The 115075-nt window shown below is 28.4% G+C and overlaps 8 protein-coding genes across 8 annotated transcripts; 5 read left to right on the top strand and 3 right to left on the bottom strand.

Annotated features, from left to right (window-relative positions):
• Nucleotides 1-156: 156 nt before the first annotated feature.
• Nucleotides 157-12146, top strand: LOC132918142 (uncharacterized). Its single transcript, XM_060979257.1, has 2 exons — nucleotides 157-1453; nucleotides 9715-12146. Exons 1-2 carry the CDS (start codon nucleotides 1054-1056, stop codon nucleotides 10122-10124), a joined length of 810 nt encoding a protein of 269 aa, XP_060835240.1. The 5' UTR covers nucleotides 157-1053; the 3' UTR covers nucleotides 10125-12146.
• Nucleotides 12147-24873: 12727 nt separating this feature from the next.
• LOC132929148 (uncharacterized) lies at nucleotides 24874-39152 on the top strand. The gene is made up of 7 exons (XM_060994280.1): nucleotides 24874-25271; nucleotides 25832-26078; nucleotides 30341-30573; nucleotides 31270-31410; nucleotides 31576-31860; nucleotides 32878-33080; nucleotides 38822-39152. Exons 1-7 carry the CDS (start codon nucleotides 24930-24932, stop codon nucleotides 38964-38966), a joined length of 1596 nt encoding a protein of 531 aa, XP_060850263.1. The 5' UTR covers nucleotides 24874-24929; the 3' UTR covers nucleotides 38967-39152.
• Nucleotides 39153-49152: 10000 nt separating this feature from the next.
• On the top strand, nucleotides 49153-51094 carry LOC132917785 (uncharacterized). Its single transcript, XM_060978685.1, has 4 exons — nucleotides 49153-49307; nucleotides 49434-49622; nucleotides 49778-49970; nucleotides 50631-51094. The coding sequence occupies exons 1-4, from the start codon at nucleotides 49245-49247 to the stop codon at nucleotides 50915-50917; spliced, it is 732 nt and encodes a 243-aa protein (XP_060834668.1). The 5' UTR covers nucleotides 49153-49244; the 3' UTR covers nucleotides 50918-51094.
• Nucleotides 51095-58043: 6949 nt separating this feature from the next.
• Nucleotides 58044-59469, top strand: LOC132917436 (uncharacterized). The gene is made up of 4 exons (XM_060978175.1): nucleotides 58044-58221; nucleotides 58337-58508; nucleotides 58618-58928; nucleotides 59146-59469. Exons 1-3 carry the CDS (start codon nucleotides 58132-58134, stop codon nucleotides 58926-58928), a joined length of 573 nt encoding a protein of 190 aa, XP_060834158.1. The 5' UTR covers nucleotides 58044-58131; the 3' UTR covers nucleotides 59146-59469.
• A 7571-nt stretch (nucleotides 59470-67040) lies between these two features.
• LOC132931721 (uncharacterized) lies at nucleotides 67041-68169 on the top strand. Its single transcript, XM_060997675.1, has 2 exons — nucleotides 67041-67454; nucleotides 67575-68169. Exons 1-2 carry the CDS (start codon nucleotides 67067-67069, stop codon nucleotides 68009-68011), a joined length of 825 nt encoding a protein of 274 aa, XP_060853658.1. The 5' UTR covers nucleotides 67041-67066; the 3' UTR covers nucleotides 68012-68169.
• Nucleotides 68170-68484: 315 nt separating this feature from the next.
• LOC132931720 (uncharacterized) lies at nucleotides 68485-73180 on the bottom strand. Its single transcript, XM_060997674.1, has 4 exons — nucleotides 72367-73180; nucleotides 72056-72248; nucleotides 71632-71724; nucleotides 68485-70571 (listed from the first exon to the last, which is right to left on the bottom strand). Exons 1-4 carry the CDS (start codon nucleotides 72504-72506, stop codon nucleotides 69816-69818), a joined length of 1182 nt encoding a protein of 393 aa, XP_060853657.1. The 5' UTR covers nucleotides 72507-73180; the 3' UTR covers nucleotides 68485-69815.
• Nucleotides 73181-74343: 1163 nt separating this feature from the next.
• LOC132932141 (uncharacterized) lies at nucleotides 74344-86606 on the bottom strand. Its single transcript, XM_060998381.1, has 19 exons — nucleotides 86396-86606; nucleotides 85207-85392; nucleotides 84856-85005; nucleotides 84629-84788; nucleotides 84372-84557; nucleotides 84115-84308; nucleotides 83804-83969; nucleotides 83190-83371; nucleotides 82671-82939; nucleotides 82399-82594; nucleotides 77922-78113; nucleotides 77693-77842; nucleotides 77442-77598; nucleotides 77160-77345; nucleotides 76878-77071; nucleotides 76595-76760; nucleotides 75713-75900; nucleotides 75337-75596; nucleotides 74344-74692 (listed from the first exon to the last, which is right to left on the bottom strand). Exons 2-19 carry the CDS (start codon nucleotides 85384-85386, stop codon nucleotides 74494-74496), a joined length of 3375 nt encoding a protein of 1124 aa, XP_060854364.1. The 5' UTR covers nucleotides 85387-85392; nucleotides 86396-86606; the 3' UTR covers nucleotides 74344-74493.
• Nucleotides 86607-94054: 7448 nt separating this feature from the next.
• LOC132932122 (uncharacterized) lies at nucleotides 94055-109901 on the bottom strand. The gene is made up of 20 exons (XM_060998348.1): nucleotides 109599-109901; nucleotides 109345-109530; nucleotides 108683-108832; nucleotides 108413-108572; nucleotides 107405-107581; nucleotides 106754-106947; nucleotides 106468-106633; nucleotides 105006-105187; nucleotides 104527-104795; nucleotides 104274-104441; nucleotides 103689-103746; nucleotides 96826-97008; nucleotides 96471-96620; nucleotides 96242-96401; nucleotides 95985-96170; nucleotides 95728-95921; nucleotides 95223-95388; nucleotides 94880-95061; nucleotides 94411-94679; nucleotides 94055-94334 (listed from the first exon to the last, which is right to left on the bottom strand). The coding sequence occupies exons 1-20, from the start codon at nucleotides 109617-109619 to the stop codon at nucleotides 94136-94138; spliced, it is 3420 nt and encodes a 1139-aa protein (XP_060854331.1). The 5' UTR covers nucleotides 109620-109901; the 3' UTR covers nucleotides 94055-94135.
• Between the last annotated feature and the right edge of the window lie 5174 nt (nucleotides 109902-115075).

Here is a 115075-nt window from a genome sequence, read left to right as displayed (position 1 = left end):
CACAAACGATACGATGTGCCGCGGACTGACTGGGCACGTTTGTCTGTATCATATAATATAATACAATATAATAATATATACCTGTACAGTATATATATATATATATATACATTGCGGTCGCGGCGGACGGTGCAGCGGGTCGCTATTTTTATTTTTGACTTGTAATTATCGCGGAAATCGTGTGTAGAAAAACCGCTCCGGGGATTCGGTGTGAACTAGTTAAGCAAATGACCATTTAACTTATATATTATGTTCTTACATTGTTTTTCATTCTCCTATATATTTCTCTCCGGTTTTCCACTCCGGTCGCCCGCCAGCCCCGGCATGGCTTCTTCCTCCCACCGCGGGCCACATCCGCTCGCGCGTATATACCTACCTCACTCTGTACATAGTCCCATATAGTTCATTGTCGAATTCGTTATAGTCACCGTGTTTATTTTTTCTTCACTTCGCGTTTTTTTTCCCGCTTCTCCTCTCCGTCTCTCCGCCGAGTCCACGCGGTTAGTCCCCTACTCACCTGCCCGCGTCCCGCCGTTCCCCGACAGCTACCCGCGCCGACTCCTCCCTTCCGCGCCGGTGAGGAAAATGACCGGCGCGTGAAACGGCGAATTTTCCGACGACGCTTCCACCGCGCGTACCCACTACACGACTGTATGTATATACACACTATATAAAACGCATAATAATAATAACAACAATAATAATAATCGCAACGATATAATAATCGCGACGGCGCTTGGCGGGGGATGACGAGGGGCAGCGGCCGTACCGGTGCGAGATCGGCGGCAAAGATCGATTTTCACGTCACTGTCGTCGCCGCCACCGTCGCCGTCGCCGCACAATATATTATCCATCTCGTTCCGTTGACCATCGGCCGCTACCCGCGCGTAAAACACCAGCCGGCCGAAGTCAATATATACTCACCCGGTGAACCGTGTACACGTCGCGTCGTACCCGCAGCCCCGGTATATAGACCCGGTCGCCGCTTTTCCGACCGCTTACCAGGTTCTCACCCGCGTCGCGGTCACGCAGCAGCCGCCGCCGCCGTTACACATGTCGCCCACCATGGCGTTGCCGCTGTTGCTGCTGTCGTCCGCGTCCCTGTTGGCGTTCCGCGGAGCGTCCGTCGCCGCCACGTCGGCCGACGACTGCGTGCTGGACTTGGCCATCGTCTGCCTGGACGACAAGCTGCTGGTGTACGTCAACTGGCTGGAGAAGCGCGACAAGCTGAACGTGGTTGGCGACATCGTGACGATCGTCAAGAAGAAGGAGGCGGGCCTGGCCGAGGACCGGTCCAAGCTGCAGCCGCACAACAACAACAACAAGCCGCACACGCACCGGATCAGCACGTCCCTGGGACCGGCTATCGACGAGTACTTCGACACGCACACCATCCGGATATCGCTGCCTTGGATACTCGACGACGACATCGATCTGGAACTCGACCAGCAAGGTAACTATACCGTTAGATCTGCAGACGCGATTTTCACGTTTTAATACGGTTTTTGCAAATATCCCACGATAGACTTGCGGGATGCGCGCGATCGTAAATGGCTAGGTCGATGGGTCCGGGAAAAACCGTATCGTAAGTCCCATCGCGGCGGTCGACCGACACATTGCGCACTGCGACGTTAAACGAATAATTATTGACGATTAGCTTTTGCAGATATCGTATTAAAAATGTTGTTGTATTACGACGAATTGATTTCGAAACGAATTTCGAGTACAAATGCATATTATACTTATTCGTTGCGGTTAAAAGCCGCTTAAATAATATGATCCGTTCTAGACTTTTAAGGATTGCAGTCCGACGCGCAGGATAGTAACGCCGAAGCGTATTCGTGTTTAGGTTAACATGTTGCGGAATTCGTGTGGCATATATATATTATGAAGTGCGATATCGCATAATGCGGTTTATACCTACGCGGGATGATAGTGCTGCAGCTTACTGTGGCCGATGTCGAGGTCGTCGTCGTCGTCGTTGTTGTTGTCGCCGTGTACTCAACGCCCTCGCTGATAATCTACGAATCAAACGTTTACCGCGGTCGAGTTTTATTCGGCCAACGTTCTTGTTATATTCTAATCTCAAACGACTATTGCTGCAGTAGCACCGTAAATATTTGTCTCGGATGCTGCAATAATTCATTAATAGTCATCCATTGCCATATTGCAATGTGTTTATTGCTCTCTATATTATTTTATTCTAATTCATTAAATCTTTGCGAAAACGTAAAAAAAATAGGTTTCCTACTGTGACAAAACATACTGCAATATCGTTCGCTGTGCGTATGGAAATGTTGATATATGTTGCTTAGGACTCGTCTGGCCATTATAAGGGCAGAATGTTCGTGTACAAGACAACGAAAATGTTATAAAAGCTACATCGGGATTTGAGAAGGGACAACATAATTCCAATTCGCTATTGCAATATAGTGCGTAGCTTCATTTGACGTTTTATTCGAAGTTTGTATGGTATTGATTACGAGATATTATGCGTTTATTATTACGTTTTCCCGTATACATAATACACAATATATTACATATTATGCGATATCATAAAATATGTAAAATATTTTTTATAAAACATATAAACATATACTTCTTATGAACTTAGTTCATAGGTATCTAATTGTATGCAGACCCATAAATTATAAGTTTATATACAATCACAAGGAAAACTGCGTACGAATTAGTCTTATTATATTCTAATAAGGCTGATTTGTACATATTGTGCAGTTATTCTAATAATTATAATATAATATAATATTACATTATTTCATAATCACGGTAATAATTATTTTCTTATTGTGTATAAAATTATAAATGGTGACACAAATAACACTGATGTCACCATCATTAATTTTTCAATGGTCAAATAATGGTCAAATTTATCGTTATTGCTTAAATTACTTTAGAATTGTAACTATTTTAATGTTCCTCTGTGTTCATTTTTATTTACTTCGAAAATGTACTCAATCGTTTTAAACAAAAACTATAAGTTTTTTGACCTGGATGGAATTTACATGCATTTAATTAGGCATTTAAATATTTACATTTAAAATTAATATTATTGCATAATATAGTAATAGGTACTTATTAATGAAGTTATAAATACTAAAATAGTTACATATCACTTAAATGGCTGTTAATGATTAAGTCAATAATATTTATGTAAAATAAAAATTATAAATCAGTTAAGTTGAGATAAGGTATAAAGTATGAGTTATAATTTGTGCAAAATAATAAAAATAAAATATTTAATATACGAGAAATAAGTACAAATAATAGGTATAATATAAACTTTATCATACAATTATCCTATTTAAAATACACAAATTTAAACTTTTAATTGATGAAGTTAAGTTTGTATTCCATAAAACAAATTTTAGTACTCATAATAATCATTAAGTCATAAAAAAAAATAATAATAACTAAATTCTATGTTTTATAGATTTTATTGAATTTAGAAAAAATATTAATAATAATTTTCAAGTGACAATTTGGAAATTAGTTTTTAATTGAACGAAAAGCAAATGATTTTGCATGTAATGTTCGAACTTTATAAAAATTTGAAGTTTAAATGTACATGAGAATTATGCCTATTTATTTTTAATAATTTTTTACAAAGACAAGAATAATTTAGATGAACATACCTACAGTTATTTACTTTTGAATTACAATAAAATAACAAAAATCACTCGAGAAGAAATAATTATTTCACCAAGTGAATATAATATGTATTGTCCTAAACAATTGAACTTCAAACGCTCATAATATAAGAGATATTTACTTTTAAGTAGATTTTTTTTTTTTTTAATAAAGATTGCAGTGTATATAGAACTTTTTTAAGTTTTTAAAATATTAAATATGAATTTTTAATTAAAAAATAAATAACTAATTTTTGTAATTTTGACGTAATTTGTTAAAATTCTAACTGCAACCATTTATAATAGTTTTGAAGATTTAAGCTCAACTTTTTTCAAATGTATGATAATAATAACAACTTATGAGGAACTTTTTATTTAATTATAAAGGTTTTTGATCAAGTAAAATGTTTGTATTGACAATAAAAAAAAAATCGAATATTTTAATTGTCTATAAATTATTTATAGAGAGCTCAAAAAGAGTTGAATATTTTAAAAATTATACCATTTATAAAAAATAATAATATTATAATTATTTTGCAAAATTTCAAATAACTACAGTTATTCGTTTTATAATTTTTTTTTTTTAAATTAAAACACAAAGTTGAAAATTCAAGTAATTTATTACAAAAGATGATAATAAACAAAAAAACACACATCATTGTAAAATCAATACAGTCATGGGCTCGATCAGAATCTAAAATTGTTATTAAGTACCTATTAAAACGGAAATATTCAAGCTAATATAGCACAGCACAGTACGGCCCATTTCGGAAAATTTTTAAATTTTAGTGACCCACCATGAACTACCTAAATAATGATAATTTTTTCTAATGGCTATCTTTACGATAACTTTTAGTTTAGTAGCATTGTGCAGGTGACACAAGTACACGACATTGGTACACTTATAATTGTCGCAGATAATAATCAATAATAAAACTAAATTTGATCATCATTGAACAATAGAGTTGTAGAGAAAATAATATATCACAAACTCGTATTTATACATACGTTTATTATCTTTTCTTTTTTTATAAATTATATAAATATTAAGTAATCTAATATTAAATTTATTATATCATAAAAAAGATACATACGTTTTTCAAAATTTAATATATTCTACCAAAAATTTAATCACAATCCACAATTTGAGAACCTTTGATTAGTACTTCTGTAAACTCTGTTTACATTAGAAATTAAAAAAAAAAAAAAATATATTTTACTTTATGAAGAGTAAACTTTTTTAATTTTCATTAATTATGAGAACAGTACACTATAAATTCAAACAAATATTGGAAATTAATTTACGATTTTTGGTTTATCATAATATTTATATAAGTAATATTCAATTTAAAGATTTTTATTAACATAAATCTAATCTCAGTTTCTTAATTCTGAACGAAGGTCTGTTAATACTATTTATTGTCAAATGAATGAAATACATTTTCTAAATTTTAAATTCAATTCATTCTAATTCGGATATTTTGGGTCGGTGACAAGTTTATATCTAATTTTGGATAAAAGTCAAGTACATTTTTATTTAAATTAAAAATTCTTCATAGTCTATTTAAAATAAATAAATTTTGATGTCGCAATGTTTGTTACACTAGGTAAAGTGTTAAGAAAATAATTCTTCGGTTTTAATACATTTTATTGTTATGTAATCGGTTGGAGATTCATCATTCTATAAATTATATTTAAATAAGGTATTTCGATGAAGGTTATGATTATGAATATTGTATTTTATACGGTCAATATTATTCTAGAAATACAAATAATAATAGTAATAATTTGTTTGAACACCCACATTATTTAAATACTATTAAAATATGTGTTATTACTGAATGGTTATTGTACATTGGTCTTCAACAAATAGTTATAGTATTATGGTGTCTTATAATATCATAAAATATATTCTACCACCTACCTTGCGTGGATAATTTTCCAGCTTAATTCCAATATGGGTCACTGAACAAAAATAAAAACATAATATTGTGAAGTCACCGGAACAAAGGGGTTAATAAAGGTTATTGAATAATAAATCAAACACACGAATGTTCTTTGTTTTGTTTATTCAATATCGCCAGGTGTGGACGGTGTGGTTGTATTAATTAAAATATGTTTTTCTAATAACTACGTGCGGACTCTTTCGTAGGTACGATCCGTTATTTTTACAGTAAATGTTAATCTCATCGTGTGCCAGATGATTAGACGTTTCTTAGCTAGAAATTAATGGAAATACTAAATTAAACACCGAAGCTAGTGTGAATAATGTGTCATTTTAATAAGACCGGTCTTTATAAGACACGGAAAATATTTTATTTAGATTCATTACATTATTATGAGACGTAAGATGTCTTTGTGACTCTGTACACGATTACAAAACGTCGCGGGTTATGTAACGTCATAAATCTCAGATCTGAACTCGTGTGACGCGTTGTGGACGTTCAAACTGCATTTAATCATCATTCCGTATGATTAGTATTTTAGAGTAGTGTAGTATTAAATGTGTCAATATTTTGCGTGGGTATTCACAATGCACACATACGTAATATTCCTCACGAGATGGATCTCGTCAATTTTTTACCGCGAACAATGAACATAATAACACTTATTATATAATTGTTATTTTTATTATAGACATTTTGTAGTATTGTTATATATTTTGCGTTGTATAAATATTTATTCATTTCTGCTCTTACGTGTCTATAAACTTTTGCAGTTATACACGTCATAATGCCTGTTTACTGATATGATGGTTACTCAAGCCATCGAACCATGGTTATTATTATTTCTAACTTCTGAGCTGTATACATTTCTAAATACCTATTAATAACACTAACCATTCGGAATTCGGCGTCTAAAACTATAAGATTAACAACAATTATTACTCTCGACATCGACTTAATGAAAATTGTTTTAAATATTATACTCCAAGGATAGCTTTTAGGATTTTGGAAAGAAATAGAGGGTTTAGTTTTGGAATTTGCTTAGAAATGTACGTCAAGTTTGAAAGTCAAACCTTGGAAAACAACTTATGAATCAATTTGCGTGTTTTGCGTGGGTAGTTATATAGTATGGCAGTGGCCCGTGAGTGGTTGCATAGTTGGTTAAACAGTTGAAACTAATTTCTCTTGCGTCAATGTATTAGGTTGAACAGAAACATCGATCACCTTTAACTACTCCGTAGTTGCCACAGAATCACTAAATAATTATTTAGACTTGTAAGCAAAACCATTTTTTTCGCAAAATATATATTCATCATGTATATTATATAGGGTTCGAACTATTTTAGTAAAAGTGTGTACTGTCGTATTGAATGAGGAAATTAACAGTATAATATTAAATATTATAGTTAGGTATTTTTTTAAGAATACAGTTAATTGATATTAAAAGAAGGCACTGAATTTATTATGTAATGACTAACAAGTCTTCAAAAGTATTCAATATTAATTCATGTTAGATAATAAAAAACGAATTTAAAAATAAAACATTTTTATCATAATGTTATAATATTGTATTCGTTTAACGATTGGTTTAATAATATTCAAATGTATTCACTCGAATTAAAAAATAATAAACTGATTCAATAAAGATGAGATATATACATGAAAGTTATTATTCCAAAGTTATTATTATAAAGGACAACTTCTTATAACATTAGGGCCATATTATTTTGTCAGTATTAAAGATGAAATTGCGAATTTACATTTTTATTTTTTTATTTCAAATTGATTGCTTTGTAATGTTATATTTACTTTGATCAATGATAATTAATGTCTACATTTTTTTTAAGAGAACGTCATACCCGCATTGCCACATGTGTTGTTTTTGTCTTACAGACGTAGTAAGTAGTAACGTACCTACTACCTACCACCATACCAAATTTGCGTTCAGCAGAATTTAATTTATGTTGTTAGCTTCAATATTACAAGAGTCAATTCATCTATAATTATCAAACTAAAAATACTATCAAGGGCATCGCGTAGGCTTTTATTGTAATATTCATTTTAAAGTATAACTACGACTTACTTTAAAATGAAAAAATGAATACCCTGGATAATATTTTTATTTTTAAGTCCAATAATAAGTGAATCAACTCTATTATTAAAGCTATAAAATAGATTTTGCTAAACGAACAATTGCTATGTTGTACGTTTAGTGTGATAAAAACAACGCACGTGAGTGGACATCCTTTTAATATATAAATAAATGAAAATATGAAATAAACGACTTCCCAATAAGTATTGTTGAAAAAAAGAAAAACAATTAAAAATATATTTGGTTTTAAGCACTGGGAAACTAATCGTTCAATCCGACTCTTCTATTGAATGGTACGTCGCAATAATACGTATTTATTCAATATAATCGTTTGTTTTATACATTGCTATATTTACGCATGTTCGTGTGAATATATTATAATCGTTTATCCCACGCCCGTGTTATCACAATGGAACATATTCGCATCCGATCTTCCGTCGAGTATTTTTTCGTCGCCATCTCGGTTTTGAATGTTTTATCCGATTCTACGAGCGATTTATTCGTATTTAAATAGCTCGATTTATTAGGTATGACGCGCGATCAAAAACGGTTTCTTTTTTTTTCTCCTATCAAATGAAAATGTTTACACCTACTATTATAATCGCGCCAAAGCACAGATAACGATATAGTGTGGGTAGTATACTATAGTGAGATTGCGGTTGAAAAGAAAACAACGACAATACAAAATGTTTGATTCGTATCCGCCGACGACGGCGTCATCGTCAACGCGCGCCCGTATCTACGAATCGCGTATACACGATAACAATATAATAATAATTATAATACGACGTAGTATGAGTAGGTACCGTGCATAATTCATTAGGGGGCGGATGAAGCCGATCTGTTAGAATTTGTCCCGAAAATCATAATAATAATAATAACGCAAATCCGAGCGGCGGCGTTGATCGTTTCTACAATAATAATTATAATTATTATCGTTGTTATTGTCGTTTTCGTTTCACGTCAGCTGCGCCCGATTTGCAGCGCAATTTCACTCTATGTCCGGAAAATCGACCTCCTATACTACTACAGCACCGGTGTGTGTGTGTTCGCGTATAACACCCACATTATTATATCGTGTGATAGACGATTGACTATTATTGTAACACGAACGTACCTACGACACCGTTGTCGTTGATTTTTGTTTTTCGCATTGACGCGCGAAAGCGCCGGTTCGATTTTTCCAGCGGCAAACCGAGCGGAAGTCGACCTTCGATGCACAGGCGATACACACAATAGGGACGGACTCGCATTTAATAATACGCGATATATTATAATAATGATATATATTGTAATAGTGCACGCAGGCGAGAATAGCTGCGAGAGGAAGATTATTTTCCTCTGCGCGCGAGTCTCTCTCTCTCTGTCTCTCTGCCGCGCCGTCCTGGAATATTGGAAAAATCTTTGAGGTCAACGGGTTAATCAAACGACGGCGGTCGTCACGAGTCATTGGGCGTCATTATTATAACGTCGTCGGTGTACGATGTATATTATTACAAGCATACCACAGCCCATAGCTATCGCCGCCGCGTTATACTTACCATACTGTACCCGCGACTTCCGACTTCTCGAAACGGCGGCGCATACCCAATAATAATATAATATATATATATACACATTTATTATGTGCGCGCGTAATTATTCTCCCAGTCCAATTGGCCGCGACCGACCGCACGCGCAATTACTGCCGCTGAAACATAATAATATAATATAATATGTATACAACGCGCATTATTATTATAATAGTAAAATAATATTATTTTACGACCACGACCGCAGCAACAATGCGGGAATGCGAGCGTCCCCCGCGTATAATCGTCGTCGTCGTCCTCCGCGTATTTATGTATTTGCGCGCGATTTTTTTTCCCTTCCGCCTTTCCGCGTCCGTTTGTTTACATTATTTACTTTTACGTGTTTTTATTCTCTCACAGCGCTCACCACGTTTTCCGTACCGCGCTATACATCTATCTATCTACTAGCTATTTATCTATATCATTTGTTTTTTTTTTTTTGTTCCGTCAATAACTAGGCCGCGGCAAGAAGTCCAAATTAAAACACCTCAAGAAAATGATGTCGATGTTGGGCGTGATCATGTGCGCCAAACTGTCGCTGATGGGACCGCTGGCCATGGTCATGATCGGCGCCAAGGCGCTAAAGGCCCTGCTGCTGGCCGTCGTCTCGCTCACCATATCCAAACTCATGTTGCTCAAGAAGTTTAAGGGCGGTGGTGGTGGTGGCGGTGGTGGATACGGCGGAAGTGGTTCCGTGGTCCAGGCCGACTGGTCGTCAGACAAGGACGACCGGAACGCGCATCTGCTAGCCTACGCCGGACAGTCGGCCGCCGCTTCGGGGACAGCTGTTATGTCGCCGTCTTCGCAACAGCCTCTTCAACAGATGTACCCTTCGTACGAGCCTCACGGCTATCATGGGGCGGCCTAAACGCCGTCTCAGACCAACACAACCACCGTCACCCCCCTACCACTATTACAACCAGCACTATCCACACACATCACTGACACCTCCGTCATGATTTCCGGTCATTGGATATGAAATATATACATATATATTTAACACTTCCGTGGATTCCTTCCGGAAGTGGACGGGCGGACGTCATCCTAACGCGCGTGTCCGTCAAACTAGTCACCGCTTTACCCCTTAGGCCTTCACAAACTAACCACCGTCACCATTACCGATGACGTATATCACCGTCCACCCGTCATCGTTTAGCTGTAGCTGCAGGTATATCGTTTGCCATCCTCGAAATCTGTAAGTCGCCAAACGCACTCCCCTCCACCCGTCAAATTATTATAATGTCGTGGAACGTATCTGGTACTCGTATCGTTTTTTCCCTCACTCTAACGTTATTTATTATTATTTTTAATGTTATATTATAAATGAGCATATACCTAGTAATATTATTGCCCTTACCGCACCTACAGATGACTTTTTTAATATAATATCTCGTATCTACTAATTTTCCCAGTCAATTTCAGTGTTAAGTGCATTGTTTTTTGTATCGTTTTAATAGTAAGTATCTAGAAACTTATAAATTACAATGCATTATATAATTTTATATTTGTACACTTTTTTTCAAGGACAGTAAAAAACAATGTTTCAATATTTTTTATGAATGTCTTTTTTAGGTTTATTTAAAAAATGTTTTCTTATGGCAACCCTTATTTTTAGTTCATATTCCTAACAGTTTTAATTAGAATATTGTTTTAAGAAAGACTTGTTTTATATTTATAATTATTAAAAGTATGGTTTAGATGAATGTCGTGTTAGTTGCCTCACCTGGATACTCTACACATTTTCGGTTATCGCTAATCAGATCATCAATAATACTTATAATATTTATAAATAATAGGCTTTTAGTTCAATATTCTATAAATTTTACTTAATCGACACTTTAAAAAAGCAATACTGTATGTAAAATTAAAAATATGAATTGCCATTAAAAAAAATAATAACCTAAAAAGTAAAAAGGCATTATGAAAAAAATAAGATTTTTATTACAAAAATGCAAATTTCTTGTAAAAACGCATATACTCACCTCTTACAATATATTGTTATTATATTGTATGATAATAGCTTTTGAGTTTTCTGCATACTTATCAATAATTCTGAATTCTTTAAAATACACTACGGTTTGTCAATATTTTTTTGGTTAACAAAACACAATTCAATACATTTTATCATTTGGCAATGACGTCGTATAATACGCTTAAAATATTTTAGCACACAAGGATTGAAAAACAATTCAAAACGACGAAGTTAAATTAATCAGAAAAATTACATACATTTTTAAGATATAATTCTGTGTGCGTTTGACACATTTTATTTCATTATTTTTTTCTCAGAATTAAAATTACGAGAGTCTCAATAGTATATTATGTAATATTTTATTATATTATATTATAATAAAATATATACGGCAGACCTGTGTCTCAACACGCTAAACCTCGTGCAATCCTCCTACCAATGCTTTAGTGGAAATCCAATTCGATTGATGACGAATCTTGTGTACATTTTTTAAGAATATTATCGTCGATAAGATAAAACTGTCCATCGTTTAATATATTTAACATCACTTTTAGGTAACTACTTGATACAAATTAAATGCAATTTTAATAATTACCATAACCCGATTCGGTTTTTACATAACAAAATTCTACATATTATAATATGTGAGTTTATTGTTATTTTTTTTGATCTTTCAGCCTTCACATTTTTATAATATTCATAACCGTAATTTATTTTTTATTATTTATGTACACCGTTTTAACAAATAATCATAATAATATTGTATATTGTATGTATTTATACGGTTTTTATTAACACGTATTATTGTCCTTTCTTTCGTATGTATACATAAACCTATGTTTTTATATAATATTTAATTTAACACATTTGTTATTTATTATAAACTATTTGTAAGTAATAAAATATAATTATTTTTAATATGGGTGCACTTTCATTCTGCTGAAACCGATTGAAGGCGTTGGCATCGAAAAGCGATCGTTTACGCCAAAGCAATAATGATTGCCTATCAGACCGCCTCGGTTAAGTAACATTGTGTTTGCTATTATTCACTTTACATTGCCCTCATTAAAAAAATAACATTCCACGAAGATGAAATTTATAAAGAAAAAAATAAAGAGAAACAGACTCCCGCTTGAATAGTCTAATAAACAGAAATTATATATATAGTCACGTAGGTATTGACATAACCCGTATAAAATCAAAATTAGAAGACAAAAAAATGTTGGCCATCTCAATAGACTATTTCTTGGTAAATAACAAGAAAAAATTAATAATAATCAACATATATATATTGTCTATATCGGCAAGGAAATTGAATTTAGATTAATCAATTAGACACACAATAGATCACGGATAGCATAAAATATAATATACGTAGACGTTTTCTGTATAGTTAATATATAAGTATATGCTTCAAAAATATTGATCTGTAATTCAGGTGTTACGAATATTCCAGTAAATAGTTTAAAAAATTACTCATATTAAACAACTGAAGATCAAAGATCTTGATTAATATGCGTATGTATTTATGTATCCTATTAATAAAAATAATAATAATGTTATTTCGGCATATCAATACGTAATTTATTTATGATTTGTGGTTCAGCACGAATACAGCGATGAATAATATATAATTAATAATATTTTATGAATAATTAGTTTTTACAACAGCACACCGTAAACAGATTTGTTACAAATTAATGATAAAGTCAATTTTATCATATCGAAATCGGAAATAAACTAAAATCACAAATAGCAAATAATGGCCTAATTTAATTATATTTATTTTAAAATGATATATTATGATGTCATATAGTTTTAGACAATACTACATTCAAATTAAATAGGTTTTTAAGTTTCCCAAACCAATATGGTAATTTTACGTAAATCCATATCGGCATTATATTTTACTCAGATTGTATCATTTTCCTGAAAAGAAGTTTTCATTTTTAAACTGTTCCAACAGATTTAATCAACGGCAGAAATCATAATTTGTATTTATCAAATGAATATAAATACCTATATATTAATAAGCGTGATGAATGATGATATTATTGTGACGACGAACGTCAATACCAAATGACAATTTCAATACTATGTATAAGCATTTATGTACCATTTTTTATAGTGCCCGTAATTATTATTTACCTATAACCAATTACCCCACATATATATCTGTTATACATGCACAGGCTATATATTATAAGTATTACATTAAAATGCGTCAATTACCTGTGAATCATATAAATGTATATAATTATTTACATATATATGTTTATGGAAAAATATTATATTCAAACAGGTCATTCACATACATATATGTATAAAATTATATATTATAATATTGTACGCGTATTTCGTGTACGAGTAAATAGGTAAACTTTTAGCAAAAATCACGATCGTTCGCGATCTGTTTCCCAGGTTTCGATTTCGATTGTTCTATGGTACGAATAGTTTACCATTAGTTTTTATTTTATATAGATGTAGACAGTTTTTTTTTTTTATCATATATTTGTATATTTCAATGTGGTATTTACCTACACCTATTATATTAAATGCACTACCTGTCTACCTAAGAATTATGATATGTGTTTAAGTATAAGACTAGCAAGTGTTATTCAGTTATAACTTATAAGTTAATTGAAAAATTAACGTTGAACTCATTAATTATATCAATATTGTACATTTGCATATTTTCATGGAATCATAAATGATAATTTGTTAATTATTTTTGATAATATGCATGATTAAAAAAAAAAATAAAACGTAACATCAATCAATTATAATATAAATTTATGACTCACATATAAACCATTATCTTACTATATTAGTATAGTCATGATTATTTTCGTAATTTGCGTACCAATCAATGTCAGGGTGATTATTATACCTAAAACATTTGTGTTTAAGAAATATTGTATTTATGAACATATATTTTATATAATTGATGTACTTAACTATAAAATCATTTAACTAAGTTTGAATTTTAAATTTATATACGAAAATATCATTTCTGTTTTAAATATTTTGAATAAATTAGAATTTACATGTAAATAAGTGCAGTAATCTAAAACTACGCATTCCTAACACACATTATAAAATATAAATTGTATACGAATATGTATGATATAACCTACAATTTATATGTATACTTAGGAACTTGGTTAGTCCATATAAGACAAGTATAATAAATGTATCACCGCGACTCTATTTACCCTGTTAATAAACCATTCAATGTGAACATGTATACGATAACTAACCTAAAAACAATAAATGATTTTATCGAAAATTCTTTAATTCCTTAGGTTTATTTTATTCGAAATAATATATAATAATTAATGAATAACTTTAGAGAAAACAAATAAGAGTACTATGCCTGTCTTTGTATTTCTAGCACTAGAAAAATAAACAAATAAATAGTTTATATTTTTAATACATTGTCAAGACAGCCAAACAAACGCACAACGAACATAACAATAGATGCATATCATAGTTTTTATTAATGATATATTTATTATATATATTTATGTTTTTTTTAAATAACCGGCAACTATTACTTTTTAGTCAACGGAATCGAATAATTAGCTTGCTGTGTCGAATAGTTATTAACCTATTTATTTAGGTTTAAATGCAAATTAAATGTAAACTTTCGAGTGTGAACCTTAATTAAAATTGTATTAAAATTAAGAATTGTTATTATTACAGTTAACATAATGAAATAAAAGCTTCAGTGATTTTAATAAGTCGTGAATGGTCACCATTATATATTTTAAAACAAATTATAAAAATTAATAAATTAATTGGTACCTACAACAGTACTACAATAATTATAATACACACCTACCTGCATTATGAATGACAGTCATTACTTTTTTTTTATATAACATAGATAAATGCTCGTGTAAAATAAAAACTACCTTAATTGAATATGAAATGAAATATTAAAACAAATTAAATATTTTGTACCATAATCTATTTTTAATTATAATAAAACAATTACCTCCAATGATTATTGTTAATTATAAATGATAATGGTCTTTAACCAAACATTTAAATCATTAAAAATATTAAAATATAATGCAATAATGGACTAAAATTCTAAAAAATATTCTACCTAGTAATAATAAATATATTTTTATTGTATTTACATAATAATTAGTATATAATAGATTTGAATTATATTTTATTGACAATTAATGTTTCAAAATTAGGAAATCATTTTCAAAAGCTAATCATAAATATTTAAGATAAAAGTGTAAAAAATAATAATAATTGTGTTGGTTAATGATATTCTCTGCAAAGACAATGTTATAAAATTTGGTAAAATTAGAACCATATTTCTTTATTGGTATTCATAGTGCAGTGTATAATAAAACTACGACAGATTTTATGAATTCTAAATAAATAAATAATTATATAACCATTAATATTATAAATATATAGTTATTATAAATAAATATCTAGATTTATATGGTCTTGCATAGGGTTTTAAAATTTCATGAAATTTATTTTCTTGAAATATTTCATTGTAATGAAAAATAAAATATAAAAATATTATATCTTAAAGTTTATAATCACGTCAACTTGCAAGTGATAATTTTCAAAATTTGATTTATTGTGTGAAACAAAGAAAATATGTATAATAAATAATAATAATAATAACCAATAAGGATCCAATTAATAATACAAGTGATAAATATCAAAAATGTATAGTGCATATTTTTTCATATTTACTATCAATATTTTCTGTATATAATCAGTATATTATTTCTAATCCACTATAACCGAATACATTTAAAAAAAGAAAAAATATTTTTCAATACTTCATTAAAATATTTCAAAAAGAGTGAAATTTTCAATTTTGAAATATTTCAGTTGAAACATTTCAAGTGAAATATTTCAAATTTAGAACCCTAGTCTTGCATATTATAATAACTTATAAGCTACTATTTGTTGCAAGTATACTTTTCATGATAAATCATAACTATAAGTATATGTGTAGTACACGTCCAGATACAAATATAGTATATTGGTATATTAAAAGATAATAATGTAATTTAAAAAACTTGAAAAGTATTAACTTATTAACTTTTCGAGCTATAGGCGCAGTTCAGATTTTATATCACGTTTATTTGTATTTGATAATGACAATAATACACACCACAACATTTTATTAAAACATACGTTATACGTTTAAATTAATAATTAACTTAACATGGTTTTCAGCATTTTAAAAATAACTAATGTAACAAGAATACATTATATTATTTATTATAAAATAAAATATAATGTTTGACTTACAATATATATTAAACAGTTATTATCACAAAAGTGACCTCACGGGCGCATCTCCAAATGTTCTTTTTTTATTCCAAGTGCATCTAGACATAAAACCAATAATTTGTATTGCAATATTGGAATATTGCAAATATATTCCATACATTTATACATTATACCACAGGATATAAACTAAATAATACTCCAACCATTTATAATTTCAGAATATTTCAATTTTTATTCAAATTTTCTAATTAATGTATTGTACTCAAAAATGTCCGATCTTAATATTTGTCTATGTATAAGATGTAAAATTAACCACGTAAGATGTAAAATTATCTGAAATTTCTGATTGAGCCTAATAATTTTATTGCATCTTAATTCCTAATACAATAATATTTTGTATACATAATTTAAAATTACGAACGCAATTAAACAGTAATACAAATATCAGTGATACGAGTACCTTGTGATAAACTAGGACTATTAAAAATGTACAATTTTGATAATTAGGCGTACACAATCAACACAAATTGCATAAAATCTTTTTAAATTGTTAAAAACGAACAAACATATAATTTAAAATTAAACCATCGTACAAATATTTTAAACATAATTTAAAACAGGCTCACAAATATAATTTACTTATCGCACATGTATATCCAATTTATATCAAACAAATGTAAGTTGCAAGTTACTATAACTTAAATAATACTACAACTTTAATAGTACTTGCATTATTTGTAAGTAATATAAACCGAATCTAACCGTGAAGCATTTCACGGTACTTTACTATATGGTACCTTACTCATAATTATTTTTAACACAATGAATTATCATTGCTTTTTAAATATAAAGACACTCATTATTTGTGCCACCCAACTTATCCATCAATAGTTGGTTTTCTTTAGATCTATTCTACTTTGCATTAACCAGTAATTCCGAATTTCCAAACACAGTGACGGTAAGATATTTTGAGGTATACAGGTAGTAGTAAGTACTAGCATTGATTTTAGGATATAATCATTATATATTATATATTATTATATTCTAAAGTCAATGGTACTAGGTGGGTGCATTGAATTAAAATATAAAATAACTTTTATAATAAATAAATACTAAATTATACACTTTAAAGGTATAAATAATATAAAGTATAAATATGTTTTTATTTGAAGATGATTAATGATTACACCATGATTTAACATGTATTAATATGGTTTGACCTGTAACTGATTAGATCTCCCATATTATAATGTACACAAATATAATAAAACACTTCGGGAATATCGTATTCTATAATAAATAATACAAAAAGAAACTAATAAAGCAATGACGTCGTATTTTCTTAAGTTACTTATGTTCTATGTACCATAATAGGGTATAATATAATAAGTTATGTCTTATACGTAAGTGACAGTCAGTATCAGTGGCGTATTATGCGTTTTGACTTATTGTAGTGATTTACGTTTATCTAGAGGTCATAAACTCGAGAAGAACTGCGCACCCGTCACACCAAAGTTGCTTAAAGTAGTATATAAAAAAAAAATATGATACTTGTTACATTTGAGTATAAATTGATGTAAAGTAGTAAGTATAGTTATAATTTATACTTATTGCTAAAACAAATATATGTGGCGTTCAAATATGATTAGTTATCATTCAACAATATATGTATTATACATAGTCATTATTCATAGTGATTAAGACCTATAACATAAAATTCAACTTTCTATTTTTCAAATGAATTCACCGATGATTCCATTTGGCATAATTTTTATACTCCGATGACACACCAATAAGGCCAACCCATTTAGTCCATTCTAACTCATACGAGATTATTTGGATACTTAGAAGAGATAACTCACAGCTTTCATTTTGGAGGAGAGGCATTATCGCAACACTAAAATTTATTTATTAAAAAAAAAAAAATTTGTAATCTCTGTATATATAATATCTATAATATTTCAGTGACAATTTCAGTATCAGGGTGTCATCAATTCATCATGGATAACTACAAATCGTGGTCCACATCGAAAGGGTTCGTGGGCCGTATGTTTGATACCACTTCACTATTTAGTGTACATATTATCAGTGTATATTGAAATAAGGGATATAAGTAAACATCCTTAAATACTGAAAGTCCTAAACATCTTTAAAAATCAACATATACAGAACAATATTATTGAATTTGATACATCGTTAAGTTTGAGACTTTCGAGAATTCCCGAAAATAGTGGAAACGGGATATATTCGTTTATAGAACTTCCAGGAGTACATAAATCAAAATATTACAATCTTTTCAGTTATTATTTTTATTTATACAGACAGTCATCTCTCGGTCAATTAGTTTTTACATAAATATAAATGTATAATTATAATAAAACAGTAATAATTGATTATTAAGTACAGTTCTTATTTTTAGCAGAAAAAAATAGTTATTTTGTTCAAAGTTTATATGATTAAATTAGTCAACAGAATACTGATAAAACTTTTTAAAGTAGTTTTTAGATTTTGAAAGTAGTGAGGAACTGTTGATACCGCCAAAAAATATTCATATAGATGCCAGCCCGCTCCTATTTTTTTTTTATGTATTTGTTAATTAATATGGATATAGCGTAGTTATAAAAATATATAAACCTCAAGTTACATATATATATATAAGATGTAGTAATATAGACTAGAGCAGGAATGGAAAATTCATGGCAATCAAAAAAATGTTAAAGTAACTAAAAAATTAAAATATTTATTATATTTTATTTTATTTTATTTTAATATATCTTGGAATCATGCAGAAAATTAAATTGTAGTTCTGTTAAAAACATAGATAAAAATATAAAATACTACGGCGTAAAATGACGTGATAGTTAAAGTAAATCATATAATATTTTTTCTTCTACTTATTCATGCAAGTCATTTTTTTTAAAATGAATTTTATCAAATCTGATCTTAGAAGCCTATTAACAAGTAACGGATAAATGCAGTACCAGGTTTGTTAAAAGTTATAAATTATTACCACAATTAAAAAAAAATTCACATCAAGCATATTAATAAATAGGTAAAATATGTAATAAATAATAATAAATATTAATAAAATATAATATTATAAATAAATGTTATTATTTTTTTCTTTTTTATTAAACCCCTTATTTGTTTCCTAAATAAATATAGTAAATACATTTAAATTAATATTTTTTCCTTAATATGTATAAGTATCATAATTTAATAATGGCGCGTGTAAAAGAACAAGGTTATTTACGTAACGATAAAAAAATTTTCTACCCCTGGACTAATATGTTTAATCTATTTTTTATTTTTAAATTTGTCACGATGACCCAAAAATCTTTATAGGAATTTAAATATTTCTAAGAAATATAATTCATTATTTTAAAATATAAATGTATACCTATATATCATTAGATAATTCATATTATCTTTCTGCGGTATCGCCAGTTTTCATCATACCTATATTTATCTAAGAGTGAAATTTTGAGCGTTTTAAGTCGTTTTTCTATCATTTAAACGATACTTATTATGACTGTTAAATACTTAAATATCGAAAAAAAATATCCTATATACAATAGTATATCGCCTCTAATATTTACACGGACATCGATTGCAGGAAGTATCTATAAGTGTATTTATTAGGTAGTTTAAATTCGTCATTTGACTTTCTCACACGTCTCTACATTATACTTACAATCTGTCTCTTCCGTCCGGCGTTCCACACGTTGTTAAAATATACGAGTCCTTTCTCCTGTCCGCTATGGCACTATATGCAATATATATATAGTCTCGTGTAGCGCACGCGTACCCACACACACACACACACACATGGAACGTACAGACCGGTTTCAATTTCATCCGGATAACATTTACAAATTTGAGCTGGTTCACTTATTTTTTCCTACCAATTCAATCAATGATGTACTTACCTATATTGGTTTGAAAACAAAACACTAAATACATGTGCGTGACGAAAGAAAAAAAAACGCAGCTTCAAAAGACAAATAGAGCGTTGAGTAAACTAATCAAACGCGAGATTTATTTTATAAATCTGAATTAAACCTGTGTTATACTCGTATACCTACCTATGTTAATATATAAAAAAATATTAAAAACGAATATTTTACAATATTAATATTTTAAGCGGGTCAGTTCGGAAAATAATGATAATCAAATACTTATAATATTATAGTATTCATTGTTTGATGAATGATGATATAGTGTATTTTGTTTTATTTTTTATATGTTATAATATTATGATAATTATTAATGATAATTATTATCACAAACACATAGGTAAATGCTTTTATAGAAAACTTAATAAAATAATAGTATTATTAATTTACAGTACCTACATACCAGAATACACGGTTACATCGGTCTACAACTCTATTTATCAAACAGCGTAATTTTATAATATAATTTTTTAATAAGTCGCAAATATAATCTTTAATACGTTATACAAATTTAAGTCAAAGTGTCTATCTATATGATTGTTTTCTATATTATATTACACGTTCGTAAATGAACCCAACGCACTACTTCAACATGACTCATTACAATTTAAGTTTCACAACATCGAGGTTCTAAATATCGAATCCATCCTCGGTTGAGTAGAATACATTAGTTGTAGGTAAGTTGTACTTTAATAGTTTTATAGTTTGCCTTAACTGTATTTGTTACATTTATACAATGGTACGTCTTATTATCGTTATAATATACTAAGTTGTTAAGTATTTATATGAAATAACTTTTAGTTTTAAAATGTTATCAGTTAAATTGTTGTATCTTTTTGTCTGCAAACATATTGAATTCACATAATTTCTCAATTTCTAAGATTTTTTCATATCATATTTGTCTTTCTTGTATAGTTGTATACGTTTCAAAATATACAATAATATTGATTTTGATCAAACTCCGAGTGGTTTTTTTTATTACGGACAAAACTACAAGCTAATAAATTATCTAATTATTAATAATTTATATTAATATTTAAATATTTTTTAATGGTTAAAGTAGAACAATTTAACTATACTGATCTATATTGACACTATATTCGTTTCCTATCAAAATACTTTACTAATGTCATCTGACAACAATTAATTAATACATTAATAAAATTTAGTTAGTATATTTGTAACATACAATTTTTTTATTAATATATAAACTTACAAGTGTAAGATGAATTATTCATTAGATCAAGAATATCATACATTATTATTTATTGGTATATGTTCCTGTATAATAATAATTATAGTGGTGGCGTGATAAAGATCAAACAAGTGATTTATTGATTCACATTCACTATGTAATTGAGTTATTATTACTTATGAATGCCCAGAGTACCTGAGTATCCAAATAGATACTGGCTTCTACAGTTCTACCTATTATGTGAAATATTGTGATTGTTTTAGAAATAGTAATACAATTGTACAATTTAAATGTATTTAAACAAATGTGTACTAGTTATAGTTAAAATATTTACATGAGATTCTGAATGGATCAACTCATCTTACTAGTACAAAAAATATCCTAAGTAAAATAAAACGAAATGTTTGACAAATATAAAAAACGACTTGTGACTGAACTTTTGAGAAGTAAGTGATGTCATAAGCCTACATTTAGTTGATTTTTAAAAGGGCTATAATAATCCAATGTAAAGTACCCCCAAATTTCCTTTCTATACACAAGTATAACATATTATATAAGATTTTTTTTGGGGGGGTCTAATGGAATACTTTGGGGTCCAAGCCCTCCTAAGTCCCCCCCCCCCCCCCGATGACTCCTTATGGTGGAAGTATTTTGATTAAATGTTATTTATATATAAGCATATGTTTATATATATATATATATATGGTATTATATTATTATATATGTTTCACTAATAAGAAGAGTAATAGAGGAAAACCCAGAAGGGAGGAGACCTCTTGGAAGACCGCGTATAAAATGGGAGGATTGCGTTAAGAGATGCTGAAGCAGTGGAGCCAGAGAGTCATTGGCAGGAAGTAGCAGAGGATAGAGATAGAAGACAGTATGTTTATCTAGAGGTATATGGTCTTGAATGGCCGAAACCAAAGAAGAAGAAGATGATGATTATATGTGTATAATATACCAGGCTGCAGGTACCTCATTCGATTCAGTGGTTAAAATGTAAAATATGTTTGCGCTTGCATTACATAATATAAACGATATTTTATTTTTATTGGAAATACACATATATTAAATAAAATGAATACGATATATTTAAATACATATATAAAAATAAATATACTTTACTATTTCCCTGTAGAATAATGGAAAAAATATATTTTAATAGTACCTACTAAAAAGTTTTTAATTACCAAAACTATTTGGTACAGAAAAATATTGATGTTATATATTTTTTTTAACTATAAAAAGTTGTTAAAAATACGGATGCTCTACGTGAATTTTTGTTTCGTAAAAACATCGATAGCTAGTCTATCAGGTTTAAAAATAATATTAAACTTACTAATTTAAATATTGAAATAAATAATATTTTAAATATAATTTTAAAATATTACATATAGATTAAGTATGCGTACCTACGTAATAATACCTAAAATAGTCTAATATTTATGCATCAAAATTGACTAAACAAAAATGTTTCCTTTATTTTTAATTTTATGGACTAATCGTTTGATTAAACAATATTTGAACAAATATTAGTAGTTAGCATTTTAGTAAATATCTTTGTTGTAATAAACGCTGTGTATTGAATGACATTATGGTATTATACGTATACATATACATTAATATATATTATAATTTTACTTAAATATACACTTTATGTGTGGTATATTATTTGATATACCTTATAATTTTCTTGAATTATGATTTATTTTATATAACCATCGACCACCATAATAATAATATCGCTTACCAGGCACGTTTTACAACAGTTCAATAAACAATATTGTAATGATAGTATTATTATAATCGTGGATATTCTTAACCAAAAGGTAATATACACTGGCGATTAATATCATTATTATATATTATTAGTTTTAACGACATTTCAACTCATTGGAAATTATCGCTTACAAATTTCAAATAATGAACGTGATAAGACCGTTAAAATAATAATTATTCAATAAATGTAGATTGTATTTTTTAGTTTTGTTTCCATTCTAAAACCCAATATCCTTTAAGTTTTACAAAAACGGTTTTAGATAAATGAAATAAAAATAGTAAGTAGTAACACAATATAGGTTGCTAAAATACTAGATAACGTGTTTTAATGTTTACATTATAGATACAAGTTATCTGTGTAGAATATAATTTATCGAACTCATCAAATGTATCGGCCGATACATAACAGTCAACAAAATGATAGATTTTAATCGACGAAAGACTTGTTTTACCGAGATTACCCAGCTAATGATGAGATTAATGACCGTAATTTTGGCGATTACAAAAATGAGGGCAAATGTGGATATTATCTAGCAGAATAACATGTTTACATCATGACCATTGCGAGAAATAGGAAGAGAAAACGTGAATTATTTCTATATTCCGCATCTTCAAAAGTAGGCGATTATTAAAGTAAAGAAAGGAAAACTGCAATCATAAAAAATGTGTTTGTGTGTGGTATGCTTTTACGGATAGAATACGCCGAGTGTCGTCTCAAAGTAAACCACGGTGCGTGTGAACTTTATAAGTGACATTCCAGAGTGAAAGATTTAGGTATAGGTCCATGTCGCCGTCCATATCGTGCTATAAGATCAGACGAGTAGAATTCGATGTTTCGATATCTCGCCACATATAAATTAAATAATTGATGACATTATTTATTAGCCCGTCGTCGATACACTCGAGCCTATAGAACACGCCTATATGTTATAATCCGTGACTTTCAAAAATGTGGATAAAAACCGTAGGCTCAAACTTGAAAATCCGGATGTCCTTTCCAAAAACAAAACAAAAATTAGGTGGGCTGTTTTATGTGAGATAACACGCGGCGATATTTCCGCGGTTGTAAGATCTCGCTTAAACGACGACGAGGAAGAAATCGAAATGCGTCTGTTGCAAATCGGGGTCACTTCTAAATATATATATATATATATATGTGTGTGTGCGTGTGTGTGTAATACAATTATAATATGCACGTGTATATGCACATATCTATACGTCGTGTACATCCGATGCGTTTACATATATTGCCGGGCGGCGATTGACGGCGGTGGGATCTGTTCTCTCTTTCTCGCTCACTCTCTTCCTTTCTCCTCTATAATCCGTCTCACGCCGTTTCGTCCTGTCCGCGTCCGTCTCTCTCTCTCTCTCTCTCTCGTTCTTTGGCGCGAGCGCGCGCTCGCCGGGCGAAGAAACCGGTAAACGCGGACCTCTCGGACGCCGGTTCGGTCAGTGCGATGCCAACTGTGTTAGCGTTCGCGTTACACGATGACGACCGTCGTCAATCATCATCTACCTCCGTGGTCCGCCGTCGTTGTTGTGTCGATCGCCGCGATCGTCGTCTCGTTGGCGCCGGCGTCCGTGTGTTCGGTGCAGCCGTCCAGCAGCGGCAACGCGCTATGGGACGATCTGGTGGGCAAGTGCGACGGTCCCCGGAACACGATGGACTGTGTGCGCAGCCGGCTGTACAATTACGTCGATCACACGTTCGAATCCGACTTTAACATCACCGACGGGCTGACGTTCACGAAGAACTCCAACGACTACGAGGCCATGTGCCCCGGCCAGAACGAGACCACGTCCTACCGGGAAGCCCGAGCGCCCGAAATGGTAACCATATATAATATTGTTTCGATTTCTGTTCTCGTAAGACGCTTGGCTATACTATAATGATGTGTTCTACGAGGCTTTCGTTATTTATTGTTATTATTATTATTATTGATTTTACTTAATCGATCGGCTCTCGAGAAGTCACGCCGTGACCGCAAACCGCGGAAACCGCAAATCGGACTAGCTCATCCTATTTTGCCTATTTATGGCTGTATAGGTACTATGTATAGGAATCGAGCGTTTGAATTTGTCGTGGAATTTTAACCTAACCCGCTGCACTCCGCTCCCTATAGTTAGGTTGAGTAGGATCTAATGTAATATGCGTACGTATGCTAACGCGTAAATTGTGCGAGAACATTTTACCGTAATAATAATATTCGACTGATTAAAACCGGTCAGCGGCCGTGTGTTCTTACCCACGGCGGTCAACTGGTTTGTTATGAAATAACTGTTTTAATCTGGTTTAATAGGAAATGCCTATTAATTAACTATTTGACATTGCCCGATTGGCGGTGTTAGAGTCTCACCTTGTAGTTGCTGATCTTCATTTTTGTTTTCAGGAAGACGAAGAAGTGGCCGATGACGGTTGGTCCGACGTCACAGAACAGCTGTACAACAAAGGCGCCAAATACTTGGCGACCCATGACTTTGAAGCCACAGTGCCTAGTTTTTTGGGTGGTGGACCGGGTGCTAAACTTCGCCTATCGCCCAAAAAAATTTTGCCCGATGGTGGTATAATTCTGCGGATGGACGTGTTGCCAGCTGCAAGAGACGCCAGATCACCTAGGTTCATGCACAAGATGATAAGTAAGCAACGCGTTTAATTATAACATATGAGTATATAGGACCCTATCTCAGAACCCAGATTAATTCAAACTCTATATAGGTGTTATTATAGTAAGTCATGCTTAAGATAATTATAGTAATCGAATAGCCTGTAAGTGTATCGCTACAATATAAGTATGCGTTCAATACTATAGAACCCAGCGGGTAGATACCTAGTTTTCAATTGAAATTTCAACCTACATCGCAAAAAGTAGTTTAATTCATATGCATTGCACATAATAAGTACCTAATAAGTCAACTTATGACCAATATTACCATGCGAAAACTAAATATACACAAAATGTTTTATCTACTTTAGCTGTGTTAATCAATTTTAATTGAATTGCAAACAATTCGAATAATACGGCCACAACGAATATATTTTTAGATCTATATGTTGAATTTACTCTAAAATTTTTAATTAAAGCAATTAGTCTCGAACATATTTAAATACATTATTAAAAAGAGAAAGCATTAAAACCGTCTATAAGGGGCCTTGAACTTGATTTGTCTGGAATCCAAGTACAGCGACTCCGATTTAACACTGAGCTGTAATGTGTGTCAAAACGATGTCTTATCGTAAATACGCCGTGATTTGCAATAAATTATCTTCATTATAGCTAAACATAACATTTTAACACTGTAGTGATACTAATCGTTTGTTTGTTATTTTTATGCACACATTATTTACTCTTCTTAGTGTTGTTTCAATTAACTATATTATATTGTCAAATTATTTGTATTTTATCTGTACTATTCGTTGTATTTTATAAATACAAATGACATACTAAAAAAATATTTCAAATTCAATAAATAACATAATTTAAGCTAATAGAGTTTATAAATAATAATGATCTTTAAAATGTAATCATAATAAAGTTTAATAACACGTTGCTCTTAAATATTATTAAGTACAAATAGACACATAAGTGTTGGTATTTAAGTTTATTACGTACATGAAATATGGTCTATAATTTTAGCGTTTAAGCACAGTAGCTTATTTGTTATTTTCTTCATAATTTATACATTAACTAATAGAATATTATTTGTATTTGATTTGCTTACAAATATAACGGAGCAGAATAGTATACCTAATATAAAAATAAAAAATATACAATTAGTTTCCTAAATCTCTATGCCATGCTCCGGTTCACAAATCATTTAATTATTATTATTAGAGGTAGATAATAAACAATGTTGGTTTAATATAATATGGTACTAAAAATACATATTAATATACATCAAAAATATAATAAAACCAATATTATACTTAATAAGACATATGAAGGTGATTCCCGCCAAAGTTTTTTCGGTGAAATATACACGTGTATTTGCTTTAATTTTAGTAATAATAATTTTTAAAAAATATTTATGTTTATGAAGTATATTTTGTATTCTGATAGCGAACTGGATAAGTGATACGCACTTGCAAGCATGTGTTACAAAAAGCCTAAAATTGAAATTCTTGGCGAAATATTATAATTCATATACCTAAACGAATTCCAACAAACCGATTTACACTGATAATAATTTTGAAATAAATTTTTTTTTCTTACTCAACTTTGGATCCTTCAAGCCACATTTCTAATTTAATATTCATGAACAGAAACTTTAAGAATTCAGAAAAAAATTCATATTTTTGAAATTAAACGAAATTTATTTTTATAATTCTGACTTGAAGGATTCAAATATGTTTTCAAGATTAATATCGAAAGTAAAACATAAATCAGTATGTTAGAATTTTGTTAAAAAACAGGTATAGAATCCCCTTAAATGGGTCTGCCGGTTAAAATATATATTCTATCTTTTGAAGTTTAATGGGAATATGTTAAATAACAGATATATGACTCCTGAACAATTAAAATACTTAAGTAGATTTCAAAATCAAGAATTCTATACTATCAAAATTTTTCTATTGCTTTTTTTGACTTCAAAGAGTTTAAAATAAAGTTTTTATAGCTGTTTTATTACATACCTACCATATTGTACATCTAGGTATACATACCTTAACAGTTTAAATAACATGTTTTCACCAAGTATGACATGGACATATATACTGTACATAATTTTAAATAAACCTTAATCATAAAATATATTAACCACAAAGTGACAACATAGTTGTACTGTATTTAAATATAAAATTCAACTTAATGTATAGAAAATTAATAAAACAAATACGAATAAAATATGAATTTCATTTTTAAACATAAAATCCTGTACTATATATTTTGTACACCAAATGTAATACAATCTAAGCTAAATTAAGAATTTTAAGTATTGAAGTTTATTCCTCCATTTTAGGTACATAATAATTTATTTTATGGCAGACACATGAGCTATTATTGCTGGTACCATATTACATATTACATTCAAAATCAATATTACTGACTCTAAGCACCTTATAAAAAAACTAAAAAAAAAAACCTGTATTGAGTAAGAAGCTAATATTTGAAATCTTGATACTATGAATTATGTTTGGAATTTAATAGTGATTTCTTGTAGTCTGTGTATAGTTATTATAATTCATGCAGGGAAAGTTAAATTACAATAATAATTATATTGGTATTCAAAAAATATTTTTTATACTTTATTTCGATAAAACTAAACAGTTAACTAAAATTATTAAAAAATATTTATATTTTAGTTCTATTAATAACATTTGGAATATAGTTATAGTTAATTTAATGTATTTGAAGGTTCTTTTCTATGGAAAAAATAAGACTGACTTTTATTCAAAATACTATTTCTAATCTCTGATTTTTGAAATTTGCTATGCAACAATGTTTTGATCATTTATCAAATTGTTTTAATAACAATATTTTTAAAAAAATAATGAACCATACAATATTCGGGTTTAACTTGAAAATCCAAGTTAAATAATACATTGCTCGTAGTGTATTATAGAAATATTTACGAACACGATAGATTCTCGAGACATTTTAAAACATATCCTTAGCGTAAACATTAATTTTAGGTGTAAAAAAAATTGAATTTAATGATTAAACTATAATATATTGATTAGAAAAGTATTTATCTATGTCAAACATTTTACTCGGTAACTAATTCAATACATTTTCAAATTAGTTTCGGTTCGTCGCGTGTCGCGTGTGCGACGATTTCAAATGATTTTCACGCTAACTACAAACACGCCGGACGTCATCCAAATTGTATGGAATCGCGTATTCGTCCGCACCTGCCCACTTTTGCCGTGTGTTTAGTGCTGTTTACCGAACCGATATTAATAATAATTAGTTAATCGTCGTGCGACGGTGATAATATTACTATATCGTATTCACAATGTATTCGCAGACGACGTCGCGCGGACGTGGGAAAAATCGGCCGTTTCTTTGCGCGTGTTCACGAATTAACATAATAGTATTATTATTAATTTGAAACCCGACAGTGCGTATAGCGTGTGGTACACTCGACAACGGGCACATGAAATCTGCTTTCTGCCGCACACTCTTACTATAGCAGGCCGTTTTGGAATAATAATGTATTTCATTAGCCTAGATTTCCGTGATAGTAATCGGTATCGCGTACTAGAGTTTTGCAAAGTCGGGTGAAAAATTAAACGAAAAACAACAGCTTGACAACACACCGTTTTTCGTTGTGCTAATGAATGGCACGATTCGAATAATAATAATACAATATAAGATGATCCTATTGACGTCCGTGATGAAAGACCCATCGTCGGTATAGTCGTAGTGCAGCGGTGTTATACCTATACCGTAACACGACTAATTGATATGTTATGTCTTTATGATAATAGTAACTATGGCTCGGCATGTGACACATTTCCATATTTATTTGAAGAGTAAACATAGGATCATTTATGTTTCGTGATGTCTGTAATTAAAATTTAACTACCTATTGTGTAGTTTTTATTTTTTTTCACATGTTGGTTTTTATTTATATGAATAATTTATAAGAATACCCATATTATGAATAAAATAAATAAACATTTTTCATTAAAAATTTTAAAGATTTAAAAAAAAATTATACTTAATAAAAAAAATCCTTTTATATTTTTACATTATTTTATCAATTAAATTAAAAATTATTTTTTTATAATTAAACTTTTTTTTTTTTTAATATGATAATTTGTTATGGAAAACACGGCATAGTATTAATTAATTACATTACTTTTGTGTTTAAGCTTTTTTCAACTGAATATTTTGATGTGTATCAACACATTAAGTATTTAAGCGCCCTGATAATAACGGAGTGTATGTTTTCCACAGAGCAACTGTTCAAAAAGAAACTTATGTCAAGCGGTATGGCTTTGATGTTGATAATCAAACTGATCAAAATCAAGGTGCTGTTCTTGTTGCCGTTGTTGATCGGAGCGGGCGCCGCCAAGAAGATATTACTGAAAGTTCTGCTGTTCGTGTTCCCGCCGTTGGCTCATTTGTTCAAGCTCTGTTCGTACTACCACCATCACGCATCCAAGTTTTATCATTTCCACCATCACAAGGTATGCGAATGTTCTTACGGACTAGTGGAAAATTATTTTTTTTTTAGGAATTATTTTATAAATTCTTGCCGTTTATATAAATTCATATTGACCGATGTAAAGGCTACATAATATGCTTAACTCCTAATCGACACTGTGTACTATATTTAAATAGGTACGTCCAGTGGACGTAAATGTGCAGTAGGTGTGCACTTAATTGATACTATACGTATACAGCGAGTTTGAAATCAAATTATCGTATAAGCCCACGTTGTTATACAGCGATTCTGCCGAATGACGTTAAGATAATAATTAACGAAACTCAAACCATTATACGCGTGTAGCGACCACGGAGATTTAGGAGGTCAAGAAACATATATAATAAAATAACCTATGTGTTCATTTGTCATAATTACCATCGCGCAAAGACTTCATTAAGTGCTCTCAACTCGTTTATAATAATAACACTAATAATGTACACATTACACATCGCGCTTTCGTAGTGCAATTGACAGTCCTCATTAATTATTGCAACCGTCGTTGTCTAGTACCAATGTGGCATTATGTTATTTTGGCGAAAGCGATGCGCTACAGGTATGCGATAAATTCGGAATATAAACCATCAGTGGCATATAAATACTGTTTTATAATTTATCACGATAAACATTGTATTGCAATCGCGTTATTTATTTACGACAACGATTGTTTCGTCTACAGGTTAAACACCACCACCACCACCTCAAGGTACCCGTACCGGTACCCGTGCCCATCAAACCACCACCAGGTTACCACAGCGATTACTATCCAGGCCCCACGTTGGACCATCCACCGCCACCTGGACCTTACGATTCGCCAGAGGTATAGCCACACCGTGTTCAACAGATATTATATAATATTGTTTATTTGGTCGTCCTCCAGTTTTTACGATGTTCACTTCGCATAACGATCCTATCCAAACTGTGACCGGATCAAACCCGATTAAAACTGTTTAATAATCTTTGTTGATTTTTACGATCGTTATAGCTTTTGAGCGGCAGTGACTATTACAACCGTAACGGTATGGACATGAACAACGTGGTGTCAGATCACGCGGACGAGCTCGCCAGTTGGGGTTTGGGCGAGTACGGGGAAGGCACGTCACAGTACGACGCACCCAAATACTCGTATTCATCGTCGCCCGCGCAGTACGAACCGCTCAAATATGGCGGTAATGGTGACGGCGGTAGCAGTGGAGGCGTTGGAGGCGGCGGAGGTCCTCCACCATCGCCGTACGCCGAGAAATACGTCAAGAGACTGGACAATAATCCCGTAAGTGTAAATCTGAATTTTTCCAAGCCGATTTCGTTTCCCACGAGTCGTGGGCGACTCGGTGATAGGTCTACCGAGTTTATTCCCCGCCATAGTCCTGCAAATCGGCGTGTTCGAAACACAGATTGTGTATTTATGCCTGAATACTAGACAACAGGGTCAGGTATAGCTGATATGAAGTGAATTCTCGTCAAATATGGACGAAGATAGACATTTTCATTGGATCGGATCGACATATAAATCTTATTATAAAATACGAATATCAATAAGATCAATACGTAGATATAGACTCGGCAGTAAAATACTTGTTTCACGTTTTCGTGAAAATACATTTTTAAATCGAAAAACGCAAGTGAATTTATTTATTTTGAGATAACACCATCAATGATTTCGAGTTTTCGATATTTTAATTTCCAAAAGTATACTGCAGTGCTTTATAGTATATTATATGTAGTCTGTCAAATTAATGTAAATATCTGAATGAGTCATATATATATGCGATACGCGATGAAATTTAGCGCTAAAGGTATTTGAACTCTCACAGCAATAAATAGCGAGCAAAACTTGTTCCGGGTGTACGATAACACATTACATATTATGTCGTTTTACGGGCGACTAGAACGAGTCTCGTCAACATCAATAGTTCAGTAGCCGTAAAGTACCTACTTTATTTTTTTCGTTTAGAATCGACGACGATTGGGAGAGTGTATTTGTATATAGTGTTTCCTTAATTGAAAATCTACTATCTTTTATTAGATACGATTGTATATAAGTATATAATATTTACTTAAACTCTGCTACCTCGCGGTGTCCGTACCTATATATATATATATACGATACAGACGTATATTCTCAGACACATCCCTTTCAGGTGGCGCGTGACAAAGGGGTGATTGTCCCCGCTTAAGGCCATCAATAGTATAATAAACTTATTTGTTTACATAACTATTGTCATTTGACGTGTTCACTGTCATTATGTTACGAACTAAACGCGATCGTCGACGCAAATAATTTCAGGCCATGGGCAGACCGCCGCCCGCGCTGCAACAGGTGGCGACGCACGACCCGGTGTACACTCCGGTCGTACAGAAGTTGGACGAGATATTCCATGAATTGGCCGTGCGCGAAGAACCATGCAAAGAGAAATTGGTGTGCAAGATGTATGGCGATCCCGGCAGGTTCAGTCCGCACAGCAATCTGGTGTCCGCGCAGTTGAGCAGGTAACGAATTGACGATTTCTGGTTTTTTAAACATTTTTTATATAATACCTACGCGTGTTCAAACACTGTACTATTATAATTTATCATAATATATTATTTTGTCTATCGCGTACGACGTTGTCGGTTTCGAATTTACATGTTAACGCGCGACTTAGAACGGAAGGGGTGGGAGGGAGGTGGGCGGTAGGGGCCATATGAAACCCGTTCACCTACTTCCGGGACTTTTTTTCTTTCCCAGTGATGAAAAAATACAAATAAATAACGACGTAAATAAAAAAAAAAAAAAAACGACCCGCGCTGCGCGACCCACTTGTACATTATAACCTGTTCACTACCCGACTACGGCCGGGATGACCTACTTGGCTGATCGCCGCCGGCCTATGGGACTACTATATTATGATAATTCGTTATAGGTCACGGCCTTGAACTTGTAGCCGGGCTCTCTCGCACACGAGTCGGATATAATAATATGTATAGAAATCGCATCGGCGGCGAAACGGAAAACGACACAATAAATTAATGGAAATCGTTTTGCCGTCGTATACGCACGACAATAACAGACGACTGCAGTATTATAATTATTTAATATATATATATATTATATATAAATATCATATTATATTTATATCATATACGTATACGCTCCGCCACCAGAAGATTGACGAATTTTACACGCGCGTTACGTTACGTTACGTTACGCACCAGGGGTTAATTCTATAAGAGTCACTAAATGCGCCGAGACAACATTTAATTAGAAAATGTTTAATGTTTTAAAGGCTTTTGCGTATTGTAAGATGTCTATCTGGAGTGCGATGATGTGAATCGTTTTTTTAAATGGCCCGCGAAAGAGGAAATTATTGTCCCGTCTTAAATTTGGCACACTTTTAAATTGAATTGGAATTACGTCCCCACGTATATTGTTTGTGTATATATATATATAATGAATTCTGTGACAAATATTTACACATGTTGTGTCATAGTCATATTGAGTTTAATATTATGAGCCTTTTACATGCCACTTCAGTATAATATACATATAGATACCTATATACACCCGAAACCATAACGCCGCGGCGATTTATCAGACCGAAACCACATTTGACCGAAGCGTACCGCGAAAGTATACAAGAAGCACGTATGTTTTAATTTTGTGAAATTTGATTAATTCAATTGCAAGAAAAAAAAAATTTTAAAAGAAAAAAGATACTGATCGCTGACGTTTGTTGTATGTATAATATATTTTTATGGTGCGCGTGTGTTCCACATAATATAATATAAATACTACCTGTCTTGTCGATTAGACAACGCGTTTATTATTTTATTTATAGCAGGATGAGTCTGAATAATTTCAATTGGCTTATAAAAATCAATTCCATGGTAATATTGTTTAATATATAATATTACTAAAGATATATTAATATTATTTTATATGATGCAATGATAATAATGAAATTCAATTAAATTATTAAAAGTATAAATATTTTAAAGAGTTTATTTAAAAAATAATTTCGAGACGTCACATCTATAATGTAAATGAATAAAATATTTGGATCCACATTACAACTATATACATTATTTATCATCATACTATTCTCGTTTAATTATACCATCAAGTTATTTTTTATTAGACATTTTTTAATATATTCTTTAAAAACTAATAACTCAATGATTAAATATTATTTTGAACATCAATATAATCACAGATATAAAGTAATAAATTGTATCTTTCACAATTTGTTCCGTTAGGACTTTGAATGTGGAAAACCATTTTGTCATAACCTAATCATAATATGTATCATAACGAATATATGTTCCACACAACCGTTCACGATTGAAAGCTAGTAAATTCTATTGACTATTTAGCATCGCTAAATCAAAATTCCTTCACAATATGTAGTTCTACGATTACCTTTAGGTGAAATAAAATTAAAATTACAAAATTTGTATTAACATGTAATTAATAATTGTACACGAAGATACATGATTTAATCAGCTATGCATATTAATCATATTACCGTTTTAATTTATATTTTAAAAGAATGTGCTATTTATTTGAAGAAAAAAAAACCAACTGAACCACTTATTTATTTAGTTGTATGTTATTAAGTTTTTGTAACAACGTCATTGATCAGGTCAATAGCCGAAATCATCAGGTGTACGATATTAAGATGTATCGTTTTACAGTATTAATTTTCACTGAATCCATTTCGTTCGAAATCCTCTCCTCTTATTAAGCAGACGCAAATCATACCAAAATTATATTTGCTCGTGATTTATACGTGTTAGATGTCAATCTATTGTTTCTCCAGACGTTCATAACTCAAATAGCTTAAAAATAAATAGTCGTATTAACTTTAAATTAAAACCTACGGAAATGTCACTATCTCACGAGACAATAATACAATAATATGTAAGTTATTATGAATTGTAGTTAAACGTGTATTACACGTGGGAATAATATAATTAACTCGACTCGTATATTGTTATTTTCTTGAGACAATTGCGCGACGATTTGTTTACCGCAGACGGCAAACAATATTTACGCTGTCATAAATTATACAAATAATCACGAACATATTTTAATATAGTATAACAATATTATAATACTTTGGTATTGTTGAGAGAGATAAACAAAATACGGATGTCATTAATTATTGTCTTGTAAATAAATCGTATTTGATTTGTCCACGGCACAAATAACGAACAATGAAAAATGCATGCCCAATGTATACAACAACAATAATAATAATAATAATAATATTGAAATCTCCTTGGCATAGGTCACTTTCTTTGACATAATAATACGCAGAAGATACTTCTACTATATACCACTGCGATGCATCACGTAGTGATTATTTTGATCAGGCAGACAAAGTATAAAAAAAAATTTAAAAAAACAATGTCCTTGGGTACTTTCATTTCATCTTTTCAGTAATATTCCGCCCACAGACTGGTTTCTTCCGAACATCATCACAACGTCATACGCGCAACTAATACAATTTCATTATTTCACGATTCATAATGGATCGCTTCCACTCGAGTCATTGTAACAAATGTGTTATTATTTTCATCATTATCATTATCGTTATTATTATTATATTGTACGTACGTGATTCCATTGTTAGCACACTGACACAAATAATTCGTTGCCGATTCGTTGACACATGCGTACTAGGAAAATGTCCGAACAACCGACTTGTCATCCCGCAAAACTAGATGCATTATTATTGCCCACATGGCACACGCTCAGGAATGGACATCGCGGGCAACCATCTTCAAACCTAATTTCTCCGACTGTTTTAGACGTATATAATATATATATACTTGCTATTCGACGCACGCTATTAATATACTTGCGTAATTACAAACACGTTTTTGCCATAAAAGCTCTCCGCACTTCATACGCGTTAAAAGCATATTATTATAGATAGGTATATAATATCACGTGTGTAACACGGAATCACGTATATATGCCACGACTACTCTAGATTATCCGTGTCGATCGATATGTGCGTAAACAGCGGATATTCTCCAAATAAGTGACCGAGCAGTATCTATAATATATAGTACGTATTATAGCCATCATATATTATGACTTGTTCGATAAAATACACCACTAAATTACTAAACGTTAATAGCGAAAAATATAATAAGATTATATGTTACGATATCATACGATTAGCTTCATTGTGGCGTGTGACTGAGGGTGCAGATTGTAAATGCAACCCCAAACGTTCCTGTATTGAAAATTTGATATTTAAGCTACCCCTAGATTTTTTTTTATTTAATATAATATTTAGATTTCTAATAATCATTTAATATTAAAAAAAAAACACAATCAAATCGTAAATGTAAATAAACGGATTATAAAATATATATTATTTATTCATCCGCAAAGTGTCACAATGGGTGCAATGATAAGCTGCTGTATTCACTCAAAAATATTTGAAGCTTATTTCTATAGTTTTATTATATTGAAAAAAATATGTATTATACCTATTCCTGTGTCTCATTAAAATATTAATATTAGAACTAGTATTTTATATTACTTAGATATATATTTTATATAATTCCTGTTCAAATGTGGCCATCATTAAAATATTAATATTAGAACTAGTATTTTATATTACTTAGATATATATTTTATATAATTCCTGTTCAAATGTGGCCATCATGGTTCATCTTTGAATGCCCTAGAAGGCTAGAGTGTATTATTATACTCGATGAGGTAATTTGAAAATTTAATTAAAGTGTGTATGAAAAAACTCGGCCAAATTCTTAGGACCGAGATGAGATAAAAATAGACCTTTTCGTTGCCGAGAAGAGTTTATAATTTACAAGTGATGGAAATTTTTTCGGAATTAATTACAAATAATTTAAATTTTAATTGGGACATATTTTTTTCATCACTCATTTATAATACTATATTTAATATTTATGTGTGGCAATTTTTTTTCACTCGTCTAGTTTGTATCGGACGTAGCCACGTAGGCACTTGACAGATATATGAGAGATGATACGTTTTGTTGATGAATATAATATAGAAAAATAAGTGGCGCAAATAATAATACATAATATTATATAGTACCTATACTCGTTCATCGCTGTAAAATAAGACCAAATATTAAAAACACGCTGTAATGAAAGATTTCAGCACTCTTCGTAAGTCACGCCCACCCGTTAATCTATAAGCATGATACATAATAAATATTAAATATCATTTCATCAATATATACACGATTACTGTAAATGATTTTTTTCAACCGCGGTACAAATGAAACGATCCTATAGGTCTGTCCGTGTACGGTCAAAGAAGTTCGCAAAATGTCGAGTTAATATTATTGTTATCAAACAAAAATTGAACAATGAAAATTACTTGTAATCTAACGTGTTCGGCGCGTGTTCGAAACCGGCGGCGCTGTGATGCGGTTCACAATGTTTTCGCGTACAATACAGGTTCATTTAGACTAATATTATTTGTATATAAAAAAAAAAAACATACATTCGCACACTAATGGCATCGCGCTATTTCGGCGGCACAATTTTGTTTTTTTTCCATCGCAAGGGGTTATTTATTTTCCAAACACAAAACAATTTACGCGACCGCGCTTAATACGCTCCTTGATTACCCGTGTATAACCTGCAATTCCGCGATGCAATAATATAAGTGTGTGTATACAACACACTACGTTAAATATAACGTCTCTTCGGTCGCGGTCGCCGTTTCGCCGAATTCGTTTTTTGATTTCTAATACAATAATTATGTTCTGCTCTTTTATGTGGTGTCGTGCCAAGCTGCGGAGTGCACCTCTCGATGCACCGCCGTAATACTCCGTGTGTAAGTGCGGCGGTCTACCTACACGTCAGATAATAATATAATATAACACGATACGATAAATTACTACTATAGTGTCGAACAACAATGCGTTTAAGACTTAACTGTTCCGTGACGTGTATAACGTATACCGGTGTGGTCGGTGTATCCTTGTAGTATATAACGTAACGACTTCAATACAACATCTTTTAATATCTCTATTCTTCGGGCGAGGGTGCGTCGGGTAATTAAACTGATCTGTGCAGCGATCACGCTGTTATGGGTTAACATGTTTTATAATGGACCACATGGTCGTGATGCGCGCCTTTAGCTTCGAGCCACTTTGACCCGGCCATCCGTAACCCGTTATGGATTTCAATGGTTTATTGATCTGTTTTACGATTTCTGATTTTCTTTTTGTGTACAGCGAGACGGCCGCGAGTTCTGGCGGAAGAACGAGCGTCAGCGCAGATGCCGCCAGACTATGGCGTTACGTGCAAGCGGCCAAGGAAGGCCAAAACGGCGAAGACTGTCGCATCCTCTATCAGGCGTGCACCATGATCGGACTGTGATGACGACTGACGAGTGACTCACCGCTATTGATTAATCAAAAAAAAAATAATAAAAAAAAATAAGAACAATTAGAAAAAATATCCATTTTCTACTTGGTCCATCGCCGGTACATGGGGTTTCTCACAGTTTTAGCAGCTATAAGGCGTTACAATCCATTTTTGACAATATATTGAATTACTTAATAGTTTTTTTATTTTTTTTTAATACGTTCGTCGCTAACTAGATACGCGCATCATACGTATATAGGTGTAGAATAAAATAATAATAATGTTATACACACACACACACACACACATCTAGTCACCTCAATTATTCGTAGATATAGGGCAGCGGTCATAGACATACCTAACCAGACAATTAAGTTAATCGAACGTCGATCGTTATGTGCATCGTATTGTACGTATATACTGTTGAAATTCGATTTAAAAATAAATACGTCATATTGTGTAGTATATAAATACCTACGCGAAAATTTAATTTGACATAAATATTACAGAGTTTATCGAAACGCGACGTGCGAATTCGATCTTACAATCTTTTTACATAATATATTACGATGTATCGGATGTATATTTTTCAGGGTAAAACGCACTCAGTTTGTCCACTGTTAAAATACATCGCACATATTATTTTAACAATTTTTCAAATGAAATCGTATTGCTGTATCCTAGGTAAATCTCTGCACGCTGCTCTTTATGCGCGACAATGTCTCCGCTCGCAGGAGTCATTTATTATAGTATACGGTATCTGATTTAAAACATAATAATACATGTACGCCTTACAATTCCGTGTTCTCACTAATTATCTTTATAATAGTATAATATTATTTAGTTATTTATTTATTTAATTTTTTTTTTTTTTTATCGTAGTGAAAACTGTAAGACCGTGTACAGTGTATCACGCTACAGGTTTAGTAAAACACATTGTTTATTATATTATTTATTTATCTACCTATAATATATATATATATTATTATATACAATTTTTATTTGACGTGCCCATAAATTTTTAATATTGTATAATTAATTTATTGACTAAAATAATGTGATAGTTTAGATTACATGTCTTAGTATACCTATTAAAATGTACATAATATTATGATAGTGAAGTACGTGTACTTTATAGTTATAGTAATTTATTGTAGTAACTTATATCAGCTGATATCAATATTCAAGAATTGTATGTATTTTTTTTTTTTACTGTTTAAAACCAAATATTATAATTTTATGAATTAGAAACATATGATGTAAAAAAATATAATTTATAATATATAATTTATTACGAATATTGATTATTACGTACAAACTGTTTTTACGATCACTTTGGACGTTAAAAATAAGTAGCATGAGTGCAACTTATTGTAGTAGTTTAAAAATAATATGATGCATTTTTCAAATATTTGCAAGTTTATTATTTTACATACTCGTATATTTAGTACTATATTAGTATACGTTTTCAAATAATCATCCTACTTTTACCACAAAAACAAAGATTTAGATAAAAAAAAAAATTCTTGATAAATAATATTATACATTTGATACAATCAAGTTATTGATTATTTGTGTATTATATATCCATTAATTTTAATAAATTCTGTTGCGTATATGAATTATTTGACATAAACACACTATATAGATATTAAAATAGTTTGAAATATGTTACATAAACTAGTTAGTTAACAATAACTCGACCAAAACAGAATAGTCTATCAACAGATAACAGGAAATTATGCAGTGATGTTTATTGAAATTATATTTTATTAAATAACCTCAACAATAAATATGTGATTTCGTGAATGTATATTATTTTTTATTAAGTAAACGATGAATCTATAGTTGTATTAAAATATTTAAAGAAACATAATACCTATAATATTTAACCTGATTGACGAAATCATAAAATAAGGTGTTGTCTTTGTTAAAATCACGATGAAATATATAATATACATGACCTATAAATAAATAATTTTTTTATTTTACAATATCTATTAATGTATTCGATCGAAAAACATAATATTTTTTACGCATCTTCAATGTCCATTATTGTAAATTAGAAAAATATTTATTTAAGAAAAATATACTAAAACTGTAACAAATATAACATATTATTATTCACTATTACCAGTATTACCCCTTCGATTCGTAGTACCTAATATTATATTATCAAAATCATTTAATTATTATTTTTGTTTTACTATAACATATTTTTTTGAAACATTTTAAACAACCATCAATCAATATTATTGTTTAATGTCATTTGAAACAATTTTGTAACAAATTTTAAACTACGTGGTGTAGGTAATATTGATGACTTGAAACGTACCAAAAATACAATAAACATTTAATTATATATCCTCTAGGACCAATCGTACAGTAGATTTAATATTTAGTGCTCTAAAATGGCTCTTGTGTTGTTATGAAGAAAACCCTATTAGATAATTTTTGTAATTATTTAGCTATAAGCGTGTACACAGATTTGAATAATAAAAATGTTTATGTACATAACAATAACTCAGCATGAGAATAAAATAAAAATTTAATGACAATAACTCATCTCTGGTTTAAAATATATTATTGAGGTGGCAAAAGAAATTATCTATTGTATTTGTTCATAACGTATTTAAATTTAGTTTAATTTTAATTTTAATAAATATATATATATATATATATTATATATCTTTTTTTTAAATTATTTAATGCATCGATGGATTTAAAGAAACAATATCTTTATGCAAATTGATTTAAAATGTACAACTTGTCAGGCTTAATTTTGAATGGTTAATTTATAATAATTATAAAATATTATTTTAATTTTAGTTCGTCTGTATTGATAATATTTAATCACGAAAAAAGTAGCTAATCAAAAGCAGTAAATTAATTTTTTCTTTATTTAATATTTTTTACTATTATAATGTATAAGTCAAAACCACGTACTAGAAGGGTGTGAATATAGGTTTACTATATAAATATCTTAAAATTAACCATAATATACTTAAAATCGTTAAACAACAATAGACATCATGTTAATATATTTTTTTTTATCTTAGAAAAATATATATGTATATATATTTCTTTTTTAACCGACGAAAAATATGAAAACAGATCTTAAAATGCTGTTTAAAAATAATAAACGTAAAATTTTTCCATAAATAATGTTATGAAATATAACAAAATAATGAATATCGTCTATTCATAAACAGTTTAAATATGTAATTCCAACCAAATGTAATTGTAATTGTTAACTCAAAATGTCTAAAAATAAAAATATGCTTACATATTTTCAGATTTTCGGTTTCAATATTAACTACTTAAGTTACTTTGTATTACATTTTCAAACCCCATCTATTAAAATTTAAAACTACAAAATAATTTATTAATATTTATGATTTTTAGGTTGAGGAGCTTATCTTTAGCTGCAACGTGGTTAAAATAAAAAAACATCTAATATTGAATCTAGTATATGCTAAATATTATACTTAAAGAATTGTTAGAAACTATAAATATTGATAGATTATTATTATTGTTTACTAAAATTTTACATTACAATTATTAAGTATACTAAAAAATACACTAATTTTAAATGAATAATCTCCAAAACAATTTAATAGTACTTACGGAAATTCAATACAAAAGAAAATTGTTCTTAAACAATACATTTTCGTTGTTATATTCTGATATTCATTACCATCATTACCGATTAATAGTTTACACTGACAACATACTGTTCTTCTCTGTAAAAATAATTCATCTCAATTAAATATGTTATTACGTTCAAGTTTTTTTTTCTTTCGCGGTCTTATACCGCTAGGCATTTGCGGCCTATCGTGGCATATCGCACCTGAGTTTTTGTGACGTGTTGTCGCTACTTGTTAATTTCCAATATTGTCAAATTGTCTTCGCAAACTATTTACGATACGTTTTTACCAACTGTTTCCGTTGCGCTTTTGTGGCCGTACACCGCTAGATCGTTGCGCTATGTCACAGCTACTTTTTCGAGTCCAGTCGTTCAGTCGCTTTTGCTGACTGTAATTTTCCGTTACATCTTTGCACGATGGCGCTATTTCTTTGAGGACAGTCGTCGAGTCGTATTTGTCAACTGTCACCTATAGCCAAATGTCACCTTCTGTTGCTAGTTATCAAGTCACCTTCGTGGCAAATGGCCAATTCGCAGTCATGACTAGTAAATAGACAATTAAATTAATTGTATTAAAATTTCGATAAATGTATCATGTTAAACCAGATGTCAGATGTTCTCTATAGAATATTAGTATACATATTTTGAAGCTACATAATGCTATTATTGATGTGTATAAAAATAAAATATTGTAATTTATTAGATAAGTTTTCGATTGCTGCAGAATATTTTTAGTCTTTATTAACAGATGTTAGTTATTTTTTATTCTATAGATTCTCTATTTCAAATGTTCAATTCTTAACACATGAAAACAATTTTATATTATACAATTGCATCAAATGTTACCAGCTGCACAGACTGATTTAATTTATTCAAATCGTTTACAATATTAAGAATTATATTATTTTCATTAGGCATTATTTCATATTATTTGGTAAATATAGAATTTACATCTATTTTTATTTATAATTTTATAAATAATTATGAATATACATCTAGGACGGCGTGTTGGATAGGCAATTTAGAACCATTATCCAACATGAGGTTAAAAATATTATTAGATAATTGTATAATTTAATATAATATAATATTATTATGAATCAACAATTAGGTATAAGTTTCCTATAATATACTAGCTATTAATTGTATGCGATAATGTTAATTTATATTTGGTTTCTCGTTGACATAAATTTAAAATAAAAACAAAGTATTGGATTACATTAAAAAATAAATAAAATCATAATTTGCGAGGGTGTAGTGGTGTTCAACATTTAAAATACAACGATATTCATAGACGGTTAAAATGAATTAACGGACCTTTAGAAAACTTAATTATGTAAGGTATCACACAGGACTCAAAAGTCACAAACACTCTTTAATATGCATAAACAATAAGATAGCTGCAGCCTGATTTGCTGATTTGCAGCAGTCAAAATAATTATCAAGGGAAAAAAATAAAAATACCTAGGTTATGTAATAATAACAATATATTATAAACATGTATAATTTTGTTAATTTATAAGTCCAAAAAATCTATTTTTCATATGAGCTGGTCAAACGATGTGCTTAAAAAGTTCAAAAATTATACCCATAACCTAATATATATCTACTGTAATAAAACATTTTTTTTAAATATTGTTATTTGAGGCTAGAAGGCTAAAAAACCGAAGCTTGCCTTTTTTGATAATTTGTAAAATTATATGGTACTAAGAAGAATAAAACATTTACATGAAAATAAACTTATATCATCATAAAACAAAAATTAATTTGTTTTCTCATTAATGCTATGAACCAAAATAATAACATTTTAAATTTTAAATCCATATAATATATTTATAGGCAAATATGATCGTTATCCAATATGATCGTTTTGACTTTTATTGACCATGACTACTTAACCTTCTGACATGTCAGTGTTTGGTAAAAATCCAATTATTTTAAATTTCCTAAATTAAATTGATGTGTACAAGGGCTATGTTATAAAAATAAAAATATTAATTGTAGGATTAAACTCTATTTTATTTTTAATTTCAGTAAAAAAATATAAAAAATTTTATGTTAAATTTTCATGCTTTTTTATTAGGCAAAATTTTTTTATCGAAATATATAGAAATAAAAAAAAAACTTAAAATTTAAAATTTCATATTATTGTCTAAAAAGCTCTAAAAGAGTTAAAATATTTTGAAAACTATACCTTATAATTTATACGGAAAATTATAATATAAGCATGAACATTTTAAGTTTTTGCAGTTATTTGTTTTTGTATTAAAATAAAATAAAAATTGATTTTGTCAAAAATTATGTTACGTAAATATTTGCGTTTTTTTTTTATATTCTTCCAAATTATTAATAAAACTTAAAAGTACTACACATTTACTTTTGATTGACTAGATTCCATTTGTTTTACTACTAGAAACCATCTTTAAAAATAAAAATTTACTCTTTCGAAGGTGATAAACTGATAACATACACAAATATAATAATTATTATAAAAAAAAACACGAACATTATTCCAAAATCAGTACATTATCGTATAACTCTACTCAGTATTTAAAATAGATTTTTAGAAATGATTAAGTACACATCGATAGTGATTGGTTATTTATACAAATTAGGATTATTATTTTTGCTATTGCCAAAGAAACATTTTTCTTCAAAACTTATCACCTAATCACCAAACGAATAGTAATTCTTGGTATTTTAAACTATAAAAATTTTCAAAATGATTGGATGAAGATCAAAAATGTATACACAGCAAATTCATATTAGTCGGTGGTTTTGTTTTTTTTTTTAAACATGTCAAGAGATCTCTTAACAACGTTTTGTGGCGGCTTTAATTGTGAGGTCACGGCCCACATTACTAATGTATCTAATACATTAATTGTCAAGCCATCAAGCAATTTAAACACACACTTAATATCTACAACATTGGTGTCAAAGGCATTGCATACTCTGAGCCGTAAATCATGATATTTTGAACATTCCAATTCGTTATAATATTATTATTACGTTCTCAAATAAAAGTATACAACTATAAAACCTAAATATTATAGGTAAACATTATAAACTAGTCTATATATATTACATTATAGAGACTAAAACTAATTATATTGCCCATTTAATTATAATAAAATAAAATGGATACTAATTTTTAAAATATTATTTTAGAATATTAAAACAAAACTAATTATAATTTTATATTATAAGCAAGGCTCAGAACTGTATGAGCTTTATAAAGTCCTAATAATTTGCGCACACAATGTCAAATATTCATTAAATAATATAGGTTAATTTTTCACATTTGAATAATACATATACATTTTATTATAACAACATTTTACACGAAGAGTGCATTTACAGTACATGATACAACGAGGATAACTGATCGTAACTGATGTATTTATTACAGTTTTGATAAATAAAAATTGAGGATATAACCATGTAACAATAGTTCACACTAATTTGGATGTAGGTAAACTAAGCATTTGTCTTTAAAAATAAAAGTATAAAGTCATGAGTAATGCTCGAGCATTAGTCATTAAGGAGTTATGTACAATGTACACAATTTTTTTGTTTTGTTTTTATTAGGTTAGTGAACAAGATTAGACTTCCGTAAAAAAAAAAATAAAACAATTGTAAAATGTGCAATAAAAATCAGTGAACCTTAAAAATATCCATTTATAAAAAAAAAACATAAAAAATACTGGTAAGTACCTATGTGATAAAAGCTTTTCAATTTTTTTTTTGTAGACAACACATTTATATCGAATTATATTATATTTTTATTATATCACCTTTCAAATAAATATACAAATTATAATCAATGATCAGTACCTAATAATTTCTGGCTATACGCGCAATATTATATCTGTAAAAATAAAAAAAATAAATCTATTTTACGTTATTTTGATTCTTGAATTATTCTATTAAGTTGACAAAAAATTAATTATTAAGCGAGATTAAAATTAATACTGAAAACTTGGACTTAAAATAGTAACATTTTTAATAATTTATAATATAATTTAAGCAGGTCTATTTTATAGTGTAATATATAATATACCTACATAAATTATTAAATTATTATACTATATATATTATAGAAGCTAAAAAATATATGTTTTTAAGAGAATAAGAGATACCTATGTAAGTTGGTTTCAACGAAATAAAACATTATATTATTATTGTTATTATTAGTTTATTTACGCCAATATTATAAATTTATAAATTAGGTACGTTTATAATAGTAATTATTAATATTATTTCTATATAATATTATTATTTAATTTACCGTTGTATGGTTATCAACCGATAGGAATAATATTACACTCGATATTACATAAGATATACCTAGGTCCAGTTTAATTTTATTAAAATGTAAAAAACATTTAATTTAATTGATCAACGAAGAATACTGTATTTAAATCAAAAAAACCTTTTTATCTATTTATCTTCAATGATTTTATTAATTCAAAATATTGTAGATTGCGATAGTTAGTTGAATGGTAGAAATTTATCAAACTCATAGTAAATCAGAATATAAAATAATAAATAACATTCATACTATATGCATATATATATATATGTATAAATATATTAGAGCCATAATTATGTTATTTAAAATTGTAATTGGTTAAATAAATGATAACGGTTTTTTTTAGTCTATCGATGAATACTTTTTATTGTAATTAATGTAAGTATGATAAAATACAACACGATATATATATATACACATTTCTTTGGCACGCTATCAAAATGGCTGAAGTAAAATTTTAAGATTATTATACATTTTAAGTGTACAAAATAACTATAAAAAACAATTGAAATTTAAAAAATGCACATATTGTCTTGATTTTTTGAGCTTTATATATTATTAAACTTTGTATTTGTGTTAAATAAAAATAGAAGTGTTTAATGTTTTAAATTAAAAAAATATAAATCATTTATGTTTTAAAGTTTTAAATAAATTATTATAATGATGGTTTTCAATTATGCTTAAATGGAAATATTGTATTATCTATTTTATGTTATTCAATAATTTTAAATGTGAACTAAATTAATTATAAATTAATTTTAATAGATATAGCAATTATGATACTTTTCAATGTACATTTTCTAAAACTATTTTCTGCCTTATAATATTTCATTTATTTACTAATGATTTTCATTTGATACCACTAACATCTTTAAATCGTTAACAGTTTCATTGTCACGATTTTTTATCTGTATCGAATAATCAAACTACGTGTACCTACAATAAATATGCCATTTTCACTCTATTATTCCTCGTTTAAATATGTATTATATCGGATTTCGAATACTAAACAATCTTCATTATTTATCGACAGACCATATACATTCATCGTGTTGTATTGTAATTATCTACTACTTAACGTGACGTAACTGTAGAACAACCGTTAATTCGTAAGATATAATAATACCTATTCTAAAAGTCTAGAATAATAATAATATATTATACCAATTCCTTTGTATAATATGCGACTATATTACCAATAAAAATATTATATATGTACGTTATACGTAGATGCAAAGCCACGATAGTTGCTATACATATATATAATATAATACTCAGAAAGCATGGCAATAGTACAATTGTTAATTAATATTTACATTAAAATATTCGTGCATACAATAACATCAACATTTTCAAAAATATAAAATCATAATTATACCACAGATTATACCACAGAAAACTCCTCCGTCATTAAATTATATAAAATCGAACTATCTGAAATATATGGTCTTTCAATATACTTAAAAATTCAAAAAATTAAAATATTAATAAATGCATCATTAAAGGATAGAAGTAGAGTGAGCAACATATTTGAAAAATAGTCCTATATAGGCATATCACATAATTATTTAGTACACTAAATTTCAGATTTATATATTATATAAATATTTATAAATATAATATATACCTGATATCATATTTCTATCATATCTATCCGTTACTAAAAGCAAGAAAAAAATATTATACCTATATCTAGATAGTATAATAAAATGCAACATCGCCGACCACCGTATTGTATGGTATTAGCGATTCCTAGTCAAATCAACTTCGGGAATGTATTTAATGTACGGTGTACAATATTTCTTCAACATGAGAATATTATATTATATTCGATAAATAATAATATTGTATGTTTTTCTATAGTATTAGATATAAATACATATATCACGATCACATAATTTATTTTCATAAATTTCCGTCTATATTTTGACTATATAAGAGATTTACTATAACAATATGGTTGACAATAATATTATATATACATCAATTTATATTTTTATATAATTTGCATAATAATAAAATTTATGAACAAAATACTCGTGAGATATTTTCCGGGAATACGTTGACCGGTACCGGTATTCGCGGGTGTTCCAATAGTCGAAACCAAAAAAGGATCATCGATGTATAATATTGTAAGTAATCGGTACCGCACGTGATTTGTGAAAATTTCGGCCGAAGAAAGTAGAAAAGGTGTCGTCCGCATTCTGCAGCGGTGGCGACCGCGGTGCGATTAGGCATTCAGGATGCGATCGATAATTCTGCCGACACACCACATTATAAGCACGGGCCCGCGTGTCCAGAGCGTTCATTCATTCGATCAACCGACTCCACGATGCATCGTCTGTCCGTGTTCTGTTGCGCCGCTGCTGCACTGTCGCTGTTCGCCGCCGCCCAGGTAAATATATAATATTATAGTGACCACCGAAACGATTACCGCGACAAAAGCGACCATCGTAACTATCATTATCGATACTATTATTTTGTTTGTTTTGCGTTAAATGCATGTGTATTATGTCTATAGGCGACGGAGACCGCACTGGAATTCGGCGGAAAACTGTTGGACGACTGCGGTACCGATTGGACGTGCGCCAAGCCCAAACTTCTCAAGTTCATTGGCCAGACCGCGGAAAAGGACGAGCTCAGATTGACCAGAGACCTTTCGCTGAAACGCACCCACGACGGCAATGACGAAGATCAAGTCGCCAACTCGGTATAATAAATATAACATAAATACACGCATTCGAGCCGTCCGCGTACGCGTACTACGCGTATTTTACGGTGTAGTCGTGCTTACCGCGGACGCGTTCGTATCGCAGTCAATCGTTGTATTCATTTAATAATATGTACTTCACTATATTATCTCAGATTCCCAACGGCGAGGAATACAAGAAGGCTGTGGACAGTAACTCGGCACTCCGCATGTTGGACAGAATCGACGACTTCCTGAGCACCCACGAGCTTCGAGTCAGCCTGCCCGAAGAACTTGGATCGTCCGTCGGACAAGTGAAAATGCCACTGGTCGACCAAGGCCACTCCTCCGTCGCCCAACAAGGCCGAAGTAAGACAATTGTACCTATACTATTATTGTGAACCACCGTGGGATTATGCGTGTATATCGATCGAATTTAATAGTACAAAAAGTAGATATTCAAATACTTTATCATCAAATTATTAATATTTTAGAAATATCATTTTATGTTCATCAACATCGATATTAATGTTTTATTCACTCTGCATAGTTTTATGACTCCGTGTGATTGCTAATTTGTTCGATGTTTTATTCGAATGTATCGATGTATTCGTTAGGTTTTATAAAAAAAAAATATTTATTCAGTATTATTTATATTTAAAAGTCAATTTGTAGACATTTTAACAGTAGCGTTTTAAATGTCACGGTTTTTTTTTTCATGAAGGTATAAAATATTAAAAATAACTCTTTGGCAGATGATTTATTTTCATAGATTTAAACTTTTTTTTTATCAAATATTCATTATTGTCTGCATTCAAAATTTCATATATAAAGTATTTTCCACCTCGATAAAAAAAATACAAATTATATATTTTAAATATGTATTTGAATATACTACAAGAATGTTATAGCAATATAGTGTACGACGCCGTGTGGTGTTTCTTTGTACGACAATATCGTTTTGTTTTACGTTTTTTCGAAAAGGACTAGGAAAAACCTAATTAAAAGAAATTTTAACCCATTTTTTAGGCCGCGGTTTCGTCCGCAAAATAGTCATTCCGTTCCTCTTGGGCCTGAAGTTCAAGACCACCGTTCTGATCCCGATCGCCATCGCTCTGATTGCGTTGAAGACGTGGAAGGCACTGACCCTGGGTCTGCTGTCACTGGTTCTGTCCGCCGCAATGGTCATCTACAGGTTCACCAAGCCCAAAGTTGTCGGCGTGGAAATATTGCACTACCCGTCACCAGTGCACGCACACCACCACGACGGGTACGCTCACGCCAGAGCGTACAGCGCACAACAGCCCGAACAGTGATGCATCAATGGCAGCTGTAACACCATACGTTTACAATCGAGCTTACACAGACATAAGATTATATATTGTTTATTTAATTTTTTTTTTTTGTATTTATTTTACGTTTGTAATTTAATTATTTATTTATTTATTTTTATTGAAAAAAAAAACAACGATTAAAATCTAATATTTTTTGTACGACTGTGTTTTATTAAAATCGCCAAAATTTGAGTTGGCTCTACCAATGGTATACCTATACAACGTTATTAATATTAATAATAATAAGTTTATGAAGCGCATAACAAATTATTGTTCCATTTCTATCTTATAATGATAAACTTTAAATTAATGTTACCTGATTACCTATAAAACGAATCGCAGGTTTTTATTTCCAGATTTATTTTAATTTTAAATTCTAAATGAAATAATAGTGGTTATAATGTGTATGTACTATGTATAGCACATAATATTTTTTTTTCAGAAAAAAAATGCACAGAAAATTTTTTATAACATCGTTTATGACATATATATGTTTAAGAAATTAAGTATAGATGATACTATAAATTTAAACATTTGAAATCCAAAATAAGTAAACTTTTTATCTAAGTTTGTATATCCTCTTAACTTTATCTATACTTACAAGTCATTTAGTATAAATAGGTACAGTATAAGACAATAAATAATTGTATATTTTGTACTTCTATAAAATTAAAACACCTATATATATATATATATATTATATACATAAATACAATTATCTCAAACAGGTATTAAAAATAGCAAGATTGAATACCTAGGCATAATTTAGATAAAATAATAAGCCACTGAAACGATTCGCTAAAAATACACCATATATGCCTACATAACTAATCAAGGATATTATGTAAATACAATATTATTGTATATAATTTATAAAATAATTAAAAATACAAATTAATGATGAAAATGTATTGTTATAAAAATATAAAGGTATATCAAAGGTTGTATAAATTAACGTATTATTTAATTTGAATTATTCTTTGTAATTAACTTGTAAAAAAACTACGTAGTCTGTCTTTATTTTTACAAATCATTACCAACTTGTCAAGTTTTCATGGTTAAATGTGATTTACATTATCTGGTACCCTTCCAACTATATTTAAATTATATTTATTAAAGTATACGTACTTTTAAATAGTTTGTTTTGATTAAATTGAAGTAGAAACAAAAATCTCTCATTAAATTTCTCAGTCTTGTTTAAAATCTATTTATTTGGCACGAATTGCATGATTAAAAAAAACCAACAATAAAACTATTATGCCAGGCCCAGTTTTCTTCATGTGGGGAGGAAGGGCTGATAAAAATAATGAGCACAAATACCACGACGCACACATTCTTATTTAACTGTGCAGTTGGACACGCTCTGTACTATAATATTCAGTGTACTACTTGTCGGAAGACCTAAACGCGTATTTTAAAGTCAAGTTTTGCGTAGAATTTTACGAAAATGTTACGTAGAAAATGTCGTAGTACTTATATTGTATTCAGTCTTTTAATTGATACAATTCAAAACTCTAATACTACGAATGAACTATTGAAGCCATTATTGTACCAATAATAAAACCTACAAAAATAATTGATGGATCATATTTTATAGTAAATTAATAGTTATGCATAAATAAGACTATGTATTCTATCAAATATTCCAGTTATACAAATACAAAATTAAAATAAGAAAGTAATTAAATGGTAACTGCAGTAAACAATATGGATTTAGATCACTGAGACGAGGTGTCTTAACTAATGTGTGTCTCTTATAAAAAATATAAATAATGAAATATTGTTTTTTCATTAGACATTGTACACAATAAATATTAATTTTGATGATTGTTTTGTGAGAATTATCGATAAAAGTTACATTTTCCTTAATGTACATTCTATATACTGTGATATTAAAAATAATACTTATATGAAACATTTTACGGTGAGTAAATCATTAAAATGTACACGTGTAGCAACACGTATCTACGCAGTCTTCGTATCCTGTTCGTTTTCTTTTTATTTGTTAATTTTCATGAATAATCCATACAATAGTTTTTAAAATTATTCTTATTATAATTCACTTGAGATCAATTTTTAATTTAATAATTAAAATAACCATATCCAATACACTATGACTTATAAATACATTATTTTCATTGAATTACAATTTTAAAAATTAGAGAATAAATTCTAATGAGATATTGGTATAAGTGGGTCACTTCATAACATTCTTAAAATTATATTTTAAAAACTATATATAATTCACTAATAATATATTTTGAATTTTTATGAAATAAATCGTAAACAGTTTTAAATGTTTGGACAATAAATGTATATAGTACGTATTATTATTAAGCATTATATATAGATTAAATTTGTAACCATTCATAAAGTACAATTCAGTAAATGGTAAAAATCAGTAGAAATTCGACAGTAAAAATAAACTTACATGTTTAACCTAATGTCAATTATAAAACAGACAAATATTTCAAATATTTGGCAAAGTTTCAACTAAATCTGATAATGAAAGTGTAATAACTGTTGAATGGTATAATAGTAACAAATAAATGTCTGAAGATGTAGAGTCCATCCCAAGTCATATAAAGCTTAGACAACTCAAGTTAAGAAATTAGCTTTAAATAAAGAAATGAATTAAAAATAATAATTGATTAGACATTATAGAAAAGGGAAATCAATTTTATAGAAGTATCATTTTGTGTTACAGGATGAAGCTACTCGTAGGTATGTATGGCAATCGTGATGATATTACGTTGTCGCATTTTCGCTGATCAATATTCACAACTGCACAATCAAAATTGGCCCTAACTCTATGTTCGTCAATTAATAATTCTATTTAGAACTTCCGTCGAACCCTTTCTATATTTTCTCTTGAAACAATCGGTAATTATTATGTGTCCATGTAGAATATAGCACAAAATTATATAGAAATGTATAAGTAATACATTTCATTTTTTGTACTCCACCATTTTTTAATAGTATTTCGAGACTAATATATTTAACATATCAATTACAATTTAGCATTCAAATGTATTTATCGATAAGTATATTTTATAGGTTTCTTCGTTTTTAAACCTAATCCGTGGTATAAAAATGGTATACACATGATTAACATATTATTTTCCTGTATAAGAGTATAAAATGACGTATATACAAAATAATTAGCCCATGTATAGTTTGAATGTACAACATATACCTAAACCATAAAAGCGATATAATTGAATGGAAAATATTATTTTGAACAAACAAATCAACAGATTGCCGATATAATCATGCCATGTTGCTAGTGTTAGATCTCAGAGATATAATCACTTATACTTAGCTAAAATATAAAAAAATTTTATTATTTATAACGTTTAAGCGATGTGTACTCATAAAACAAATTTTAAATAAGGTAATCCGTCTGATACATACATAATATTTTTATAATAATGGCATATCTTGTTATTATCCAAAACTATTAACTTAAAAATTAGTTATTAATTCAAGACATTATCATAAAATTATTATTTATAACGTTAATGATCTATTTTTTCCTAAAAAATATCACTTATATTTTATATTAAATATTATAATTATAACTTTATCATAGGACAATGTAAATATAGAACTAAATAATTAAGACAAATTAAAATTTTTATAAATAGTTAAGAACAAGCCAAAATACTTTGAAAAATATATCAAATCTATTAAATGATAAAATAAATAGTTTAAAAAATGTCTCCGTGGTTATTAAATCATAAAAAAAATCTATGTGGTCAAATCTGGTTTTGTGCACACATTTTTCAGTGATTTTTGTTTTTGTTTTTTTTATTTTTTTATTGTTTGTTTTTAAAATTATAAGAATTTTATTTTTACTATATTTAAAAATATTAGAAACTACCATAAAAATTAGAGATTTAAAACTTTTTGTTGCTCCAAAAGAAAATGTCTAATGACGACACAAAAAAAGAATGATAAAAGCACATAATTGTGAAATCAATAATTGCTCAACTTAGAACTAAAAATAATAACAGACCTGCAATAAGACGGATTTACAACAAAAATCTTTCATAATCATTACAATATGTATAATAAAATCTTTATATTACTGCAGGGCATAACTAAATACAAATGATATATTTGGTATTTCAAAGACAATCAAAGTAAATAAAATTTGTTACTCGTACGATTATAAGATAAAACGCATATAATCTATCATATTTTCTATCAGCTAAGTCGTTTTCGTTGGAAAGTTCGACACATTTTTGTATTCATAGATATTTAGGTACTACTGATAAATAATCGTACTAGATAATATCATAATATTCGCCATGTCCGTCTTGATGTCCCCAAATCTACACGACATAATATACATTAAGGAATACAAATATATCACTTAGTGGAATTTATCACAAAAAAATTTATCATTTCATAATATATTCAATTAAAAAAATTATTAATAGTAGACACTTCCTAACTCTAAAAATTGACATAGTTAAATATTTTTTACGTCTTAGTCCTTCACTTCATATATCATAATATTTTATTGTTTTTTATTGTACCATTGACATTTTACCATACAAAAGCAAATGTAATAGGTTAATTTTCAAATACACACTAAAAAAAAACATTATTATTTTATTGCGTTACAGTTATTATTTCTAAAAAACTACCTAAGTAGTAAGTAGCAATTTAGATGTTTTTAATCTCAACTTATCAATTAATCAATTTGAAGTTATGAAAACAGTGAAAACAGATATGAATTTATTATGTATATTTTAATACTCAAGGTTTTATCTAAAAATTTAAATATTATAATATCGTAATTTTAATCTCTAATTTTTCCTATAACTTTTTTAGGAATTTAAATGATAAAAAAAAAAATTGGGAAAGACGATCTCAATTAAACTTGATAACAAATTAAAATTTGTTTTCAAAATTCTTATCACTTCATTAAATCTTTCAATTTTAAAATTTTAGGGTTGTTTTGTATAGAAAATTTGATCTAGTTAGTACTCAGAAAAGTCAAAATTAAAAATTATCAGTATTTTTTTTATAACCGAGAATAATAAACAAAAAATTAAGGAGAAAAGAACATTTTTATGCTAAACAAGTTTTTGACTAAATGTATTAATTTATTTTGATTCAAAATATTATGTCCCTTTTAAGTTATTTATAGAAATTGGAAGTTTAGATTTTTTTTTAAAGTTTTATTTTTATAAATTTCGATACAAAATGTGTGTGTTGGTAAAAATACTTGAAATTTAACACAACATTTCTAATAAATGATTCATTTATTATTTAAAGATATCAAAAATTTATAGTCACTTTAATATTATTTTTGTAAGTATTTAAATTTAGAATTTTTTCCAAAATTCATCTTAAATATAAATCTTGAGATTCACTTATTATAGTTATAGGTACGTGTAATTAGAATTTCATAAACAATTCTGTTTCTACCTAAGCTTTGAAAATTAAATACAAGGTTCTATATACGTTTTTCAAAATATATTTTAAAAAAATTCTACTTAAAGTAATTTTTCATGACAATTAAAATTAAAATTTTTACAACAACGGATATTCACCCTTATAATAACTATTTTTATTTTTTGATGTAATTTTTAAAATATTTTTATTTTTTTTTTTTTTATTTATAGGTATGAGAAATTTACTATTTTTATTTTCTCTTTTAAATTCAATAAAACGTTCAAACTTGTAAAAACATAAAAAATTCAATCTACATGTATTTTGTAGTGAAAAATGTATAAAAGTCTTTAATTTCTATAGCTAAGATTTGAAAATATAACCCAATATTTCACATAAGTAGTTCATAGTGGAGCTAAAAATATACATGCACAATTTTTTTATAGACAATTTTTAGTAAGGCGATCAAATTTGAAAAAATTATGTATTTTAACGATGTATAACAATGTTAATTATTTCATCATAAAATTAAAAACATTATTCGTGTTTTCCGTGGGAATTTAAACTATTATGTATGTTATTTTATTGTAAATTTTACTATACATAATAACATTTTTGATTTATTTTAAGATATTATCTATTTATACCATGAACTTATTTTTACTGTCTTATGGTATTTACAGAAAGATAATATTAAATTTTAAATTGTTTAAGTTGATATAATATGGTATAAATATATAATATTAATATAATAACAACCGTAATACTAAAAGTTAAAAAAAATGACTTTAATAGCTTTATTCAAAACATATGAAGCAAACTTAGTGATATAGATTGACACTAAAACAATTAATCGTCTCCGTTCAGAATCGTTTTCGCATACAATGATATATCATTCAATTCAAATTTAACACACCTTATGTAAAGCAGAGCGGTATCCATTTTTCTACCCTTTTAAGTATATACATCAAGGTTTTATAAACTCATTATTAAAATAATAATCTATAGTTTAAAATTAAAATGATTATATTATTCACTTTTATAACACTTTACTGCTGATACATATTCTGCATGTGATTATACATATTTTATTTTAAATGTATTAAATCAATAAGTATAATTAAAAACAGTGTTATGAGACAAAACGTCAATATTATAAAAATAATATATTTAATAAACTGTATCATACTAATTTTATTTCTAATTCGTAAAACAAAATACTCCATGTCAAATTCGATCGTTCACTTCGTGAAGGAATGTGTGTAGGCACTCGAAGACTTTTTCCTCGTTTTACGTAACGTATTAAATGGAAACAATTTTGTGGAATAGTCAAATTTCAGTAAAATCAACTATGTTCACTAAGTGACTACGGTAAATACACGTAGTTATTAAAAATAGAGGTATCCGCGAAAATCTATAACATACAATAATATATCATAGTACTACACGCCACACATGATAATAATACCTAATGGCAGTCTGATACTATTATACGTTCTCGTGACCTATCGCCGATAATTTCACCGGTCCGAGACACACATATACATCGGGGCCCCGATTAATATTCAGCCGCGCTCCGGACAGCTATAGCTGTCGAAAACGTGATTAAACGGGGGACATCCTATACGCGTCCTGTAGATATCCCCTCTGCCGCGAGGACATTTTTCGCACACACGGGGCTCCTATATAACCCAAGGACGCGATCGACCAGACATCACACTCGCACCACCGTCCACCACAGTCGGTAGTCGCACACATTTTCAAACACAAATCAAGCACACCCACACGCCATGGCTCGTTTCTTGTGTTTGCTCCTGTCCACCGCCGCATTGGTCGTCGCCGCGTACGGATCACCGCTGACCAACGACAGACAACTTCAGGTATCTAATAACGACGTCCGCTAGATCGCACGTTTGCAATGGATCGAAATCGTTTTTTATTATTATTATTATTATTATTATTATTCGTTTTAATAATCGCGACGATTTATAACAGGATGGCAACGGCGCAGACGAGCCGGGACTCACGGATCAACTGCAGGAGCTCATCGAGAAGCGCGACGTGTCAGTGGAACTCGGAGGCGCAACCGTCACCCTGTCGCCCAGGAACTTGGACGAAAACGAACTGGGCCTGACCCTGAGACTTCCCAGCTCCGCCGAACCCAGAAGTGAGTAGTATACAACAGTCGCGGTATTTATGCGATCGACGCATTTACGATTGTTTACGCGTTTACGCCGTACTCACGACGTGCCCATCATCGTCTCTCGTTCCCGCAGGCAAACGACACAAGCTCAAGAAGATCCTGATGCCCATCATGGTGTTCGTCATGCTCAAGGCACTCACACTCATCCCGCTCGCCATCGGAGTGTTGGGCTTGAAGGCGTGGAACGCTCTGCAACTGTCCTTCTTCTCGTTCGTCATATCCATCGGACTGGCCATCTTCCAGTTGGTGAAGAAGGCTTCCGAATCACCACCATCCCTGACCACCCACGACGCCGGCATCTACGGAGCCCCGCCAGCGCACTACGCCAGGAGCATCCAGGAACACGCCCACCAATTGGCTTACGGTTCCAACCAAGTCAGATAGGTACGCTACGTCTCAAATAATTAACGCCCCTACCCTACCACCCCCCCCCCCCGCGTGTACTTACCTGCGTGCACGTGTATTGCACACTTGTGGTGTGGCGATGCGATGTCGTTCACGTCGTATACCGCACGTAATATGTTGTGCACAGCAATAATCATCGCAAATACATATTATTTTTGATATTTACGATCGTATTTTTTTTTCTACATCGTTTCAGACGTTTTCCATCTGAGCTGACACGGCTTGCGACGCGACTCGTGTGTGTATGTGTGTTGTGAACGTGCGTGCGGTTCGTGTCGTCCCGTCGCTGCTGCGTCTTCCGCACGTCAATTACCTACACTGCTACAGAATAACATTTATTTATTTCGACTATTTATTATTATTATTATTATAATTATTTTTATTTCTATTTTATTATTACGAAAAGCCAACGACTGTAAATACATTATACTCGATGTTCTTATTGTTTGTAAATCCGGTTACTGCAGACCCTATTGTTGCTTGCGATTGAAAAATATTATAGTATATTTTATTAATCTAACCATGTGTCATTGTAATATTGTTGTTATACCGATCATTTTTCCAATCCAAATCTTTTCATAATATACAAGACATACCTTTGGAATATCTTGATCAAAACTATCGTTTACAAATTAAAAATAATAATTGATAAATTGCTACTACTATATAGAATATAGATACCTACAAAAATTCACGTGTAATTAACCCAAAACAGTGATTAGTATTGTATACAATATATTATAATTTTAAAAATATCTAAGAATACTATAATTAAATTGTTACAACATATTTTGATAAATTATTGATCATAAAAGAAATTTCATTTTACACATTAAATATTATTATTATCATTTATCATCGTTAAATAATTTATTCTTATTAACAGTAAATAGCTTTCAACTTGTATTAAATTTTAAAACATTATTTGTGAAATTAAATTGCAAAATATAATATTATATTTATGTTTTTTTTTTTTTTAATGCTTTTAGTAGGGTTTAGATTATTATTAGTAGAACACATAAATGGGCAATTTCTTTGTAATCATTGTGTATATACTAAATAATAAGAAGCTTGGTACTATCAGACGATTTTTTTAAAAATCACTATTATACATTCAAAAATGTGTTAAATGTTGGTGATTTTAAGATGCTGAAGAATATTTTAATAATTTGTATGCACATTTAAAACATTTTTTCAGAAAAAGTGTTTGCATAAGTTATTATTATTTTTAAACATCTATGTCCTCCTTATTCCACTCCATTCAAAAGATCAAACATGTTGTAAGCTTTATTATCACTAAAATAAAATAATTTAATCAATTTAATAAGCTGATGAAAACGCCATGTTTTAATATATTCGAAAACATTAGGTACTAACGATAACTAGTGTCTAGTTAAATAGTACAAACTTATTTAGTAGGAACATAATATTTCTTTATTCATAAGTACAATTTAAATAATACTTATTTGTTATTAACAATCATCATAACTATAGATTTATATATTATATATATATAATATATCTGATAAAATAGTTTTAATATCTTAAAAGTTAGATGGGATTTAAAATGAACGCATATTATAACCAATTCAAACGTTTCAATGCCTTAAAAAAATGTAAAAAATATGATTAATCATTGCGACAATTGCTTGATTCACTCTGATTGATTTTGTTTATTTAATTTATTGAAACAAAGTTGTCTATTACTTGGTTTATTGTGATTATAACATCAATCGTTAAATTTGTAAATGATAATAAAAAAAATATTTCATTTCTGCAGTAATTTCAAAATTATTTTGAATATTATATGGGTTACCTACCTAGCTATTTTATATATTGAACCTTAAAATTGTAATTGTACATTTTTCTAAACCGAAACTAAAAAATATCATTAATAGTTATATTAATTAATCTTAAAATCTATCTATAAACTTGGTAAAAAAAAAAAAAAAAAATTCTATTCTGTATTTAAGATCTTTTGTGGATCTCGTCATGCAATATGTAAAATAGATTACGTATTAAATTTGAAAGTCTGGACACAAAAATTTCGTACGAAAAACGATTCTGAGAAGATGCAGTGTATCTATCTCTGTTTCTTAACATATTTTATAATTTATTTATACAAATAATAAATTATTATAATAATTTTTAGTCTATTTGTATATTACTAAAAGATACTTTATAGTACATAATATAGTATTCTATCTTAAAACGAATTTAAATATTTTCAAAATGTCTTTGCATAATATAGTAAAATATAACAATATATATATATATATATAATCAACATAACATATATTTGATAAAATTATGATAAAAAAATGTTTAAGTCTACAATTCATACTTTTTTTTAATTAAAACATATTAACTAAGATTATAATAGAAAAAATCATTTTTGGAACAGAAAGAAACACTTATGAAAAACTAATTATAGGTATAGTAGTTACGTCTATAAATAAATAATTTTTAATTTTAAATATTTAATAAAATATAAATAAATAATTAATATTTTATTACACAATCAAAATTACTAAAACAATAAGTGAATATGATGAAAGAAAGAAAATTAAAAAAACATATTTCACTAAATGAAGAAGCTTTTCAGTGATCGTTTATATTTTAATTCGTTACCAAGAGAACAAACAAAATAATATTTAAATACCTATAAAATTAGCTCAATCACTTGTGGCCTGTACTGGCGTGGTCGATATGTGTTGACTAATATAAGCTCTCCAAAAGCTAAACCCTCTGAAGCCAACTGCAGTAAGAAGGGGCAAGTGCCGCTGGAGAGGTAAATTAGAAATACATATCTCTTTTTCACATACATATTTCTTCAGTACGTTTATAAGAAATGTAATGATTATTTAATCTATATTTTGTCAAATTAATCTGTTTTGATCAACAAGTAATTAAACGGTCGTGGTTCGATCTTCGAATAATAACGATTTTTTTTTCAATTTTTTACAGTCTTTGCTAATATAATATTATTTTTCAATAATAATTAAACCATATTATTAATGTATCAAAAAGTCCTCCGCTGAGAAGCTTTTTCATTTAGTGAAATATGTTTTTTTATTTTCTTTCTTTCATCTCATTAACTTATTGTTTTAGTTGAACAGATTGTGTAATAAAAAATATGATATATTTATTTAATTTATACTAAATATTTAAAATTAAAAATAATTTATTTATGGACGTAACTACTATAATACCTATAATTACTACGATGAGGACTTCGATTTTAAAAGTATCCAATAATTATCCAGCAGAATAAATAAAATAAAATTCCAAGCAACTGTTAACCAATGTATTTACTTGTCAATAGGCATATATATATATATACGTATATAAACGAAAAAATGTCGAACATTTGAAGTATAAATAAATATCATAGAAAAAACCACAAACTTTTGAAAATTTTAATTTTATTTAATAGATATTAATTTAAATATTTGGTAAAAAAATTACAGTCGTTTACAGTTATTCATTTTCAAACTAAAACAAAAACGACTTTTTTGAATAATGATTTTACATAATAATGCCTATTTTTCTCTATTTTGTTATTTTTCTCGATTATTTTAAAAAGTACTGTCAATTTCTCACTTTTAACCTCCAAAGTAATAAATAAATCCAATATTCAATATAAAATTACTTTCAAAGTTGAAAAGTAAGCTATTTTTACTGTTCCCAAAAGTTAATGACAGACACACAAAAAATAAATTGCACGTCAATAACGTATAACCAATAGGTACATTTATCGTTTTACTCAAAATCTAACAGCCTAATTTAAATTCAATAATAATGTGATATCATGGTATTATTACTTCATAAATTTATTTAATGATTATAATCAAATACAGCAATATTTATATATATATATATTTTTTTTGTAAATAGCTCATATATCACTATAATTTTACTAATATTGTTGACTTAGTGATCTAAAAATTATTAAATTTTTAGTAATATGTACCTGCTTTTATGCTTGATTATTATATAAAACAATTGTTATAGTAGTTTTATTAATTTGACGTGACAGTATACAATTTATAGCAAATTTAGTTTTATGAATCTTACATTTATTCATGAAATTAATTACGAATTTACGTTCAAGTACCATAATTATAATTATGCGTAATGTGTACAATAACGAAATCTTTTGGAAAGAAGTGCAAAATCAATTTAACGACTATTTGTCATTTTAATAATTTTTAAATACTTATTCTTCTTTCTTTTCTAATTCCATTTTACTTAAATAAATAAGTAATACAAATATATAATAAATAAAATATGTGTATGACCCATCAAAAAAAATTAAATTCCAAACCCTGTGTAAAAAAATGCTAATAAAACCGGAGACCTCGTGGTTCTAAAATATAATAAGTACATATATGTATTGAGTGTATCTTGTCATGGAAAATGTTACTATAATGATTAATAGTTATTTTTAATTTCATTTATGAATAAATCATTGTTTACAAAAAAAAAAAATGAATCTAAGTAAAAACAGTATTTATTTATATAAGTATACTTACATAAATTTTATAATTTAAAAAAAATTTATTAGTAATAGTTAATAGGATAAATTATTTTTTTGCTAAAATCATTGGAAATATTATAATGTTATAATGTAATATAATTGATTATTATCAATCATATTATTGATAATTTTGTAATCTATTCAAGTATACTGTGATAACTATAGATATAACTATTAAAGGTGTTCTATCACCTAGCACAACTACATTGGCAATATAAACCAGAAATAATTTTTAAATTATTAAGTATTATTACTAAGCATTATTTTTTCATTAACAATTTATGATCACGATTAAATACTGTTTGATTTTTTCAAACTTCTACATCTATGGACTTGGTGACCACGGAACATTTGACGTTATTAATATTAAGTATTAAATCACATTTATTATAAAATTATGGTTTGTAATTGTAGAACACTGGATCTCATACTTCTCGTCCAGCCAATGTGTCTTGCCATAAAATAAAAATATTGTTATCAACACTAATAAAAAAAATAGCATTTTTAAAAACACTGCACATTATTTTAAAACCAATACTTACATTCAACGCTTTGCTCAGAATCTAAAACTGGTCAGGATTCAAATATCTTTTCGCTGAATAAAATTATAGTGATCAAATTATAATAAAGCTTATTAAATGACAATTTTTAAAATTATTTTAATATATTTTAAAAATATTTTTCAATTGTTATCAATACAGTTTTTAAACATATATTATAAAAAGTACTTCTAATGAAAGCTAATATTTGTGATTCAATATTTCTATACTTATCATTATGCGTACCAAACTAATTGGTTTGTTCACCTCGTACTGTATTATTGTTCGGTGTTGGGCATATTAATTCAAAGCCATATTATGCTTGCCTACTTATGATGTACGTGCAAATGTTTTGATTTAATAAATACCTATCATACCGCTATAGTCTATAACTAGATAACATAAATAAATATAATTATAATGTTTGTGACTCATCAATAAAATATTATCGGGTTACCTAAAATACTATTAAAGTCCGATTAAATTATATATATGTGTGTGTGTTTAAAAACATATTCTTTATGTTTAAATTTTTGAAAAATATTTATTTAAAACATATAAACTAGTATCTACTATAAAATAAAAACAATATGTGAAGAATAAAATATAGGCATTCAGTTTAACTGTTACAGAGTTCTATACAAGCAATATGTTTTCTTGCATTTTTTTTTTTTTATAATTAAAATTAATAAAATACAATAATTTAATGTACCTATTATAATGCTTTACTAACTTAAAACAAATTGAAAGCATAATGTAATACAAAAATTTCTTGCGACTCTAAAAACTTAACGTTTAAATAATTGAATGTTTAATCATCTCGATAATTTTTTTTTAATTTAACAATTTTAATATGTTTGCATAGTATACATTTAGTTTTAAATTAAAAAGATAATATATTTAAATACACGATCACGTAAACGGTATACCTTATATTCACCACCGCCTAAAAAAATTTGAATAATTTATTAATTTTATAAGTTAAGTCATAAAACCACAATAAAAAATTAATTTTTATTTGAATTATATATTATATTAATATATCACTGTAGGGTACTTTAATTGGAACAAAACGAATGAATACCAAATAATCCATCTCTAATCCTAAAATAAAATATAGAATGTACATAGAATATGTAGTAATAAAAAAAATCGTTAATCGTTAAAATAGATTACCAAAAAATAACGATAAACGATTTTTTTGGTAATCTAGCATATAATTGAATATTTTTATAACATTTTTTTGCAAAAATCGTCGTTGACACTAAAACAGCTTAAATGTGATTAGGTTTGATTCGACAACAAAATTTAAATATATTTATATACCTAAAAAAAAAAAAAAATGAAAATAAGTTCTATAAATGCACATTTAAATATTATAAAACTATATAACTCTTAACTTTAAAAAAGTAAAAAACACAATAGTTAAACAAATATATTTTTTAAATATTTTTATCACTTATTTGTCATGATATACTAATTGTATTAGTTTAGCTTATTTTATATTTTAATATAACCAGTTTAACCGATTTACTTTTATTTGAGATAATTATATAATATTTTAAGTGTGCAAATGTATTTAATAGGTATACAAATAGCATGTTGTCCAATTGAATGATAACATCGCAATTCGTAGAATTATTATTAATTTATCCAAAGATCTTGTATACTTATTATTGATGAATTTTATTTAGTTTGAGTATTGAAAAATTTCTACAATTTGAGCGGTTTTTTTTTTTATTATTCACAACACAGTATATTAAATAAAGAATAAATAGCATTTCAAGAGAAAATAATTTGAATACATACCTTAACCAACGTATTCGGAGTTGTGTATAATAACTTATAAGTAAAACCGATGTATCAAAATTAATCTAACATCACGTAGTATTGCATATTTTACGTTTAAATCAATTTCCAAAAATCGGTAGGCATCAAAATTCGGTAATCGATATGAACAATAATGGTCAACCAAACATCCAACCGTTTTCAAGTCACCGAAAATTACATATTTTATGACATGATCAATAGATCATTCATTGTTTTATAGTTTTATGCATATAATGTGCATTGACGTTTTATTATACTATAAATAGTTATTCAATCTTTTTTTTTTTGTAAATAATTCATGTGATTGTTTACGAGGTGTCTAAACCTCAAAAGTAAGTGGATATAGAGTTTATTATAAATATAAAATATTATTGTAAATTTATTATAAAATGTCTACTTCCAAATACGATCATTGGTGGATAATAGCGGTTTCATCACTTCCAGCGGGAGTAAAAATATTTAAAGTAATTTTCGCTAATGTTCTTTTTATGGCAACGCTGAATTCTATGTTTACCGCTGATGGGATAAAACATTGAGCGAGTGAACTCAAAAAAAAAATATTCGACTGAAACACGTTCGACAGTTCAACAGTACCTTATCGACGATTGCAGTTTATCTAAGAAATATCATAGTTTTTAATACGGCGCAATGAGAACCGAGAAAAAAATGTCGAAGACGATCGTATCTATAGTTCTGCGGACAGACCGTTGAAAACAATAAGCTCCACTCGTTCTTGCGCGGATACGTATCGTGAAAGAGAAAATCGCTCGGAAGAAAAAGTGGTCGTCGATAGACCCGAGTTTTTCGTCCGAAGTTTGCGGACGTGTCGTCGTTACGGAACTTGGGCATGGAACGATAAAAAAAAAAAAAACGAAACGATTTTCGTCAATCGCATTTGTAGTCACGGTTTGCCGCCCGCCGTCGTTTGCATCGCCGCGATCGCCGCCATTTCACTTCGGACATCCTGTACACGGGCGAACCCCGAAAAAGGACGAAGGACCCACGCGCGCGCGCGCACACACACGGAACGGCGGCCGCTTAGTATTCCGACGGCGACGCCCGTCGACCGTAATGCGGAGAGATTAGCGTATTTGTCACGCGCCACCCGCAACCGGTCGTCCGGCCGGCCGTCGTTATGTTGGGCAGTGGGCCAGTGCCGGTGGTATATAACGCTGGCGCGGAGAGGCGTGGCCAAACAGTCGTTTACGATGCACACCAACAGAACTACAGTGTCCTCCGTGTCGTCGCTCTCGGTGGTGGTGCTAGCCGCGGTCGCAGTGACCATGGCCGGGGTCGCGGTTGCCGACCGCCCGGTCGACGGTCTGCTGGACAGGGTGCTGGACAGGTGTTCGCTGGGACCGGGCGCCGTCGGCTGTTTGAAGGGCAACGTGTTGGAGTTCTTGCGGGACGGACGCGCCGCCGACGTGGACGCCGACGTGGACTCGGAGCTGGTGCGAGCGGCCGGCGCGTACATCGAACGCCGCGTCAACGAGCCGACCGCGCCCGCGGTGCGTCCCGGCCGGGCGATGGACAACAACGACGCCGCTCCCGCTGCTGCCGCTGCTCCTGCCGCGACGACTACTACCACAGCTAGAGGTTTGGATATTTTAAGTATAGTCGAATTTCTCAAGGTCATCCGATCTGTGTTTAAATTCGTTCAGTCGTTGTTGAAGCTCAAACAATCCGAACTCAATATTGCGTTTATACCGTTTGTAGCTGACATGGAAATGGGCATGATGCAAGACAAAATGCTGATGCCGCTCATGATGATGATGAAGATGAAGCTCAAGATGCTCATGCCCATAATGATGGCCATCGTCAGCATGAAGGCCACCAAGGCGCTGGTGCTCAGCAAGGTGGCCATCATGCTGGTGCTCGGGTTCCTCGTCAAGGAGTTCCTGAAGAAGTCCGGCATACCCGGCCTGCCCATACACCTTCCCGGATTCCCGGGCCCATCGGAACCGTCGTCCACGTCCGCCCCGCCCCCAATGTACGGGCCACCGCAGTCTTCCAGCTACGAGTCGTCCAGCTCGTGGGAGCCCACCGGATACTCGAGCCATTCCTCCGATTCCGCACATTCGATGGCCTACAACAGTTACCAGCCGTCGTCTTCGTCCGGTTCGTCGGCCAGCCTGTCGTCCACCAAATATTGAAAACTGGTCTTAGATTTTTACGCTAGGTACCTTAACTAAATTATTGTTTGGATTTATATTATTTTTATTATTTATTACTCAGGTATAGCTCAATTAATTTATTTATTTCATGAAAATTGTTTAAAAAAAAAACAAATATATCATATTTTCGTCGTGAACATCCCGAGTGTTCTTATTCTCATCGTACTATATATTCAGACGTATTGCCCGTCTCGTCAGTCTAAAAAGTAGCGATTTAATTTAGACGTATTCGTTCGACGTAATAAAAACATTGCTATACGTTTTCGAAGACGTCATTGAAAAGTATACAACATTTGAACAGAGATAAAACCGTATACGTCACGAAAAAATTATTAATTCATCAAAAAAAATGCATTCGTCATATACATGTATGCGTAGATTGTAGTTAGGTTTAAAAATAAAAAAAATTGCATTCGCATGCTATTATCGCATAAGCTATTAATAAACAAATGTAGCTCAATAAATATTTTATTTACGTACGCAATAAATTATATTGTCTTGTAACATTTTTATACATTTTACAATTAATTAATTTTACAAAATACATCTTAATCACCGTTAAATAATGTTTTAATTGCAATAAATTAAGAGCATTTTAAATACAGAGAAAATAAATTATAATTTTAAATCGTTTTTGATGAATGATATATACATACATATATATATTTATATAACAGTATATTTTAAAGAAATAATAATAATTGTTATTATAAATTGAATATTTTTTTTTTCTTTTTACTTGGTCTTAACTAGCACTTTAGACTTTCTACATTTTCAACAAATTAAATGTACTTAATAAATAACACATATTTTATCGGGGAACAACAAATATTTTTTGAAGTTTGAACACATTTTAAACATTTTTTCACTTACAAGATAATTTACATAATATATCAAAGGCATGAACATAAACAATTTTATATATGAATGTACATAATTTTTTTTTAACTTTTATTATAAAAAGTACATATTTAATTATATATTTAAAAATTATATTTAATTAAGGTAACTCAATTGGAAATACAATAATTATTATACTTGAGTAATCTTAAATTTACCTCATTTTTTTAAATCTTTTTTTACTATAATATATTCTGTTATAATTATATCTAAAAATAAAACAATAATAAAATAAATTAATCGTAATACATATCAAATTTAAATTATAGTTAATTAAGAAAGAAAAATGAATTTTCAATAATAACAATAATGTTTCTAAATTTATCACATCAAATATGCGGTCCTTGTAGCTCAATTTACCTGTTAAGACCCAATTACAGATGTAATTTAAAATATAACGAACTATTCCTTTTTATATATATTTACATATAGGATTATGCAGTTACAATAAAATTAAGCATCATATTTCAAAATGTTACCAGTTGCATCTCTAGGTGATTTTAAAACGTTTACCCATAGTGTACACAAAATAAATATTATTTACAAAGATAATGTACAATATTATTAACCTACTGCAGCGTATTCATAAATTTAGGTAAGTATTTCTATTTATGATTATTAAATTTATCCTACAGCGTTTATAGGTAATTATATTATCATAAATCGTGAAAATCAAACACTGCACTATATGTACTAAAAGATTGGTTTGTCGGCAGCGTTTTTATATATATAATATTTCAATAGGTAATAATTGTATTGTTTTCGATACCTACATCACCTACACCAATTTATTTTTCAACTTACATTTTAAACTTATCTATGGAATATTTTTTAAGAAACGTACTAAGTAGACATTTCTCATTCGGATCCGAATGCTGATGGTTTACAAACATATGTGTTCTGTTTCGTTATTGATGTTATTTTCGCTACCGCTGACGACGACGTTGTTAATACTTTCTTCTGTCACGTCTCCTTGACTGTCGTTCGTATGAGTTTTATTAATCTCAACACACGTTTCGCTTTGAATATTTTCGACTTCCGCCCGCACTTCGCCGCTATTGTCGTCCGATGCCAAATCACAGACTTCGCTCTTATTTTCAATAACTACATCAAAACCATCGATTTCTTTCGTTTTAATTTCGTCATCAATAACTAAACCGTTCACTACTTCCGACATATTATCGTCTACTTGAATACATTGGTTCTCCGTATTTTCTGAAATTTCAATAACATTATTAACTAATTCTCCTCCGTCGAAATTATTGTCGACTTGTTCATTACAATTTGTACTATGACCATCGTTGCTTTCGACGTTTTCAACGTTTATTGGTTCATCGCAATTTGTTTTATGGTCGTCGTCGACTCCGACTTCTACGACCAGTGTATCGCCATTTGTAACTTCTGATATGGCATTTGGTTGGTCACTGATCGTCACATGATTAGATGACATTTCATTTTGTTCTTTATTACACTCGGGTTTAACTCGTTTCGTTTTACTGGATGATGATGATTTTTTTTTTTCGACTGGTTTCGACTCGACAGGTGCCGACGAGTTTGCCTGACTTATATCCTCTTTTAATATTTTGCTGATTTCGGAAATTGGTTTTAACAGAGCGATCAGTACGTCGTCATCTCTTCTCTAAAACAGAAACAGTATATATTTAGAAAAATAATTACACGGGTAAGTCACCAGTTATAATTATTATTGTAACCACTACAAACAATAAATAACATGACACTGTTGTTATACATATATCATATTATGTAGTAAGAGTAGGCAATATTATATAAGAGGTACTATCAACTGTGCAAGTATGTTATCGATATTGTTGTTTCGATTGTAATATAATGTAATAACAACAACGTAAATTACTTGTTGTTGGCTTCATAATCAACGCAAATTTCAATTTAGCAATATTACGAAACAACAAACGGTTTTAATAAACAATGGCGCATGAGTCAGTAAAATGGAATTGGCATTTGCTTGAATCATTTGTTCAGCAATTTCTTGGTTTAGCGGAAATAAAACGTATCACAATATAATTAGCTGTAAAATTTAATTCGGGACCCAAGCCAAAGAAAAATTCTGCTGGCACACACGCGATTGATGAACTTTGTCAAAAAGGGTTTTTTCACCTACGCCGAACAACAGGAAGGGACAAATGACAAAAAAAAAAATTAAATAAAAAACAGCATGTGCGTAGATTCGGAACTTTAATTTCATAAAACGTTGCCAAAACATGTCTCGGTTTTCACATTACCGAGCAACAATAAAATGTCTAAAAAAACGACACACCACGCGATGTTCGGAAACGAGATGTACACTTTATATACCATAAGTGAATTATATATTATACATCATAATAATATGGAGAATCACGTGTGACCGTGCCGGACTTATGTAGGTCGGAATCGTGTGGAAATTTATTGCGTTTGTATTATAATTTGTAAACGATTACTGACATTGGGACTGTGCGGAATCCGCATTTATTTTGTTTTGTCGAGGAATGCCGGTGGCCATGTGCCAGGGGACGCTCCGGCTTAATCATCACCGGCCATCGATCTATTTCTGTATTCAAGGTGGACACGGCCGTTTTAGTGAATTTACGATCAAATCCTATTTACTTTTTTTTTTTTTTTGTTTTAGGCCCATTCACAAACGCGCACGCATTCGCGATCGTATCTACGCAGACACTTACTTGAAAAAGTATTTCCCGATCGAAATACACGAAACCACGGCGTTTGGCCGCTATCAACAGACCCACCACTTTGTCCGATATTTTCGTGTAAATCTGAAACAAAAAAATTTAAAACATTCCATCACTGCATGTTCTGCGGAATCTGTACTGAAATTATTATTATTATTACTATTATTTAACATACACTCGAAAAGCGCATACAATTATTCCGGGCGCTTGCATTTTCGCGCAAAATCGGTCGATATTCATTAATTTGATATTTGAAAAGGACAATCGAATATTATTTTACTCGACTGTCGAGTGATAATATTATGGATTTCGTAGGGGAAAAAATCGTCGAATAAAACGTTTTGCGTTTCGAGGAAAAAAAATGTATGTCACCCGACCTAGTGTATTTTATTATAGCTATAGCATCGGTACTCACCTGAAAAAGTTCGCCAAAACTAACGATAATCGTACCGTCGTCGATACAATGTTCGTCGTCGTCGTCGGGGTCTCTCTTTTTCGTATTGTACGTGCCGACGTCGTGTATGACCGTGCAAAGTTCTAATATCTCTCGGCAGATGTGAGACTTTGCTTTTCGTCCCCTCAAATCCGTTTTAGAGCCCGCTATAGGCCTACGCAACATTAATACGATTGAAACACGCATAACTCGTATATTATATTATTATAATAAAGTAAATAAAATGTTTGTATAATTAATATTATATTACGCGTATATGTGCGTATACTCACTTTCCGTATTCCTCCCGGGAAAATCGGGGCGACGGCGATCGCGACTGTTCGAATTGTTCTGAAAACGGGTTCAAAGACTGCGATTTCGAATGGCTGTCGGCTTGTTGGTTGAATTTCGAGACGATGTCGAGGAAAGACATGGCGACGTGAAATTTTAATATATAATATTAACAATAATAAATTAGTCGTGTAGGCACACACCTAGTGTATCATCCCAACACTATAGCTCTATAATATAATGAACGCTCAACTGACGGAATTGAAGTATTTAAATAGAAACAGGCTGCCAAGAAATTCCGCGCAAAATCGTCACCGGCGATGCAAGAGAACCCACGTGGTTTATGATGTTTCTATTTTTTCGCAAACGTCACGAAACCTTACGAAACTCCACTCGGCGTCCGGCGCCTACGTAACACGCGCGATTATAAGACCTCGCGAAACGGATTCCTTTTTTTTACATTATACTCCTCGGCACGAACTATACAATGTACAATGTTTAAAATAATATTTTCCACGTTCCAGACATCGTACAGCAGTAACCGATGCTGGCGCTGATCGTAAACCAAATACTTGCGGTGTATCGTACAGAGCCAAAATAAAAAAACAAAACAAAACACGAATTCCGAAGTTCGAGTGGCTTTTATTCATAAAATCGCCTTGGACCGATTCGAACCATTCGACCGTATAACTCATCATCAACGCACTGCTTGTAACTCGCATTTAGCGCGTATAATGACGCGAGTCTGATATTGAACATTTTATCCGAAAGTCTATAATTTGACTACGACGACCTGCAGCCAGGGTATTCAAACGGCGAGCATTCTTCAGTTATTTGTAGCTAAACGAAAGGGGATTTTGGCAAAAACATAACAGACATACTGCATTTTAGCTCACCGGGTAATTGAACATTTTGGCACAAACACGTTTATAGTTTTGATTTTCGGGTTGAAGAAATCCGGTTTATCGTAAAAATGTCTATAGTGACGCGATCGCTTATAAATTTATACAGTTATTTTTTTAATATTTTAAACTTTAAAGCATGTAAATAGTATGTTATGCTGTATGTTTACTGTAATATTAGATTTTAAATATAATTCACTCAAAACACATAGGTGGACACAATAATAAATTAACTTTATTTTTAGTACGGATTAATAGCATCAACATATTTTCCAACAATTTTTTACCTTCTTTACTGAGGTAATAGCCAACGAAAAATATGTTCAAAAATATTCTAACATCCCTTAATAATAAATTAATCAATACCGAATTTCTTATAAATAAATATTTAAAATTATTATATTGTTTACACACTTTTCAATTTTTTGATAGATAAACAACATTCTAAACATAGATTTGCATATTATTTTTAGATCAAAGTATAATAAATTTGATAGTATTATTATTTTTATTACTACCACCGTAAGTTGTAACATCCTTTATTTTTATTTTATTTTCGAATCAAACCGTATGCCAATAATATATTTAAGGTAAAATAAATTAATAGCAGTACATAAAATGAAAATAATTTAACACTAATATTATAAATATTACTAATTATCTACTGTAAATTATAATTTATTATGAATTAAAAAAATTATTACTATAATGGCACTCTCAGTTTCAGAATGAAAAGAACCTGTAATGTGTAGTCAATCGCCAATGAGATACATTATTCAACTTTCCATATTAAACAATCTTTTTACTTATATATTACACGCCTATAAAATTGAATGTTACATAAGGATGTTTTGTAATAAAAGTTATTTTGTTTTCAAATATACATCAGCTCAAAAAATATAAATTATTACTTTGCTCATATAGTCGTAAATATTATAATATCATAATACCTGACAATAGTTGTATATTAACAATTATTGTTGGCATCGTTTTATATTTTCATACGACAAGACAAATAATATCAACTTAGAAATTGGTTTTGGCAATATTAATAAATACTTTCGGTATACAAAAACGTACAAAAATAATTATATATTTTTCTCCTAAAATATTAACTTAAAAATAAAAATTACCAAATAATAACTTAAATAATTATTTACTCTAACGTGCATTTAGAATAATAACGGGTAAAATTAAAGACGCTTACAATCTTAAAATTATACACATTTAAAGTTCAATCTTGGAATATTCTCGACTATTATTGACATTAGGCGTCAGTGGCAGCCCGCTCCAAAAGTTGTACTCGTCCATAAATGGTCTTTCAGACAAAATAGGTGTGGATGATTTTATTAATAAATATTTCATGTCCTTTTTGTTATATCTCGGCCAAGAGTTTCCGGTACTTTTGCCATCTATAGTCAACTTACTAAAAAAATGTAAACAAGTATATATATATAATATTGCACACTTGTAATTGTTATAACTATGTTATCATTTTAAAAAAAAATCTTATAAAAATAAAACAAATCTTATAAAGATTAATAATACTATCTAGGCTTAATGATTATCAATTATTGTGGTTTTTAATAGTTAGGGGTTTACATAATTATTTTTTTTTATATCATTGTAGAAAAAAAATTGTAGAAAATCAACTATAAGCACATAGTTAAATAATAGATATGAATTAAGATAAATCATTCGTTGTAAATACCTGATTTAAGAAATATATTATTTTGTATTTTAGATATATTATTTATGAAAGTATATGTATTATATACCTACTTAATATACTATATAGTAGGTACATATTAAATACATTATAGAGTCGTTTATAACAGTATAAAATAACATTTAAGTCTGAAAATTAAATACTTAGATTAAATATTTAAATTTTGCAGGTTCTGCTGTGTTTGTGTACTACGATTATTCCGTATTTTAAGTATTAATAAATTTCCATTTATAAAATAAATTCGTCACTATAAACGTAAATAATTTGCATGTAAAATAAATAAATTGTTAATCATTTTAATCATCACTGAAAACTATTACGACAGATCAAATCAACCATACTCAGAGCTAGCGAAGTTCGTCCAAATGTCTACCATAAGTTTAGACACATTTTCGTCTTGTGTGTTTAACCGCTTGCCTATGAAGTCGAAAAGGCTAATCATTTCATCGCCGTGAGTGACACCTAAATGTTTTGGACATGGTCCGAAGAATGTATTTAATGAATGCTTGTTTACATAGTCGTATACATAAAAGTGTACAGGTGACATTACATGATTGGCCATGTCAATAACCCCTTTTAAGAATATACCACCAGTGACCATCTGAAAAAAATAACAAAATTCACTTTGATTACGAAATAAACAATTTAAAACTGTCAACATAATATAATTAATTAATCATAAAAATGTATGGTTATGTTAATACGCATATTACTAACATCGACTGTTTTTTTAGGATTTTCTTCGATCGAAGTCCCTTCTGGAAAGTAATGCTGTTTTAATTTGTCACTAATAAAACCAACGTCTTTGTAGGAAGCAGTGAAATGATATAGCAGCATTAAAGGTACTACTCGTCTGAAATTGTCTTCAAATTCAGAGTAGATAAGACCATTTTCGTTATACAATCCTATTCATAAAAAAAAAAATAATTTCACTACTACAAAATAAATTTAAAAAAAAAAAACAGGGAAATAAAATTGTATACAAACTATATTTTTACATTATTGAATTAGGCTTTACATTGTACTAAAAACTCTTCACATTTAGCCATGAGAGAAACATAAATTATTTAATTTTTAGAATATTGACTAATATTGATTCTTTGTCACATTATTTTTAATTTATATTTTGATGTGTATTATACTAGCATTATTTTTATGAAATAAATAACTGAACCCATACCTACTGTTAATAAAGTTGTAAGTTACGTTGTTATAGTTCAAAAAAAAAATGTAATTTACAATATTGAGGTTGATTTATGATATTAATTTTATAATAATAATAGATATTATAGAACAGTGATGCCCAACATTTTTTGTTCGGCGTGGCACTTTGGTAAACAATCATTTCCGAGTGGGCCACCAAATATAAAAGTACAAATAAATAATAATCCCAATCAAAAAATGAAAAATAAATTACTTATAAATTTTTTACGGGTCACATAGAATTCCTTCGCGAGTCACGTGTGGCCCGCGGGCATAGATAAGAAGTTATGTTATACTCACAGCCCACTCAAATATTTATCTTATTTTTGTATGACAAGTTTATTATACACATTTGTACTTCCGAAAAAAAAATTATTATTTTAAGATTTTACTTACGAGATGCAAAAAAACCACCTTCTCCAGAATTCATTCCAATTATAACTGGTACTAGTGATTCTTGTTTATAATATTTTAAAGGATAATTGCATAAAAACGAATCTTTTTTGTCCTTGCATTTTTCGACAACGGCTGAAAAGGTGACTGATGGATGTACTTCCCATTCCTGAATTAAACAATTTTAAATTAAACGTATAAATAAAACTACAATTTATTGTATTTAATTTCATATTGCAATTAAAATTGAAACAATTATATGTTATTACAATTAAATTCAACTTACGAAAAAATTCCTATGCAATTGCACAAATGTATCGGCGGGTAAGAGCCTTAAACAGTCAATCATATCTTCCGAATTGGGAGGACAGCCAGTAATTGTAGCAACAGCTTTGGCACGTCGCTCAGCTAAGCCCGGTGGCAAAACAGCCCATGAACAAAAAGGACTTCCACTTTGTAAGATTGCTTTGTGAAACAATCCTACAAATAGATCGAAATTACATTATTGTTTACATTTCATCTTGAATATAAGGTTAGCGGTTTTTTAAAAAAAAATGTGCAAGTATACCTTTACTTAATGGTGACAATAAATGCAAACCCACACTTGCCCCTCCTGCACTCTCGCCGAACAATGTAACTTTTTTATTATCGCCGCCAAACTTGGCGATATTATCTTGTACCCAACGAAGTGCTAATACTTGATCTTTCAAACCATAATTTCCAGGCAATATGTCATCTTCAGTGCTCAAAAAACCTATATATATATGTATACATGAATTCATCAATACTTTAAAATGTTGCCCACAGTTAAACGCTTAGTGAACACATTTATAGTCTTATTTATTCTTACCGAGAATTCCGATCCTGTAATTGATTGTAACCAAAACAACGTCCTTATCCATTAGATACTTAGGGCCATAAAGTCGCATACCGCCATGTCCCGAGCTAAATCCTCCTCCGGGAATCCATACCATGACAGGTAAATTTTTCACACCTATTTTGGGCAGCTATTTGATATATATTGTACAACGAAAATTCTGATATTAATAATAATACTATTGATTATTAATTTTTCTATATGAAGTCAATAAAAATATATACCTTAGGCGTGTAGACGTTTAGATATAGACAATCTTCACTGCCCAAGAGGACATTAGACGTCTGGTACAAGAAGAGATTCTTTTGAATACACATCGACGGTTCCGATGTAGCATTCAATACGCCTTTCCAGGGACCAATTGGTTCCGGAGCCTATAAAGTTTATAATATAAACGTTTACAACGTAAATGAAACACACATTGATCGATTATTATAGATGTTTTATAAATACCTTAAATCGAAGCTGTCCCACCGGTGGTTTTGCATATGGTATTCCCTGAAATGCAAAAAAATTCCGTCCATTTCTTGACAAGAATTGTTTTCCTTTCAACTGGCCTTCGTGTACGTTTATCAGTGGACCGGTGCAAAAGACATACTCGAAAAGTAACGTGAAAACCACCAACACAGTATGACGCATATTGAGCTATAATATAAATCGTGTATTTAAAAAAAAAATATGTTGTAATTCGATCAAAAAAAAAAATTCCAAATCTAAAACTTCCTACCTATAAATCTAATATTTTGGCAGGTGCGCGCAGAATAAACACTCTGACTACTGTAGTACACACTATACAATAGTAGGCATCTATTTAAAATTATAATTTAACAGCGACGTGAAAGAACATACATAAATCATTATATTATTATTGTAACGGTGTAGGTAACTAACTATTAAACACAATTACACGTTGTTTATGATCGGCCTTCGAGCGTCGGTGTGCTATAAAAATAAAAACGTAAGAATCGATTTACACTGCTGAGAGTATTATCTTTTCGCCATTTCGCAGTTTAAATGCGGATATATTATATTATTATGCGTTATCGACAACTAATTAAACGAATGATAATATAAGTTTTACTGTGTGAATCCCGTTCCGTTGTTTAAATTATTATTAAAAATACTTATATTATGTTTATAAATTTATAATACAACAATAATATTATGTTATTCATACGTACCTATACGTATTATGTATTTATACTACAAAACAGTTACTAACCTATATCCTATTATACATCGATACTCTGTCACCGTGATGTAGTTCAATTATTAACGAAGCTTTGGCACTGTCTCGTGGTGAACACGATTTGACGTTGAAAAAAATTGTCTTTTGAAGACCTTTGATTTAACGACCTTTAACAATTAGCCAACAATCAATTATCTACATATTAATGAATTTCATTGGCAATAGTTTTTATTAGTATTTTTTTTTTTTACTTTCATCTTTCAAGTATACATTTTTCACCATTCTTTCATGTACACATGTATCTTATGTAGCTACACACGTAGACTGTGTGAAATAATTATTTGTCTTAAGAAAATTGCACTATTCTATATCTGAAATATAAATTATGATTAAATATATTTTAACGATCATTTTAAACAATTAAACCAAAATTTAATTTCACATATTTCTTTATTCGAAGAAAATAAAATTGTAATCTTAAAATATAAAATTAATAACATTTATTATTTATAGATTGGGAGCAAATAGCGATAAGTTTATTAATTTTACAGTGCATGTTGTGTATGTCTATTATAGTGTATGTACACGTTTTTAAGTGGAAAAATGCCTTGATTTACAACTTTAAACATTTTTTCTGATGGAAAATTGTATCTAATTGATACTTTTTGAAGGTAAGAACTGAAAATGTTGAGTTATTTTCAATGTAATCGAACGAATAAAAAATAAATAAGGATAATCACAATTTTAGTTAATTTATTATACATTTAAAATATTAAGTGTATGCTATTGCCTATTTATTCCATGAACTTCATAACGTTTCACCGTACTGATTCAGTTTTGAAACTCAAAAGTTAATAATAACAAAATACAATATATATAATTATAATATACATAATAAATATATACTATTAAAAGGACTTATATTGATGCTATAAAAAATGCAATTTTTCAGAAAAAAATAATTCAACCTACCGTAATACTAAAATAGTAAAAAAAAAATACTATGATAGCAATATAATAAATGCATCATAAAATATACAATTATAGACTTAGTTATATAGGCTAACAGATCGTCTAAATTCAGAATCGTTTTCGTATATAACGATTTATCATTAATTTAAATTTAGTACATACATTAAAGTGACTTACTCGTAGACGAAGTACTACAACACTGGTGGTCGAGTACACCTACTACTGAGCGATTACCTACTTCCCCCCTTTTGTATTGTTATTATTATATGTCTATATAACATTGTTTACATTTTTAAAAAACAATCACACACAATATGTATAATATTATACGTATAACCAACAATAATTATTATATTCCCATTGAATTTAAATTAATCATTAAATACTATAAAAACGTATAATTTAAAATGATTTATAGATAAATTAATTATATCACAAATTATAATGTGCACATTAGTTTAGTTACATAATTAGCGATTGAGATATAAAATGGTTTATTATCAATTAATTAAACTTATTTTACTATACTGTATGGACTGTATTCTTGTATTTTGTATTTAAGTTATTTATTACATATTTCAAAATATGCAAACTCGACGTAATCGACTACACATAGTATTAGATTACAATTTATCGGTAAAATAATGAACAATTAAGGCTTTACTTTCTTTAAATACTCTTATTTATTATTTATATTTTGAATATTAAAAAATTATAATGAAGCACTCGTATGTTTTATTTATTATTCTGCGTAAAAATTTCTCTCAGCTTTCCTTTACGAAGTTTATATATTCGTAAATTGCTTTCAATTACAAAAGCCATAAACGACAAAAAAATTTAATTACTGAAAACATTGCATGTTCACACGTAAAATGAACTATTAAACTATTCTTCGCCAATTATTTTTATTTTTGTAATTCGAAAAGTATTATCTATAGACATTTTTTACATCAATTTTCTATTATGATATGCCATTTTTAAAATAATTAGATTAATTTTAAACTATTTATAGTATATACTATATAACTAATTGGTAAATATTTAAAATATATTAAGACAGAATAATTAATTTATCAATAATAAAATTCAATAAACGAATAAGCTAAACAAATAATCAAATAATCAAAAATACCTATAATCACATACTTATTAAATATTATCTCTATTGGCAGTTCGTTTCACACGATAATATCAGGAATAGTCCATGACCAACAATTCTCTTTAAAAAAAAAAGGCTCCAAAAGCTTAAAAAACCCGTCAGTCTTCCTCTATTTCTTTTCTATCCATAACGTTTTTCGTGCGTATTAGACTAATTCACACAACTATATGTATATATTCACTTTCAAAAACTTTTTTTTTCTCATAAGTTACTCTTTGTCAATATAAATTCAATCATAATAATAAAAATAAAAATATAATAAGCATATTCTGCTTCCACGTTTGTCATCAACGCCCGGAACACTTATTTTAACACTTCTAAGTATAACATAAAATAATTATCTCTTTAGAAGAAACACACCTCTCACCCTTCTTATTAGTGATTTTTTCAATTTTGTGTTATACTGATTATACCATTTTTTATATTTATTAAAGCACTTCTTTATGCATTTTCATAATAAATTTAAAACAACATCATAAAATACAATTACAGTGGAACCTCTATAACTTGAATCGGTTGGGGGTAAAATAAAATTCGAGTTATCGAAAATTTGACTTATAGAGGTTCGAGTTATCGAGGTTCCACTGTATATTGAAGTAACGCGTGTAGAGAGGTAACACTATCGTTTATCGAATTCGCTTAAATCTTCTTAAACAGACAATAATATAGGAAATATATTCACATCACAACATAAAATATTAGTATAAACAGTAAAAAGAAATAAGAAATAGAAATACTACTAGTGCGCGTGTCTAAATTTTAACCTCTTGCTCTTTTTTTAATTTTAGTTTTAATATTTTTATTTCTTATTTCTATTAAAAATCAGAATTTTAAATTGCTATTATTTTTTTTAAATATTTTCATAGTATTGATAATTTTTAGGCTCAGAAAAAAACTTATATGATAAAAACTTTAATAAGAATATTAGGTAAACAGGGATTTTTTAATAAACATTTATAGTTTCGAATTTGTGCACATAAAATGTGTACAAAGATATATCAATAAATTCAAATTTAACACATCCATTACACTGACCTACTTAATGATAACTTATCATTGAAAAGGCACATTCGATTGTACACTTTACACCAGAATGGTAGCTAATTGAACACTCCTCTTATAAAAGAAGTTAAAAATATATATTATTGATAAAAAGTATAGGTAAATTAAAAAAATGTTCAATTAGTTCTTACCACTTAAATAGATGGAAAATTATTATTAAATCTTTTATATTTATTAAAGATCTCTGCATCAAAATAATATGAGTACACAAAATTTTATTGGTATTACATTTATACTAATTTAATCATTTTTATAATATTAAATGATTTATTTATATAATATTTAATTGAACAACGCAAAAATAATTTCACAAAACAGACAATTACCATCAGATATGTCAGCATAAAGAGAAATTATATTATATTTAACTAACCATCCACATAAATTACTACATTTAACACACAATAACCAGCATAGCAATATTTAGCACAAATTCAGAATTCTATAAATTAATAACATAAGTGTAATTTTTATTAGTAGGTATTTGAGGTCAATCTACTTAAATATGAGTTGATCTTGCCAATTCAAATATTAATATCTAAGTATCAAAGTTCCATTTTTTCTGACCGTTGAGGTTCATTCAACCCAGATAAAAGTGGCAAGCTATTCCAAAATTCATATTCATCAACATATGGCCCTTCTTTTATCAAAGGGATACTTGTATTAATCAAAACAAATTCATATTTTTTTTTTTTGAATTTTGGCCATCTTTTTCCTTTTTTTGAACCATCAATTGTCATGGTGCTAAATGAAAATTTAAAAGTTTAATTAAACGTATTAAATTATAGAGACTGGTGACTATGCAATCACAATAACATACTCGGTGCTGGCGAAATTTGTCCAAATGTTCACCATAAGATTTGATACATTGAGGTCTTCACCTTGTAAATCTCCACGTTCGGTTGTATAAAACAGACTGGTTATTTCATCAGCGTGCGTTACTCCTAATTTTTTTGGAAATGGGTAAGGTCCATACAACGAATTAAATGAAACATAATTCTGATGATCATATATATAATAATAAACTGGTGATGCCAGCTGAACTGCCATTTTGAAAACACCATGTAAAAATATTCCACCTGAAATCATCTAAAAATATTATAAATTAATTATTAAAATAAATGATTTTGTAATATTTTTAATTAAATAATGGTTAATTTTTAATTTAGAAGTAGAAAATATAACATGATAACAAATACATACATACTTTTAAACAAAAAAATCTATTAAAATTAACTACTTTTATTATTTAAATCTTATTATTATCTATTATAAAAATATTGTATTTGTAAATAAAAAAAATATTTGAATTATTATTTGATACAAGACTAAAACATACTTTAACAGCATCCAAAGGATTATTCAAAGTCCCATCAGGAAAGTATCGGTCAAATATTTTGTCACCAATTACTGGAATATCTGAATACTTTGTCGTATATCTATACAGTAAAAATGAAGATACATAATGATCGAAATCTTCTTTTAACTCAGTATACACAAGATCAGTTGCATTATACATTCCTATTGAAAAAACAAACAAAAAATATAATCTTAGTATAATTGTAAGCAACTGGTATTAATTGAAGTTCCTCCATTGATTCTAAAATTCTTAGATCTAATCAACTATGAAACATAATATATTATAAAAGCATAATAAATAAATCTTAAAAAATTGATAAACTACTCGTATGATTCAAAACATGCATTAATATTTACAAGCCACACATATTTCAAAAACTATACCCAAGGTTCAAAAACACACGTTGAGACAACTAAAAATTGATAAACTACTGTCAGTCTATTTTAGTTTGAGTTTACTAGAATTCTTACTATACTTTTACAACCTAGTCACCTACAACCAACCTAAATGAAAGGTCTCGAAAAAAATACTTTTAATGGACAAATTGTATGCGTACTAACAATTTCAAGCAGTATAAAAACATAGTAACTTACGAGATGCAAAAAGACCACCCTCTCCCGAGTTCATTCCAATTAAAACTGGAACTCTTGATTTTTGTTTAAAGTAAACCAAAGGATAATTGCATAAAAATGATTCTTTTTTTCTATTACAGCTTTCAGCAACAGGCATGAAATTAATAATTGGGTAATTTCTCCACTCCTGTAAGAATAAAAAAAAAGTATTGAATTAAGCATTATACTCAATGAACAACTACGCACCTTAATTTTTATAGAATGACTTTACAAATATAAGTAAACATTTCAAATATATTTGTATTTATATATGCAAACTATTTTATACTTACAAAAAAACTGTTATAAAGGTTCACCAAAACTTTTGCAGGTACTTCTTTCAAACATTTAAGCATTTGTTTTGGCTCTTCGGGGCATCCAGCAATAGTTGAAACAGCTAAAGCTCTTCGTTTAGCATATCCCGGCGGAGTTACACCCCAAATATTTAATGCTGATGCACTTTCCATGATTGCTTTATGAAACAGCCCTACAACATGAATAATTTTTAATTTAGTTTAATTTGATTTTATAATATGCTTATATGATAAACCTTTGCTCATTGGAGATAACAAGTGTAAACCAACAGAAGCACTTCCAGCACTTTCTCCAAATATTGTAACTTTTCTTGAATCACCGCCAAATTTACCAATATTTTTTTGTACCCATTTTAGAGATAAGACTTGATCTTTCATACCATAATTACCCGGCAAATCGTCATCCTCAGTACTTAAAAACCCTAAAAATATTAATCGAATATGTATTAAATGTACAACAATATGATAGTTTTTACTTAAATAAATAATTTACCAAGAATTCCAAGTCTGTAATTCATAGTAACCAAAACTATATCCTTGTCTAATAAATATTGAGGACCGTATAAACTTATACCTCCTGAACCCGCAAAATAACCACCACCAGCTATCCAAACCATAACTGGAAGCAATTTTCTATCACCCTTTTTTGGTATCTACATACATTATAATATTTATTATTAATAATATAGATATTAATAATATTTTAAATTATTTGATTACTTTTGGAGTATACACATTCAAATATAGACAGTCCTCTGAACCGACTAGAACGTCCGCTTGTTGATAATAAAACAAATTCCTCTGGATACATACTTGTGGCTCAGTAGTAGCATTTAATACGCCTATCCACGATTCTGCCGGGACTGGGTCCTAATAACAATAATTTTAATTAAATTTAAGAATATTTTAGTACTACTATTTTAGAAAGTTCAGTAAAGTAAATAGTGAGTATAAGCGGCGTCAAGTCTCAATCACTAGGAAATATTGATTGATTATATTGTGAATAAACATTTTCATATATTTTATTCTTTTTATTTACAACGAATCACAATTATATTTTGTTTGATTTACCTTAAACCTAAGATCTCCAGTTGGTGATTTACCATAAGGTATTCCCTGAAACGCTTTGAATTGTCGTCCATTTCTTGTTATTAATGTACTGCCAATCAACTTCCCTTGGTCTAATTGTATCACTTCATCCGCACCAAATACGAATCCGAAAAGTAACGTAAAAATAAGAAATATTTCCATATTAATCTGAAATAAAAATATTTATAATAAAAAATTAAAAGATGGCTGTTTAGTTATTAATTTATTTTTAACAGACAATTTTTATTTGAATAATAGTAACTTGTAGTATTAGTTCTTTATACCTGATGTTAACTTTATAGTTATTAAATATGGTAATAACTGATAAGTATTCACTAGCAATTATAAACAATGGTATAATACAGGTATACAAAACCGTTTTAAAATTTTAAAATTTTATCATACTTACCTTAAATCTAATTTATAAATTAATTAAATCATATTAATTTCTCTTATATTTATTATAATATAATTTAAAATAAATCTATATAATCTATATCGTCGATTAAATAATGATTAAAACGAGTATTTATTAGATTTTTAATAAAAAGTGTTTTTTATTTTATTTTTTTTAAACATTTATTCAATCTTTAAGATTAAAGGTAAAAAAAACCCTTATTAGTTTTTGATAAAAAAATCCTATGTACTTTTTACATTTAAAATGTAGTTTTTTTCACATCATTCGACGGTACATTGGTATATGCACTTATAAATAATTATCCTTATAATAAAAGAATATCATCTAATATTAAAGCTATTATTATTTATAATACCTACATGATACATTTTTTATGTTTTTACCAAAAATGAGTTCAACCTACCTTTAATTACTAATAAAAATAATTTAATTGCTAAAATAAATTTGCGTATCCAATTTTATTTGACAAGTATAACTTTGAACAAATTAACAAACAGTGAAAATTTATATGAGATATTAAAAATGAATAAGTACTTATTATATATATAAATTGTATTATATTATTTCTCTGCAGGTTTTGTACAAATCAAAGCGTTAAATATAAATTAAAATAAGGAAAATTCTGTATAGAACTAATACTTAATCTGGTTATTTATAAGTAATTCGATTAACGATTTATAAATACTATGTAAGATCTCTTATACATTTTAAAAATCGAAATGAAGTATTCTTATTATGATACATATGACTTACTAGGGATATCACCTGCGATTAATATCGTCCAAGACAAAACAATATTTTATGACACAAAAATCAAATAAATCAAATAATAGCACAAAAAATATAAATATACATAACAAAAAATAAAATAAAATACTACCTAAGTATTCAAAAGAAGTGATGAAAAAATTAAGAAAAAATATTTATAAAATTAATTTAATAGACTCAACATGAAGTTGATATGTACTATATATAAGTAGCTTTTGGCAAAGTATTTATATAAAAATTAAATCAATATTGAATAAAATACTAATAAATAATTTTGATTAATAGTCCCACTTCTTAATAAAATCAGCAATCGACGATGGATATCATGTTGATAGTAATTACCTATTGATTCGGGTCAATTTTTATTTTTATTTTTTTTCAATGCTGTAAAACTAATACCTTTATCATAACAATTCATCAAAAAATTTGGGTTGAGAGGTGAAATTATATAATAAATATAAGTAATAATAATAATAATAATAATAATAAGTATTGATTTTTTGCTGCGTGGTATTAAGTCTATATAGTTATTAAATTTAGTGATGACTGATAATTATTTTCTAGGTACTACTTATAAACAATCAGTGCCGGATTTAACCATTGTGCCGCCTTTTAATATAAATATTTGTCTAGTGTAAAAAATGTTATTAAATCATACAATTATTGTTTTTTCTTTATTACTTAAAATTTTAATGATGAAAAATAAAAATATACAGCTGTTATAAAAATGCATACATATACATATTCATATAAAAAATTTAATTATAAAAAACATGGTAGTAATAAATATTTAAATAGTTAATTATTATATTCAAAATTAAATAGTTAATGTCTAGTGCTCATCGGCTTTCTGCGCGACTTTTGAGTCGCAAAATCATCGATTATGACATCGAAGTCCATTTTGTTCACTAGTTCAGTTTCAATTGCCAATAAACTTAATGAATTTAGTTTATCTCCTTCCATACTTGCTCTCAAATAATTTTTTACACGTTTTAACGTAGAAAAAGACCTCTCGGCTGAACAATTGCCATTATTGCCATACATAAAAGCATACGTAGAGCAATATCTACGTTAGGAAAAACTGTATCTAAATTATTACCACGTAAGTGTATTGATAATTCGATAACTCCATCAATATTTGTATTAATACTTTGAAGATATGCTCGAAAATTAACACATTCACAAGCGAATGATTTTTCTAAATCACCGCTATAAAATTCTTGAAGCTTATTAGCTTTTTGAGTTATTTCTTCTGGTGAAAGTAGTATTAAATTAGTCAAAAAGTCATATTTGTCAAATGTATTAGTATAAGCAGCGCATCTTTTTTCAAGTTCACTCTTCACTCGGTCCAGTATGGTAAAATATGTTTCTATTCTTAACTTATCACTTCCAGTCATATGAACTTCATTTTCTCTTGTCTCGTCTGCTTGAAGCTTGCGTTTTTTAGTCCTTACTTTATCAAACTCGTACTCTTCACTCTTTATTTTTTTTTGCCAAAATTACATATTCATTAAAACATTTATCATTTCGAATAGATGTTATGAAGTTAATTAATGATTTATAGAGTTTGACAACTATCCCCAAATCTATGTTTACTTTTTGAAGCTCTTTACTTGTGCTATTAAAACGCTCCAAAATTGCATTCCAAAATACAGTCTTAAAAACTGTTTCAAAACGGTCAAGTTGACGTCTTAAGCCAGCTGCCTCACAACGCGTCGTCGCCTTTTCAAAATCATCTTCTTCTAATAAACTTAAATTTTTCATAATACCGTCATAGTTTTGATATAAGCTGTCACAAGCTTCATGCCGAGCAGACCACCTAGTTCCATCTGCTCTTTTGAACACGTTCGTTACTATAATACTATAGAACATGCCACACTATGAGCTCGTTCGCGATTGCATTGACTAATGATTGGGTTTTTTTTTATTGTGATTTGGTACAGATAAACACACAATCGAATTCGTCGTATCCACTTGTTTACAACACGATAACGAAAAATTTACAAATAATGTATCAATAGCAATGATATATAATAGAGCGATAAACTCTACGATTATGAAATTGAAAAACATAAAATATAAATATTACCACAATCCCGTTGGTCTAAAAACATTTTATAATTAGTTGCATTTATTTTAGTTAAAATGTAATATTAAAAATTATTTGCCGCCCTTGAGAAATTGCCACCCTAAGCACTAGCTTATTGTGTTTATTGGTAAATACGGCACTGTAAACAATGTTGAACAAATAATATTTATTTATGTTTAATTTTATTATAATGTAATGTAATAATAAATATATCTACAAGTCTACAATATAATCGTTATTTTCGATTAAATAATAACACATTTATGGAATCGATAATAATACAAAATAATACCTACAAAACAAAATTATTTTGAGTGCCCACATGACCATTATGCATGTATATTCATATGTGTCTATATCATATTTTATATGCTCAACATTTTCAACAAAGTGAGAAATTATTTTATTTACAATAATATGTTTGATTTGTATTTCAAGTATTTGTCAAATTTGATTCAATCTTCAGTATTAAAATTTGTTTCCGGTAGACAATTCTATGCACTTTGTATTTTTTATGGTTGATTGTCATCAAGTATAGTGTATACTCAGTAATATTATTACAATTATTGAGGAAACTGCAACAAAAAAACAACAGGAAAACGGTAATATTTATTATTTATGCAACACTAAATTTCGAATTGTATCTTTTTTCGCTATTTATAGACATTTAATATTTAAAAAAAAAAAATTATCGATAAAAAACACAGTAAGATCTTTTCTATGGTAATAAATCCTTATGGCGATAAACTTGATTATAATATTTTATATACATTTGCAATAATGTAAATAGTTCAGTACGTATTTAATGTGTTTGTAAAAAAATTTGGTAATATATGATACAGATACCCAATTTTAATTAACATTTCGCTCAGTATAGGGAGTCTAATAGAGAATAAATCTTATACCACCACAGTTCTTTGTCGGAATGTAACAGGTCATTTTTAATAATAATTATAATACTACCTGTTTAAATGTATACAATATACCAGTGGTCTTCAAACTTTTTGACTCGCGACCCATTTTTCTTACCATACATTTTTTGCGACCCGTGTCAGCTTTATTAGTCAAAATAATTCAAATTTCCTAATGTCTATTACTTAATAGGTAATATTTAATTTTTATTATACGTAATGACACAAAAATAAAGTATACGTAATAATACAAACAAAAATTAATGAGATATATGAGCATGACTGTTTTGTCAGTCACACAAAATGCTCAATCTCTGCTTTTATAAAAATAATTTAGAAAATTTATAAACCTGATCTTTTATCGATTAAGGCCCGATGAGCACTTGCGTTATTTTAACGCTCGACAACGCTGTGGCTTTAAGTACCATTCTTATATATTCTAAAAACATAAAATATTACAGTTTACTAGAAAAATATTTTATTCAATGTCATATGAAATAATTTTTTTGTGTCAAACCTAGCTAGCATACATAACATATTATAATATATTATTATAGTATTATATAATATATATATAAATATGGATTTTTTAAATTTTAAACAATAGACATATCGCGACCCATAGTTTGAAGACCACTGCAATATACATTACTATTTTGAAATTAAATTTATCTTTCGTTAACTTTATTTATCACAGTGTACTTTACACTTTGCATAATACAGCGTACAAAATCATTCCTAGAAAATTATGGACTGTGTTTTTATAAGACATGACTTTTGTTTTTATAAATAAATTCAAGTTATAATATTGGTACCTATCATGATTTGTCATATTTTATAAGTTATGTTGTACAGCTAGAGTTATAGTAAAGCATAACTCTAAGTCTCTAACAAGAAGTAGAAATCAAATTAAAGACAAAAAATCCTATAGAAATCATAATAGGTACATAACCAACTCATTAATAAATAATAACATTAATAATAATTCATAAATAGTATACATATACAATTTGTATAATATAAATGCCTATACATACAGTAATTTACGATGCCACTAACGCAGCATCAAAAATCAGACGTATGAATTAGGCCTAATATTCGTAATAACATACATAATACATACAACTTACTTCAAACAATATCACTTAAGATTAATATTTTCCAAGACAAACCAATATTTTACGGCATGAGAATCAAATAAATTGAAACAAAATCGCACAACAAATTTTAATATATATTACAAACAAAAAATAAGATAATAGCAATATACTTACTAAACATTAAAAAGACGCGATCATTTCGATGAATGAAAAATATTTATAAAATAAAACCATTATACTCAAAATAAAGTCCATATTTACTATATAGAAATGCATTTTTATACAGAAATTATATTCAAATTAAACCAATTATGAATAAAATAATAACAAAACAACATCGTGAATCTCATTTCGTAATAAGATCAGCGTTATACGTTGGATATCATATTGATTGCAAATAGGTACAAATTGATTTTTTTAATTACTAAAAACAAAAGCCTAACTAGTATACAGCAGTTCGTCTAACATTTGTTTTAAGGAGGAGAGATCATATGATAATGTTAACAAATTTAACATATTTGTAACAACAATAGTTAGTTAATAAGCTTATATTTGACTTCTATGAGTTCTGTGCCAGGTGAAGAAGTGGGTGCCGCTTTGCTGTTACTGTAGGTGTCGAGTAGGTAACTATTAATGGATGTAAATTTGAATTCAATGATTTTATTCTTATCAAATTATATTATAAATGTTATTATCTTTTGATTTAATACTGAAATATAGTTAAGAGGACGTCAAAGCCACATGACGTGTTGTCTCCGTCTTACGAACGGACGTAGAACATAGCAAACTTGCGTTCAGCAGAATCAATTATATGCTGTTAGCTTTAATATAAGAGTCGATTTACCTATTATTAATCTTAAAGATAATAATTATATTGTCTAAAGCGTCCCATAAGCTTTTATTGATATTTTTATTATTAAGTGAGTTATACTTATAATCGTGCAAAATATTAAAACTTTAAATTGTTTGTAACTCACTTTAAAATTAAAATATCATTAAAAGCCTATGAGATGTCTTGGATAATATTATTACTTTTAAGTTTTAAGTTTAATAATAAGAAAATTGACTTTAATATTAGAGCTTACAGCATAACATTTAATCCGCTGAACGCTAATTTGTTATGTTTTACGTTCGTAAGACAGAGACAACACCAACGGTTACGTTCTCTTCTTAAGTGTTGGAAAGTGAAACGGATAAATAGGTAGAGTTAAGCATAACTTCCGATCATCCTGCTGCAACGCGACGTAATATTACAACGCGAAATGTAAAGGGGATTCAGCAGACAGGATGATGACCAGACTCAAAGATATTCCTCTTTCTTAAAAATTGGTGAAAGTGTTCTAGTGAGTAGTGGCTATCCCGCCGGTAGACTGACGGCGTGAGGATTCAGCTAAACTTCTTTCTATAATTATCGAGAAAATTAAAATGGACGATTTCGTATCACAACTGTCTTAACTAGAAAAGGGGTTCTGAGCACATGGCTGGAGAGGAATAGCTTAACTATTACAAAGTTTAGTTCCCAGACGATTGCAGATGTCAAAACAAACGAAAATTCGTTACGGGAACTCGTTTCATTAAGGACAGTGATATCGGCGATGCATTAATAATTTATTAATAGATCATACGATCGCACATCGAAGAAGTGTACATGTAAAAAAATGTCATGACGTGTAATTTAGCATGTCAACCCAACCGTAATTTTCAAAATTTGTAAATTTATTATCATAATTTTTTTTACATTTTATAATACACTCAATTAATCCATAAAAATTTGAATTTATTGTCTCTTCTTTTATTTTATTTATTTAAATTTAAAACGTATTACTTTTTTAACAGTTTATAATACAATATTATTTTACCATATCGTTAGAATAATTTATAAAAGATCGTTGTGAGTATAACACAGAATTAATATTAATTTTTTTTTTTTTAATAACAATTGCCTTGCCGATTTCTCTTATATACACATGACTGTGACAATCAATACATTCATTCATAGTTCCGCTCAGAATCTAAAACACCGATCTTTAAGTTTAAATAAACGTCACACCCGCATATTATGTTTTTATATCTTCTTACAAAATATGTAAATGGCTGAATAATAGCTAGTATACTAGTTGCGACTTGAGCTATTTTGCGCTATACCACTTGTACCCGAGTTGCAGCCCGATTAATATTTACCATTTTAGGATGCATATATCTATTAAACATTCTGATTACATTCATATCTTTATTACTTTATTAATTATTATCGTTATCCATTTAAAAATAACAATTGTTACAGTCGTCTTTTGTCTTGTCAGTTGTCATCATATATATATATATATAAAGATCGATGATTTTGAAGTCATTCCCAGTCTAAGGCCTGGGTGACATTGAGAAAGACTGTCTAGTGTAAAATATAATTTCTCCAAACGTTGATAAAATTTTATCAACTGTTCGATCAAATTAATAAATAATTGAAAGATTCGCATAAAAACCAAACAAGGTGTGAGAATGAATAAATAATGTTGGCCGAGGAATTACGAGAGAAGTGTTTTTAAAAGAATTGTTTAATCAATTGCTTTTTTAAAAAAAATTGGATTTATCATAAAGTGTTAAGTAAACAAAATCGTATGTCATATTGTTATTATACTTTTGTACTATAATATAATATATTATATACTTTATTATATTAAAATTAATTTTTAATATTACTATAATAATGATATAAACATTTTTTTATTTTATTTAGTTTTTACAAGGCTAACTACAGACACTTTTTAAATATATATGACCTCAGTCCAAAGAACGAAATGAAATTTATTATTTCATTAAGAATTTTAAAGTTGTATTTAACAAAATCGATGATAAAATATGTTCTATTTATGCACTTTTATAAAAAAAAAAACTTTACTAAATATAGACGTGTGGACAAGTCGTGCAATGTGTGCTTAGGCATGGCCAGTGATTATGGGTTGAAGTGTACAATTTCTCGATCAAATTATCCTTAATATGATTTGATACGATAGCAAATTCGGAATAATATCGACTGTTGAAATCGATTGAGTGAAAACATCTTTCAGTCCGCTTTTATTAAATTAAAAAGATAAGATATACTAATGAAGAAAGATTATACTTCATGTGGTTGTAGGGAAAACAGTTTGAAGTCCAACTCCAAAATATTATCGACTACTACCGTTTTTCACTGTACCATTTATATATAAATTGCAATAAGTATACCTATACCTTAATTACCAAAATTAATTTTTAGATTATAATTTTAAAATGAATTTGAAAAATTAGAATACTTTTCTGTGTAAACTATTGTTGAAAGTCTGTATACAGGAAAACGTGTAATGACTAGTATTATATATTAAAAATTGTTATAAGTCAATTGTAATTTTGTACTAAAAAACCAATTTTTCAATGTTTTGCATATAGTTATCTAATATTGATAACATTAGTCATTATGTTTTCCTTTTTGATTGTATTTTAACTTTAATGTCAACCCACAACGACAAATTCTAGGTTTTCTCATAAAATAACAATGAAAACAAAAACATTATAAATTAATTTTTTATACTAAAAAGTCTAATACCCAAACTATCTAAATACAAATATGTTTAATTTATGAACTTAAAAATTAAAATACAGTTTTAGCTGATCCTTGAGACCCATTCAATCCAGATAAAAGTGGCAAGCTATTCCAAAATTCATATTCATCAACATATGGCCTTTCTTTAATTACAGGAATACTTGTATTTATCAAAACAAATTCGTATTTTTTGGTATCAAATGTGGGCCATTTTTCTCCTTTTTGTGTACCATCAATTGTAACAACGCTAAAAAAAAGTAAAAGTTTAATTAAACGTATTCAAATGTATTAACTGATATAACAATACAATTATAATGACATACTCGGTGCTGGCGAAATTTGTCCAAATGTTCACCATAAGATTTGATACATTGAGGTCTTCACCTTGCAAATCTCCACGTTCGGTTGTATAAAACAGACTGGTTATTTCATCAGCGTGCGTTACTCCTAATTTTTTTGGAAATGGGTAAGGTCCATACACTGAATTAAATGAAACATAATTCAGATGATCATATATATAATAATAAACTGGTGATGTCAGCTGAACTGCCATTTTGAAAACACCTTGTAAAATTAGTCCACCTGAAATCATCTAAAAACATTATAAATTAATTATTAAAATAAATGATTTTGTAATATTTTTAAATATATTGTTAATTAAATAATGGTGGCTTTTTAAAGGATTTTTAAGTATTTAAAAAATCTTATTATCTATTATGAAAATATTATATTATTATATTTGTGAGTAAAAAAAATATTTGAATTATTATTTGATACAAAACTAAAACATACCTTAACAGCATCCAAAGGATTATTCAAAGTTCCATCAGGAAAATATCGGTCAAATATTTTGTCACCAATTACTGGAATATCTGAATACTTAGTAGTATATCTATACTGTAAAAATGAAGATACATAATGATCGAAATCTTCTTTCAACTCAGTATACACAAGATCAGTTGCATTATACATTCCTATTGAAAAAACAAACAAAAAATATAATCTTGATGTATTTGTAAAAAAATTTAATCCATTACGACAAATCTAAATAAAAGGTGTGTGTAAAAATGATTTTAATGAGCCAAATGTTATGCCCACTTAGAAATGGATGCAGTATAGAAACATAGTAACTTACGAGAAGCAAAAATACCACCCTCGCCAGTGTTCATTCCAATTATAACTGGAACTTTTGATATTTGATTAAAGTCAATCAAAGGATATTTGCATAAAAACGATTTTTTTAGTATATTACAATTTTCAGCAACAGGCATGAAATTAATAATTGGATAATTTCTCCATTCCTGTAATAATAAATAAAAAAAAACAAAAACTGTTTACGACTATGGTAAAAGACGATAGAAGAGGCCATGAACCTCAAAGTTAATATGAGCTATAAAGTGGTAATCGCAAAGTGGAAAATCCGGGAGCCTTCATCTCATTTGTATAAAAAAAATAAATAGTAAAACGACTAAAACGTATTGAAATTAATATTATACTTAATAAACAACTTAATTAAGATAAATATAAATAACAGCTTAGTTAGTAATAACACGCGCCTTTACAAATATAAACGTGCATTTTAAATATTTTTTATTTATATATATATATATATATATATATACAATTATATATATGCTTACAAAAAAGTTGTTATAAATGTTCACCAACACTTTTGCAGGTACTTCTTTCAAACATTTAATCATTTGTTTTGGCTCTTTAGGGCATCCAGTAATAGTGGAAACAGCTGAAGCTCTTCGTTTAGCATATCCCGGCGGAGTTACACCCCAAAGATTTAATGGTGATGCACTTTCCATGATTGCTTTGTGAAACAGCCCTACAACATAAATGATTTAAAATTTAGTTTAATTTGATCTTATAATATGCTTATATAATTAACCTTTGCTCATTGGAGATAACAAATGTAAACCAACAGAAGCACTTCCAGCACTTTGTCCAAATATTGTAACTTTTGTTGGGTCTCCGCCAAATTTCTCGATATTTTTTTGTACCCATTTTAGAGATAAGACTTGGTCTTTCATACCATAATTACCAGGCAAATCATCGTCCTCAGTACTTAAAAACCCTAAAAATATTAATCACAAATATATTTAATATATAATATCATAACAGTTACTTAATAATAAACAATTTTACCTAGAATTCCAAGTCTGTAATTCATAGTAACTAGAAGTATATCCTTGTCTAACAAATATTGAGGACCGTATAAACTTATACCTCCTGAACCCGCAAAATAACCACCACCAGCAATCCAAACCATAACTGGAAGCAATTCTCTATCACCCTTTTTTGGAATCTATAAACATTATAATATTTATTATTAATAATATTTTTGCAATTTCAATATTTTAAACTATTTGATTACTTTTGGAGTATACACATTCAAATATAGACAGTCCTCTGAACCGACTAGAACGTCCACTTGTTGATAATAAAACAAATTCCTCTGGATACATACTTGTGGCTCAGTAGTAGCATTTAATACGCCTATCCACGGTTCTGCTGGTACTGGGTCCTAATAACAAAAATTTTAATTAAATATAAGAATATTTGATTATTTCGATACTACAACTGTAGGAAGTTTAGTAAAGTAATAGTGAGTATAAGCGTCAAGTCTCAATCACTAGGAAATGTTAATTGATTATATCGTGAATAAACATTTTCATATATTTTATTCTTTTTATTTACAACGAATCACAATTATATTTTGTTTGATTTACCTTAAACCTAAGATCACCAGTTGGTGATTTACCATAAGGTATTCCCTGAAACGCTTTGAATTGTCGTCCATTTCTTGTTATTAAAGTACCACCAATCAACTTCCCTTGGTCTAATTGTATCACTTCATCTGCGCCAAATACAAATCCGAAAAGTAACGTAAAAATAAGAAATATTTCCATATTAATCTGAAATAAAAATATTTATAATAAAAAATAACAAAATAATAAAAGTTTCTGTTTAGTTATTAATTTATTTTTAACAGATAATTTCTATTTGAATTATAGAGATTTGTAGTATTAATTCTTTGGTATCTTATGTTAACTCTATAGTTATTAAATGTGGTGATAACTGATAAGTATTCGCTAGAAAGTAGAAAGTATAAACAATGTTATAAAAATAAGCAAAACTCTTTTATAACTTTAAAATTTTATCACTCCTAAATTTAAATTATAAATAATTTAAACTATATTAATTTCTGTTGTATTTAGTATAATAAATAACAAATATATCAACATAATCTATATTTTCGATTAAATAGTAGCACAGAATAACACTGATCAGTATCAAACAATATTACTTGTGTTAGGTGTTGAGATGGCTATTTTCGAAAAACATACTTTATACCTTTAATATTCTACTACTAAAAATGAGTTCAACCTACCTTTGATTACTAATAAAAATAATTGAATTACTAAATTAAATTTGCGTATCCAATTTTATTTGACAAGTATAACAACAAAATAACAGATACTAAAAATAGTAAAATTAATATAAATTATTAAAAATTAATAAGTACTTTTTATGTACACAAAATTAATTTTTTTATTTCTCTAATTTTGTACGAATCAATGGTTTAAATATAAACTAAAGTTAAAATGTTAGTAACATAATTTGCTATGTTTCTTAAATTGAAATGTCGAATTATATAACAATATTTATAGTGCAACATAAGTTTCATAATTATAATTCCCTAACAAATAAAAATAAATTTAAAGACAAAAAATTCTGTGTAGAACTAATATTTAACCTGGTTATTTTTATAAATAATCCAATTTGCAATTTATAAACACTATGTAAACTGTCTTCTATACTATAACAACCTTGATATTGTATTCTTATGATACATTATAGATACATATGACTTACTTCAAGGGCTATCACTTGGGAGTAATATTTTCAAGACAAAGCAATATTCTATGACACGAAAATCAAATAAATTGAAATATAATAGCACAAAAAATATGAATATACATAACAAAAAATAAAATAAAATACTATACCTAAGTATTCAAAAGAAGTGATCAAAAAATTAAGAAAAAATATTTATAAAATTAAATTAATAGACTCGACATGAAGTTGATATGTACTATATAAATAGCTTTCGGTAAAGTATTTATATAAAAATTAAACCAATATTGAATAAAATACTAATAAATAATTTTGATTAATAGTCCCTCTTCATAATAAAATCAGCAATCGACGATGGGTATCATGTTGATAGTAATTACTTATTGATTCGGGTCAATTTTTATTTTTATTTTTTTCAATGCTGTAAAACTAATACCTTTATCACAACAATTCATCAAAATATTTGAGTTAAAAGGTGAAGTTATATAATAAATATAATAAATTTTAATTAGTTAAGATCAAAAATAAATATTTAAAACTTTGATTGTCCATTTTTGATCTTGAATTACCACCAATCCACTCTCCTTGGTATAATTGTATCACATAATCTGCACCAAATACAAATTCGAAACGTAACTAAAAATAAAAAATATTTTTATATTGATTATTTGAAATAAAAATATATATCATAATGGTATTTCTTTAATTACCTATTCATTTATTACAAAAAATGTTTAATTTAATAATAGTGACTTTAATTTTTTGGTACCTGGTATTAACTCTAGTTATTAAATGTAATTATGTAATGATAACTTATAAGTATTAACTAGATAGTATAAACAATATTAAAAAATAATATTATAAATTTTTGTTTTAATAAGTATTATATTATAATAACATTAATAACAAATATATATCCATAATCTTTATTTTCGATTAAATAATAACACATGTTAATATAGTATCAAATAATACTATAATTTATAATTCCAAATATTATTATTTTTAACGTGTTTGTTTGGATGTCAAGTATTTGTCAAATTTGAAAGTATTGATTTTTTATGATGTGTTTCTTTTTTTTATGTATATGCACGGTAATTTGTCTATAAAATGCTTCGATTTTCAAAAATGGGTTTTGGATAACAAATTAGATCTAGTTTGTACTTTAAAGAAGGCAATTTTAAGAATTCCTAGTACTTATGTTTATAATTGGAAATAACAAACAAAAAATTAAGGAAAATGTGAATTTAAACGTAAATCCAATTGTATTAGTAAACACTTAACATTTTTATTTAATGTTGATATTACAATTTTCATTATAAGATACAAATTTTAACATTCTTTAATTATTCTTCTTGAGTTATTTATAGGTATTGGAAATTTTATTTACTCAGTAGATTATCAATAATCAATTTAATTTAATTAGGTAATATAAAAACATGCCTATAATTTTCCGGTAACGACATTGTATTATGTAACGTGTAAAGTAGGTACATTATGTTAAATAAAGTTCACGAAAGATAAATTTACTTTCAAAATAGTAATGCATATTGTATACATTTTATAGGTAGTGATATAATTAATATTAAACATGACCTGTGACATTCCGATAAAGAACTGTGCGAGATACTGAGCGAAATGTTAATCAAAATTTGGTAATTTATCATACATATATACTCAATTTTCTACTAAATCAAAATATGTATGATAAATTACCAAATTTTGATTAACATTTCGCTCAGTATCTCGCACAGTTCTTTATCGGAATGTCACAGGTCATGTTTAATATTAATTATATCACTACCTATAAAATGTATACAATATGCATTACTATTTTGAAAGTAAATTTATCTTTCGTGAACTTTATTTAACATAATGTACCTACTTTACACGTTACATAATACAATGTCGTTACCGGAAAATTATAGGCATGTTTTTATATTACCTAATTAAATTAAATTGATTATTGATAATCTACTGAGTAAATAAAATTTCCAATACCTATAAATAACTCAAGAAGAATAATTAAAGAATGTTAAAATTTGTATCTTATAATGAAAATTGTAATATCAACATTAAATAAAAATGTTAAGTGTTTACTAATACAATTGGATTTACGTTTAAATTCACATTTTCCTTAATTTTTTGTTTGTTATTTCCAATTATAAACATAAGTACTGGGAATTCTTAAAATTGCCTTCTTTAAAGTACAAACTAGATCTAATTTGTTATCCAAAACCCATTTTTGAAAATCGAAGCATTTTATAGACAAATTACCGTGCATATACATAAAAAAAAAGAAACACATCATAAAAAATCAATACTTTCATTACTCCACTCAGAATCTATGAATGAAAAATTTTACATATTTATTAATAACTTAAAAAAGTCTAAATTTTAGCACGGATAGAAAATCATTATATAAATATTTAGTGAAAATGTCTAATATTTATTGATAAATAGTTTTTACGGGTGAATACCTATGCAATGTCATAAAATGTATAACTTCAAAGTTCATAAACAATTAAATTATTTTGTTTCGATATAGGTTACTTATAAGGAATCACATAGTACATTTTCAAATCTTGGATATAATAAGAAAAATTTTTATAAATTTCTTACTATAAGATTTTTTAAAATTCAAAATTTAAACGCTTATATAGTTTGCAATAAAAATAAAGAAATGTCCTGATAATAATTGAACATACAGTTTATAAAAATAAATTATAATATACAATGTATAATGTATATATTTATTTATAATTTTTATTTTTTTTTATTATTTAACTTAGTCATTTACCAATATTTTCTAAGATCGAATCATATAAATTTATGAGACAGAAATCAAATAAACTGATACACGATAACACAATTTGAATATATTTTAATATAATACAACACTAATATTTTAACACAACATAGTCAATTCAACAAATTCTTAGTTGAATAATTAAGATATTTACAATAAGTACAGTGCTTAAATATTTTATTTTTATGAAAATAACATAATAGGTCATGGGTGCCCGGAGGGGGGCAAAACGGGGCATTGCCCCTCCCCCTCTGAAATTCAAATAGAATGTTGAACATTTTAACTTTTATTTTGATCTATAAACATTTCATCCATATTTTTACTTTAGTGTGTGGGGTTAGTATTTTATTTCATATAATTCTAATATATTTTGTAGTTTACAAAGAATAAACATTTTTTAATGTGTTTTTTGGTGTTTGATTTCATTATGCCCGACGCCCGTCCCTGATAAATTTCCTGCGGGCGCCGATGTATTAGGTTAATCACTTTGATCACTTTGAAATGGAACCAATATGAGAAAAACACTAATAATAAATTGAGTTATAGTCCAAATATATTACAATGTCAGCAATGAACGATATAATAGTTGATATGTAGATATATAGAGTAGTTTTTTTATTGCCGACTCAGGTCAAATATTTTTATCAGCTTATCACTAAAAAAACCAACTAATTTGGGCAAACTTAAGGTTAAAAGGTAAACATATATGAAATACGGGTAATAAATTTAAATTATATGTAATATAAAAATAGTTATTGAGCTTAAACAGTTAAACATGATTGACTAAACGATAGAACTTACTAACTAACTTACTGTAGAAAATCAAATTATATTTTATATTTTATTTTTTACACTGAAATATTATAAGAACAGGGAACAATCTTAAACAACTTAAAGACACAAACTATAATAAATATTAAAATTATTTTTTTTCAATCAAAATACCAAAAAAAAATATGTAAAACAAATTCGTTTAAAACAGAAATACAAAAATGGTACATGTGTACTTGTAGAGGTCTCCTAAAACTCTTCCGTGTACACCTTCAACAATGTATTTCAATTTTCATTAGAATTGCAGTAATATATTTGTAATGATCCTGTCATCAGTAATCACCATTGATGCTGCCTACTATCACCTCTGTCAAAACGCTTTATGATTTTTTGCTTGAAATTATGCAAAATGAATTAAATGTATTGTTTACGTACAACATACCTACATTTATATAAAAGATGCGTACATTTTTTCGGAAAATGTCATAGGCACGACAATTTCAGTATATTACTTTATTTATTATTTTACACATTGAAAATTTAACATTTGAAGACCTTTAGACATTTGAGTGCCAAATCATTTGAAACCCACATTTCAAAGTTGTTTTCAAAAATGAACATAGTAAACATTCTTCTATTATTTCTCATTTTTTTGTGCACTTAAACAACATGGATACTTTTAAAAATACGACATGATCTATGTGCAAAAGAGACTGATTATATAAGGTTATTTTGGTTTTTTTTTACTTAAATAATATCTAACAAATACAATACTGTAATTATTATACATAATATAAAGATCTATACACTAATTATAATTTTATTTGTTTTTATCATAGACTTTCATCAATCCTATCGCCGACGCCATCATATTATTATTTAACAAAGATGACACCAAAGTCCAAATTGAGACTTTAGATAATGATTTATGAAGTTACGGCCAAACATTTCCTAATTTAGAAGAATCTATGTTCAGTAATTTTAATCGTTTCCAGTGGTATGTGACCCAATCCCAGAAGGCCAGAAATCAACTAAGGATTTGACTTAACGAAAGGTACTAAAATATATGAAGTATTAGAGTCTTTAACCTTCTCATTTACAAAATTCCATTGATCGATGAATTTCTGTGAAACAAAGTAAGCATAACAAATTTAACAAACAATTTTAGTAAAAAAATATTTAACTTGGAAAACAACAAATGGAGAAGTATAAAAAAAATCATTGTTGATGTATTAAATGGTCAAAAATTTAATTTTGCCATAGAATTTTAAATGTTTCTGTGAACTCCAAGCTATTTCTATAAATTTTGGATTTTGAATATAAAAATTAATACATTTTAAAATTTTTTTATAAGCAACATATTTATTCCGCGTCAGACGTCTGATCAAATACTGGGTGGTTCTAATGAGGTGACTTTTTTTTAAAAATTAAAGCAGTTTTCCTTCCCTAAGATGATTGTAAAATGTGGGAGGTTAGGTCTTCAAACGATATTGTTTTTGCAGAGTACTAGGCTACTTTGCCACTTTGCATACGTAACTAGTGCCTAGACTACAACCTAGTAATTGTTGTCAATGTAGTAACGTTATAAAAATAATTCCGTTCGTATTGCAATCAATTTTTTTACTATTATTTTTTAGAGGGGTCAGGAGCTCCACTAAAGACTTTTAGTGTGCATATTTTAATTATTATTATTTAACATATATCTTAATTATTTACAGAACAGCCGGATCGCACAATTTTACCCAAACAACAAATTACTTATTGACGGACAAAAATTTCGAAACATTATTACTATTATGTAAATAAGAGTCCTAATTCTGGAGGTGGGGAGTGCTGTGTTTTTTTCAATGAAGAAACATCATAAAAATATTGTAGAGTCTGATTTGTTAAATAATATTAAATACTTCAAGTAAATAGTAATTATAGTATGCGAATTCACTAATTTATAACGACTAACGAGTAAAATTCGACCTGAACAGACTTACACGATAGTGTGTTACGTGATACACTGCAGAGTATAAAAAGTATTACATGTATAAAATTAAATCTAATACACTAATAATATATTATATTAATTATTATTTAGGTGGGTCTATATAGTAGTAAATATTGTATTTCAGCAACACAATACACGTCGGGTTATTTTGTGCCGACCTGCTGTGCAGATGTACAATAGCACAGCGGCCCAGTCAGTCCCTGTTTACATTTGCAACTGTAGTATAATATGTTCAATACTTTCATATTATTTACACATGGGTATGGTTACCAAGCTATAAAGTTATCTCACACCCACTCATTACATAATACATTTAATATTTTAATAAATCAATTTGAATATAAAATACATTTTTAAAACTGGTACATTTTTTTGCGCCTAAATTTTAATTTCCTTCGTATGACAATGATGTAATAATATATAAATTTATGACCACTTAAGTAAATATTACTAACTACCTATATTTCAATGTGTAAATCTTAAACGTCCAAATTAAAACATTTTAAAATATGACAAATTGTATGTAAAATAAAATATTCGAAAATTGTTAAAATAGCATTTAAAGTTTTGGAAATAGTTTTATTATATTTTGTGTTATCTCTTAAATTAGTTAGTGTAGTGAAACTTAAATCAATCAATATATATGTATAAATTATAAGCTGTTACAAAAAATTTATTTTACTAAAATGTATACATTATTTTATATTTTTACAAATACATAATTATTATGTTTTTACTAAAACTAATTCAATCCAGACAATAGTGGCAAATCATTCCAAAATTCGTACTCTTCTACGTACGGTCTCTCACATATTATAGGACGACTAGAATTGATTAAAACAAATTCATATTTATTGGTATTAAATGTTGGCCATTTTTCTCCTTTATTGGTGCCATCAATAGTGAGAACGCTAAATAAAAAAAAGATAATCTGCATTAAATCAATTGAATGATGTATTTATTTATCGATACAAAAATAATAACGATAACGCGTACTCTTTGGTAGCAAAATTTGTCCATATATCAACCATCAGTATTGAAACACTGAGGTCCTCTCCTTGTAATTCTTCCAGTCCTGCTCTTAAAAATAGACTAGTGGTATCATCAGCATGCGTTACACCTAGTTTTTTCGGAAATGGATATGGTCCATAAAACGAATTAAATGATACATAATTCAAATGATCATATATGTAATAATAAACTGGTGATGACAGCTCAACTGCCATTTTGAAAACACCATGTAAAATTAATCCACCTGAAAACATCTAAAAAAATATGATTTTAAATCAATTAATTTTATAACTTTTTGTGTTTACAAACTACAACACGACTGTTGTTTAATATTATGTTAACAGAATAGATACTAAATAGCGTTAAAATAATACATTCAATGCTGTAACTGATCATTATATATAAAATATTAATTTTAATGATTTAAAATATTTTTATTATTTGACACAACATTCAGTACTTACTTTAACAGCATTCAATGGGTCTTCAAAAGTACCGTCAGGAAAGTATCGTTCAAATATCTTATCCCCAATTACTGAAATATCTGTATACATTGTCGTATATCTATAATGAAACAATGACGATATGTAATGATCAAAATCGCCTAAGAACTCTGTATACACAAGATCAGTTTCATTATACATTCCTAAAAAAAAAAAAAAGATTTTATTTTATTTTGTTTGTTTTTATGAGCAAATACTGATCGTTCTAAAATAATAAACAATACCAGATTATAACTATATGTCTATGTATAAAAAATAACTTTAACTTATCTTTAAAGAAGAAATTTATTTTTACGTTTGGTGGCATTTCAAATAATCTCAATCACTTAATGTTTGTCGATACATGAGGCGTCCAAAAATACCTAGTTTAGTTGTATGTAACACAAATCTCATTTATATTTCCTACTTATATCAACTTTACATAATATATTAACTTAAATACTAATTTATAAAGTTAGGATGTTGATGACCTAAAAAAACACACAAAAATGCCCTAAAAACTTAAAAATGATCTAAAAAATCTAATTAGATAAGTGAAAAAAATATTTTATGCATAATAATTTTTATTAGAGATATAGGTGTGATAATGAGATTAGGTTATTTAAAACATGAATTATAATATTAATAAACAATAATATACATTTTTATTTCATACAATTTATAAATATAATACTCGATAAGCGTGTATGATCGGTGTATGTCTGAAAGAGCACTTGTTTTATCAAATTATAACACTCGAACAGTAAATCTTATCGGTACGCGATAAATTTAATCACAACAAAAACCCCACAATAATAATATTAAAATTATTTTTTTAAATATTATACACGTTTTCTTAAAAATCTAAAATATGCCCCCACATTATACAAAAATTACAAAATTACCCAAAATATAAAAAAATTACTTAAAAATGTTAAAAAAACAAAAAATTGCCTAAAAATGCAAAATAAATGCAAAATAAAATTAGAATAATCTGAATAAAGAAAGCATAAAACAAATGTTTAGCTAAGTTAGCATTGTATAGAATCAAAAAAAAAAAAATGCAAAAGTCATCAATATCCTAACTACTAATTTATAAGTGTTATTTTTCATTAATGTTATCAAAGTTAGGTTCATTATTAACAAAAAATGTATTATTTAATAAAAAAAAATAAATTTATAGATAAAGGAAAAAAACTTAAACTATTAAACTTTAATAACTTTATAATAAATGAAGATATCATAATAATTTATTTTTTAGATTAAGACCAAGTATCTAAGAAATAAAATTTTAAACAAATTATCAAAATCTATCCTATAGTTTTTGCATAATACACGCATAACCGCAGACTTCTATCACTTTATTTATATAGAATATGTTATTTATTATTATTTTATTACCATATACCATCATTATTGTCGATATAAAATATATATTACTCACGAGAAGCAAAAATACCACCCTCTCCAGAAGTCATTCCCATTAATACTGGAACTTTAGATTCTTCTTTAAAGTCAAGCAAAGGATATTTACACAAAAACGATTCTTTTTTTTTATTACAATTTTCAACTACAGGCATGAAATTAATAATTGGATAATTTCTCCATTCCTGTAAGAATAAATCATAAAATAAATAAGAACAATTAAGCTCAAAAGTGGAAATGATATTTTACAACATTACTTTGACCATTTTCTTTAATATTTAAATATAATAAAATATGATATTTACAAAAATATTATTGTATAAATTCACTAATACGTCGACAGGCACTTGTTTTAAACATTGAACCATTTTTTTTTGCTCCATAGGACATCCAGCAAAAGTGGATATAGCTGAAGCTCTCCGTTTAGCCCAGCCTGGTGGAGATACTCCCCATAAATTTAATGGCGTTCCACTAGATATAATTGCTTTATGAAACAGTCCTAAAAATAATATTACATTGAAATGCTTTATAATTGTATCACCAATGCCGGACTTAGCAATTGTGCTGAGAATGCAGTGCACCGGAGCCTCTGGGTTAAATTTGCTTTAGCCTTAGGTTGATGTCTTAAATTTCTTAACTTTATAAAATAATAAACTATTAAGAATATTGAACAATGTAATTGAATAAATTATAAATACACTTAACCGTTTATTTTAAACAGTTATGAACTCAATTTCATCCTCACTTGTAACCTTATTGTTAAAATATATTTTTTTAATCCATCTTCACTTTTATTAAATACAAAAAAATATATAAGCAATGCATCAAATTATTTATAAATAGATTTTTTTAAGGGGACTCCAATATTAGCAGTTGCACCCCAGACTTCTGAGACTTAAATCCGGCATTGTTTATCCTATACTGTACGTTATCCCAATGCAATAATTTATTATAACCTTTACTCATAGGTGATAACATATGCAATCCGACACCAGCACTTCGACCAAATAATGTTACTATTTTTGGGTCCCCACCAAATTTTTCAATATTATTTTTGACCCATTTCAATGCTAAGACTTGATCTTTCATGCCATAATTACCCGGCAAAACCTCATCTTCAGTACTTAGAAAGCCTAAAAAATATGAAGTTAAACTAATTAAATATATGCTTAAAAAATACAATTTTTACACAAAATAGTTAATCTTGATCAGTTTTGTGGTTTTGTCTATTTCAGAAAAAGAACATTCATGTTTTTTTTTTATTTTACGATAAAACATTCTTTTTGGGCAATACAAATAACATTTTATTAACGATGTAGATATCCATGATGTGTAAAACTTTTTATCACTATTGCAGGAAAATCAGAATACCTAAACGACATGATATTCTTTAATTTTTAATTATATTAAATCGTTCAGATTTGTAACAATATTATACAATTTATCTAGATACACTGTCACGTATTCACTTTTGATATAGTATAAAATCCAAATATTATTAATCAACGAAAAGGAAAACAGGTTTCCAAAATAAAATTTATTTTAATAATTTATTATCACTTATGTAGTACAATAGTAGGTACACATATAATTAATCAATCAAATACCTATATTATACAATTGAAGTAGATATTAATCTATTAGTTATATATTTAAGCTTTTATTGTTTTTTCAATTTTTTAAGTAAGTTATGGTTATGTAAAATATTAAAACTTTAAAATGATCATAACTCACTTAAAGATTAAAATATCAATAAAAGCGTATGAGAACTTATAATATTATTACCTTTAAGTTTCATAATAGGTAAATTTACTCTAATATTAAAACTAACACCATAAATTTGATTTCGCGTAACGCAAATTTGCTATGTTTACGTTCGTAAGATGAAGACAACGCAAACGGTTACGAAGTCCTCTTAAGTGAATATGACATATAATATAAATAAATAAAAAAATTATAAATACCGAGTATACCAAGTCTGTAATTCATGGTAACTAGAACTATATCCTTATCTAATAAATACTGAGGACCGTACAAACTTAAACCTCCACCATCCGCAAAATAACCACCTACGGCTATCGCAACCATAACTGGAAGAAGCTCTTTATCACCATTTTTTGGTATCTATATACATTATAATATTACATTATTTTTAATCCAGACATTTATTTATTTATATTTTTTTTTTTTTTTTTGAGATTGAAATTTAAATGTATATCATATTATTTGATTACCTTTGGAGTGTACACGTTGAGATATAGACAATCCTCCGCACCGACAAGATTATCGACTTCTTGATAATAGAATAAATTCCTCTGAATACACACTTGTGGTTCAATAGTAGCATTGAAAATACCTACCCATGGATCTGCGGGTACTGGATCCTATACAATATCACAATAATATGGTTTTAATTTGTTTGTATACAGAATGTTTTAAATTTTGTAATAGCTCAGTAAAATTTTATTTTTAGCGTGCATGTGTGTGTATTTTTTCACTTTTAATTGTTTTGAACTGATTAAAATATCACATACGTAATTATCCTTTAATTTTTATAACTTTTAATTCGTTATTTTTTGTTATTATATCTACTAACAGGCAATTGATACATTTACACTAGAAGAGAAGTGTTAGGGACTTAACCCCTCGTCCAAAAATTCATGAAAATAATTAAGCATGTTTTTATAGAGTATAAATGGTTTCTGTCAATGAATTTCTAACTTTATAAGTATGAAAATATACAACCATAACCCACCCTCTCAAAATATTTTTATGTACTCGCCTCTCCATTAATATTACAATAAATATTTACGTTCTAATTTTTTTTTCTTTAATTATAACCAAAATACTGTTCATGGCAAGTTATATGAGTTAATAATCAATAATTCTGTTTTACCTCAAATCTAAGATCGCTAATAGGTGGTTTGGCATACGGTATTCCCTGAAATGCGTTGAATTTTCTTCCACTTCTCGAAATCAAAATACTCCCTTGTATCTTTCCTTGGCTTAATTGCAAAATATCATTTATACCATGTACAAGACCAAAAAGTAACGTAAAAATACCAAATATTTTCATACTTGACTGAAATAAAATACTTTTTTATTAACAACATAATTGAGAATAATTTGATACTTCAATACTTTACATACATTTTTACAAAACGACTTCATATTATAAAAAAATAAAACATGAATAGATTAAAAGTATACATATAATTTAGTACTTAAATACTATAATATAAAAATGGCGAGACCAATATTTATCAATTGACAATGTTATGCAATTAAATCAAGATATTCAAAATTCTTGCAATTTTTGGAAAAAAAATAATGACAACTATTGTGAGACAAATAAAAATATATAAATTATGAACAAAATGGTAACTAGTTAACGTTTCATACTAGCACACAATGTTGTACAACCAGCAATCGGCGGAGGATGTTATACGATGACGACCGACTAGATTAGGTTGGATTCAATCGTCGAAAACTGAGTTCAACTTAAGGTCAATAGGTCAATAGTTTTTTAATAAACTATTAAAATTATTTCAGGTCAGTTATCTTTTGCGCCTGCTTTTTTTATATAATATATAACAAATTATGATATATTATTCAATTTTTGATAAATTATAGCCATAAGCAATATAAATAATTATTATAATATATAACACATATTTTATATTACATAATCCAAAGTGTTTTGTAAGTATTTTATGTGAGCTTCAACGTTCTACAGTAGCTATAATAGATCAAAAATACAAAAAATATAATTGAAAAAGTAGTAGATGTAACTACATATTATACAAACTGTTGTTTTCCTATAAACTATAACTTCAAAATCGTTTGCTAAATGTAGGTATACAATTTATATACAAAGTATGAGTCAATTATTGGAAAATATTCTAATCATAATCAGTTTATTTTTTAAAAATGAAAGTAAAATACAGAATTGTTATTGTAATAGTCAACGATCACTATCGTGAATAATTGCGTTATTCAGAATAGGTATATAAGAGAAAAAAATAATTTCCAAAATCATAAAAATAATAGCCGACTACTCAAGTGTTAGCATGTCAAAATTTAAAACAATAATATTTTTTTATATTATATGCTGAATAAATTAATCATTCATTAAATAAATCTATCAGATACAATGATTAATAGATTATATCAATGTGAATTAAATAGGTAATATAGATTATCAAACATTAAAATTACAACCACATTCTTTAAAATTGAATTATAAAGCTTCTTATAATATTTAAATATTTGATTAAAAAAATAATAGTATTGAAAAATTGTTATGATCTTCAATATTATATATTAAGTAGGCTTATCTTTATACATATAAATCAAAAAATATATAAAATAAAATGGATTAAAAAAACACTGTTTTTCAAGATCTTTTGTTTAAATGAATGTCGTAGAATAAAGTCAAAAATAATACTATAAAAATATTTATTTATAATATGTAAGTATGTAACAATCCTGTTACTTCAAAGAGTTCTATAAAGTAACATATGATTTATCATGCTTTAATATCTATCATCTAAGCAAACATTGTTTGTCAGAGGCGGACGACGGTTAACAATTTTAGCATTTCAATGAACAATGTGAACATACACAAAAAAATAATACGTTCCATTCGTTTTCATTTTTCGTAAATCAAAATATTTTCAGACTTTCAGCTGAGAACTGTAGCGTTCTTATGCTGGTGGTGGTGTGTTTTATAATGTATATGACACGGGTTTTATTGAAAGAGTCGATTTTTATGCCCCGGTTGTAGAATAATTATTTATACCTGTTTAAAAAATAATTATTTATAACGACGATTCAGTGGCGCCAAAATATATATATTTACCTATGAAAATTTAATTGGTAGGGGATCGCCTTAGTCATGAGTGTGCAAATTTACATTGACCTAACCAAGGTGGGTGTCAAAATTGAAAATTGTATGTAGAGGTGTATAATGTTATAAGTAAAATTTTGGATTTCGCTCCACTATCAGTATTACTTGCAGGCCTGCATTAAAATGTTAGCAGGGCTATATGCCTATATAATATAAATTTAGTGTTAATATTAAAATATGGGTTTGTTTTTGGAGTTAACCTAACCTAACTTTGAAGTTATCATATGTATTTAGTATTTTAATGTCTAAAAACATTTTTTATATTACAATAAAAGCTCCGGTCTTTTACTTTAAGTGTGATTTCTGATAGCGAATTGTTCTCGGAGTGGTAAAAATTATAATTTCTCTGTACTTTTCAAAATAATTGTAATAACATTAAAAAAAAAATGGAAATATTTGTGCTATTAAAATAATTATTGAGTAACTTTAATTATTTAAAAATTAGACTATCTTCGCGCAAACTCGATTTTTCAAATAAAACAAATCAATTACAATGGACCTACTATATTGAGTAATAAAAGGATACGTCCCAGCGCCTACTGTAAATCAGAGTGGTAATGTACTTGACGATTTATTTTTAGTTAACTTAACATTTGGATACACTAATATTTTTCAAAAATAAATCATATTGGTACATTGTATAATAATATTATTTCATGCATTACTTATGGTTATTAACTTATACTGTATATCGATTTAAATAGGTTCGTAGCATATACATATTTTGAAAATCTCACTGTATACAACAAATAGTAATACACAAAACGCGGTGTCATGAAAAAATGTCTTTTGAATAATCTATAACAAAATAGGTAGGTAACTATAATCGTTATTTTTCGTTAAAATATCCAATTTCATTAAAATCTGAATTTGTAGGTTAATGAGTAGGTATCAAATACAGTTGTGCATATGTGTTCTTGGTACTTTTAAGTTACTGCATGAAAAACGTATAGGGAAATAATAAATGTGAAATATCAATAGTTAAAAGCTATTTACTAAAGCTATTACTTGAATTTATTTAATAAGGATATTTTCATAATGGTAATAATTATATTCGTCTCGCCAATTTTAAATATTTACAATATATATGCTCAAGTTAATTTATTTTTAAACTTTTAATAGCTATTTCTAAAATATACCAATGATACAGTAATAATGAAGTATTTAATTTAATATTATTTACACAATTTTAAAAATTAAATTTTGATGGAACACTCTCATATAGGTATATAAGAAGTAACAAGAGTACAAGACTATTTAACAAACTTCCATTACAATTTACAAACGTTACTATATTTGTTAAATAATCCTGTTACACTCTGTATACACTATACATACATGTATGAATACACTATACACGTAAATATAAGTACTTAATTAAATTCGTTATAGAATTTATATGATTCATGTCTAAATATATCGTATATAAATTCCAAAAAATAAAAAAAAACATGAATTTCGCCCGGCGTATAATATAGGCAAAATAGGTACATTACTGAAGTGTTCTATCTTGTCGATGATTAATGATTATACACATTTTAACTTAGCACAATTCATTCGCCAAGAAAATGTGGTTGGGACAAACCAAAAGACATCGTACTCTTCCGCAAAACATTCAAAGACCTAACAGAAAAAATCACGTTTGTTATTAATAAAAAATACAAATATTTAAATGTTATAAATACATAAGTAAAATACTATGTGAAAATATTTATAAATACAGAGTACTTGAATATCCAATACTTCCTTGGTAATCACTCACCAGTTATCACCACATATTAGCTTTAGCACAATGTTGTCACAGTAGCCCTCTTGTCACTGTTTCTGTACAATGACCTACCTATATATATTAATTTAAAGGAAAAATGTGAAAAGGTAATTGAAATAAATGCGTACCTTTTAATTTAAATAACAATTTTTTTAGTATACTAAATTATGTTTTTGTGTATTTTATTATACAATAAAAATAATCAATTTTGTTGATACTTTTTCCAAAAATTATCATAATATATTATATTTTTATTTTATGTAATATATTATACATCAAAATGAGCAATGGTGAAACTAAAATCATCATCTAATCTAATCAAATAAGATCAAATTTTTCAATTAGAAAGGACTAAAAATTGTATCAGTAACTAAACTATTATACATCACCTGCATTACATGTAGATAGTATTAACAACACGGCATTTAACAGGCACGTAATTTAGGAGAAGCTATAGGAGCAATAGGAGCGATCGACCCACTCCCACCAAAAAAACGTATTGTAGTAGTAACTAATAATTAATAAAAAAATATTTTTAAGCCTCAAGTATTCTGAAAAAGGTAAATCCCCCCCCCCAAAAAAAAATAAGCACCTATATTTACGTGCTTGGCATTTAACCTTATTATACATATATATCTATATCTATATCTAATATCTATATATCTATATGTATATAATTAATAATTATTAAATAATAATATATGTTCCGATATTTCAAATTCAAATTTTGTAAAAGAAACATAAAATATTTTATAGTTAAAAATGTTATACATTTTTAATTTTAATATCTAAGTTTGAACATTTGATACAAGGGGTACTCATTAGTTTATCTTACAGCAGGGGCGTAAATTTAGGGTAGCATTCATTGCCCCTGTCTGACGGTCTGACGTAGCCAGATGGGCGGCCAGTGTGCGGTTGTTGCTGTTGAACTATTATTTTAGAAAAAAAACATGTTCATTCCTCCTTTATGTGTACTAGGAATGAAAAATTATTGTCACAAATGATAAATTGGTTATTATTTATTAATAATGAATACTAATCTGACCACTGCACAGATAAGCCTTTTTTATATTTGTGCGTTGTAATTGTTATCAATTTTTATATATAACCATCGTAATGTTCACCTAAATGTACATAAATGTTCAACTACATCCAATCTGTACCAAAAAATTACACTTCTACTATGTGATTTTTTCCCGAATCTAACTTTAAAAAATTAACAAATTGACAAATGACCAGAACAATAAATTTCATGAACTTTCGATTTGAAGAATTTAAAATAAAAGTCAACTCTGCCTTCATGGAGTTAAAAATATTAAAAGCAGAAAATGATTCAATATTGCATACTTAAAACACAAAATAAATTATTTATGCTTATTTTTAATATAATTAAGTATCTATAATATAGATTCTATATTACAACACGGTGTTTTGCCAATTGACATAATAAATTAAATACGTTAATTTTTCTTCCTTTTCAAACGGTCTTGGGGCACTTTACCGCGTTTGCTCCCATTTCGCGCCACTATACGTATGTCTATTTAGAATTGTTAACTGTCTCTTGCTAATGGTAACGATAAGAGTTATCTATTGATGATTCATATACATATTATTATTACCTATAATATGATAAACCATATTATGTTATTTTATAGAACTTTAGGTGATCCTATATGATCTGGTTTTATATTTCAGCTTTTTGTCGCATACCAAATATAACTATAAAATATATTTCATCCTGATGTAAATTAGAACAAATTATTTTAAGTATGAGTATGATACCCCAATTATTAATTGTTATTTTTAAAACAATTATAAAATATTTACTAATAAAAATTATGACTGAACACGTCACAACGAGATGTTTATATATACATTATTATTTGCTAGTCAATAATTTCATGTTCCATAGCTTCCATATTTAATATCACAATTATACTGAGTCAAAAT

The sequence above is a fragment of the Rhopalosiphum padi genome, chromosome 1, assembly GCF_020882245.1.
Source record: "Rhopalosiphum padi isolate XX-2018 chromosome 1, ASM2088224v1, whole genome shotgun sequence".
NCBI classification, from domain to species: Eukaryota; Metazoa; Arthropoda; class Insecta; order Hemiptera; family Aphididae; genus Rhopalosiphum; species Rhopalosiphum padi.
Note: the sequence above shows the minus strand (reverse complement) of the source record. Positions and strands in the feature narration are given on the sequence as shown.

What these genes read in the sequence shown, in the direction of transcription:
- LOC132918142 (XM_060979257.1), top strand. Translation starts at nt 1,054, where the DNA reads ATGTCGCCCACCATGGCGTTGCCGCTGTTGCTGCTGTCGTCCGCGTCC. An exon ending in TCTGGAACTCGACCAGCAAG is followed by an intron (nt 1,454 to 9,714) that starts GTAACTATACCG and finishes GTCAATAACTAG; the next exon opens with GCCGCGGCAAGAAGTCCAAA.
- LOC132929148 (XM_060994280.1), top strand. Translation starts at nt 24,930, where the DNA reads ATGACGACCGTCGTCAATCATCATCTACCTCCGTGGTCCGCCGTCGTT. An exon ending in ATCATTTCCACCATCACAAG is followed by an intron (nt 30,574 to 31,269) that starts GTATGCGAATGT and finishes TTTCGTCTACAG; the next exon opens with GTTAAACACCACCACCACCA. An exon ending in AGAGACTGGACAATAATCCC is followed by an intron (nt 31,861 to 32,877) that starts GTAAGTGTAAAT and finishes AAATAATTTCAG; the next exon opens with GCCATGGGCAGACCGCCGCC.
- LOC132917785 (XM_060978685.1), top strand. Translation starts at nt 49,245, where the DNA reads ATGCATCGTCTGTCCGTGTTCTGTTGCGCCGCTGCTGCACTGTCGCTG. An exon ending in AAGATCAAGTCGCCAACTCG is followed by an intron (nt 49,623 to 49,777) that starts GTATAATAAATA and finishes ATATTATCTCAG; the next exon opens with ATTCCCAACGGCGAGGAATA. An exon ending in CGTCGCCCAACAAGGCCGAA is followed by an intron (nt 49,971 to 50,630) that starts GTAAGACAATTG and finishes CCCATTTTTTAG; the next exon opens with GCCGCGGTTTCGTCCGCAAA.
- LOC132917436 (XM_060978175.1), top strand. Translation starts at nt 58,132, where the DNA reads ATGGCTCGTTTCTTGTGTTTGCTCCTGTCCACCGCCGCATTGGTCGTC. An exon ending in CCAACGACAGACAACTTCAG is followed by an intron (nt 58,222 to 58,336) that starts GTATCTAATAAC and finishes GATTTATAACAG; the next exon opens with GATGGCAACGGCGCAGACGA. An exon ending in CAGCTCCGCCGAACCCAGAA is followed by an intron (nt 58,509 to 58,617) that starts GTGAGTAGTATA and finishes TCGTTCCCGCAG; the next exon opens with GCAAACGACACAAGCTCAAG.
- LOC132931721 (XM_060997675.1), top strand. Translation starts at nt 67,067, where the DNA reads ATGCACACCAACAGAACTACAGTGTCCTCCGTGTCGTCGCTCTCGGTG. An exon ending in GACTACTACCACAGCTAGAG is followed by an intron (nt 67,455 to 67,574) that starts GTTTGGATATTT and finishes TACCGTTTGTAG; the next exon opens with CTGACATGGAAATGGGCATG.
- LOC132931720 (XM_060997674.1), bottom strand. Translation starts at nt 72,506, where the DNA reads ATGTCTTTCCTCGACATCGTCTCGAAATTCAACCAACAAGCCGACAGC. An exon ending in TCCCGGGAGGAATACGGAAA is followed by an intron (nt 72,249 to 72,366) that starts GTGAGTATACGC and finishes AATGTTGCGTAG; the next exon opens with GCCTATAGCGGGCTCTAAAA. An exon ending in GTTTTGGCGAACTTTTTCAG is followed by an intron (nt 71,725 to 72,055) that starts GTGAGTACCGAT and finishes TTTTTGTTTCAG; the next exon opens with ATTTACACGAAAATATCGGA.
- LOC132932141 (XM_060998381.1), bottom strand. Translation starts at nt 85,386, where the DNA reads ATGGAAATATTTCTTATTTTTACGTTACTTTTCGGATTCGTATTTGGT. An exon ending in AGGTGGTTTTTTTGCATCTC is followed by an intron (nt 75,901 to 76,594) that starts GTAAGTAAAATC and finishes TTTTATGAATAG; the next exon opens with GATTGTATAACGAAAATGGT. An exon ending in ACGAACTTCGCTAGCTCTGA is followed by an intron (nt 74,693 to 75,336) that starts GTATGGTTGATT and finishes ACATTTTTTTAG; the next exon opens with TAAGTTGACTATAGATGGCA.
- LOC132932122 (XM_060998348.1), bottom strand. Translation starts at nt 109,619, where the DNA reads ATGAAGTCGTTTTGTAAAAAT. An exon ending in TTAGCGATCTTAGATTTGAG is followed by an intron (nt 108,833 to 109,344) that starts GTAAAACAGAAT and finishes GATATTGTATAG; the next exon opens with GATCCAGTACCCGCAGATCC. An exon ending in ACAAATTTCGCCAGCACCGA is followed by an intron (nt 94,335 to 94,410) that starts GTATGTCATTAT and finishes ACTTTTTTTTAG; the next exon opens with CGTTGTTACAATTGATGGTA.